Consider the following 137,847-nt stretch of genomic DNA (forward strand, 5'->3'; position numbering starts at 1 on the left):
CAGATAATAAATATGTTAAGGAATGTGCTAAATACTGCTCGATTTTAAGGTTAGGTTTGATGTTTCTGGTTACTCTAGTTGGAGAAGTAATTCAGCCCAACTGTGGGGAAGATCATGTGATCATAATGTGAACGTTCCAGAAGTTGCAAGGGCAGTTACTGGAACAGTGAGTAGTTTTTCATTTATTTCTTTACATATAAGCTTTCATTTACCCCCTGTTTTTATTTCCCATATGAACCTTAAAAGTTATGAAAGCAATGACTCAGCAATGAGTTCATATTAAAGAATACATTTATGTCTCCTCTATGACACTGTAGCTAAACTGGTTTACCATTTAAACACTATTTCTGACCCATGCTGTTATCTGCGATAATACATTTTCTATGATGCTACATTTACCATGGTGAAAAGCTTATCTTCAAATCCTCTAAAAAATCTCCTTGTAGTGTCTGAGCTGATCTTCGACTTCAACTGTGACTTCTGTGTAATCACTCCCACAGGGAAGTTCGGCAAGTTGTACAATGCTGTGTAACTTTCACCTCTTAAATCAGCAATACACAAAACTAGTCAGGTATACAACAGGTTGATGATTATATATTAAAAATTATTTCCTGCATTTATATTGTTCAATTTAAACAATGTAATCTAAATTTACCTATGTTTTCAGTCTAGCTTTCTTTGCTGATTATAATTACTTTTTTGTTAGTCTGCCAATTCTACAGGTTCTTACTCGATTCCAAGTTGTGTGCTACTCTCTCGATTTGTGAGCTTCCAAATGTGAGCTAAATGTGCTGTGCCACTTGTCATTCTTATGTGTTTTATGTTTTAAGTTTAAGGCTGACCCCAATATGGGACAGAGCACCACATCCAGGTCTTCCATTCTCTGAAGACTTCATGGTTATAATTCTTCAACAACAAAAATAATGACAAAGAAACTTTAGTATTTAGAATAATTTAGTATTGTGCCCTTGCAGCACATTCAGTCTTGTTGTTTCCACAGGTCTGCAACAAAGCTGTAGACATAACAAAACATAGCAAATAACTTAAAAATATTATGTTGTGCTCAGTGTCATACTGTTTAAACCAGTCTCTGAGAATCTATGCAGTAAGTCCAGTTCGTATCTGTTACTGTATGTGTGGAGTTTTTGTTCCTGGTCTCCCTGTCAGGATCCAGACTTGTTGTGTTGTATTTAATCCACTAGAGGCCTCTATTGTTCTCTATGTTGTTTCATTTCCATGTGTACTACGTCAGCGTTATATGGTTGAAATGAGATAAAAGCTTCTTTACTTGATTCGAGATGATGTAGTTTTTTCCCTTCTGTGAATCAGCAATTCCTGCCACCTGAGTTTACCCATGTATTTCGATGCCAATGTTCCCCAGTTCTCCTGCTTGGTGTTAATGTGTGATCAGGCCCCTGTGTGTTAGGTAAACTCCCGTTTCTCCAGTCTGTGTAAACTTTGTAAAACCTTTGCATTGCCCCATTTTTTTCCCACTAGACTTTTCTCCTGTATCCTCTCATCATTTAGAATTGTTGTTGCACAAGTATTTCATTTTTTGCTTGTTAAATGGATGAAGAAGTATTCCCCACTTCCTGGCAGAATTCCCACTCCTTTTGCCTAAATTTACACAAAATACAGTATCTTTGTTTATTTTTTATTTTTATTTATTTTACACCGATAATTTTGTGATTACATTAATATCCAATGCTTCTGACAGCAAAGTTGCATTTCACTGCTGTGTACATGTACTGTTCAAATTTTATTTGTATGTGACAAATAAAATTTTATTTAATCAATAAGGTTTTTTCAAATCTATGATACATAGAAGATTGATTTTGTTTCAGTCATTTCTGCTGGAGCTGAGGACACATGACATAAGTAACATTTCAGGGTTAGGATTTTGTCAGCACAATTTTCACTACTGCCAAAAAATCAATCCCCATATCTCTGTAGCAGAATATAATATTAATTAGAAATGTATCTGGTGACAGGTCTTAGGCTCTAGATTAAAGAAGGGAAAACACATGTCTATAGCTGCTTTACTGTCTTTGAGGATGAACTTTTTGCCTTAAAGGTGAATAAATGAGCAAAATACAGTCTATAAAATTGAAGAAGACTTGTAGGTTCTTATCGTTTGACAAGGACTTATTGCTTGTAGAAGTCTCTTCATTAACTTTATTTTTTATAACTTTTTGAAATTATTTTTTTTTTAAACTTAGTTTTCTGTAGCCTGATTTTATTGCATGACACTCCTATGATGTCAAACATCCATTTATTGGGATGCTTTATCATTTATAGGAATGATGTACGAAGTAAAACATTAAAATAAAGATCGATATTAAAACAAATAGAGTTTAAGTCTGTTTCTAATGATGTGATGATGTGAAATGTGCGGTACAAATTTGCCCAGGTATATTTCAAGCCTGCAGATAGTAATAGCTGCTCTACTCTGCTCTGATATTAACCAGCCTTTAGAGGATGCTAACCATCATGGATCTGAAACTTCCATCACGCTGTGCTTATTTCTCACACTGCCTGTCACAAATAGCCCCGGTGAGCAGCCATTCTCAAAACTGGCCTTGGTTTAGGAACAGGCTGTGATCTGTTCTGGGCCAGGAGCATCTTTTGTAATGTGTCTGGAACGACATTCTTCAGAAACTGGATTCTACTGAGCTAATAAAGGACACAGAGGAAAAGCTTCTGAAGGTTGGACGTTTGAATTTATTCGTACATGAGCACATGTGTGTACATGTGTTGACTAATGGCCAAAAAGGGAAAACTGGGGTGTGTTTGTGGTAGGGATCCTACAGTCTGTAGCTCATGGGCCTGTGGTGACCTGCGCACCATTTTTAGGCATAGACAATTTAGGCGGTTGCCAAGTGCTCAACCAGCTGGGGGGGCTGCCAGTGAGCGCCCCCTGCCTCACCGCCGCCCTTGTTCTCGCTCATTTCATTTATTTACTTGTTCACATACTTGAATTCAGGCAATTTGGCAATGATTATTTAATGTGTATAACATTTTTTTTTTTTATCGTTTCAGTTGATGTTTTATGCTCTGAAAGGTTAGTCCTGGGTCACCTAAAGGTGTCCATTTTATTAAAGCTGGTAACATAGTCATGTTTTACACCTACTAAATGATTCCACCTAGTGGTCAAAATGGGAATTACATCAAGAAATAGCAAATATCCGTGCGTTTTCTTCATTAGTGAACCATGAACCTGATAACAATCCACCTATAATGTATTATGTATTATTTATCATAATTACACCAGTTATTTAAATCTAAACATTGTTATTAATACCAGAAATTGTGCATATGATGCGCAATGTTGTGTGCATGTGTTTAATAGGATATTACAATTAATAATGCTGAAGATGTTGTTAGTTTTTAATTTTTCAACCAGTATTTTTAATATTGCTGTTTATGGCTTGCTTCTGAAGAACCCACTATTATTGACATTAAACAGTAACCGGAAGTTTCACGAATTCTAAACTCAGAAGAATTGTATCTTTAATTCAGAAGTGGTTTCTTTATAGTTGCACATTCTTTTTAATAGTCATGTAATGATAATGTTCGGTTTCTCTTGTACAACCATAACATTTATTTTAGACAAATAATTATTTGTATGTAATGAAGATGAACTTTTCTTTTGACATTGGCACGAACGCAAAAGCGGAAGTTTGTGTTCCTGGTCTTGCCTTCCGTCCGAAACGAACAAATGCCAAATGGCTTTCTACTGTCTATATACGCGCACTACATAGGGGCTATAATAATGTTTTTTTCCTCCATTTGTAGTGCACTATATGGCTGAGAAGCCTGTATTTAGGATACAGCCAATTACCTACAGTCAGCAGAGGCTAAGTTGAACGGAATTAAAAAAATAAATAATTATTTGTTGCTGTTGTGCAAACAGTAATTGAGCCAGTGATGGTAAACACGGCATGGCAGAAAAACAGGACAATGAGGTGACTATAATACATTTATTGGTTTAGTTATTATGTACATAACCCGCTTTTATAATCCATGGCCCCTTTATGGAACTTGTTTACTCACTTGTTTTCCTGGGATTTATTTTAAGGACAGTTCTGTACTACGTCTTAGGAAATGTAATTTTTTTTGCTGTAATTATGCTCGCTTCATTAGCCAATCAGTTATGTTTAGTATTTATTAGATCAGATCTGTCTTTAACAACTAGAAATTATGTGAATGTCTTATTGTGCAGGTGAAAATAAGACATTAATGCCATTCTTCCAGGCTCAGAAACTGACATGACATTAGGAAGTGTTTAGTAAGACAGGATGCCATCATGAGCTGTATTGAGGAGACAAAAACAGTGTTGTGATCTGCATGCTGGGTATCTGCCCCTCCCTGATATGGCTCAGTCTGCTCACTGCAACATGCATTGTATGATTTATAGATCAAGAACTCAGTAGTGAAAAAGCAGTGAGTTGTAATGGGAGAGGTTTAATGGTGTATGCACACTGAGTGGCATCGAAGAGGCAGAGAGTCTGACTTTTTGTGAGAAGTGGTAGCTCAGCGGTTAAGGTCTTTTTTTACTGAGCAGAAGGGGGGTCAAGCCTGAGTAATGCCAAGCTGAAACTTTTGGGCCCTTGAGCAATGCCCTTATCTCTCTCTGCTCTAGCAGTCTCATGGCTCAGCCTTTACTCTGACCCCTGACCCCTGATATGCAAAGAAAAAAAACTTCACCCTGCTGTAATGTCCACACTGATCAGGCATAACATTATGACTGGTGAAGTGTATAACACTGATTATCTCTTCATCATGGCACCTGTTAGTGGGTGGGAAATATTAGGCACCAAGTGAACAGTTTGTTCTCAAAGTTCATGTGTTGGAAACAGGAAGAAATGGGCGAGTGTAAGAATTTGAGTGATTTTGAAAAGGGCCAAATTGGGATGTCTAGACGACTGGGTCAGAGCATCTCCAAAACTGCAGCTCTTGTGGGATGTTCTCGGTCTGCAGTGGTCAATATCTATCAAAAATGGTCTAAGGAAGGTGCAGTGGTGAACCGGCGACAGAGTCATGGGCGGCTGAGACTCATTAAAGCAAGTGGGGAGCAAAGGCTGGCCGTCATGTGGTCCGATCCAACAGACGAGCTCCTGTAGCTCAAAGTGCTGAACAAGTGAATGCTGTTAAGGCTCAGTGGGTCAGGACTGTTTTGGCTACAAAAGGGGGACCAACAAAATATTTTTCTTTACTTTTACCTCCTTACTATTTGTATATTCAGCCACTGCTACAAATCCTACTGGCATCGTATATATCACTGTGCAGAAGCAGAGCAGTGCTTGCGGCCATAAACTGTCTGTGCTATGCTCAAGAGCAATGTAAATTATTACAGGTATGTAGTGAACACGTATTTCTGAGCATGTCTTTATCCCTACTGCAGGTGGAGGAGGCTGATCAGGTGTACTTGCTGACAAATGAAAACTACCACATATCGCGCAATGTGCGTTTGTCCTGGTTCCTTAGCCGACTCAACCAGGTCATCAGACCCTCGCCTAAGATCGAGCTGGTGCGTAAGACTGTTCTCTGCTGATTTATCCCAATACACAGGATTTATAGATGGCTAGTAACTCTGTTGTAATGTTTATTCAGTCAGGGAAACTACTATAATCTCTGGAGGAATCACTTTTTAACTTAATCAGTTTTATAGAACAATTATTAATTACTATCAGTGTTTCCGTCTTCAACAGTCAGTTTTCTTTTTATGACATCAACATGCGACAGACAGAAATGACATGATAAGAGGCAAAGTCACACAGAGTTTATTAAAAGAACTGCATTAACATTGGCATCTCTGTCTTTTATTAAATTAGTCCTGTCATTTGCATAATTGGTTTTTTTCTCCAATATATGACAGACATAATACAGCAAAACTCGACAATACGTAAAAATGACACTGCCTAGTCAGTTTATAAAATTCACCCAAGCCTGATGTAACCAGGCTTCATCCAATCAGCGTTTAAGTATGAGTTACTGGCCACATGATTCCCAGGCACATGTTGGGAAAGAAAACTTTGATATTTACCACTAACAATGACTCAGCAAGTCAGAACTACTGACCTGTGTGTTTTCACACACTTGCTACCGTTGTGAATTTCAACCGTACAGTTCTATTACGTTTCTGCTTTTCATTTCTTTATACATCCTTTATATGTTCTTTCTGATGGTTACTTCTGTTTTATTACATGCTTACTGGGACCACTGAGTGTCCATTTAATTGCACATCTTGGTGTTATTTGGTTTTTACAGCTTAAATCAGATAAAGAGCTGGATATCCTGAGTATCCTCCCTAAAGGATGGCAGCCCGATTCACCGCCTTCCTTGATGCCATGCCTGCTGGTCCCATCCACGCGAGTCATCTTCCTGGCCCGCAGGTACCGCTTTGTCATCGAACTGGACCTCAGCCCCTCCACCGGGATTGTGGTAAGAGTCGCTTATAAGCTCCAGAGCTATAACAAAATCACATCTTTTTCAATTTATGATGAATGGATATTCGGTGCTACCCAGATGAGTGTGGATTCCCTTTTGGGTTTGGTTCCTCTCAAGGTTTCTTCCTCATAGCTTCTCGGGGACTTTTGAATTGCCACTTTCACCACTGGCTTGCTCATTATGGATAAACTTATAAGGGTTAAACTTATAAACATACATGTATAAACTTATAGGCACTAGATTTATCAGCATTAACATATAATTTAACATTTAATACCCTATTTATGTCTGTAAAGCTGCTTTGGGACCATGTGCATTGCTCAAAGCACATTTAGTCAGATATAGAATACTCTAAATACTAGTGATGAAGAATATGACAAAAATATAACTTCACGAAACTTGGATGTGGGTCTCACAGACCCTGGTTAACTGTTTGATCTTGAGCCCTGTAAATGTATATATATATATATATATATATATATATATATATATATATATATATATATATATATATATATATATATATATATATATATAAAAAAAAACATTGCAAAAGCTACCACTAGCATTAAAATGAGTTGGCCCACTGGGCTATTTCTTCCTCTATTGCTGGAAGATTTTTTCCCCCATTTGCTTTTAATTCAGTTACACAATGTCTTGAAGAAAGGAAGCGTGCTGTGTCACTCGGGTGCCTTTGATTTAAAACGTTTCTAAGTGACAGACACATTTCTTCTGAACACTGCTGATGCAAATTAGAAGCAAACTGTCTGATAAATGGTTTTACCTGTGGGTAACATAACCACATCAGAACCATTTTGTCGGACTTTGCTTTCTACTTGTATAGTAAATTGAATATACCAGATTAATAAAACTATATCTGTTTCTATAAAAATACTTATTTAAATACATTAACATTTGGGCTGAAATCCAGATATTTGCATTGGATGCTTTTTAAACTGAAATGTGACTGAAAAAGAACAGCTGAACATTTACTCTACCTACTATTAAAATCTCTTACTGCTAAGATCCACAAAGCCACCAGCATTAATGAACAGTTCCTGTCATTTCTGTACAATTTGGAAACCTCTTCTTTTATGGTTTTTGAGACCCATGCATGTTTCTTTTGCTTATCAACAAACTAGGTCTTTTGACGATATACATTTTCATATACAGTAGATTTTAGATGACATAAATGTAGCTATGTCATGTTCCACTTCACAAGTTTCTGTTTATATATGTAGAACATTACTTTCATACCTTCAAGCTCTGTGAGCATTATTTCGGGGCTGGTGTGTTATCTATCATGGAATGTCCTGCCCAGTCACTACACCTAAATCATATTAAACTGCTCCGGGATGAACTGGATTGCAAGGTCAGAAAGGAAAATCCAACTAGTGATGAACACCTTTGGAAAGTTTTACAGGAGGCAAACTATTTCATCTGAATGTTTGGAGAAACTGTCCTGATACTAAAAGTGTTAAAGGCTGTTAGTCATGGTGTGGGAGGATATTAAAATAAAAATAAACTTTATCATCTGTACATTTATATATCTTCTGCCCAAAGTAAAACTTTATACCAATAAATAACCTAGTTTGTTGCATTTAAAACCGACACAACATGCACGTGTTTCTCAAAAACTTTTCGGTGTTTCCAAACTTTTCACAGGCACTGTAAGTCTTGCGCACTGTTATGTGGTTCACCATGTTCCTTGAGAAATAACATTTTGTTCCTATATATACAAGCAATATAGAAGAATGACAATAAAAATCCACTCTGTATGAAAACTCAATCTCCTGGTTGCTGCAGGACTGAGATCGTATTAGTATTATTGGTTTTGGTTTATATATATATACAGTGAGGAAAATAAGTTTTTGAACACCCTGTTATTTTGCAAGTTCTCCCACTTAGAAATCATGGAGGGGTCTGAAATTATCATCGTAGGTGCATGTCCACTGTGAGAAACCTAATCTAAAAAAAGAAATCCAGAAATCACAATGTATGATTTTTTTAACTATTTATTTGTATGATACAGCTGCAAATAAGTATTTGAACACCTGAGAAATTCAATGTTAATATTTGATACAGTAGCCTTTGTTTGCAATTACAGAGGTCAAATGTTTCCTGTAGTTTTTCACCAGGTTTGCACACACTGCAGGAGGGATTTTGGCCCACTCCTCCACACAGATCTTCTCTAGATCAGTCAGGTTTCTGGCCTGTCGCTGAGAAAAACAGAGTTTGAGCTCCCTCCAAAGATTCTCTATTGGGTTTAGGTCTGGAGACTGGCTAGGCCACGCCAGAACCTTGATATGCTTCTTACAGAGCCACTCCTTGGTTATCCTGGCTGTGTGCTTCGGGTCATTGTCATGTTGGAAGACCCAGCCTCGACCCATCTTCAATGCTCTAACTGAGGGAAGGAGGTTGTTCCCCAAAATCTCGCAATACATGGCCCCGGTCATCCTCTCCTTAATACAGTGCAGTCGCCCTGTCCCATGTCCCACCCCCAAAGCATGATGCTACCACCCCCATGCTTCACAGTAGGGATGGTGTTCTTGGGATGGTACTCATCATTCTTCTTCCTCCAAACACGTTTAGTGGAATTATGACCCAAAAGTTCTATTTTGGTCTCATCTGACCACATGACTTTCTCCCATGACTCCTCTGGATCATCTAAATGGTCATTAGCAAACTTAAGACGTGCCTGGACATGTGCTGGTTTAAGCAGGGGAACCTTCCGTGCCATGCATGATTTCAAACCATGACGTCTTAGTGTATTACCAACAGTAACCTTGGAAACGGTGGTCCCAGCTCTTTTCAGGTCATTGACCAGCTCCTCCCGTGTAGTTCTGGGCTGATTTCTCACCTTCCTTAGGATCATTGAGACCCCACGAGGTGAGATCTTGCATGGAGCCCCAGTCCGAGGGAGATTGACAGTCATATTTAGCTTCTTCCATTTTTTAATGATTGCTCCAACAGTGGACCTTTTTTCACCAAGCTGCTTGGCATTTTCCCCGTAGCCCTTTCCAGCCTTGTGGAGGTGTACAATTTTGTCTCTAGTGTCTTTGGACAGCACTTTGGTCTTGTCCATGTTAGTAGTTGGATTCTTACTGATTGTATGGGGTGGACAGGTGTCTTTATGCAGCTAACGACCTCAAACAGGTGCATCTAATTTAGGATAATAAATGTAGTGGAGGTGGACATTTTAAAGGCAGACTAACAGGTCTTTGAGGGTCAGAATTATAGCTGATAGACAGGTGTTCAAATACTTATTTGCAGCTGTATAATACAAATAAATAGTTTAAAAATCATACATTGTGATTTCTGGATGTTTTTTTTTTAGATTATGTCTCTCACAGTGGACATGCACCTACGATGACAATTTCAGACCTCTCCATGATTTCTAAATGGGAGAACTTGCAAAATAACAGGGTGTTCAAATACTTATTTTCCTCACTGTATATATATATATATATATATATATATATATATATATATATATATATATATATATATATATATATATATATATATATATATAATATAGCTCCTATGCAAAATCAGAGATATTTCATTGACTTCACAGGATGAAATGTTTATCTTTCTGAATCTTTGCAGGATGACAGTACAGGAGAAATGATATTTGACGAGGTCTTCCATGCCCTGAGTCGATGTCTGGCCGGATTGGCTGCACAGTTTAAAGTCCCAGGAACTGATTTCTTGTTTCAGCCAGAGATCTTCATCACCATTCTTGCTTATTCATCCATTGTTGGCCTCAGCTCACACCAGGTTATTATAATAATTTTCCATGTGAAATATTTTATATTGATTTATGGTGAAATGATATAGTGGATAAAAAAATAAAAAAATTCCCAATGTAAAGTATTTTGATTCTGTTGATTCAGCATGAAATATAGGAAAATATAGAATCTGGAGACTTATTTATCTATATATGAGAGTGATGAATGCCTAGATTACTTTTGCCAATATCAGTTTTAGTAGATCTCTGGCAAAAACCAACCTTATTTTTTGAGAATTAAAAAACCTACACTTTACAGCATTGATTTGCACACTAAAGTCCATTCTACTTGTGGGTTTGTAGCAATAGGGTCATAATAGTGAGGAATGAAGGCTAAAAAAAAAATAATGCAAGTAATTTATCAAGAGAGCTGTTATTTATTTATTTATTTTTTTCAGTGCTGCAACCCAGCCATTAGGGAGGCACAAGCCAGTGTACTCTTAGTGCCGGTCCCAAGCCCGGGTAAATGGGGAGGTTTGCGTTAGGAAGGGCATCCAGCGTAAAACATGTGCCAAATCAAATATGCGGATCACAAATGAGAATTTCATACCGGATCGGTCGAGGCCCGGGTTAACAACGACCGCCACAGGTATCGTTAGCCGACAGGGTACCGGTGGAAATTGGGCTACTGTTGGCCGAAGGAGGAGAAGGAGAGGAGGAAGGCGTCTACAGAGACGGCAGGAAAAGGAGCAGTGTAGGAGAGTAGAGGTTCGGGTTGGTACTTTAAATGTTGGTACTATGACGGGTAAAGGGAGAGAGATAGCTGATATGATGGAGAGGAGAAAGGTAGATGTGTTGTGTGTTCAGGAGACCAAGTGGAAAGGGAGTAAGGCCAGGAACATTGGAGGTGGGTTTAAACTGTTTTATCATGGTGTGGATGGGAAGAGAAATGGTGTAGGGGTGATTCTGAAGGAAGAGTACAGTAAGAGTGTAGTGGAGGTGAAGAGAGTTTCTGATAGGGTGATGATCGTGAAGGTGGAAGTTGAAGGGATGATGATAAATGTCATCAGTGCCTATGCTCCACAAGTTGGCTGTGAGATGGAGGAGAAGGAAAGATTCTGGAGTGAATTAGATGAAGTGGTAGATGGTGTACCTAGGAAAGAACGATTGGTGATTGGGGCAGACTTTAATGGGCATGTAGGTGAAGGGAAAAGAGGTGATGAGGAGGTGATGGGTAGGTATGGTTTTAAGGAGAGGAATGTGGAAGGGCAGATGGTGGTAGATTTTGCTAAAAGGATGGAAATGGCAGTGGTGAACACGTATTTTAAGAAGAAGGAGGATCATAGGGTGACGTATAAGAGTGGAGGAAGGTGCACACAGGTGGATTATCTTCTGTGTAGGAGATGCAACCTGAAGGAGATTGGAGACTGTAAGGTGTTGGCGGGGGACAGTGTAGCTAGACAGCATCGAATGGTGGTCTGTAGGATGGTTTTGGAGGCGAAGAAGAAGAGGAGGAAAGTAAGGTTTGAAAGAAGAATAAGATGGTGGAAACTGAAGGAGGAAGAGTGTAGTGTGAGGTTCAGGGAAGAGGTCAGACAGGGGCTTGGTGGTGGTGAAGAGGTGCCGGATGATTGGGCAACTACTGCAGGAGTGATGAGGGAAGCAGCTAGAAAAGTACTTGGTGTGACATCTGGAAATAGAAAGCAAGACAAGGAGACGTGGTGGTGGAATGAGGAAGTGCAGGAGAGCATTAGGGGAAAGAGATTGGCAAAACAGAAGTGGGATAGACAGAGTGATGAGAAAAGTAGGCAGGAGTACAAGGAGATGCGGCAGCAGGTTAAAAGGGATGTGGCGAAAGCCAAGGAAAAGGCATATGAGGAGCTGTATGAGAGGTTGGACACTAAGGAAGGAGAAAAGGATTTATACCGATTGGCCAAGCAGAGGGACCGAGCTGGGAAGGATGTACTGCAAGTTAGAGCAATAAAGGATGGAGAGGGAAATGTGTTGACTAGTGAGGAGAGTGTGTTGAGAAGATGGAGGGAGTATTTTGAGCAGCTGATGAATGAGGAAAATCAGAGAGAGAGAAGGTTGGAGGATGTGGAGTTGGTGAAGCAGGATGTAGATAGGATTAGTAAGGAGGAAGTGAGAGCAGCGATTAAGAGGATGAAGAATGGAAAGTCGGTTGGACCAGATGACATACCGGTAGAAGCGTGGAGATGTTTAGGAGAGATGGCAGTGGAGTTTTTAACCAGATTGTTTAACAGGATTCTGGAAGGGGAGAGGATGCCTGAGGAATGGAGAAGGAGTGTGCTGGTACCGATCTTTAAGCATAAGGGAGATGTGCAGACCTGCAGTAACTACAGGGGAATTAAGTTGATCAGTCACACCATGAAGTTATGGGAAAGAGTAGTGGAAGCCAGGCTGAGAGAAGAGGTGACCATCTGTGAGCAACAGTATGGTTTCATGCCGAGGAAGAGCACCACAGATGCCTTATTTGCTTTGAGGATGTTGATGGAGAAGTATAGAGAAGGACAGAAGGAGCTGCATTGTGTATTTGTGGATTTAGAGAAAGCGTACGACAGGGTGCCGAGAGAGGAGTTGTGGTATTGTATGAGGAAGTCAGGTGTGTCAGAGAAGTATTTGAGGGTGGTGCAGGACATGTATGAGGACAGTGTGACGGCAGTAAAGTGTGCAGTAGGTACGACAGACTGGTTCAGGGTGAAGGTTAGACTGCATCAAGGATCGGCCCTGAGCCCTTTCCTGTTTGCAGTGGTGATGGACAGGTTGACGGACGAGGTCAGACAGGAGTCTCCCTGGACTATGATGTTTGCAGATGATATTGTGATTTGTGGTGAGAGTAGAGAGCAGGTTGAGAAGAGCCTGGAGAGGTGGAGATATGCGCTGGAGAGAAGGGGAATGAAAGTCAGTAGGAGTAAGACAGAGTACATGTATGTGAATGAGAGGGAGGGCAGTGGAGTGATGCGGTTGCAGGGTGAAGAGGTGAAGAAGGTGGAGGAGTTCAGGTACCTGGGGTCAACAGTGCAAAGTAATGGAGAGTGTGTTAGGGAAGTAAAGAAAAGAGTGCAGGCAGGGTGGAGTGGGTGGAGAAGAGTGACAGGAGTGATTTGTGATAGAAGAGTATCTGCAAGAATGAAAGGGAAAGTTTATAGGACTGTGGTGAGACCTGCGATGTTGTATGGATTAGAGACAGTGGCATTGAGTAAAAGACAGGAGGTGGAGCTGGAGGTAGCAGAGCTGAAGATGTTGAGGTTTTCGTTGGGAGTGACGAGGATGGACAAGATTAGAAATGAGTTTATTAGAGGGACAGCACATGTAGGATGTTGTGGTGACAAGGTGAGGGAGGCGAGATTGAGATGGTTTGGACATGTGCAGAGAAGGGACATGAATTATATTGGTAGAAAAATGCTGAAGATGGAGCCACCAGGTAGGAGGAAAAGAGGAAGGCCAAGGAGGAGGTTCATGGATGTGGTGAGGGAAGACATAAAGGTAGTTGGTGTAAAAGAGGCAGATATAGAGGACAGGGTGGTATGGAGACGGATGATCCGCTGTGGCGACCCCTAATGGGAGCAGCCGAAAGAAAAAAGAAAGAAAGATTTTTTTCAGTGCTGCATAGTGAATCTCTTGGCTCTGCTTTGTAGGTATTGGTGCAGGGATGCCAGCTGGATTTCACAGATCTGGACCAGTTCCTGCATCAGATATACCAGCAGCTCCGTGCTGTGGAGAACAACATCGCTGAGGTTTTACAGCAGCAGCATAAGCAGGCAAGAGAAACCAGTTTAAGAAGTTTTATTGGTTTAGTCTTAGGCACTGCTTGATTGTGTCTTTCTTAGTATGCATGTGCTGTCTTGGCAATTACCAAGGTAACAGTTTCAGACACATCACATCCAAAACAGAAAAATTAAAAATACCAGGTTTTCATATTTTTCTGATTATGTATAATTAATGTAGATTGATGAAAAAAAAAGAGTATTTAAGGTATTTTAAACATTGAGTGCATATATTTTTCTGTTTTGCTCTCTTAAATAGTGAGTGTTTAATGTATGCATATATAATATGTAATGCTGTCTTTTCAAATGTCCATTTATCTATAACACTGAAATTAGACTCGCTGTACTTTTTCAGTGTAATGGCTTCATCCCTGCTGATCTAACAGAAGACCTGACACAGAGGAAGCAGAGCATTTCCATGGTGACTGCTGATGTGGGACTGGTCAGTATGGTGCGCCAGGGTATCCTGGCACTTCAGCTTCTCCCATCGAACTCTAGTGCAGGTCAGAAAGCCATACCACACTACCTTGGTTCCTTTCTCTTTTTTCCGATGACAAAAAGGGGGCTGACGCATTATGCAACAATGTACTACAGGGGGGTGACTGTAAAAGCACAAGTGTAGAATTATCAGCTGTTCCTGACATCATGTCCAATGAGTACATCTGTATATCTACTAATGTCTCCAAATGAATATTACCGAGACATTTTAGTTGATGTTATTAATTAAATCATATATAAATATATATATACGTATATGTTTGTATCGTATATATGGTTTAAAGATTTATTAAGTTACTTTTTTATTAATTACTCTTGAGTATGCATCCTTCCAACCTAAAAGGAAGCTTCTGTAAACTTTGTCTGCAGGTTTAATAATAATCACGGATGGAGTGATGAGTGTGCCAGACGTGGCCGTGTGTGAGACTCTGCTGAATCAACTGAGGAGTGGAACTATTGCCTGCTCTTTTGTTCAGGTTTTTCACAAAGTTAATTTTACTATGTCTACTTCCACCACTATTATTACTACTACTACTACTTTTAATGATATATTAACAGCACATTTAGATAACCTTATAATGAGTTAATTTATAAATCATTTGTCTGTGTTTGTTGCCTATCAGGTGGGCGGAGCTTACTCCTATGAGTGCAGCTTCGGTTATGTCCCAAATGTGGAGCTGATGAAATTCATTTCTATGGCAACGTTTGGCTCGTACCTGTCCTTGTGTCCTGAACCAGTGCAGATGGATCAACAGATGAACTCTTACCACCGTTCCTTCCTGAATTACTCTTTTTTCTGCACAAACGAGTCCATCAACCCCGACTACTACTGCTGTAAGTACCACACAGACTGTTGTACTTGACGGTTTACAGTTGAGAAATGAGGCATGTGAAACTACACAGCAGGAACTGAGATTGTGTTTATGTATCCTGCGGTTACTTCTACTTTCAAATATGTTAACAGGTTCGATGTGTGACAGTGACAATGATAATCAAACAATTTCTATCGCTCCTATTTTCAGCTATATTTGCATATACAGAACCGGGGTGATTTGATGTAATAAATTTTTTTTTTTCCATTATGGTCTGTAATGTCAGCTTTTTTCCTTCATACACCCTCGAAAATTTGTGTCGTTTTTCACCATACCCACTGGTGGTCTGATCACTTTAGACTTAGTTCATTGTCTTAGAAGCAGATGTAGCTTCGCATGTTAGTGTACTTTTGAGCACTTCTGCTCCTGAAGGAATTCAAATCAGTCCTAATTAGTCACACCCACTTCTACAGTTAATTGTACCTGTTTGCACATGGCTTCCATGTTTTCTGAACTTAGTTTAGGATGGACTTACTACTTCTAAAAACAAAATAAATAAACACTTAAATAATTATATAAATGTGACCGTTACTGATGATGGAGACAAGCAGTAAATGTAACATACAGCACAGCATAAGCACCATGTTCATGAACATGATAATCTTTTGTCTCCTGAGCTTTACATCTAACTCTCAGTATCCACTCAAACCTTTCCTTCCACTTTTTTCCTACCTCTTATTTAAAGTGGAGGTCGACCGGTTATTCGGTTTCGCCGATTAATCTGCACCCATAACTGATTGCTTGGACTATCGACAAAAATCCATACCGATCGTTTTTCTGGCTTGTTCCCATTGCTGGAGCTGCTTTTATTTACCAGAGCGGTCTCTAGAGGTGAATCACTTGACTCCATGTGCTGTTTGTTTTTACACTTGATTGAACGCTGCACGGAGAACGCTATATAATATTTATTATTTATCATTTATTAATTATATACCTATATTTATTAATTAATATATTGATATTTATTTCATTTAGCAGATTTTAAAGATTTAATACTGTTTTTTTTTTTTTTTGGTTTTATTTTTGTAATTAAGTTCTGTATTATTTTACATGGAGTGTTATTATTGTTATTTTTTATTTAGAATCCATTTAAAAAACATTCCGTTTTTGGCAAGTATGATCGATAAAAATCAAATCCACTACTGGTCGACCTCTAATTTGAAGTAACTAAGCTCCATTGGTAGAAATGTGTATTCAATGAGTGCATTGGTATGGGGAACATAAACTGGTTAATGTTCTGGTCACAAATGCAAGACCAGAAGTGGTTTTAAAAATGTGTGTGTCTGTGTGTAGTTTCCCAGCACAGGCTATTTAATGAGCACCTAGTATCAGCAAGTGGAAATCCAGCTCTGGGGCTGCGTAGGAAGAAGCACACTGAGAAGGAGGTGAATGCGGATTTGATCAGTGTGTTATCACTCAGGTTGAGGGAGGGCTACACCATCCGTGACATCAGCTTTACTAAAGGTAAATGCATGCTAGTTTGCTTTCTCTCTCTCTCTTTTTTTTTTCTTTCTTTCTCTCTCTCTCTCTCTCTCTCTCTCTCTCTCTCTCTCTCTCTCTCTCTCTCTCTCTCTCTCTCTCTCTCTCTCTCTCTCTCTCTCTCTCTTTCTGGAAACACAGTGTCATTATTAAGCATCAATTGGCGAAGTAGTTTTATTATGTTAAATGTTTTAACCAGTTGAAAATGAAATCCCAATTCACATAGGCATTTCTTATTTTTGCTGTACCTAGGCATCACCTTATTAAAATATTAAATTTATAATATTAATGTTAAGAAAAGAAATGAACATTGTATATATTGGGTAGGGTTGCTGAAATGACCTGCTCACTTTTTCTACCTCTCACACACGCTCTCTGTAGGAGGCACACAGTTGGAGGTGAAGTTGGTGTTGCTGTGGAAGCACAACATGCGTGTTGAGTATGTGGCCGTGGCATCCTGGCCGCTCCTCCCTGCTGAGCGCAGCACGTGGATGGAGGTGACTATGGAAGGCAGCTATGACATCCTGCATGACCTCAGCTGTACGCTACGCAAACCCATCACCAGCCCGTACCGCACGGCCGTCATCCGCCGCTTTTGGAACACGCTTCATGGGTAACGCCCACACCTTCCACAACACCTACATGCAAAAGCACACCATGCAATACTGCCTGAATGATTGTGTGGTTGTGTTTTAGTTTTTGTTCAATTAAAAAATGTATCCAGTCAAAGTCGAGTTTTAATCAGTTGTAAAGCAAAAAAGTTATATTCCTTGTGTGTATAGAAACTGAGACAGACAGCCATTACAGTAGCAGTAGGAGAAATCCTCAACCAAAACTGAAATCTGTTTGCATTATTCATTGACTGCATTATAAAAAGACCCAGATTAACACTTCAAAATAAGTGCTGCTTTTTCGTAAATGTGTCCTTGGGATTAAACTAAGTTTCTCTAGTAATACTGTGTATTTCTTTTATGATCTTTAAAGTGTACCCTGCAGCATTAACCATTTTACCTTGCAGCATTAACCAGACCGACCAAATGCTGGTTCACCTGCAGTCATTCAACTCCATCCCAGAACACTATACGATTCCAGAAAGCACTAAAAATGGTGTTCCTCTTTTCTACATCCCACCAGGATCCACCACGCCAGTAAGAGCAGTAATCTCATGTGCACACCACTGATCACCCACCACTTAGTAAACCTGATGTAGAACTTCACATTAGCAAAGGAACATCTTTAAGCCAAGCACAAGTCTGGCCACTTTGACTCACAACTTTTAGACAGTATTGGAGACTTCGTATTGGAGTTTCTGGGGTCACACATTTTTAACACTAAAAATAACCAGTTCTTGGACCCAAAATCTATTTGGAACGAAAGAAAGGCATGGATGGGACATGGAGGTTTTGAGAACGGATTAAAAGAAAAACAGAAATAATTGCATAACCCTAAAAAAACCTAGCTCTTTTTGCCAAGTAGATTCGGTATCTGTATATAATTTATTTTAATGAATATTAATGTTTATTGTTGTTGTCTATTAGAGCAATAAAATGTTTTGTGTTTCTGACTGAAATCACACAAACAGCAAAATCTCAGTTATTATCTTTACACTGTCCATTACAAACATTTGAAATGATGATTGTTTAACACATCATCTCTGTGGAAAAAAAGCCAGGGGAAAAGTAGGCTTTAAAAAAAAAAAAAAAAAAAAAAAAAAAAAAAGATCTTCTGCTTGCTTAAACCCCATGAGCTCTGAGTCAGTGGAAAGGGTTTAAGAGATTTACCTCTTATGGTAGGACAGAACTGCTAGTTCTCTGACTGTATCCACACTCTAACCCTTACATCTCCACGATTTGAGCTTATGAGATCAATCTGATCTGAGTTACTACATCTGCAGTATGTTAGCCAAGGGTGCTTGAACCCCCAGATATTTTCTCCTTTAATCTTTACCAAATTTTTGTGTCCCTGCACCAGGGTTGGCTTGTTCATAATGCATGTTGACTCTCTTCCAGGTCCTCTCCCTACAGCACAGTGGCTCAAAAGACTCCAGCCATTCACAGTTTGCTTGCTACTGGAAGCCCATCCTGTCCATGGATTCCATCATCTGGCAGCGCTGGTTACACATGCACAGAATAACCATTATCCTGGAGCATGATGTGTGAGTTATCTATGATTACATTTTTTGTATACTGTGTCCCATTGCTACAGACTATAATTTAAATTTGACAACAAGTAGAATAATTTAATTAGTTTATTTTATTATTTAATTTATTTGTCTTTTACAGTCCTGTGCCAAAACACGTCCACAGCGCAGGCAGTAACGGCAGGTTCAGCACCATCCAGTGCCGAATAGCCCACTCAGCCCTCACCTCACTGCTGAGGGATTGGAGTAGCTTTGTCCTGGTGGAAGGCTACTCCTATGTCAAACTAATCTACAGGTACCACTGATCACATGATTTTGTCTGAAATTTTTTTAGTTTTCATCTAGTTTTAGTCAAATAAAAACCATAAGATTTTAGTTGACAAATTTTACAGTAAATTTAGTCGACTAAAATCTAAGGTTTCGTTTAGTTGTAATGCAAGTATTTCTCTAAAATTTCCAAACTATATATTTCTGGAAAACATCTGTTAGTATGAATGATGTTAAGGTTTTAAATTGCAATACAAAACAGATTTAACTGTTGTGACATAATACATCTTTATTAAAAAAATAAAAAATAATTGAAAGCTGTAATGTTACATTTTTTTACGATGTTTTGTCAATTAGATTTGTTTATTTCGTTTTTAGCTACTGTCTCCATCATTAGAACAGTCCTCATCTTTAGTCATTGTGACTGGTGGTCCTGTGCATCCGATCCATTTTGCTATGGCTTCCTCTTTGCTCTGTTGTACTTTACTGGGATTCAGAAGGTTTATTTGAACTTGTTGGCTCATTTTTGCCATTAGAAGTCTTTTGTATCTGTGAGATGGAAAAATGGGGAAAAACAAGTTAATATGATTATTCCTGCTGTCACACACCCCTCTTACTCAAACATGTGCGCGCACACACACACACACACACACACACACACACACACACACACACACACACACACACACTATTCTTTATTTTAGTTAAATATAGAATTATCCTTCTACAAAAAAGGTCATCGAGCAGTCCTTATTGTCAAGCCCTGTATCATATTTCAGGTTTAGCGAAACACATTAACTAGGCTAATCTGGTAAATAATGTTTATAAACCAAACAGTAAAAAAAATGTATGCAAATGGCGCTTTAAGTTTCTGCGTTTTTTCTGAAGATTTTCACTTCAAACGGTTTACCGATGGTTTGCATCGAATGTAAAATGTATCCATATGTCTGTTGTTGTGTATATGTAGCAGGTGTATGTTTAGCAGGTGTATATGTAGCAGGTAGAGAAGTGCTAATGTGTGTATCCGACCTGTCTGCCACGGAGGAGCTTCTTTTTGATTGGATCGCTTCCCAAATCGTCAAACCCGAACATTTATTAGTTTTCATAGTTTCCGTGTAATTTTTATCAGTGTAAAAATATAGTTGACAAAAATTATGAAACAAATTTATTCATCAACAAAATTAACACTTGTTCTGAGCCTAAATACTTAAATGCTCAAGCTATCAATTTTCAAAAGGGAAAGAAAAATATATGTAGCAAAATACAGAAAAACTAACACCCAGGAGGAATTTCACTTTTAATGGAAGAATAGTTTAAAACAAAACGGATGAATGTTTTTTATTATTATTTTTTTAAACAGTTCTGCTGCCCAGCTGCCCATCTCTTTCTACCTGGTGCGTCTCATATCCAAAGCTCCATGCATGGTGATTCGTTTGGGATTTCCCATAGGAACCCCTGCCCACACAAGGAACAAGGTACATTTAAGCACTCAGACCTTTAAAATTTTGTTCTCAGATTTCGTTTCTAAAAGCTTTATAGTGGATTAAGCAAAAGAATGTTCTCTCTAAGGAACACAAAAGTGTTCTACAAAAAAAGGGGTTGCAAAAGTGTTTTACTGTTTTTTCTTTCTCAAAACATTCTAGAGTTTAAGTCTGTCCAAAACATTTTTAGTGACTTTAAAATGATAAAGGCAATACAATTAATGCGAAGTTACTGTATGTGCTTTGGGAGAGGCAGTCATGTTCTCTGTAAAGCAGCTATTATTCTGTTAGCAGATTGTGGATGAGCTGCGAGAGCAGATACTCAGACTCCGTTTTCCACACCGGGTGCAAAATAAAGAAGCCACACCAAAAAACAAACGGAAAAATCTGGGTAACGCATCTCCCTCCAAGTCCCCTCCTCTCCCGGCACCAAAGCCTGCTTTATCCGACCGGCCGTGTGTGGTCATCTTCAACAAACCTCTGGAAAAACTACTGATCAGGTCAGTTGTCCCAGCAGTCACACATCACTGTCTCTCAGAGGACACTGTTTTGTTTAGTAACACCATTTGTATAGTTCTGTCTAAAGAATTTAGCACCATGTTAAAAAAAAAAAAATCCTAAAAATTCTGTGATAAAGCTTTCAAAAGTGATGATAAACACTACTTTGTGTGACATTTTTTTTTATTACAAAAGCAGAAGACTGCACTGGCTTCTACTATTGTACTGGAGACACAAGCTTACCATTATATTACCTTTATTTCTTTAACAAGAAAAACCTTCTATTATTATCATTAAACTGTTTTTGTCTGTTAGATATGAGAAACTTCCTACAGACTTTCGCACATCCTTCATTTTAAACCTTGAGGCTTTGGGTCAGCCTCTCAGTGTGGCTGCAGGCCGCAACGCGTCCTCCACAATGGCGTTTCTCTCCCGGTATTTCCTGCAGCAACGCTGGGTGTGGACAGTGCAGAGTGGCCTAGGGGGTTTGGTTTCACTGCACGCTGTTGCACAGATCCTTTCCACACTTGCTGAGTAAGAACACTACATTTTCTTAATCCTTTTGTGTCTAATATAGATATTGTGAACTAATGAGTGCGTGTGTGTGTGTGTGTGTGTGTGTGTGTGTGTGTGTGTGTGTGTGTGCTGGTGTCTCTGAAGAATCCGTCTATCAGAGGGCTTCCATTTTGCTGCCAGTGGTGAGGGAATCGTCAACATGGTGATGGAGCTTCCCATGGCTGTGAAAACATCAAAGGTTCTACTTGAGTAACACACACACACACGCCCACTTAACGAAAATATTTTTTCTTTCATTTTTAAGATCTACTGTACTGATTGGTAATAGATTCTATCCATTTCAACCACAAGTGGCAGCTGCTCCAGGCAAAATATTTATTTATTGGCTTCTTCATGAAGCGAGCAACTTGTTCTCTTTGAACCCAGCTAGCACACGAATCCCTTACCCAAAACCTAAACATCATTTATTTCTTTATTTTTTTTAAACAAAAGATAATGGATTGCAAAACACACTCTATCACACAAACCTGACAGTCTGTACCTATACTGTTTTACCATCTTTAGCTGTGGTGTTTGGGTAATTCTCAGTTCAGATGCTAATATGTGGTGTGTTTATTAATCTGGTTTTGGTGTATAGGGGACTCCAGCACTGCAGGACACTCAGCATCACACTTGCATCGTTCAGTATATTCTGTTTCCTCCTCACGCTACCTCCACCAAGGACAGGTACAGATATTCACATCCAGTTCTTTTTATTCCATTCTTTTCTGTTTTGCATGTAACACGCTTATTTGTTTTAGTTTGCATGAAGTCTGATTGTACATCGCTTTGAAGTAAACTGCTGAGTTGAGCAAGACAATCACCAAACTTTTGAATTGCTGCTTCACGTTTAAAATTTGTCACTCTCGTCTTCTCAGTTTCTCCACGGATGATGACAATGACACTGAGGTGGAGGCCATAGATGTTGAGACTGAGCTGAACCTGGTGACAGAGTGCTGGGTGGAGCCTCAGAGCGGGAGTGTTTTGAGCCACTCGGAGCAGCAGCACCACTTCCACAACCTCAGCTACCAAGACATTCCTCAGGCTGTCAGTATCTTCTAACTAACACAGAATCTAAAACTAATCTGAGTGGTTTTTTTTACTCTGAATAAGAGAGTTTATGTAAATAAATTGCCACCTTTAAATCGATTTTGGTCGCTCTGTCTTTGAGGTGTTACTCTTTTCCCAGTTAATTCGACTGTGGCTGTCTATGAGCTCGTGTGTGCGGAAGAACATAGTTGCGCTTTTTTCAGAGTGTGTTAAGCTGTCCTGTGATATTGCATGAGTAGCAGTTTGCAAAACATGCGGTTGAAAATTAGGGATCTCAGAGCAAACATATGCCTGCACTTGTTGTTATTGTGATCGAGAACAGCTGGCGAGAGGTTGGGAATTGGCGAATCACAAAATTGTAAAGTGCTGACTATCATATTTTTTCTGTAGATTCTTCCTCGTGATCAGTCGTGCATGTCCACCTTGTTGACATTTGAGTACCTCATACAGCTGTGCAAAAACAAAGATCAACCACAGCCTCTCAGCAAAGACGCAGCAGGTCAGAAAAGGCTAAATTCTTACAATTTTGTGCATTTTTTTGGTACATGTTCTTTATTACTTAGGGGTGTGTGTGTATGTGTGCATGTGCGTGTCTGCATTTGTGACTGCAGGTGAAACCCCAGGTGCTGCTCCAGCTGACAGCATACATATGGTGCCTTTTCAGTTTGACCTGATGAAGTTGCTGCCTAGGTGTCAGCAAATAGAAGTTTTCTTCTATACTTTTAGCAGAGGTACTCCTGCTGTGTTAATTTTTACACACACTCTGTTAACACTTGCATATCATCATCTCCACAGTGATGGTTGTGAGAGAATTACACTAAGATTTTCACTTGGTCTCTGACAAATACCTTCTTACCGGTCCACTGATCTTTTGTGGATTTGGAGTCATAGTTGTGCTGAATTATTTCTTAACTTTATACTTTAAACTTTCAAATAAAGGATTTAATAAGAATGCTCAAAATAAACATGTTTTAAAAACACACCACTCCTCTCTATACTGTCCTCTACAGCGGAGAACGAAGACACAATCCAGAACGCCCCCTCTCTTCCTAACGATCTGCTTCTCAGCCTGTTCCACAGCTCCTTACAGACTGAGCTAAGTGATCGTGAGATAACATTGGCTGATGGCGATCACATGACCTTTATGAATCATATTCTGGAAAGGGAACGGGACGGCCATGTGGCTCCGTTCTCGCTTCCCGTAATTAAAGGTAATTAAACTGTAGCCGGCAAACAGGAATCCGACTTTGTAAACTTACAACACTCAGCACACAGAAACACACCTTATGTCATGTGTATGAATAATAATGCAATGGAATGCATTGTAAAAAAAAAAAAATAATACATATAACAATAATATGTTAAGAAAAATTTACAAGTGACTAAAAACATTCATTAATGTTTCTGGATTTGCATGATACACAGAAGTGATGGGCAAAAATAAAAAGGTAAATACTGTATATGCTCGCTTTTGATCAGTGAGATATAGGTGTTAGCCACAAATCGAAATACAAGATGTTTTTCAGGCCGAGACAATAAACATTTATAAACATTGTCTATAAATATTATTTTGGACCAGCGTTTTTTCCTATCTGGCCAGATTTGAGTAGTTTTGTTTGACAGGAGTGTTCCCAAATCTATTTTGGATGAGATTTTCAGTTTTCAGTGTCATGATGCAATACACCAAACTCAATAACTTGCAAAACTCAACAGTGCATATGGTACAACAATGTGGAACACCACCGCACACAGCACAGTGTAGTACTATAAAGTAAACACTGCTTGTTAAGCAGAGAAGTTGTATTGTTCAGAAGTGATTGTGTTGTTGTGTCTATCTTTCAACTTATAAGTGATATATGCATTGGCCATGCAGCAAAAACCTTTTCTGGTGGTTGAAATGTAATGACCTGAACCAGCAATAGTTATATGAAATAACAAAGATAAAGCCTGTGTGTGTCTTTGTGTGTGTTTGTGTTCATAGAAGAGTGTCTGAAACAAACTGAGAGGCAGGACATGGTGTTGTCCTTCCACACAGTAGGGAGCAGTAAAGAGGTGACGGGATCTACCAGCACACTGCAGGTATGACACACACTCTCAACCCAAGCAGTGTTTTGTTCAATACTTCCTTCAGCATGCCGACACGATGTTTGACCCTTTGTTGTGAACTGTTCTTTGAGGTGGTTCATTCTGACAGCATGCTGTTCATGTGAGTGGTTTTTGCCACCGGTTACCCGTGCTCCTTACATGAAGTTAATTCTGTGTCACGCAGCTGTAGTGTATTATAGGGATAGTTGACAGCCGGAACCGTGCGTGTGGCTCTAGTAATGGCACCCGAGCTACTGGAGGTATGTCTAATAAAGTTGTGTGAGGTTCTTTTATGTGTATGTGAGCAGAGTTTCAGTAACACAGATCTGGTGGATGAGGAGCCAGTGCTGATGGAAAGAGAGAATTTGTGTCCTCAGTGGAAATGCTATGCTAAATATATCAACGCTCAGCAAGTCCTGCTCATCTTTCTCCCGGCCACCTACACCGGTAAAGCAACCAAAACAAACACACACACACACACACACGCAAACATTCAATGCACATCACACATACACCACAACAGACTGAACTAACAAACCAGCCTGGAGAAAACACTCTAAGTCCATTTCAAATCAATTATCAACAATCATTAACACTCTACCATTATAAATAGGTACTTGGTTCACTGTAAATCAGAGGTGGCAAAAGTACACACATCGTTCACTCAAGTATCAAATCAATCAAATCAAATCAAATTTTATTTGTCACATACATACAGAGTACGACATGGACGTGAAATGCTTTGTACGACTGTCCGGCATGAGGGAATAGGATGGGGAGAAAAATAAACCTAGAAAAAAGTAAATAGATGTACATATACTATGTTTTAAAAGACTCTGGTAAAAGTTGAAGTACTGACTACATACTACTTAACGTAAAGTAAGACGTTTGGGCTCTGAAATGTAAAAAGTAGCCATTACTACTACCTGTTTTAGTGTCATGCTGGTAACTGGACCTCACATCATATTTTTATTTTAATACAAGAGAATTATACATTTTGTTGCCAAATGAATGTATCCAGGCTGAACAATCACCATATAGAACACAAGCAGAGAAAAGATGATGACGATCAGGAATGTCTCTGTTCTTATTCGTGTTTAAATCACTGACTCCCTCTGTCTCATCCACGTTAACCCCATACTTCTTTTTGCCTTCTGCCTTGCTCATTGTTAGCATCATAAACTAACCTACGTCTGTGGTGCGTGAAAAACAGGAAATGATACACCAGTGGTAGATAAAAAAAAAAAAGCTGCACAATGACAAGAAATAGGTTGTTGGGCTGAAAACAGCATGCATTGAGAAGAAAAAATCTTAATCGTGTCACCAAATAGATTAAAACTAAATGATGAGTCTGGTTTGGGAATTAAGAAGTAGAAAGTACAGATATTTGTTTAAAACATTTATTAAGTGAAAGTAAAAGTTGTCCAAAAAAATAAATATTGAAGTAAATACCAGAAAAATTGACTTAAGCACAGTAACAAAGTATTTGCACTTCATTACTTTTCACCTCTGCAGTAAATTGTAGTAGATGTGTGAATCTTTTTTGTTCCTTCAGATGTGCAGATACTGATGTCCTTGGGTCTGGCACTTGAACCCCAAGTCAATGGTGCTTGTGATGAGGATGAGGACGAGACACTCAGTCTGGAAAACAACCAGTCTCAGGGTGGATCCCTCAGCAGTTCAATCAATGTAACTCTAGTGGAGATGGAGTCTGTAGTGGAAGCAGGTGATGGACAGTTTCTTTTGCCAGCTGAAGCCCTAACAGGAGAGCGAGAGGATAAGGAGAACCACCGCTCCGAGCAAATTCTCACAGGTTGGCAGTCTTCAATGTCAGGCTTTCAAGGGGCATGTGTTTGTCTGTGCACAAGCCTGTCCAGTTCCATCTTTAGAAGCAACTTTAGTTTATTCACACGGAAACACAAATGTAGTTTCCCTAAAAAGCCTAACCCCTACAGATGTAGAATATTTTGACGTCTACCCCACTGTCTTTTTTTTTTTGTTTGCCTCTGAGTGTGCTCTCATACTGACACTGGTACTGGTGCGTTTTCATTTTCATCCATAGATGAGAAAGACAGTGTGCAGTTTTCAGAGCCACATGACTACCATCACCAGCTGTCCCAGCAGAGTGGTGGAGATGCTGCTCGTCCTTGCTGTCCTGTCTATATTTACAACTGCTGCATGGACTTACTCAAAGACCAACTGCTCCAACACCACTCCAATCGTCAGCCCAAAGACATCTTTCTCAGGTGCATACCCACAAGATTTTTGTGTGATAATAAATATATATATATATATAACTACATATAACTTATATGTATATATATTATATTTTAAAACATTTGTCCACAAAGATATTTTTGAGAATATATCTTGACTGAGCATGTGCCAATTTAGATGCTGTTTACCAGCACAGCATTTCATTTGGGAGCAGACTGTTTTATTGACCAGGCAGCCATTTAACTTCGAATCAAAGTGGTTCTCTAATTAACTGCATCAGTTTGCCCTGCTTGTTCTAACTAAAAAGACAATTAATGCATGTTTGAGAAGCTAGCAAGAAGCTAGTTTCAGTTTAGAATAAATTATAGATACATGATAATGTTAGAAGTAATGCTTGATGTATAATGAGGCACAGTCCTGAATGAGAAGTTCAGAAATAATCAATACTCCTGATATACAAATCATATATTATTCTCATTTTCTTGGTACTATGCACAGGAATTGACTACGTCTTACTCTTTCATAAACCAATAACATTGAACTTGTTATGAAATACAGCCAGCAGGGAAAACCCGCTTGATTTAATATAGAAGAGGGATAATATTATTTGTACATTTCTGTACATTCAGGCACTGGTAAATGTGTGGTAATATTCAATTCACTTAATTTTGATTTGTATTTCAATTTTAACAATTGAGATGATCCCAAAGCAGCTTTACAGAATAAAATAGATTACGATTATACATTTTAGTGTAATAAATTAGTCCCTATAAGTTTATCCCTAATGTGCAACCTGTGCCTGTGGCGACAGTGGCAAGGAAAAACCTCTCGGTACAAGGAAGAAAACTCTTACTAAAAGAGAAACCATCTTTATTTAGGTTCACTGAATGTTCATTCATTATAGTTCCATCATTGTTGAGGTTATCAAATGTCAAATATCAATGATTGACACTTGAATTAAAAACAGTTTGTCAAATACATCTCTAAGCCACTGTAGGTGACTTTATATTAATCACAGTCCAAATACATATTCATAGTTCTTGAATGTAACCTTGCACAGTGACCTTATTAATCTAATACAGTATTACAGATAATATAATAATAATAATAATAATAATAATACAGCTAATTTAGTATTCTGACACTGGTTAAAAGTTAAAATTAGAAGGCTATAATGTACTATGGATCTTATACTATGGATATAACCCTTTAAACAGGCTCTGTAAGTATAACACCTGACAATAAGCTCCAGTGACGTTCAAGTTTTGTTCTCTTTTCTTTAGTTAAAAAAAATCCCTCAAATGTAGTCAATAAGAAAAGCTTTGCCAGTGTCTTCAGATTACAATTATTGTGAAGATTTGCAGTTTGCCCAGTGTTAAAGCAGTGCTTTTAAACTTCTATACCTTGATAATGACAACCACATAGCTCCAATGGAAAGAAAAAGCTGCAAACCTTGAATGACAGCTATTTCCTGAGTGCTGAATGGTGTTTGAAGTGAGAGGAAAATATGGAACTTTTCTTTATAGTATAGATTAATAGCATTTAATCTCTGTTTTTTCCTTTCAATGAGAATAGATCTCAAGACGCACTGTCCGGGGAGCTCAATCAGCAGCTGAAGTCCAGGTAGCATTGCTTACATGCTTCCAGCTGCCGCTACAGAGCAAAAACTTACCCGCAATGTGAAGGGTTGAGGAATGTAAAGGCTTTTCATCTCTCTCTCTCTCTCTTTTTTTTTTTTCTTTCTCGTCATACATTGGCTACCGCAGCCTACGGAGAATAGGTTATAATCTTAAAAGCCACACTGTCTAAAATAGTAACCCAAAATTTGCATATACAGTTATGTCTAAACAAAAAATTAATAAATTAACATTTAGTAAATCTGAATTTAATTTAATATCAAAAATATTCAGCACTATAAAAAAAAAACACTAAAAACTAAAATTTCTGTTATGTTAAAAGCAAAAGTGAGCTCATATAGAGGCATAGAGGAACTTGGTGTCAGATGTTTGTTAAACTCTTTTATGAGATTATGTGTTACATGCATTTGCATATTAGATGAGATTAGAATAATAATTACAAAATAGAATTAAAAACAAATTCCTTTTGTAACATGCTTTTTAAATTTATATGAGAGATTCGGTTTCAAAAAGCTGAAAAATGTATTACGCTTATTTTTAAATGATGGATTGAAATGTCATTCAAATTGAATAAAATTCACCTCATGAGATAATGTGGTTATTGTTTAATTAATTGCTCTGTGCATTTTGCTGAACATGGAGCTCCGTTAGGCATGGCACCGTTTGCATTTACCTTGGGGCAAGACTCCGTTTAACAGCTCGGTTCTTCTCCAACAAGATATTCCTTAATAAAAAAAAGCCCTTTATACTTAGCAGCGGACCCGACTGTCTGTCAGGTTACAACTCTAGCGCCTCCTGCTGCAGACCTCCTGTTCTTTTGAAATCAATCTCTTCTGTTTGTCGGCTTGCTTGCTTGCATTTCTGTGCGTAGCAGGTAATTCGGTACATGCTGATGGAAACTACTACATTTCGCCTGTCCTGCTGAGGACATGAGGGATTAAATGAATTAAACTAATGAGTGATAATGTTGTGATTAACTTCTGGTTTCTGCTTTGGTGGAGTTTGTATTTATTTGCATGTCTTTTACATATAACTGCACTGTTTGGATGAAATACGTTTTAAATGGGGAACTGAGATAACACCAATTTCTTCATCCGTTTGAATTCCTTTTATATCTGTGATGTATGAAAACACACATTATCCAATAATTTTAGAATGTCAAATTCAGAAAGAAACAGTAAAAGGAGCCTGTTGGATCACTTGTTCTTGGAATACCTCTCATGAATGATGAAGTACAAAATGGTGTTGCTTTGTTTTTGTTTTTCTTCAGATTTGTAGCACATGTTTTGGATGTAGTCTGCTGTGTTCCCTGTACTCCTTTTGATTAGGTTGTCTGCAGCTGTAATATCAACAGTGAACAAAATAGGGCTTAGTTAATTTGAAACTGAAACATCCTGGTGAACAATAATATTTGCTGATTGAAAATGTTTAGCAGACCGTTCTCTAGGGCTTTATTGACAGATTGTTATATATAGTGGACAGTCTGTTTCTTTTGTTTGTTTTTAGCCAGAAAGTTACATTGGATGTTTACCACATTAGATTTAAATATGGACTAATGGGTAAGTATTATGGATTTTCCAGAAGCATGGCAAGACTGCCTTTATTTAAGAAAAGAAAATCCTGTTTGGAGACTTGGGAAATGTCTCTGGGGTGATAACACCAAGGTGATTATCATGATGATATTTAGAATTTTGACACAGGCCATTACGTTCAGTTGAAACCCAGTGCTATTCATCACACTGAGCACCGTGAAGCACGGTGGCGGTATCCATATATTGTGGAGATGCTTTTATTCATTAAGGACTGGGAAACTGTTTACGGCAAGCTGGATGGAGCCAAATATCCAAGAAGAATCCTGGAAGAAAACAGTCAATCTAGACAGTACCCCACAAATCACACTGTAGATTGTGGATTAACATCAAGAGCCTGGATGTATGAGATTGGCTAAGACAAATCCCAGACCTCAATCCGATGAGGAATTTGTTGCACGAAATGGGAACTGTTGACCAACAATCTTTATCTAACCTTATAGAGCTTAAGCACAGTTATGCAACCGGCTAATGTTTGCTTTTTTTTGTTTAATTACACTTACACAATTATGTAAATTAAATGCTAAAAACCAATTAAATCCATTTGAATTTCAAGTTGTAAGACGGCAAAAAGTGGAAATGTACAGTGGGCGTTAAATATTTATGCATGTCCATGGAATCATATTATGTAAATTGCATATGGGCTGTGCCCCAGAACAAATCTAAATATAATTAAATGGTAATAAATTGTTATCCAGTGCACATTCCCCCATTGTTTGCAGTCAGCCTGAGGGCACTAAATTAAAACCGCTTAATTTGCACTTTAATGTGTACCGTATTATGTACAAATGTAACTGCATTTTTATGTAGGTTTCTGGTCTTTTTCTTGCAGCATGACTGTTACTGGCTGCTAAGCATTGCGGCAGCATGCATGTGGGAGTTGTCCGTATGTGTGTGTATGTGTGTATGTCGTGTCATTAATGATAGTGTGTTTGTGTGTTTGGTTCAGGTCTCTTTCTCAGGAGCGCTGCAGCGCCTCGTCTTGGTCAGAGCTCATCACTCATCCCCACAAACAGAAAGAGCTGGCCAACTACTGTAGTCTGTTGCAAGAACATTACTACCAGAGCTATGTCCGGGGTATACACAAATGCATCTATACACTTCTTTACACTATACATTTATATGTATTATATTTATCGGTATAAATGATTTTTTTTTTTACATTCTGTTGTGGTAAAATGTAGTATACTGAACAACATGGTGTTCAGCATCATGTTACAGCAAGCAGACAAACGAAGTGTGGTTTGTTGTCTTTTGTATCCATATAGGTACATCTGTCTGGTCCTGTATTGTGTATCGTGTGTAATTCTTTGTGTCTGTTCACAAATGTGTGTAATCTCTTTTTTTAGTATCTGTGTGTGTTTATATGTGTGTATATCTATGTATATAGGGATGAAAATAATTCCATAATCGAAATAAATGGGATTTTTCGGAAGTGTTTTCAGAACCTTTAATCCAAGCTAAAAACACAAATTTGTTGTAAAATTGTGTATATACGTGCATTGGGTTTTAATTTAAATTCTGCAATGCAGTGCAAATACCTTACAACTGTCTGTGTGTGTGTTCTATTTCACAGGTGTGTTCCGCAGTCTGCAGCTGACATACAGCATCTCCTCTCAGGATGTCCTGACAGCGATAGACTACTGTGAAGAATCTCTGCAGGAGATCGATATCACATCCTTCTTGCAGACGCTGTGTGGTCACGTCCGCACTTTCCGCGAGCAACACGAACCCCACAGAGCCGAGGGCATGAGGAAAGGTCTGAAAACTGGGGCTACGTTCATCATTGGAGATGTTGAGAGAACATACAGACCAACAATAGTTTCCTCATCCAGGTAAAAGCTTCATACATAAAGTGTCTACATCACAGCATCACATGCAGGTATGAGGCACTTTAGAGACAGCTGTGGATGTAGGAAAATGAATCTGCCTTAATGACCGAGCATTTTTTTGTATAACAAAATTACAGCAAGTGGCGATCTTGAATATACTGTAGTCAGATTTTCTATTATAAGATTACAATAAAACAATATAGAATGAGGATATATAGGTTATTTATAGGATATATATATATATATTTTAAATCATATTCGAAGCAATTTTATAAGAATTTTAAGCTTTAAATTGTTTCTGATCTACTGGCAAATAATTTGCCCCATTTTAAGAAGTTATTTGTAGAAAAAGCAAAACTGTCTGCCAATAAAGTAAGATATCTACAAGCTTGAAATGTTTATGTTCAGGTTAGAATTAGCATTTTCTGAAAATGTAAGAGTTGCTTAACGCTCCAAAAGGCATCAACGAACACACTTATTTGCTAGGGCAAAGTGAATTAAGCGGAACTACTTCATGTGTAGAGTGGTTTGACGTCACATGTCTATGTTCTTCATTATTGTCTATAGAGGCAGGGCCTGTGAAGTTACGTCACATCACTACATTACATATACTACTCAAGTCATATGTCCATATTGCCAGAGTTTTGCAATTTCACATAGTATACAGAATATTTTGTTAAGTGTAATCTTAAAAAAAATACTTTTATTTATTTGCTGAGATTTTATTTTATTTTTTTGCAGTGTTTAGTGATTAGATAGAGAATAGTAATGGTTATAAATACTTGCACATGATAGCAATAACCAATAACTGGGTAAATGAACATTGACTGTATCAATCAAGTCATGCATTTGCTTGTTTGTTGGTTCATTGGTTAGTTAGTTTGTTAGTTAATTTATGTGATAATCACTTTAGACACTTCATTGTCATGGTCAATCCAGACCCTCTCCAAAGACCACTGATTGAGAGTCGGGAAAGTACCCTGTGTGGGACACCAGTGCATCATAGACTCCCACATGACTTCACACATGAATTCACACCTAGAAGAAATAAAGAATACATGATCCACCTATAGCTATGTTTTTGAGGTGGTAGGAAATAGGAGAACCAGCAAAACCCAGTTATTAGGAGGAAAATGTGAAAAGCCACAGTGACCTGATCGAAGGATTAAATTTGAAATCTTAAACTCAAAAAGCAAAATAAAGAGCTGTGTGGGCAATAACAAGACCCAAATGTGTTTTTTCCACAATGTGTTGAATGTATAACCATGTTTGTTGAATTTCTCTGTTTAGTGTTGAGCTGGAGGATATAAGTGAAGTCGAGTCTAAAGAAGAAGTGTCCACCCTCAAATCTCCTGATGCCCTGGATGAACCCCGCTCTGTCAGAATCCCAGAATTCCCCCTGTCTCTGCTGCATTCACAGCAGAAGTGTGAGGTGTACCCTGACCTGCACAAAATCATACAGGTTGTACATCAAATTAAAATAATAATCAATCAATTGGCTTATCTCTTCTGTGTAAAGATTGATATCTATCTTTCTTTTTTTCCACAGGACAAATTCATGGAGATAGGTGCTCAGTATTTTAAATCGGTTCCCTCCAATCCACATTATTTCTTTTACTGCCCCCAGTCCTCAAAGAAAGACGTGAGCTTACAAGGATGTTTCTTTTTTTTTGGAATTGTATCTTAAAAAAGACTTCTTCTACCAGTTCATGAGCTGTTTCATTCTGTTTTTTTATTATCACTCCAGGAGGATTCGGATGAAGAGAGAGATAGAAGGCCCAGTGAGGACTGTGATGTTTCTGAGGCTGAGCTAGCTACAGAGGATGGTGCGGAATCCACTAATACCACCCATTTATCTAATAGTTTTATATTTATATTTATGACATTTGATTGACTTGTAGATTCGAACAATAAATACTGCCAGACACAATTTCACCTGTTTACAGACTAATATTACTGTATGTCTAAAAATCAGGGTGGTAATATAGTATGAAAACTAAACAACATAAAAATAAGCGATTATCTGTAAATTGTAGCCTAAATAAATTAAAAAACAGAACAGTCCACACCCACAAGTGGCGAATTGTTTTTCGGTTGTATAAAATACGGTTAGTATATGGAATCAAATATTTATCAAAAAAAGAAAAATGTTCAACCTTTATGTTTTTAAATCATTCAATGTGCCATTTGAGGGCCATGTGTTTGCAAGGATTTTATACTTCCTATTTCATGTTTGTTTTTAATTGTCTTAAAGAGAATATTCTCACTATTTGTTTCGATAGTACTTTTTTTTATTAACAGTATTAAACCTAATCCTCAGAGAATGTGTCTGGCTGCTGCATGGTGTCAGAAAGTGACACAGATCTAGAGGTGGAGTATCAGGACCAAGGTAATGGGAAAGCCGAGGATGAAGACATGGAGGATGGAGCGGAAGATGACTCAGGGAGCGATTCAGGCACAGTAAACCAGGATGATGACTCTTTCAGCATTCTAGATGGAGACTCAGTGCTGGAAGCACCTGAGCCTGAGATGCCTCCTTTATTTATCCACCTTGTCTGCTCACTTAGCACAAAAAGCTGCCATGGCTCTATGCCAATTAGGACACTGCCCACCTGCCTGGGTAAGTAAACCGCTGTCTGACTTGAATTAACACTTAATGAAAAGATCACTTATGACCTATATGGGAATCTTTTTTGAACCTGAGGTGTCAGGATATTACAGTGTGACCCTCACTTTTTGCAATATTACAATTAACTAACTGTATGTATATATATATATATATATATATATGTATGTGTGTGTGTGTGTGTGTGTGTGTGTATGTGTGTGTGTGTGTATATATATATATATATATATTATATATATATATATATATATATATATATAGTTATAGTTATATATACACACACACACACACACACACACACACACACACACACACACACACACACACACACACACACACAGTGGAACCCGGTTATGTCGATATCCTAGGGGGTTGCCAAAAAGCATCGAGATAACCGATGATCTAGATAAACGAAAATCAAAATGGCAATATATTAACGTGCTTGAAATTTCTTTATGTACATGATGTGCATTAATAAATGAGAATGTGCATGCATGTTTTTAAAGGGTTATTTTTTTTTACACAACAGCGTTGCCGCGATCTGTTTGATGAAGACATGCTATAAAAATACATACAGTACATGTTTATCTGTCAGGAATCCACCTGCCACGCCCCCTTTAGCCCCCTTCAGCGTGGCAGGTGTTTTCTCGGCCGCTTTCTCTGAAGCTCCCGGCTTTAATCGCGCACATATGGTGCTCGTTTATCATCATCACCAGCTCCTATTTAAACTTCCACACTCTCACTGTCCGTTATTGTTGGTATATGTTGGTTCATGGCGGTCGTTGTTATCGCTCATGCGTTTCCTGGTACGTGTCTTCCCACCGGCACTCTCTCACCGGCTGCTCTTTTCTTCCCAAAGCGCATCGCGGATTTCAAAGACGTCGACTTAATAGGGCTGTCGAGTTAACCGAGGTCGAGATAAGTGGGTTCCACTGTGTGTGTGTGTGTGTGTGTGTGTGTGTGTGTGTGTGTGTGTGTATGTATGTATGTATGTATGTATGTATGTATGTGTATATATATATATATATATATATATATATATATATATATATATTTATATATATACACACAGTGGAATATATAAATAACCTAAATATAATTTTTCACAATGATTTTCAAATCTGGAAGAATCTAAAGAAAGGTTAAACGTTCCTCTTTTAGCAAAACATTCTTGTAAGTTTGCTTCTTTAGTGTCACCTAGATGCTATGATGTTGAGAAGGCAAGCAAGTAATGCAAATTACCCAAGTATTTTTAGTGATGTATTTATTGTGTTGCTGCAGGTGAACTGATCACTTGTTTGGATAATGCAGCGTCTTTACACTTGATTGATCTGAATGAGCTCTCTGTCACTCTGGATATCTTTGTGTTGACGTTACCATTAGAAATAGAGATGGCCACTGGCATCAATCATATAAGGTAGGAAATGCAATTGTATTTGCTGATATGATTTTTGTTTTGGTAATGGGAGTCTTGGGACATGTATATTAAGTCAAATGACCTCTGCTTGTTTCACAGGTACACTTCTGAAAGCAGTGTGTCTATGAACCGCTCTCCTGGCCAGCCCTCTTCCTACCGCTCTGATGAGGAGCTCATGGAGAATCTGGAAAGCCTGCGTGGGGTTGAAATGAATGGGTCAGTGTTCACTTTGTTTAAATTACAATTATGAGACCTGGTATTTGCAGTTAATTGGATACCCAAGACACTTTGGTATATACACTGTAAGAAATAATCAGGACAACAATAATCGTAATAAAGAAGAAGTTTATAACAGTGTAGCAGTGACAAAATACATAAAGCACTTTGAGTTCATCGGAGCCAGAAAGAACGCAGAAAAAACTCTGCCCAGATATTTTATATTGTTCTTCCCTTTGAAGTGTAGATAGGATTTAGCTTTTGAATGTAACGTGTAGGAAATGAGTAAAGGAACACATGGCTGGGTGATACCACTATTGAGCCGGAGGTCACTGGTGTTTATACCTTTGCTGGTGCTGGTCCCCCAGCGGGTCAGGTTAGGGTATTGTTTAAACCATAATCATGGTCTCAGACACCTTTTGGTTAGAGATATTCCTTGATGGATTGCTGCCTCTCCCAGACTGAAATTTTACATTAAACTACATAACTACTTAAGCAGATGAGCTTAATTTGATATAAAGTGGGGTGGAATCTGGGTTTACGCAGTCTGTAATTCTTACAGACACTTTACTATATTGTCTTTTACAATATAGCCATTTTACTGTACTGAACACTTTTTGTCGGTATTTTGGACTAGTTTAAAGTAACATTTGATGCTATTTTTTTCATACAATTCAAGTTTTTTTAAATTTCAGATGGGGTTTTTAAAAAAAAATTTAAGATGCTTTTGTGAGCCTAAAGACACTAGTGCTGCTAGTGTAAATCTGTTTTTAATATTTATTTTCCATACTTTTTTTGTGCTTGTTGTTTTGTTTTTATCACATGTTTATCTTTAAAAACTTTATCTCACCAACACATTGTCAAATAATGTTATATTGACTTTTATCTCCCTTCTCAGTATCACAGGCGATCCTCTGTCCAAACTCCCAGTGCCTCACAAACAGGCCGTCCTTGCTACCATGGACGAAGTGAGTTACTGTGCACCACTGGCTGTGCTAACTCAGCTTTCTGTTCTTTACAGCCAATCTGACATCAAGAAAAAAATTAAGTTTGGACCCTAACCTTAAATTTCAAGAATATACAATAGCATCAGTTTTAAAGGAATTTAATTTAGCCCAGTTGTTATTATACACATATTGAAGGTTGACCGATTCATCAATTTTGCCTCTGCACAAATACATACAGATAGTTTTTCCGGGTTGCGTTATACAGTACGGGAGAGGCCTCTAGAGGTGAATCACTGATGCCATGTGTTGTTTATTTGAGTTTTTTTTTATTATTATTTATTTGGTGTGTTACTTTTATTTCATTTTAAATGCATGTATTTTATTTACCTCAATATTTATTAATGTAATTAATATGTTCGTATTTATTTTATTTACCACATTTTCATAATTTAGTACTGTTTTTAAAATGTTTTGTTATAAAATTCAGTACTGTTTTTTAATTTGTTTTAATTGATTAATCGGTTAGCAGCAAGTACGTTCCAACCTAGCTATTGGCATCAGTAATATCGGTCGACCTCTAAACCATGTGCAGGTTAACATGCAGTATATGTAGACAAAGCAGTTATACAGTTGGAAAAGAATAACCATTTTAATTTTAAAACGTACATTTGAACAATTTCTAAGTGTAGTCGATAGCAAGGGGGACTGTAGTCTGAAATCTTTTGCTTTTCTAGTTTGCTGCTTTTGTTTTGTGCCATGAGCATACAGTGGAGCCAGAAACTGATGAGATACCAGAGTATGTAAAAAAAGAATTTTGTAAAACATTTAGCCAATTCCATTATCAAAAAATACACACAGAATGACTTTATTTTAGAGACTACTTTTTTCAAAATGCTGAGCTCGCACATTTACACAGTCTTGTTTTTTTAGTATTTCACTTGTATCATTTTCCCCCTCTTAACTGTTAGTCTCCTCCTTCTAATACTCTGTCCCTATTGCTTTATCCATTTTTTCTTTCTCTTCCGTGTCTTCATGCTTCTCTCTTTCTACGCTTAAGATCCGCTGGCTGCTGGAGGACGAGATTGTCTCAGCACTCCGTCACTCATCTGTCGTGGACTGCTCCACTCTTCAAAAGGTGGCTGATCATGTCTTTCGCTCCAGCGGAAGGCCTGGCTGTCATCACGAGCTTGTTCCCCTGCAGTTTGTCTTCGGCCCAGAGCAATCACTGGAGAAGTTTAAAGAGGTTTGAGCAGGTTTTTTTTCCTGTTTAAATGAATCATATAGGAGTGGTGTTGTTAAAAGTATAAGACTCCCTGCCTGTGTGCTTTTAAAATATTGAATCTTGTTCTGAATGGAAGCACAGGTGATGTATTTTATATTTTTTATCTACAGGAGTTCCGGCGATTTTCTTTTCCTGGTTACCTTCTTAACGCAGAGAATCAGAATTTCTACTACATCTCTCGGAGTCGCCAGCACTCACACAGACTACAGACGGCTCAGGAGTTAAATCAGAAATCCTTTTCTCAGGATGAAATATTTACCTCTCCACCAGCCAGTCACCTTCCAGAGGCTGATAGCAGCTTGAAAACAACAGCCCTGTTTCCAAAGGGGTTAGACATTGAGGTGGAGCCTCAAAAAACTGACATGAAATCAGAGGTATTACAGTATATATGATGTTAGATTAATTTTGGTGACTTCTGATATAAAATGTTTATATATATATATATATATATATATATATATATATATATATATATATATATATATATATATATATATATAAGAAATGATTCTATTTGTACTACTTTGGTGTTAATGTCTTCATTTTTATTTTGAATTAATTAATTACAAATTATATATATATATAAACATAATAGGTTCTTATAGTTGCAAAAAGACCCTGCTCATTAAAATTTGTTTTGTAATGACAATACTTTGATCTAGCAGGTTGAAGAAGGTGAGGAATCTCAGATACAACACGAAACAGAGGAGCAGAAGGAGCACGAAGAGATTACTGAGGAGGAGGATGAGAAGGAGGAAGTAAAGTTGGGAGCTGGTACAGATGACTGTCATTCACAGAGCACTGGTCAGCAGATGGGCAGTAACGCTGACCACAACCTCTCTCCAAAAACTCATTCAGGGATCAGTCTGGAGTCAGTGCAGTCCATTACACACAGTGAGTGTTTCCAAAAACATCTGAGTGATGCTTCTAAAAGTGCAAGATAGTGCACCTCAGGCAGGTATCAGGCAGGTTTGTTCATGAAACTTGTTTCTCACTGCTTGTGACTTTGTGTTGTCAGATTTATCTGATCAGCTTGTTTAGCAGTGTTTAAGCAGTATTTATGATTTGTTTAAAAATAGACATTATGCTGGATGTTTATAAAGAAATTACACTTTGATCATAAATGAAAAAGAATATAGTGTGGTAAAAATGACGGGTATAATGCATGAAAGATATAAAGGGTAGTTGCCCACCGTTTTTGTTCTCAGGCAGTGGAAAGATCAGGCCGAGCCGAGTTCAGAGTGTCGTCTCCAGCCAGGGGAGTCTGGACTCAGACATGCAAGGTACTAATGAGTCATAATTGCGGTTAGGTTTGATACTGATTGATAGTTGCTATTCCATTCGATTCTGTTTTATTTAAGCTGGTGAACAAAATTTCAAATATAGTTAATGTTATATTCTGTCTTTATATTGTATGTGTGTTAGGTTACGATGGGGGCAGCAGTGACTCAGAATGTGATGGGCCCACCATGGACGAGCAAGAGATCCAGAGTCCTCTCATGCCAGATTTCTGGCTCATTATCCAAATTCAAAAGGACAGACTGGAGGTTTTCTCGCACTCTAGGTTTGTCAAGCTGGCATTATTAACTAAAACTGCCCATCACCCACTATGCACTTTCAGAAACACAATAACATCCTGTACTTTCCCTTGTCCCAATAGTAGTACTATTCACATATTTTTGACCTTTATTGTGTATTTATTTTTATAAGGAAGGTGCATGTGGTTCCATAAAGTAGTCCTTAAAGTCCAGATGTAAAAAAATATATGATATATAATATTAATATATAGAGAAAATGCAAAACATTCTCTCCTTGATGTTGCTAGCCAGCAACTGGGAAAAGTACATTTGTAGATTTTATTATACTTTAGGTATATATTTAATATTTATTATTTATATATAATATTAATTATTTATATTTAATATTTTATATTTATATATAATATGAAATTTGATTATCATCAGATTATGATTATCATCAGATTATTAATTCACGTGGGTTTCTGTGTAAATTCCCTCTGTGGTTTCTTCTACTGTTTTTTATATAGTGCTCTGTTTTTGTGTCTTACAAGGAGTTTTAATTCTGGAAAAGAGAGGCAGTCTGAAGAGGAAGAGGAGGAAGTCCCAGAGTACCTGCGTCTTCATCAGCTTATAGTGGAAGAAATTGGAAAAATCTGCCGCAAAGTCAATCAGGTAAATATTTTTTTTTCCCACTTTTTTGCAGCATCCATTTAGGAGCTATGAATCATAGTAGGCAGTACGCCATTTGTTATAAGGCATTGTGTATTTTCCTTTATAATTTAGATTTAAAGGCTTTGTTTTGTTTTGTTTTTTTGCTTTGTGATTGTGTATGTTGGTAGAAGTTTGCAGGTTTTAGTACTTTTAACTTTGAATATGTATTGGTGATGTTGGTGATGGATTTAAGAAAATAGTACTTTTTTCTTTTCTTGTTTTTATTTCTCTTTATATTCTTTTTGTTTGTTTTGGCAGCTTTTTTAATGTTTTAATGTTAGTATTTTTTGTCGTCTGTCAAATTTTTTCTGTTGGTTATTGGTTGAGACGGAGCTCAAGAACCAATCTTGAGAGATTTTCCCTGTCTTTGGGTGGTGTTACAGTATCAGCTACGCCAGTGGTCCCCAATCCCTGGGTCAATTGGTACCGGGCCGCACAAAAAGAATACACAACTTACATTATTTCCGTTTTATTTATTATCTATTCTGAACAATGTTTTATTTTGGAAAAATCTCTCTGCCACATCTGTCTATGACTCACTCTTGATGCATGTCACATGTCGTACCTTCATCTGCTACCTTCTTAAAGGGGCTGCTCCGGCCCCTAACACATAATACATTACCGCTAAATTAAAACCCCCCAAGCGAGCAAAATAAACAAAAAAACAACACAGTGGATTCACATTTATTTATTATATTTAGAATATACTAGTTTTTATGCCGGTCATATCATTTTAATTTGTTGTATTTATCTGCCACACCTTAAAGGCCGGTCTGTGAAAATATTGTCTGACATTGACGTGGTCATTTTAAAGTACTCTGTTAACCAGTCTGTTTGTTTGTTTGTTTTTCATTATTAGTGTTGCAAAATTTAAATGACCTTGGATTTTGACAACGAACAATGTAAACAAACTATGATTCTGAGTAATATAATTTGTTTCAACAGCGCCTTCTGTTGCAAGACCTGCATGACAGTCATGTGTGCCATTTACTCCTAGTGGCTGAAAGTGAGGAGGACATCTGGAAAAATGAGCCTCTGTATAGGCAGAGAATGACCACCTCAGATGGTAAATACAATAATTGGTGCATAAATATATCAGCTGTCCTTGAGGCATGATTCTGAAGCAGAAGTGTGGATCTGCCTCCATATTTCCTCTTTGAATCGCAAGTATAAACCTTTTAGAAAAAATATACAAAATAAAAGTCCTGGAAAAGACTCGGTTACAAAAATTTAGTGCGGCAGTTAAAATGCTGTGGTTCTACTCTGGCAATAAAATAGTTTAATTATTTACAATCTGTTTAATTTCCCAGGAGCAAAATGGTAGAACTGCTAGTATTTAAATGTAGCCACTCTAATATGTTTGTTTATATAAGACTTACTGTTTCACAGTCCAAATGTCCAGTAGGTAGAGTTACAAATGCTATTTGCATATTTCATAGTATTTTGCAGAAGACCCCATTTTTTTGGTCCCTTGTTGTTGTTTTTTTTGCATGGCTGCTGTTGGGTCTGAATTAGCACTCTCATTTCCTAACAGAGCAGATCGTTCCGCTCCACTGTGTGCAAATGAATTGAATCCAGAGAGTAATTGTGCTGGGAAACTTCAGTGGCTCTCCAGGGCAGCGTCAGGCACGAGTACTGATAGTGACATGCTATTATAGCCTTATTATACTGAAGACACTTCCGCAGTGTCTCTCTCTCTCTCTCTCTCTCTCTCTCTCTCTCTTTCTCTCTCTCTCTCTCTCTCTCGTGTTTTCTTTCCCTCTTTTTTTGCTCTGTTTCATCATCCTTCTTTCACTACTTCTCATTGTCTCGATGTTATTGCATTTCTGTCTTTCTTCAATTTTCTTTCTCTTCTTTCCTTTCACTCATCATTTTTCCACCCTTTTACCCCTCCATCCATTGCTGTCTATTAATATCTGTATTATTTCTATTTTATTTCCCCTCCACCTCTCTCTTTCCATCTGTTACAGACTATAATGCGGACGAAAGCTACCAGCCGAGAGATTACTTGGCTGCGACTATGCACTTCATGCCAGGACACTTTGCGTGTGACGTAGTTTGGAACACCATCATCCAAATCCACCCGCGACTGAAGATGGGGCCCAACATGGGAGTGGCAAGAGGTGACCCACATGCTTTCGCTAATTCAGATCAGACCATATAAACCCTATGAGGACTAATTTTTTTTTCAACATCAAATTATTGCTTTTGTGGGGCCATTACACTTCCTTTTACTTAAATAAAGCTGAATCAAAACCAAAGTACCCATTGGTACTTATGTACCGTATGTGCATGTGTGTTTGTGTGTGTGCAAGGGATGTTTTTAAAATGTTTTCAATCAATCAATTCACATTTGTCATTTCTGGTTTTACTGAAACATTCTAAGGAGAAATGGCTACAGTATTTGTGTGTGTTGGTATGTGCTGGTAATCACATTTTATTATAAATATTGGTGAAAACTTTGGTGTGTTTAAATGTTCATTGTTGATGTTGGTATTTAATAATTTATAGTGAATATTGGTGTTTAAAGATGTGTGTTGGAAAATGTTAGTGTTTAATTTTGTGTGTTAGGAGCAGCGTCTGTTGCTGTTTGATGCTGCTGGTTTGTGAATGTTGGTGTTTGGTAAAGTCTGACTTGTTGATGCTGAAGAATGGTTGGTGTTCATTATTGGTGGTAAATTCTGCTGTTTGATGGTGTGTGGTGGTGAATGCGGGAATTCAATAATGTTTTATAATGAATGTTGATTGATAGTGAATGTCGGTGTAATATAATGTCAGAATATAAATGTTTGTGTTTGTATTTTTTGGTAAATATTGGGTTTCGTATGTGTGTTGCAGAATGTTGGTGTTTGATAGAGTTTATTGTGAAATGTTTATTTTTTATTGTGAATTTTCTTGTCTGCCAGTGACTTACTCTAAATGGTGATCTTCAAAGGCATGTGTGATGTTTGATATGAATAGAATAGAATAGTTTTATTTGTCATATGTACATTACAGCACAGTGAAATTTGTTCTTTGCATATCCCAGCTTGCTCAGAAGCTGGGGTCAGAGCGCAGGGTCAGCCATGATACGGCACCCCTGAAGCACAGAGGGTTAAGGGCCTTGCTCAAGGGCCCAAGAGTGGCAGCTTGGCGATACCGGGGCTTGAACCCCCGACCTTTCGATTAGTAACCCAGAGCCTTAACCACTGAGCTACAACTCCCCCAATATATTAGACAGTAGATATTAGACTCCCCCACACATGGTGCTTTGTGTTATTAAATGTTTCTATTTTGATAGTCTGTAGTGTATTCTAAGACTATAGATCCAAGCTTCTTAGTTAGAGTTTACCTTCCTCTGCTACGATCCTAATTTCTAGAGAAAATAGTAAATGTGGTACATCTTAAATTTTCATTGTACAAGTTGTGTTTTTTTTTTTGTGTGTATAATTTAGTAGAGCGATTGTAGTTGCCATTATAGTTAATAATTGAGAATTGCTATTTGAAGCACGTTTTGTTTTATTCTTTATCAGCAATCCAGGCTCTGCGGTCAGTTTTGAGTGCCTTCTGTGTGGTCAACCGCAAGAACATGTTTGTGTATCAGGAACGCACCACCAAATCAGTCTTCTACCTCAGGTCAGTGTGGTAGTCCGATAGACTCTATCAAATCTGGCTTATGCTCTTATTACTCTTTAGTTATTTACGCAGAATGCTTACCCTTCTTAAATGTAATTTTTTTTAAGGTGGTAAAAAATGGTTCTCTCTCTACTGGACTAATCCTCCGATTTCTCTCACCAGACTATCAGAAACCTCTCAAACAGGGGCCTACAGTGATCTGGATATGAATCTCCACTTTTCTCGCTCCCTGGGTTTGGCTCGCAGTCAGGAGCCTCTAGGATCTGAAGATCTTACGGTACAGTTCACACACACTGTTAAAGTTTTTTAATAATTAAATTAAAAGCTGCCACTGAAAACTTTCAACCTTTCAACATTGAAACTTTCAACTGCTCAATTGTAGGTTTGAATTATATAAATAAAATGTGGTGTTTCCTTTTTACACTTTTTCTCTGTATAAATGACACAAGCATGCAAATGCAGTACATCCAGAATCAGCTCTTTTAAAAAAAAAAAATAATAATTACAAGATGGAAAATTGCCACATTCTTAAGATTTTCTGTAACTTTTTTTTTTCCTTTTTTCCTTTCCTACTGGATGTAGCTAGACGACCAGTGTTTACTGTCTAATTGAATGAGTGACACCAGTGTATCATTTCATAGTTATTTGACTGTGCAGCATATTTAGTTTGCATAAACAGAGTCAGTGCATGTAGAATAAAACACAGCCATTAAATGTGCTTGAAATGAGTTTAAGGAGGCTGAGTGATTGTTACACTCATAAACAAATTAATCGTGAGAGCAAATTTAATCTATTTGAACAAAATAGCTTTGTATTATTAGTTATGAAAACAAGAATTGCCAGCATGCTTTACTATTTGAGTTTCAGGATAATAGAAAAGATTACTGTTCTTAGTAGCATTTCCATGTATGCCTGGCTTTACCATTGCACTGTACATGTTTTTGTATGCGGTGTGTTTTATAGGCTACCTTTAAACACATCAACTATCAGGATACTGAAGCCTGTAGAAGTCATTTCGACTTCGGTTAGCAAGCAGACTCATTGCTGTGTGATTTATTTACTCTGCTGGGTATAAAACAGGAAGATGTCCTTCAGTTTAGGAGCTTGATGAACCATAGAGTCCTCCTTAAGGAGGAATGATCCACAGAGCAAGCTAGGAGGATCTTACTTTGTAAACTAAAAAAAAGAAATAAATAGGCAACAAGGTTGTATGAGAGACAGAGTGAGAATTGAATTCATGTGTGTTGGATATATTTCTTGTTTCCAGGGCTCACGGTCATCTCTGGAGGGCTCAAGGCCAGTTGGACAGGTGGACAAACACATTCTGCTGTTAGTGCATGGAGTGGGATGTGCAGGTGAGAGAAAGAAAGTGGCTGTGTGTGTGTGTGTGTGTGTGTGTGTGTGTGTGTGTGTTTGTGAGAGAGTGAGTGTGTCTGTGACGTGTGCTCTAATCTAGACATGTATTCACAAAATTACAAATGGGTCAGTGTATATATATATAATATTAAGCTAAAACCTGGTTAGAAATGCTTTAATTTTGAAGATAATTAATCATTATCATTATTTTTTTAATTGATTCAGTATGGTTTTAGTACGCAATTTATTTGACTTGAATCTCATTTCTTTTCACGCCATTACACGCTTTTGAAAATAGCAGAAACGAGAAGGAATTGCTGCCATGTGTTGCATTATGCAGTGATGTGTGTGTGAATTTGAAATTCATGCAGTACCGCTTACATCCTACTAGGGAATGCTGTTGCTCTTTGGACAGCTTGTTACACGGTTAAAGCAGTGATGTCACCACTTTGTCTCTTTGTCTTCTCACTCTGCCTGTCTCTCTTATCTATCCCATCTCTATTCTCTCACTTTATAATAATCAGTTTATATTTAATTGTAGACTTAACCAAGGTCGAGAAAAGTGGGTTCCACTGTATATACAACCCTATTAAGCCGACGTTTTTGAAGTGGAACCGCTAAATTCTCGCTTTGTCTTAGCATTTTTTATCGGTTATGCCGATTCTTTTATGTCGACGGACCCTAATATCTCGAGCACAAGGGGGGGCAAATTTGCCATCCGCATGACCAATCACCGGCTTTTGCCACGTCACCATCTCACTACCGTATTTTCGCGTATATAAGACACGTCTTATAAAAGGTTTTACATACCCCTCAACCAGGGTGCGTCTTATATACGCGAAAATACGGTAGTGAGACGGCACTGTGCAGCCGCAGAAGAACTCGCGGAAGTGGCGGAAAAATCAAGCCTTATAGATGCTACAGGAGTAGGATACTTTTCAAAACTGTGTTTCAGAGTGAAATGACATGAGAATTTAATTTTGACACTGGTTAGCTTTTTGTAAAAACGAACTACATCCCGCACGTTTTGTGTGATTTTCTGAGCGATCTTTGTGTTTGCAATGTTGGAGAATATAATAAAAGTTTGTTTTGAGAATCGACGGTGGTTTTGTATTGTATACTGGTAAATCTCTGCTGTTAGTTGGTGTACATATGCCTTTTGGTGTAAACAAAACATACATGTATGTAAATTTTTATAACATGCCTTCATCAAAAAAAACGCGGCAATGCTGTTGTGTAAAAGAAATTCCTCCAAAAACACGTGCATGTACATTCTCATTTAATAACGCACATCATGTAAATATATATATATATATGTATATGTACCGTAAATTAATACTTTTCTAGTTTTTAATACTCTAATCAACATGACCATGGATAAATATGGATGCTTATGTAAGTAAATGTATGTTTATTATAAGTGAGACCAAACTGAACATAGAGCATAAAGACAAAATATTCTTATAAAATGCGCCGGCACGTTTGTCGACCCCAGAGGGTTAATTGGCGAATGTGTGCATAATGGCGAATTTTGTTGCTTGATTTTAGACTTGCTGCATCAGGAAAACAAATGTTTAGTGATTAAAAAAAAAAGTTTTTTGGTGGTTTTATTCTTTTTATATATGAGTAAAGAAAGAACGTCATGAATAAATGTTTGTTGCGATGAAGGTTTTAATTTCGCCTCTTTTATATTTATTTATTTTTATTTTTTAATAATGGTCAATCAGAAATGCACACTGCATTATTCTACATACACACATTATATATATATATATAATGTATATATATATGTATATATATGTATATATATATGTATATATATATTATATATTTATACAGGTGCTACACACCTAAAAACCTTTAAATACAATAAAATATACTAATATCAAGCAAACTAATCGAAATATTCTATCCAATATTTTGTATTAAGTAAAAAAAAAATTATAATTTATAAAAATAAAAAAAATAAAAATCACTTCGAGGACAGGTTTTTCGTACCCGTGAAAGTTTGTTAAGTGATTTTTCGTAAAGTGGGGAGAGCATATCTCCTCATGATGTAAGAGCTATAAATACTATCCAATAAAAATTTAAATAGTCAATTAATTACAAATCATGTAGAGGCTTGAAAGGAAGGTGATTATGTACATGCTCTTTGATTAGCCTTTTTTTTTCTTTTCGTCCACTTGGTAGTAAAGTTACAGAGCTTGAATATTTAATAGTGCCTGTCAGTGGAGAAGAGATTATATTGGTCCTTGTTTGTGTTCTTTTTGTCAGGGCCGGAGATCACAGATGAGTTGGTGAAAGTTCTAAGAAAGCGACTAGACGAGGCCACACTCGACATCATCACTGTAATGCTGGTTAGAAACTGCAAACTGACCCCTGCAGATGTAGAGGTACTCACAATGTCTTTCCATTCCCGTTTGTGCCATTTTTAACTGGCCTTTAAATAGAGTACTGCATATGGAGTTGTTTTCCTATTAAAAGTAATAATACATAAACACAACAATGAGAGTTCATTCATTTGTGAATAGATTTGTACTAAATTTACATATAAACTTGGGGGCTTTACTGTTGACTAAAATATCTTTGTATTTTAAGGAGGATTAATGAAGCAGGGGACTTTACAAAGCTAATGATGAGGGGCTAAATACAAAACATTACAATTTGTTTTGTGAAATTGTTAAAATTATGCTCATAAAATTGTAGGCTGCTTTGTAGACTATTAGAGTGTGACATGAAGTGTCAACTGACTGAACAAATTATAATTCACAAAAAGCTCAAAAGCAAAAGGGGATATAAAAATATTGAATATTTGTGTTACATAAATTTCTTTGCCACTGTTGTATTTCTCATTAATCTACACTCAGTACCCCATAATGACAAAGTGAAAAACAGAATTCTATAAATGTCTGTAAATGTTTTGTTCTGCGGAGGCCAAATTAGAGGTTTTTGGCTCTAAACGTTGTCTTTGCTAAAAGGTAGAGAAGGTGAAGGAATGATTGAGTGATTCATTATTGAATTAGTTTAATGAATAATTAGATTATGAAAAATTTGATTGAGATTAATGTAGGATTAGGCTGCAACATAACATAAAATTAAAAAAAGCAAAGGGGGTCTGAATAGTTTTTGAGTACATGATATACACCGATCAGGATTTACATTATGGCCACTGACAGTGAAATGAATAACACTGATTCCGCACTGGAAAAAAGAGATACAGGCAAAAGTTCACCAAGCAGAACTTACTTTCTTTACTTTCATTTTCACCCATGTTCTTTCCTATCCAGTACTCACGGCTGGGCTCACATACAGTCTCCCGATTCGGGCCGCCTTACCAGCTTGACGTCCGCCGGTGCCCACTCTTGGTTCGGCCCGCCTTACTTTGCGCCCGAGCTTAATCATTGTTCGGCGACCCTTCCGCCTTTACTTGGTGGCTCTTTCCCCGAGGCTGGTGTCTCACTCCTCTTTATTGTTGTCGCTGGATTAAAACAGAGTGCACTGATTAGTCTCATTGGATGCAGGTGTTTTTTACCGCTGGTTCCACCCAACTCTGCCCACCACTCGCCCACCACTAGCACATACTCCAATGCCCGACTTAGACCAGAGACCCGTTCAGCCTGAGCTGACTCAACCTGATAGAAAGGTGTCAGAATACACAGGGTTAAGACTGTTTGGACAGAAAAAGGGTGGCCAACACAGTATTAGGCAGGTGGTCATAATGTTATGCCTCATCAGTGTAAAATATCTGCTTTTATAAAGCTGTTTAGGACAATGTCTGTTGTTAAATGCGATATGTACAAATAAAATAAAATAGAATTGAATTGTATCTGTATGTGCATAAATATGCAGCGCAGAGTTAGGAATTAGCAGTGGTTGTAGTAGAGACTATTTATTTATTTATTTATTTTTCATTTGACCTCGACTATGCTTTCTAACAATCTTGGATGACTTAGTAAAAGAATGCTTGTTTTTAAATAGTAATAATAAAAGAAAAGAAACAAATGTGCAGGCTGGTACTTAAATTATGTATTTAAAAATAAATTTTTTGAAATTAGACATAAGCAAAAAAAAAAATAAAAATATATATATATATATATATATATATATATATATATATATATATATTCTTTACTTTTAATTGGGCCTGAGCTCATAGAATAATTTGTCATTCTTTTTGTCAGAGATACAAATGTATTTATCTCTTTATTTTTCTTAATAGTTTATTCAGCCTCCTGGCTCTGCTCCTACTGAGGTGATGGAGTTCAGTCTGCCTCAGTACAGCGTTCCATGGATCAGAGCTTTGGCCCATTATCTCCGCCAGAATCTGCTCATTTTCCTGCATATTCCCAAATACACAGACAGCAACATGGAGCACCACTTCAAGGTAACTCGTACCCCCCATGTGCCCCTTGCTGCTTTGCTCCTAAATCCATTCACATGCTGGTTTTAATGCACTCTGGATTTTCTGTTTGTTCAAATGCATCTCCCGTCCATAGTTACATAGTGAATTTCAACGAATAAACAGACGCTTAATGTTATGTGGTATAGTAGTTTTAGGTCAGGGTGCATTAATAAAGGACTGTTTTTTTTCTTCAGTCCCAGCTATTCAACCTCCAAAGATAGGAGTAGTGCTGGAAAAGTTCAACCTCAATATGATAGACAACTTTCTCTCTCTCTCTTTTTTTCCTCAGTGCTTTCTCGGTCTTTCAGTGTGTTCTGTAATCAATCCACCCACCTCTCTCTCTCTTCTCTCTCTCTCTCTCTCTCTCTCTCTCTCTCTCTCTCTCTCTCTCTCTCTCTCTCTCTCTCTCTCTCTCTCTCTCTCTTTTAGCACCACTTCCATTTGAGCAGTGATCTACCTGATTCCGATATCTTTCTCTACAACAAGCCTGGAGGCCAAGGAACAGGTGGCAAAGGTACATTCTCTCGGTTCCACCACACTGACTTTCTACTTTCCTTTGTTCTTTCTATGTGAGTCTTTCTTTCTGTCGTCCTCTCTTTCTTTTTTTTTTTTTACTACAGAATGCTTTACTGACATGAGAACTGACTGTGGTTTTTAATCATATATGCCTACATTGGTCGTCTACTTAAATTGGAACACCAGTGCACCGATTTATTTATAAAGTTCTCCAGTCAGCCAATCATTGGGCAGCAGCACAATGCATTTAATGTTAATGTCCACATCAAACATCAGGATAGGAGAAATGTGTGATCTCTGCTTCCTCAAATATTCCGATTTTAAAATCGCAATGTTTACTTATGATGTGGATTGACTGAGTGATGCAAAGCTGCAAGCTTAATCCTTCTAACTTTCATTGCTTCATTCTAAGCAGTATATGACGTAGCCACAATTCTTAAAGAAAATCTTAAACTGTGATTACTTGTGTATGAATAATTTGTTACTTGGGCTATATGTATCTTTCCAGATACTTCTCATTTAAAGTAAGCTGTGTTAATCTTGGTTAAATCTTATGTAAAGCTTTACTCTCATATCTAGGATTACCATTTCCTATTTTCCTTGAAGGCTGCCTTAAAACACAGCATGGGAAGCGGAGAGACCTGTTAAACCTCAGACTCCTTATTCAGTTATCTATCATAAAACATATTATTCAGTATCCGCTATGAATTATTCAATTCCAGTAAAACTCATCTAAACTAATCCTAAAACCCATCTAAACAGTATACAGTAATCAGAGTCAGGACAGGACGTTTAGATCTGCCGAGTGCGAGTTTGTAGGAGTTGAAATAGATGTCTGTTGGCACGAAATTATTTTCAGCTCAAATCAGCACCGCATGGCAGCCAGGCCAAAGCACAGCTAAACGCTGGAAATATTGAGAATCTGTGTAAAGACCTTAATCCTGCTTTGGTGTACTGAAAAGACTGTCCTTTTGATCGACTTTTAAGTGTGCAAATCATTTAAAGAGTTTTCAATCCATTTGCAACATCATTAAATATAGCAGTGCCAACACATCAGCATCAAGAAGTGAAATGAAGTCGTGCACCATGGAAACCAACAGCACATTGGTTTTGTGCACTGTTTGGTGATAATTGGTTACAGAGGACTTTTACAGTGAAAGCTGTGAATCTGTCAGAGAAAAGAAACAAACGAGTCCTTACACTGAATAAATAGCCTATTTAGAGAGAACAAGTTATGGTGAAGTGCGTACTAACGAGGAAATCAGGGTTGACACTCCTTTCGTTGACTACTGTAGTATCCCTAGCAGCAACAAAAACACCCCTAGGCTTTCCTTTAATTGGATGCAGAACTCACCAAGTAGCTTATAAGTAGCAAATCAACAGTCCTAGAAAGAATAGAGAACGAAGCAAGAAAATACATGCATATATTCTTTAGTCCTGAGGCAAAAGACCTGGTTAATCTCATGCGAAGAAAACAGTTACCACGCAGTTTCTTGTTCATTTGGAATGCTTTCACCTTTCTTTTAAGGAGACGGCTCCTTAAATCAGTAATTCATCAACTGAAGTGGAGTGTCATACTCAATGGACTTCAGTCAGCATAAATATTCAAAAGATTAAGAAAGTTTGGGTGCTGGATGTTCACCCTTAATTGTATGTCTATGGGGTTGATCTCATTATTTAAATGTCCTTACAAAAACAAGACAAAGGCAGTAGTGTTGCTGAAGCAGAGTCAAGTCAAGTTTATTTCTATAGCACTTTTCACAACAGAGCAGCTTTACAGAATTTTAAGAGTTAAGGTGAGCGATGTGCATTTATCCCTGATGGGCAGCCATAGTGACTGTGGCAAGGAAAAACTCCCTTAGATGACATAAGGGAGAAACCTTGAGAGAAAACAGACTCTAAAGGGGAACCCATCCTCATTTGAGTGACATCAAGAGTGCGATTATAAATCAGTAAACAATACAGAACACTGGAGAGTGAGAACTAACATGAGCACTGGAGTGTAAGATTATGAGTAATGTTCTTTCTACAGTCTTTTACAGTCATTTGTGGTTATAAAACTAGGAGCTACAGAGCAACTCATAAAATAGCTCCACATTTGCGATTATCACAGATCCAACACCAGCTTCTCCACGCCAGAGCTTTTAAACACTCAAAGAGGTCCAGTGTCAAAACTCCACATGAAGTGGAATCCAAATGGTGCTGGTACGTCTCTACCCCTTTGTAAAGGTCCACAATCTTCAAGTGGGACGTGACTGGGCTGGCGCAACCTCAGGATGCCCCGGGATGGTAAAGAGAGAAAAGCAGGGAGAGGAATTAGCGTAGATGCTTTTCATGATATTAACAAGCAGACTACTTGTACTACTAGTGCAATGTGGCTGAGCTCGGAAGCAGGTTAGAAGGAAGATGAGTGAGACAGGCTGTGTGTGAGACAGTCGTAGGGTATAAGAGACAGCACATGAGACAGGAAGTGGGTGAGACAGATGATGAATGAGGCTGGCGGTCGGTGGGACAGACGAGTGAGGTAGACAGGCAGATGATGTGTGAGGCTTGCAGAGGGTGAGAGAGTTACTGGGTGAAACTGTTATTGAGTGAGACACTGATGAATGAACACTGAGACTGATGATGAGTGAAACAATCTGTGAGGTTTAAAATGTTTAATGATAAGCAAGCTCTAAGCATTGCTATTAGATCTTGGTCACATTAGGGTTCCATTTTTGTACAGTATTAAATTTTTTATGATATACAACTTTAAATGAAACAAAATGAAAGAAACAAGGTAAGCTGGAGTGCTTATGGGTGAGCTGGATACACTGATCTAAGTACTATGTAGGAGTTACACGAGTTATATTCTAATGAGTACACTGACATCCCACTTTCAAAAATTCCTATCCTGCTCTGGCCCCCAAACTAATACACAAGTCAGGGAAAATTTGAATTGTTCTGACCTTGATGTACATACCTGCTGATGCTGACATTGAGAATCTGAAAGCAGTTAAACTGTAGCATAACGTCAGTGGTTTGTGACTGAACGGGTTTTGAGATAAACACTGTGTAGAAATAAACACAGTGTCGTGGGATTTCATGACTTCACTCGTGAATCCCACACTCATTTTACCAGCTGCTTTTGGAGAATTTTCTACAGAATGACATCCCAATAAAGATTTATTTCGATGAGTTGCACTGGTCTGACCCGGGCTATAGAAAAGCAGCAGCAGAGGAATCATTTCCAAACTTTGTTAATTTCATAAAGACTGACTTGAGATGGACTTACAGGGTGATGGATAATAAAGCTAGGCAAGTTTAATTTAAAGGGGTAAAAAAAGATGTCATGCATTAGAATTGGCTAGTAGAAAATTTTTATTTTACGTTTTTAAGTTGACTGGCATTAGCCAGATTGGCCTGTTTTGGCTTTTTTCGCAAGCCAATGTATTTCAATTCTTTTTAGAAAAGTGTAAGAAATCTTGACTCACGGGCCACAGAGGGCTGTATATATTACCAATTGCTTCTGTAAAATCATTGCTTTAGTTGCCATCTTTAAGTACAGGTCTAAAAGTTAAACCTCGTCCTTGTTAAAGGCACTTTGTGCTTCACTGATATGTTTATTTAGGTTAACTATAACGCTGATATTTAGATTTAATCTTTGGTCATGCCCAGCTCTTGCAGTTACCGGTGTTTTTATACCTAGTATTAAAGTCTAAGTGCTCTATGATGGTTGTGAAGAGAAGAACTCAGTCCAGCACATAACTGAGAAGTGACTCAGTAATTTAATATGATAATATGTCTGGCTAATAATAATATGTCTGGCTGTCGAGGGATAATTGGCAGGTGGAAGCAGGAAGGCTGCTGGTGTATCAAGCCTGGAGCGACTGTCGGCTAATTAAATGATGACTCTTCAAAATACTGGCCAAGCGTATCGTGAGTTGTTCAGGTACCGATTTTGCGCCTCGAGTCTTAAAATTAAGCAGGCTTAATTTTAGCAGAACTGTGGGTTTGGATAATAAGGACTGCGTGGGGTTTTTGGCCTCGGTTCAAGGATGTGTGGGTTTAATCTTGTTCAGCTGCAGTCACGGATTAAGAAGCGTGGGCAGCGTTTTGTGCCTCTATACGTGCAGCACAGGTGTGATATCCGACGCTGATGGGACTTTGAAGTCCAGCTGTTTCCTTCTTGTATCCTACTGCAGAGAGTGTTTGCATTTTAAAGACGACTTCTAGACAGACAGAAATCCTCTTTGATACCAGGCTAGGCACTCGTTTGATCAGTAAGCCAATCCCTCACTTTCTAACCTGCTGTCCTTTTACCTATTTTTCATTAACATCTCTATTCATTCGCTTGAAGCTCATTTTTATATACCAAAATTTCAATCCAATTTTAGATTCGTATCCCACTTGGTAGTTAAGTCTGCTCTGCCATGTGTCAGCTCGCAACCCGGGAGGAGGAGAGATAATACTGCCTTCATGTGCTGTCAAATTTATTAAAAGGCCTAAATGTCACTTCGTGTAGTAATTAGTGGGAGCTTCAATTCCAAGTTTGCCGGGTTTACTGACCTTTACACTTTCCACATGACGGGGGAAATTATGCTTTTATTAGTTAGTGGTAAGGTTTAGTTATTCTAAGTGCGGTTTACTTTTAATAGTTACAAGTTGACCTTAGATAATGAGGCTGCTTTCACATACCCAATGTTTAATCCATTTGCATCGAACCCTGCTACATTTTTCTCTTTGGTCGTTTGTAAAGGTGAGAACACAGCAGTCTCACTCGGTTGAAGACCAAAACAACCTGTCTGAGACCATCTCAGCATGGTGGTGAAGGTTCCAATCGAACTGTAGCGTGCTTTGATTGCAATGAGAAAGCGATCCAGTCCTGAATAGACTCAAATGCATAAAGTGAACCAAACATGCTGTGTTTTGGGATGGAGGCGACATTTTTATCATAGATTTGAGCGGATAAACTGAGCTAAAGGACACAGTTAAGTGCTGTGGGAGTACACTATATGGACGAGGGTTGGTGGACACATGACCCTAAGATTTATGTGCTTTTTTGAACATATAAATCCACATTTAGTCCCCATTTGCTGTTATGATAACCTTTACTCTTCTGGGATGATGTTCCACTAGCTTTTGGAGGGTGTTTGTTAAAATATGTGCTCATTCAGCCACTCGGGTGTTAATAAAGACAGGTACTGAGGAGGCCAGGGGTGATTGAGTAGCTCTATAGCAGGCCACTTAAGGTTTTCCACTCCAACCCATGTAAACCAAATCTTCATTGTGCTTCCTCATGCACAGAACAGGTCATGCTGGAACAAGTTTGGGCCTCCTAGTTGAAGTAAAGGAAAAATGTACTGCTACTGCATCCAAACACATTCTATTTAAGTGTGTGCCTCTGAATCAGTGGTAACAATTTGGGGAAAAAACAAATTTGACTGAAAAAGTCAGGTGTCACAATGCATATCCATACTTATTCTTCTTGTCCACAAATCAGTTAGGGTAACCAACACAACTACACTTTTATTTTCTCTCATTTTGAACTTGGTGCTATTTGATGTTATTGAATTTAAATGTGATATTTCAATAAATTAGATATTTTATATATATTTTTTTATTTAAGTATTTTAACAATTTTTTTGGGTGATTGAGGACAGGTGGAGCTTAAAAATCCACCACCCTCTAAATAAAAAAAAAAGGGAGAACCACTGAGTTATACAAACATTTAATCATAATTCTGAGTAAAGAAAAAAATGTTTTACTTGTTTAATTGTTCACTTTTAGATTTGTATGTTGCATCTGTAACCATTGGTTGTCTAATATGCAATATTATAGTAGAAGGAAATGCTAAAATCAGGCTAGATAACTAGCTAATGTTAGTGGGGCATGTGAACTTGAAGGATTTCTGATGAAGATGTAGTGAGTTGGATGGGCATGATAGTCTAGAATATGTGATTCAGCCAAAAAAAAAAAATGGAACCAGTCACTGCACCATGTTCAAGAAACTGAACTTCTCTTAGTGGGATACCAGGAGCCCCAGGCAAGTTTCTTCTTGTCTGTGCAGAGAAAGGTACTCTTTTTGTCTACTTGGGGTTCTTCTGGGTTCTCCAGCTTCTGTGGTAGTTTATTGGGTACATTGGATTGTAAATGCATATGTGTGTGCATGGTGTCCTATGTTGGATTGTATTTCTGCCTCAGTGTTCCTGTGATTAATTTCTGATGGTAATTAATTAAGATTTATTGTATATTTATTAGCCAACAAGTACCAGTTTAGTCAGTGTTACAGAGGATAGAAGAATGTCCTCCTCTCATTGAGAAAGTAGGGTTGCTTTTGTTCTCGCAGATGGCTGTCGATTTGTCTGGATTAATTTATAAGTTGTATTGCAACAGTACAAAAGTGGACCAAACGGAGCTTTTACTCTCCTCATAATAAACGGTCAACTAAAACACTTTTGATATTGCAGCAAGTATTGATCAGAGAGAGAAAGAAAATCCTAAATCCAAGCATTCACTTTTTTATGAAAGATTTAAATACTTTTGTAACTAGCAGTGTAAACAAACTCATGAGAACATGAACATGAGAAATCGGAAATATGTAAAGATCTGAGGTACAACATTTCTTTTCCGCACTCAATGCAACTTTGTGTCTTTCTCTTTTCTCCTTCACTTCTTGTCTCTGTCCCTGTCTGTGTGATTGAGTCTCTGCGTCATGGTGTGTTCTTTCCTGTGCTCACTGTTGTTGTGGGTGTTCTTTGTTGTGACTCAGGTACCATGTCGGAGCTCGTTCAGAACCTCTTCCCACCCTCACAGTTCCAAGGTACCACAGCTCCATTTCCCATCAGTGTTTTTCTTCCTGGCTGTATGTGTGTGTATGAGAGTGGTTCTGCTCTTACTTATTCAGCTTTGTTTAGTTTGTGGTGCCTTATTTGTTCTAAAATCCACAAAGCCACGCTTGGGCCTGCATGAGATGGGCTGCTAGCAGCTGTTATTTCATTTCATTTATTTTTGTCCTGTGGTCCATCGGAGAAAAAAAAAAGTGCTTTATGTCAGTGTTGTGAAAATTTGCTTCACGCTTTCAGAGAAAACTTTTTCAAAAACCCCAACAGTTTTTGTTTTCACGGCTGAATGCGGTTTTCCCTGAAATCTTTCTCGGGTTTGTAGCATGGAGTAATGTTGGGTGTTTGTGCTAACTCAGAGTGTGCGAGCTTTTTGAAATGTGCTCATATTTAGTATTTATGATAAATATCCTTTTGCAAATAATGCTGTTTTTTTCAGGCTCTTTGTGTAGATCCATTTACGTTAGCACACATGCTCTGATGTTGACAACTGATGGATATCAGATGTAGGATGAAGTATAAAGAAATGTATTTGTCCTTATAAGATTTTGTGATTGTAAATGCAGTTTGCATCGTGAAAACTATTATACTTAGTTTAACCCTATTTAGAATACTAATTGGTAACTCTCTGTAAATGTAGTTCCATAGTAAATTGTTTGTGTCATGTTGATGGATTGGGATACTCACAGATAGCCATAAAAAAAAAAAGGCAAATAGATTTTTTTTATGCTCTGTTCCACTGTCTCATGCCACATTTTTATTGAGCTGTGATAGAATTACAGCTGACGCAAATTCTGTTGTCTCTGTCTTAAGGTTTCAGTCATGTGAATGTACATACGGCTGAAACTTTTCCTGATAAAAACGAAGCGTTTTGTAATGCTCAATGAACAGGGCGAACTGAGTAATGTGAATTCAGGAGCAATGTTGAAGTAAGCTGTCTAGTAAGCAGGATGCAGTAGTATGGCAAGACTTTTTTTCAAGTTTGTTATTGATGATAAATCATTCTTTTGGTACTAGTGTGATCTTCGCACAGGAAATACACAATAAATTCGACTAAATATTTAAGATTTCTTTCCCACTTGTTAAGATAGTTGTTTTGCAGCGAGTAAAGTAATAATGGCAGAACTGAGCTAACTTAGATTGTTGACATGATCACTGATTTACAGCTCTTATGGGTCTTAGAGGAACACCCACGGCTGTCTGGAGGGCACAGAAAACAGAAGAGTCGGTCAGGCCTCATCAAGCCTCTTGTAATGTTGTGTGGTAAATAGAGCTTTCACTAAATAAAGGGTGAAGACACACAGCTTGGATGAACACTCCATCATTACAATGATTGTACAACACAGCCTCTCTCTCTCTCTCTCTCTCTCTCTCTCTCTCTCTCTCTCTCTCTCTCTCTCTCTCTCTCTCTCTATCTATCTATTTATCTATCTTCTTCTCTTTCACAAAATCAAAATCACCACAAAAATCACATTGCAGTGGTTGGAGAAGGAGAAGTGGCCAGTTATTGGTCGTGTGGGTTGTGAGCAACACATGTCCTACTGCAGGAGAGAGAGAAAAGGGGAGAGAGAGATGGAATGCTAGAAAGAGTAAGGAGAGAACGACATTGATTGAGCGAGGCTAAAACAGAGAAAGAGAGAGAAAAAGTGAGGAGGTGAGATGCGATGAAGTGGAGAGATAAAGCAAGGACTGCAGGTGGTGTGCGTGACCCTCGCACTCATCCATCATCTGTGGAGTATGATTCACAGTGCTAATGGTGTGCACTAATAACAGCAGCTATATAAACACACACGCGCACACACACTCTGAACGTGACTGCTGTTGCAATGCAGCTGTTTGTTGCAGAGTGAAAGAGCCATTAATCTCTCTCTCCACTAGAGGCATGCCACTCACATTCTCTAGGCTCGGTGTTTGAAAAGCTGAGCATGCATACATGACTTGTACAATCCCAACTGATTTTAAAGAATAGAACATGCACACGACAGAGTTTTTTGGCATTAGGGCACACACGCTTTTACATTTAGACAAACATGGGGTAATGCGGTTCGTTGTGTAGTAGAGGGAAGGAAAGGTTTGGAATGAATCAGACCTGATGTTATGCTTCACATAAATAGTCATTTATAAAGAGAACAACAACCACCAGAGTAGACAAAACTGTCATTTCACTTTACTAAACACTACAGTTTTGTTACTTTGAGCTTCATCTTTGTGCTCAACAAGGTTTAAATTAGCTTTCCAGACAAATTGGTCTTGGTCAGGTCACAATCACATCTAACTGTCTCCCATCACACAGTAGCTACTAACCAGTAAAGGAGAAAGCAGACATTTTTTATTCCTGCTTTATATCCTTAAAAGAAAGCATTTTTAACCCTTTTCTGCGTACATTTATGATTCAAGATTTGTATTTATTGTACATATACAGAATACAAATTACGGAGAAATGTAAACCCGATCGGCTGCTCAGAAATTTGTGTGCAAATTTCAGATACAAGTATACAAGGAACTATAAATATAAAATAATAGAAAATATGAGAAAATAAAATAAAATAGAAGCGGTAAGAAAATACACCGACCAGACATAACATTATGACCGGTAAAGTGAATAACACTGATTATCTCTTCATCATGGCACCTGTTAGTGGGTGGGATATATTAGGCACCAAGTAAACAGTTTGTCCTCAAAGTTGATGTGTTAGAAGCAGGAAAAATAGACAAGCGTAAAGATTTGAGCGATTTTGACGAGGGCCAAATTGTGATGTCTAGACGACATCAGAGCATGTCAGAGAATCTCCAAAACTGCAGCTCTCGTGGGATGTTTCCAGTCTGCAGTGGTCAGTATCTATCATAAGTGGTCTAAGGAAGGAACAGTGGTGAACCGGCGACAGGGTCATGGGCAGCCAAGGCTTATTGATGCACGTGAGGAGCGAAGGCTGTTGATGCTTGATGGGTCAGCTGTTTGGCAGCTAAGGGAGACCAACAACATATCAGGCAGGTGGTCATCATTTTATGCCTGATCGATGGTCATAATGTATTGCCTGATTGGTGTATATTGATTAATGATAAAGTGGAACTTTAAAATAGTGCGAATATATTTAGATGTGCAAAATAGAAGTATGAAATTTAGTGAGGTATGGCAATAACAAACCAAAAAAACAGTAATAGTGACAATTAGAATGTTAGGTGCTGTGCAAATGCAGACTGAACACAAGTATGACTGTAAAGTACATTTACTTAAAATCTCAGATTTGATTGGCTCGTGTCACTCCGATTGATAGGGGACAGAGAGCATTACAGAGTTTAAGGCTGATCTTGCTTTATTGTACTCTCGAGCATGAATGGCAGTGGTGTTGTCTATTGAAATTAATAGTTTGTTCATGATTGAGTGAATAGTGTTCTAACATGCGGTTTTTTTTTTTTTACCAATACATGATTATGATTCTGTGTACTTTATGATCATCTGTTGACATGCCTGTACTGGTGTTTTATCTTATGCTTTCTATCAACTGGATACATTTTCTGGTCATTTTCCAGACCAGTCCAAATGTCGGTCACACCGATATGACGTCCATCCTGGTGCATCAATGAGTCAAATTAGGGCAAACAATATATTAAATCCTTTTATTTTTGCTGGATGTGTCTAATTTTTGCCTCCCCCAGCAGAAGCATCCTGCACTACAAGCCAGTGCTTTGGCTATAAATTTCCTCAAATGGCTTGTCCTAGGTTGAGCATACAGCCCTGGACCCCCTGCAGTTTGCATATTAAGCACGAGTTTGTGTGGAGGATGCTGTGATCTACCTGTTGCCCCTGAGAAGACAGTGAGCATTGCGAGAGTCATGTTCTTTGACTGTTCGAGTGCTTTTAACACCCTCTGGCCAAGGCTGTGGGGTAATAAGCTAAGTGCAGCAAAAGTGGACGCACAGAGCAGCAGGCTACTTTTACCTCGCTGCAGAAAGGAGCACTTTTACAGATCCTTTTCTCCCTGCAGCCATTATAGCATACAACACCGTCATTTATTCCTCCATCTGACAATAATAGTTGGCTTAAAACACATTCTATTAGGTGCTTACTTATTCAGTGTTACACACATTCTCTCTTTGCATTTATCTGTGCTTTTTTAGTTCTGCAATCTGTGGCGTGTATTATATCCATGCCATTTGTTGCTCCTAGCTATGTAAATAGCTGTTCCTTCTATCAGCTGGGCAGTGGCATCCCTGACCGTCTTGCACTATTATTGGAAAAAATGTCTGAATCTCTGGTGGCTTCCAGTCATTCCCAATGTGAAAGCAAAAGGCTTGTAAAGGCTTTATATTTTCCCCATTTACACTACTCGATGGCTATCTCTGGTCTGATTGAACTCTAGATTCACTTGTGATTCTGAAATAGTAGAAATGAAAGATAAAATTGGGTGACATGTCCTGTTAATAACGTAAATTGCTTCGAAATTTATGCACAGCGAAGAAAATTCTCCCCTTGGATTTCAGACAATCCATAGTGGACTGTGCCTTTTCACTTAATTTTTGTGTCGCGTTTAAGCATTAGATGTGTTTACAAGCGTTTGCATTTGCATAATAAGCAGCAGCCTTTGCCTTCGTGCACAGAACGTCTTGGCTGGCTAATTGTATTTAACAAAATGCTTTTCACATTTCTTGCATTAGACTCCATCAGTCACTACAATCCAGTTCTAACAGGTGTGTGTGTTTGGTGTTTTTCTACAGGTATTGCATGCATTGCACTATCATTCGTGGATGCTCAGGATCGGCCACTGAATATCTGTGCTCAAGATTGTGGCACACCGAAAGGAGACGCCACCTCCATCTGTTTCCAGCCTGAGCACTTCGACAGCCTCACGTCTGTGGTGAAAATGGATTCAGATAAACACAGCACAGGTACCTGTTTTGATTCAGTTTTATTTGTATAGGGCTTTGAAAAAATGGGATATTGTCAAATAGCAGCTTTCAGGAAATCCAAATTTAAATCAAGAGCTTTGAAAAGGTCTGTTATAAACTTGCATTTCTAAACAAAAAATATGACAGCAAAGACTTTATTATTTGTTTATTAATTTAAAATGAATCCTATAATGCAAAATATTAAAAAGAAATGTGACCTTATAAATGCTTAGATGCTCACATTTTTTTTGTCTATTGAATTTGTAAAGAAAAATACGCCACCACTGGAATGTTACAGAAGCTGCTAGTGTGTAAAAACAGTAAAAAAGCAAAGATGCCCTTTGCTCATACTATTCACGATTGTTGTGTTTTTATTGAATGCCAAGTCTAGTTTGTGTGCGCTTTGTCAAACTGTACATACTTTTAAAATGAGATCTAATTTCCATGATATTAGATGTACCAGTCATATATATTTAGAGAGTATACACATTATATCCTGTGTGTGTGTGTGTGTGTGTGTGTGTGTGTGTGTGTGTGTGTGTGTGTGTGTGTGTGTGTGTGTTTTCAGAAGGCATAGTATGGGTGCGGTTCGATATCTGGGAGCAGGGGAACGTGAGCCCTCTGCAGCTGACAGAAAAACTTCGCTCAGCGCTGCGCCATGCACTGTGTGATCTCATCATGGAGATGAAGGTCCTACCAAACCCGCTGTGTCTGGAGACATTCTGCGTTCATGAAGCAGTACAGAAAGACAATAATACCAGTGAGACGAACACTGACATGATTAATTTTGAGTTCTTTCATCAGTTTTTTCCCCCCAACAGTCCATTAACAAAAATTGTATTGATCACATTTACTTGATCACTAATTCATGTTATTTATCTTCATATAAGAGGAAAACTGTGCATGTTCACATGTCTTATAGCTGTATGGTTGAAAACACACACATGAGGCATATATTCATGTAAAAACATTCTTTAGTTTTATATATAAGGGTATGATAATCATATTATCCTTGGCAGGTCTTAAAATTAGTTAAATACCATCTTAGATGAAGAATAATACATGACATATTACAGCATGTCATTGTTTATTTTGCAAAAATTAAGCCAAGATTTATAAGCAGTTGTGTGAAATTGACATACACTGCTGTTTGAGGCCAAGCAGCAGCCAGGTGTTGCTAATTAGACATCCTTAATCAATTCACCACCTCTATAAAAGCCCAAGTTTTAGAAGTTTGCTAGTCTGGAGCATTCAGGTATGTGTCAAGACAATGCCAAAGAGGAAAAAAATAAGCAGTGATTTTCGAGAAGCAGTTGTTCCCTCTGATCAATCTGGGAGGGGTTATAAGGCCATTTCCATACATTTTAAAGTCTGACTTTCTACAATGAGGAACATTTGTTATGAACTTATTATTCACAAGTGAAAGACATTTAAGAGAGTTGCAATTCTTCCCTGGAGTGTACGTCCCATCAAATTCACCCAAAGGTCACACCGTGCAATGCTTATAGAAATTGGAAAAATCCCAAGAGTTGCAAACTCTACAGGCTGCAGTTAGCAATGTGAAAGTTAACGATTAGAAAAAGACTGAACAACTATGGTTTGTTTGGAAGGGTTGCCAGGACAATTGGATTGAGCCTCCTCAAGCTAAAATAAATGTTACATATAACCATAAAATTAAAAGAGGATGTACTTTTATTTTTGCACAGATGTTGGTTACTAGGACACTGTTTGTGTTGCATTCATGTAGTGTTTCCTCTTTTGGGGTAACAACCCTTATTTGAAATAAATTAACTAATGTTAGAATTTCATATTTTCAGAGGATTTGAAATCTGCTAGTGTTTTACAGCAATACACTGGAGGTCATGTTTTTACATTACATAGACAGCTGTTCCTTGACAGAAGGAATAGAACACAGCAGGATTATGGCCAGGTTGTTGTGTACAAAACAACATCACCAGTGTCAGTGTGTACAGAAGCAAGTCTTTTCACATGAAATATGTCATGGCTAACTGAGATAAGAACATCAGCAGCTATGACTTTTCACTTAATAAATACTGTCTGTTAAGTGCATATGAATGTATACTTATATATATATATATATATATATATATATATATATATATATATATATATATATATATATATATATATATATATATATATATATATACTGTATATACATACTATATGTAAAAAAAAATTCGTTACAGATGAATCTTGAATGTCAGTTTTTATTAGGAAACCCTGTTTTTTAGGCATCAGTCTTCAGTCTGAGAGTAAAGACGCAAAGGAAAGCCCTCGACGAGCCTCCACAATTAAGAGTGGCCCTGTTCCAATTGTGCTTAGCTCCACTCCAAGCTCTATGCCAGCAACTGGATCTAACACTCCTGAGTCGACTACACCCACTGGAAAAAACATGCGCCGGAGCTTCTGGGAAATTTTGGTGGGTGTCCTACTGGCTTTCTTGAGACATGTGCCTTATAGTGCACATAGCATATAGTGCACATACACACACACACACACACACACACACACACACACACACAAACACACACACAGCTTTACTTTTTTATGCAATATAAAAGACAGAAATGGGAAAAAGACAGACAGGCAGATACGCATATTTATAAATAGGTAGGTAGTAATGAATAAAGGGCTTTACAGACCAATGGCCAAACAGATCCTGATAGACAGATCCGTGCTATATTAATGATTCAAGGAAAGAAAATGCTCCAACAGTTCCAACATATAACACACAGAAATATGATGAACAGCCACACCTGAATATTTGAATGCAAATAGTAAATTAGATGCAGAAAACAATAGATGTATTTTGAAAATTTGTGTTTGTTAGAGTAAACCGGACTCGTCAGAACTGGGCAGCCCAAAGACGACAGACGACATCGTGCAAGAGAAGGCGGAGGACAGCCGTGTGTCACGGCGGAGACACAAAACAGAAAGTGTCAAGCAGCAGTGGAGTCATGAGAGAGCCGTGGCAGTGGAGAGAGAGCAGGCTCAAAGGTACACGTTTCACCTGATTGTTAGTCACAGCCACCTTGTGTCTACACTTGTCTCTCTCTGATACATTATATCGGTTAGACAGCTTTATAAAGACAGCATGGCACAAGAAAGGGACAAGCATAGAATTGGTCTTTGGATGGTGGGCAATTCTCATTACGGAGATAGACTACAGGCAGTAATAGTAGTGTCACTATAAAATATTTTTTTATTTATTTCTTTTTATATTTATTTATTTATACACAGTAATGCTGCTGATATTTAGCTAGATGTGGCTAAATCTACGTAAAAAGTGTAACATGTCCTTAACTCATTATAGCACATTTAAGACAATGAGTGAAAATAAATGTAAAATAGTGTGTGTGTGTGTGTGTGTGTGTGTGTGTGTGTGTGTGTGTGTGTGTGTATATATACTTGTATGTATGTATATGTATATATATATTCCATTAGATCGGTTTTAAGTAAAAGTTGAAAAGAAATGAGATTCAAGTGAGTCAAAAACTGAAAGTGATAAAAAAAAAAATACATAGTCTCAGTGAAGATTGTGAAAGCGTTTCCGTAATCATAATGAAAGGGGATTCCCACCTTCCCAGCAGTAACCCTTCTCCTCCACTCCGCCTCGTCTCCCTCACGGCAGCACAGATCGTCCTCTAACGTAAACATTGTGGGTTTTTTTCTTTTCATTTTAGTTTATTATCATTACAAAATACCGTAATACAACAAATATCACTTATAAATGTATTACATTTACTGTAATGTATTTTTAATTTTATATGGATATTTTCTGGGTCCTGGAACCCGTTATTCGTATTTACATTATTTCTAATGGGGAAATTCACTTCGTTATACGTATGAATTGGTTTGAGTATACTTATCTGGAACAAATTACATTCGCAAACCGAGGTTTCACTGTATATATAAGAACCTCTGTCTCTTTCTATCTATGCCATACTCTCTGTTTCAGGCGTCATGTGTCTAAGTTAGAGGAGGGAGACATTGGCACTCTTCACCCGCTCTATCAATCCTCCTTCCAGCCATGGGTCATCTATATGGCCAAACTAGGTAAGGTTCAGTCTTATATTACATTATATTCTCGATTGTCTACTGTTGTTATAGCTATATTAACATCATAAATAATTATTATAACAAATCATTCTCTCTCTCTCTCTCTCTCTCTCTCTCTCTCTCTCTCTCTCTCTCTCTCTCTCGCTTTATATCTCTCTATCTCTTGCAGGCTGTCCCTCTATCCAGCACTGCACGACTGAGATCGCATCTCTTTTTCTCCTTCCTTCTGTCATAATGGAAGTGGTGAATCTGGTGTCGTCTCTGGCTCCAGACACTGCTGTGAAGGTTTTTGAAAGGACCAGGTACTGAGGGGAAAACTTTTTCCTCTCTTCTGCTGAAACTTAAATTCAACAAAACACACATTTTGGGCTTGTAATAGTGTCTCTTAATGGAACTTACTACAAAAAGTCAGATTCATTTCGTGAAAGTTTCAATCAGTACATGAATAAATACCCAGATTGTTTTAAATAGAAAGAAATTCAGATTAGAATAAGAGATGGTCATGATTCAGAAATGTTTACAGGGCATTTATTTGAGACTAGAGGTGTGTGTTTGGTCTAAGATCCCACAGGACGAAAAACAAAAAAGACTTGGATGAGCAGGAGATTTCTAAATTAACACAGATATAAGATATGTTACCAAGATCATGTGATGCTGTAGTTACATCATCCTTAGTAACAAGCTTCTCCTTGTGTCAGTTGATTAAATAAATCTCTTTGTTTTATATTTTGGCAATTGAAATAGAGTAATTTGTAAAAAATTATAATAACTATTATAACTTTCATTTTCCTTCACAATCTAAGAAGTCATATTTCTTCCTATCTCCTGCAGCTCTCCTCAGGGAGACCTCTTTGTCCCAGTGTCACACTTCCAACCTGTCAGTCATCCTCCATCCACCACCAGGAACTTCATCATTATTGGTCGCAATTTCCACCAGTGGCACTACAGCATGGAACAAGGTACAAAAGAATGATGTCACAGTTGTGAAAGTAGAGAAATCTCCCCCAGCTCCTGCTTCTTCAAATATTTAATTACACATTTCTCAAATGTCCAGTTGATCAATGAATATGATTCATTTCCACCTATAATTCGAATGTGACCATATACAGCATGCAAGTTGTATGAGGGATCTTGTAATTTTTCAGCTGACTGTGTGATGATCAGATTTGCTGTAATGAAGCTCTCTATTGCACTGGGTCATTAGTAAATATCCAAAGGGTTAACTAACTACGCAGCATGACACGGAATTCTCAAACAGCTGCTGTTGAGCTTTAAGCTTGCCTGCCTTTGCTTTACTGCACTTTATTTGCTTTGCTGCTCTGATTTAAACTTGCCATTCATTTATTTTTATTTAAAACTGCTTTCCTTATTTACTATATGCTTGTGTGGTTTGTGCAACTTTTTTCATACTTAATACCTGTAGTGTGTCCTATGTGTTTGTCTTTGTCTTTGTCTTTGTCTATGTCTATGTGTGTGTGTGTGTGTGTGTGTGTGTGTGTGTGTGTGTGTGTGTGTGTGTGTGTGTGTGTGTGTGTGTGTGTGTGTGTGTGTGTGTGATTGTGGGTATGAAGTACTATCTACAGAATATTTTACTTTCCAGAAGTACAGAGCCAGAACTGGGAATATTTCGCTATTAAACTGGCAGTTCTCAAGCCAGCAAACTTGTATGCACACGATGGTGTGGAGCTTCAGCAGCTCACAGTTTCGTGTAATTGTTATTTGCACATGAATAGCAATCTTTTATCCAGATATAATCTGGGGTAAATATTAGGGCATCATCTTTAAAGGTGTGATTATAGTCAATTGTCTAGTGTCAGTGTTTTCGTACTGAGAAAGAAAAAGGCTCTTTGTGCCCTCTGAACATGATTAGAAAACCAGTGTCCATACTTCCCCAATTGTTGTATTTTAACAGTAAGGAATGGTAATTAAAATAATGCATTAAAAAGAACTATCGGTACATAATCGTATATTTCAAATTATTTACCAATATGGACCCTGTCAGTTGCCAGTTTACTGTATTTTCATTGACCCCATGATTTTAACACAATCTCTTACAATTTTCACAAAAGGACTCCTAATTTAAGTAGAAAATATGGCCTTGTGAATATGTTCCTCCATGATATGTGATGAATAGATAAACTTATTAGAGTGACCACGCATGTAGGACGTTTTTGGGGACAAATTGAGAAAGGCGAGATTGAGATGGTTTGGACATGTGCAGAGGAGGGACATGGGGTATATCAGTAGGAGAATGCTGAGGATGGAGCCACCAGGAAGGAGGAAAAGAGGAAGACCAAAGAGGCGGTTTATGGATGTGGTGAGGGAAGACATGCAGGTAGTTGGGTTGAAAGAGGCAGATGTAGAGGACAGGGTGGTATGGAGACGGATGATCCGCTGTGGTGACCCCGAAAGAAGAAGAAGAAGATAAACTTTATTATAAACTAATTGTTGAGTGTAAAAAAGGTTGCCTTCTGTTCTACAATATAATCATTTTATACAACAAGGTCAATGACATTTTGCCAGATGTCACTGGAAAATATCCAAGTGTGTGTTCTGGTGTGTGTTTGTCCACATGCCTGATTCTGTGCTCTACCCATGTTTAAATCATACAGTATGTGAGGATTGGCTGTGAAAGAACTACAAAAGTGAGAATGTTGGCACTTGAGTGAATACATGTCTGTGTGTATTTATGTTGACATGTGTGTTTTTGTGTATATATAACGTTAGCAGTGTGTGTAGAGTTGCCATGCAGTGTGTGTGCTTATCTCTGTTTGCCCACAGAAGAGAGTTCAGATGAGGAAAACCCTGCAGTGCTTAGTAAGTTCACACGTAAGTCTGGCACTTGTGTAGAGCCAGTGCAGTGCATCAACACTGACGCCCTGCCTGGCAACACACACACACACACACACACACACACACACACACACACACACACACACACACACACACACACACACACACTCAGGGACTGCAATAACGAATATAAGGATGTCGCTTTTTCAAGATATATCCATTTGTACATATAGTCTGTAGTCTGCATATATATATATATAAAAAAAATATAGTCTGCATTCAGTATTATGATAATTTTTGTAACATTTGTTCAATTATATTTCTCCAACAACATTCTTCATTAACATTAGTGTTCTGGCATGACATATTTGTCATAGTCTCATTTCCAAGTGCCTCGGTAGATTTTGCTAAAAGTTAGCTGATTAGTAGGAGTTTGAGATTTACATAAAAAAACTGTAATAGTCTTGTAATTGTATAATTCTTGTAATATTATGTATATATTCCTCTAATAAACACTGTATACAGTATCTCTCTTTATCTCCTATTGCACTATACATGATCATTTTACTTATTGTAAACAATCCCCTTTCCCTGTACTGTTAATTTATATATATCTATATATTCGCATTATTTATAACATATTATTCTTTCATTTATCATTATTATTTATTGATATCTATCATATATCATAGCAACCTGTGCATATGTAATTATTTTACACTGCTACCAATGCACTGGTTAGATGCAACAGTAACTGTATTTCTTTGTCTTGTAGCGTAACATGTGCAATGACAGTTGAATCTAATATAATCTAATCGCCCAGCAAAATGCAGTTGTATGCAATAATTTTGATGTCATAAAAGCAATAATACATTTTAAGAACTAATATTGTTTAGTGAAAGACTTGTTTTAAGCAGTACACGTGAATGCAACAACAAATTAGAACACTATTATTTGAATAAATTGTCAAGTCCTTTGAAGAAAAAAAAATATATATAGAATATTTAAATAAAAGGGGGTTAACTGAGTTTGATAACTAATGAAATTGAAGTTGTGTGTAGTGTCTCAGATGCAGAACAATAAAACAGTAATAATTACAGTGTGAAAATGTGAGCATTTTGTGCAGCTCTGGCCTTTAGGGTTTAGATATAAAGCATAATAGTTAAAAGTTAGTCTGAGCTAAAACTCTTGAGCTGAAGTGTGCCAGTGAGATCAGATGTTTTTTTTCCCACCTCAAACACACTCTTTAAACAGTGGTGTGTGGGCTTAGGCAGAACTGCTGAGCTCCATCTTTATGTAGACATTATGAATATTATTTCTGAATTAATCTCAGCAGTAATAAGCTCTATATATCTTCCTTCTCACAGCACACTGGTCTTTTAATCACATACACTCGGGGCATATGATTGGGGGGCTGGGGTACAATGGAGTATGATCATTGATGATCATATGATGATTCTCGTTAAAAAAAAAATTTCTCTTTTTTTTCTGTGTACCTTTCTTTGTCTCTCTCTCTCTCTCTCTCTCTAACTCTCTCTCTCTCTCTCTCTCTCTCTCTCTCTCTCTCTCTCTTTCTTTGTCACTTTATTCGTCTTTTCTTCATCTCTCTTTCTCTGTGTCTCTGACTGTCACTCTAGCTCATAAAGGGCTGCAGAGGTTTGAGGCTTTAGAACACAGTGATTGGCTGAGCCCTGGACAGACTTGGAAGGGTGTAGCTCCACGCCAGAGGTTCCTGCACATGATCATCGTGGATAAAAAGGTGAAAGAGAAGGGAATGTTGTACAGTATGTTGTTACCAATAAGCCCTTTGGAATAAACAGCACAAGGCTGTAAAGATGCATAAATTCATGTACACCTACACACTGAATGTATAAGTTTGCAGTAGAGGTTTAGTAGGTGTCTCATGAAATTTACCGTTTTAAAGGGTTACAATTGGGATAATATGTTGATGTGTAACTTTGTATAATTGATACATTGTTGTTGTTGTTGTTGTTTTTTTTTCCCCTTCTATCTGGCTGTAGCTGAGTGTGTACATGTATAACTGGTCGGTGGATGTCGGTGCGTCTTTGAGCCGTGACTTGGTGAGACTGGTGCAGTGGCAGAACGCTCGAGCTCACACCATCAGCTGCCTTCTTAGTCAGAAAATGGGTCTCTTTCACCATTACTGCTTTGCTGACACACCTACACATGAGGACCTGAAACAGGTTGGTGTTCCACAGACTGATAAGTAGAGTTGCAAAATTGCGGGAATTTTCAAGACTGAAAACCTTCCATGTAATTGTATAGCAAAATAGGGGAATTAGCAGGAATTAATAGGAATAAATTGTGAAATTCCCCTGTTCATTCCTCCATAATATAACATAATTTATTGTATCCTGCACGCAAAATAAACGTCCTTCCGGCTTCTCCCATTAGGGGTCGCCACAGCGGATCATCCGTATTCATGATCCGCATGTTCGATTTGGCACACCTTTTTACGCTGGATGCCCTTCACGCAAAATAATGTGAAAAAAATTTCGATCTAGACGAGTATTCATGTAAACTACGTAAATATTATATAAATCTATGTTTAAAACTTAAAAAATGTTTATATATGAAGCAGTTTATATACATTTCCCCACATATCTACATAATTCCCAAAATTTCCTGGTAAGTTTCCAACTTGGAATATTTACAAAGGTTCCCATGGACATTTTTTTTGACAGTTACTTTTTTGCAATCTTTGCAACAATGTTCATGTACTATTAATCAAAAAACTGATCTGATTACTGATTGAAAAAGTCAATTGTGTTTGGAATTACACATAGTAAACGTTTCCCCAACATGTTCAGTTCATTTGCACTCTGATGACTTGTCAGAGTCGACTAAATCTCTGCTCTCTTGTCCAGTGTAGTTCTTATTCTGTTATAGGGCCAAACACATAATATTGGTTCAGGTGTTTGTGTGTAACATTGCATATGGAGCCACATTGGTGTGTCCTGACACTGAACCCTGGCAGTGCCTGAGGCTGGCTGACATGAGTGTATGGGACAGCTGTCACCTCTGCAGGGGTTTTGAGTCTAAAAAGCATCACACGCCAAGAGCTTGCCTTTAAAATCGCATCTTTACCCAGTGTACTGTTGTACCAAGGCGTCTTTTTGATTTATATATTTATTTATTTTTCATATAAATATGGCTTGAACGTTGAACTCGGGTAAAGCTGTGCAGGAATAGACCTGGTGCTACCTGTCACTGTGTCCTTCTTAATTCAATTTTTATTTTCTTATCAATCGGGATGTCCGGTGTTTCTAAAGATTGAGTTTCAAATGTCATGGGGCATTTTAATGCTTGGAACCGGATCATTGTTATGTTTTTATGTCTTTGCTGTTAGTTTTTATGCACTACGTGCATTCACACGCTGTCGGCTTCTATGCACAATACATCACCTTGATTTTACTCTTTCAAAAGCACAAGGACCAGATATAAGCACCTTTAAATGTGATAAGGTTTAGGCACATTTACAGTGACCAGAAAATATTGTTTATTTTCATTTTGACTGTACATTAAGATAGAATTTGATTTTAACTAAATAATAAAACCTTTCTATAGAAATGAATTGGGAAGACTTATTATAGAAATACATTAATTTAAATAATGTCATCTCTTGTTACTTTCTTTTTTAGAGAAGAAGTGAGAATACCATATTAAATTTGGATTTAAAGAGTGACACGGTCTTGATTCTTTTTAACATGGTGGTAGGGACGCCTGGGGGGTGGGTGGGTGGGTGTGTGTGTGTGTGTGTGTGTGTGTGTGTGTGTGTGTGTGTGTGTGTGTGTGTGTGTGTGTGTGTGTGTGTGTGTGTGTGTGTGTGTGTGTGTGTATATATATACACACTATATGGACAAAAGTATTGTGTTTACAGTCATTTCCCAAACTGTTACCATAAAGTTAAAAGCACACAGTTGTATAGGATGTCTTTGAATGGGGTGCATTAAATCTTCCCTTAACATGTTCAAGCAGATCAATGGCCTTGTGCACAAAGCGAGCTCCATGAAGATATTGTTTACATGGGTTGGAATGAAAGATCTGGCCCGAACCGTATTGAGCACTCTTAAGATGAATTGAAACACTGACTGAACCCCAGACTTGTTCATCCTACATCAGTACTTGACTTTATTTAAGCCCTTATGGCTGAATGAGCACAAATTCCAACCACCCTCCAAAATCTAGTGGATCTTCCTAGAGGAGTGGAGGCTATTATAGAAGCAAATAGGAACTAAATGTGAAATGGGAAGTTCAGAAAGCACATATGAATCCTATGGTTAGGAGTGAGCAAGCTTTTACCTATATTGTGCATGTGATACAGACTGTAGCATCAACATGCCTCATTATAAGGTTACATGTTCGGCATCTGAATGTTGTTTGCTTTTAGCAGATGTATTAAAGTAGATTTTTATAGAAATGTTTTGTTGTAACCCAAACTAGTTCAAACGCCAACCTTCCGACCCCCTGAAAGCCACCACAGCGACTAATGCCATCCACGTAAGCCCCTATCATGCTCATATTCAGGTCTTACTTGGGAAGTTGTTAAGCTCAGTCTTGTCAGACATAAGATACACATTTAACCGGGATGCCTGGAGACTATTTTTACTAGACTCTGGATCTCTTCCATCAGAAAGTAAGGCTTTTTCACCTCGAATGTGTTTGATGTGTGGTGTTTCTTGGAGCGTGTGAATTGGATGTAGCGTAGAGTCTGATACTCCATTCTGTGGCCTTTGATAGGGAATGCTGACCTAGTTTAGCTTCCTTATCTCTGTTTGTCATTCATCACTGCACTTTCTGTAGTGCATCTTCTGTTTTTTCCATTCCTCTTTTTATCCCTTACTTTTTGTAACCTGTGCCAGTCAGCTTCCTGTTGATTCGGCTTTGTTCACTAGGCCTTTGTGCGTCTGCGTGTCACAGATAGGATCAATCTTTCTCATTGCATTCTACGTGTTATTTCTGCCTTTTTATCTTTGTTTCTCAGTTTGCTTTCTCCTTTGTTTATCCATTAACAAAGACACACTTGATATAATGAGAGCAGTTAAATATTTGAAAGCAGTGATCCCATGGCCCAGCCATTTTTCATTAATTATTACTGGATAATAGTTGCACAGAGTTGACTTTTTTTTTTTTTTTTTTTTTTTTTTACTTTTTTATAATTGCCCAAATTGAATTTGAAGTGGGATTTGAATTTGAAGTACATCCTGAACAAGCTTTATTGTTCACCATAGTTTGTAATAGTTGGTTAAACATATTTCTGAATTCCATTCCTTTATTAAATGAAATCTAATTTTTTTTTTTCTTTCAGTGTTATTTATACCTTAGTAGGGAAGGTTTTACCCTACAGTAATAGTATCTACATCTGTCCAGGTCTATTTGTCTTAATGTGACAATGAAGATTGCTGTATCTCAATGCGTTGTATATTTGTTGCTACCAAACAAAAATCTCTGTCAGCGCTCCTGACACACATGAATTGTGAAACATACCAGCCTAATATGAGGGATGAATCTTTGGTCTGGTAACTCCATCTGCTGAGGAACCACAAAATTATTATTAATTTTTTTTTTTTATTAATTTTTTTTTTTTTTATGTAGACCAAACAATGCACAGAAGTGTTCCTGATCTGATATTCTCATTGCAGATGCAACAATTGCTGACTCATTAATAATCCTGTGCTCACACCAGCAGTGATGCAATTAGAGCTGGCAATTTCTGGCGATGGTAGGCAAAGCAAGTGTCAGTGATATGAAGGATTAGGCAATGTGACAAAGTTCAGTGAAGTTTGTATGATTCTTGTTTTTCCCCTTTGAAACTAAGAAATATTAGCTGTAGTATTTGGTACTACATACAGCAGGTAAAATAAGTATTGAACTCGTCAACGTTTTTTCCAGTAAATATAATTCTTAAGGTGCTACTGACAAAATGTTTACCAGATGTTGGTAACATCCCATGCAATCCAAACATGCAAAGAAAACAAACCATAGATGTCCATAAATAAAAAAGTTATGTTTAATAATGTGAAATGATGCAGGGAAAAGTATTGATCACGCTTACTACAATTGATTTAATACTTCGTACAAAAGCATTTGTTGGTAATGGCAGCTTCAAGAAGCCTCCTGTATGGAGAAACTAGTAGCACGCATTGCTCAGGTATGATTTTGGCCACTTGTTCCACACAGACATTCTTTAAATCTTGAAGCTGTTGGGGCCTTTTTTATGAACTCTGATCTTTAGTTCTTTTCACAGATTTTCATCTGGATTCAAGTCAGGTGATTGGCTGGACCATTCTAGCAGCTTTATTTTCTTTCTTTGAAACCAATTCAGAGTGTTCTTGAGGGTGTGTTTGAAATCATTGTCTTGTTGAAATGTCCACCCTCGTTTCATCTTCGTCATCCTGGTAGATAACAGCAGATTTTTATCAAGAATGTCTTGCCCATTTTTCCATTAATCCTTTCCTTATAACTTCATTATATGATGTTTGCCAGTACCGTATGCTGAAAAACAACCCACACCATGATGTTCTCACCTTCAAACTTCACTGTTGGTATTGTGTTTTTGGGGTGACGTGCAGCGCCATTTGTCCTCCAAATATGGGTGTATTATGGCATCCAAAGAGTTAAATTTTGGTCTCATCTGACCAGACTATATTCTCCCAGTATGTCACAGACTTGTCCAAATGTTGTGCAGCAAACTTTAAACGAGCTTCAACATGCTTTTTCTTCAGAAATGGAGTCTTGCATGGTGAAACGTAACAGGAAACAGGCCATGGCGATTGAGACAATTGTACCTGCTGAATCCAGGTCTTTCTGAAGCTCTCCACAATTGGTTCTTGGCTCTTGTGACAACTCTTCTAATAATTCTTTTCACTCCTCAGTCAGAAATCTTGCGAGGAGCACCTGATCATGGCCGGTTTAAAGTGAAATGATGGTTTTTTTTTTTCACTTTCAGATTATGGCCCCAACAGTGCTCACTGGAACATTTCAGAAGTTTTGAAATCCTTCTGTAACCAATGCCATCAGTTTGTTTTGCAACAATAAGATTGCCAAGGACTTGAAAGAGCATTTTGCTTTTACCCATCATAAAATGTTTTTTGACACCTTGGTGTAATGGGACACCTTTATACAGGCCACCAGTTGGGACTGAATCAGCTGATATTAATTTGCACTGACGAGGGGCAGGATTGCTTTCTAATGACTGATTGATTTCAGACGGTAAAAATTTTGTCAATAGCACTTTAAGAATATATATTTACTGAGAAAAATGGTGACGTGTTCAATACTTATTTTACCCGCTGTATTTATTACTCCTCGTTGGTCCTGAACTAGTCAGTGGTGTTTGCTTTGCTGCTTAATGAGTTCGGTTTACCCAAAATAGGGATAATGTAGGCTGAAACATTCAATTCCCTCAGGAACTCAAATTTCACTAGGTCTGGCTGTAATGCCTTGATTTGTGCTTTTAAAGACAATAATGACACAATGGTTTCTTTTTAGTTAAAAGCTTATCAGCATGCTGTTGGTCTTTATTCAGCCTTTACTATTTTCTTAAAATAAAAATGAAATATATAAAGTGTTCTTTTATGTCACTTTCTCTGATCAGTTCTAGAGAACCAACTATTAAAGCAAAACAAGTGTTGGACTTTACATCAAAGTAAGAAAATCACAAACCTTTGTGAATTATGCTTTTTCCTCGCCAGTGGTTCCACTTGGTTAATCGTTCTTCCGCTAACGATTGGCGACAGAAGGCAGAGCCAGAGCTGCGGAAAATTTACCCTCATCGCCAATCATCTGTCAGACTCCCAGGAGGAGGTGTTTAGGCACCAGTGCCCCTAATTAGCCCATTGCATCAACACATGGGCACTCTGGGGCATCTGTGGTGCCCCTATCCAACTTTCCTACAAACGCTCGACCCCTGCAGAAGCCTTAAAGTCACCCTGCAATGCTTTAGCAACTGTCCCGAACAGTAAATTGCCTAAAATTTTCCTAAAATGTGGCAAGGACTTCCCATTAGCAGTAAGAACCTGGAGCTCTCTGTGTTCATGTTTCATTTCAGCCTAAGGTGTATAATCTCCTTTAAAATCCTTCTATCTTAATTTGTACATGTTGGCGTATGATTCTCGCTGAGACCAGTGATATATGATTTCTCTCACAGATTTAAAAAATTTAAGTGTTAAAAATTAAAGTGCTTATAATAGAGCTTCACTTAGATTGCATCATATCCAACACTGGACTGTAGTTTATAAACTTAATGTGTGCGCAGTCTTCTCTGGCTGATCAGTACATGAAAGATATCAACATATTAACACAGTGGCAGCAAAAACTAATACTATAGGGATCATCAACTAGAACTAACATAGTATTTTAGAAGACTGAACTGAGTAGGTGCTATGTACAGTATATACATTTTAGTTGAATGCCCCTATTTTAGTATTTCAAGCATATACCTTTAGTAGTTTTGGATTGTGTGTGTGTGTATGTGGTTCCCAGTGACATACTGGTGACCTGCCCTGGATGTGTCAAAGTATCATCAACTATTTTTTTTACTAATGCATGACTTGCAGTCCTTTATTATTATATACACTTGAATTGTTTCATTTTGAAACATGTGCAGTGACAGATGACAGTAGTTGTATGTAAATGTACAACAACCAATAAGATTTTCGCTCGTTGCCTCGTTCTGTAAATGCAAACCATTCAAAGGAGATCAAAACGTTCCTCAGTCTTAGGAATCTTAAGGGTTAACAGAAAAAGCATGGGTTTCACTGATGCTCTTTGAAAGAGAGACTTCAATCATAGACTTGAAAGGGAGAAGCAGTATAGGGAAGACTAAAGCAAATATTTCTCAGGGTTTCTCCAGGCTCTCCAGTAAGAGGACAGCTGCATTTTTAAAAGACCCAACTGAATTTGCTTTTCTTTAATAATTAATTCTATCAGGTGGCCCATGTTATTGTTAGAGAAGTGAAGAAAAGAGTGCAGGCAGGATGGAGTGGGTGGAGAAGAGTGGCAGGGGTGATTTGTGATAGAAGAGTATCTGCAGGAGTGAAAGAGAAAGTTTATAGGACTGTGGTGAGACCTGCGATGTTGTATGGTTTAGAGACAGTGGCATTGAGTAAAAGACAAGAGGTGGACCTGGAGGTAGCAGAGCTAAAGATGCTAAGGTTTTTGTTGGGAGTGACGAGGATGGACTGGATTAGAAACGAGTTTATTAGATGGACAGCGCATATAGGACGTTTTGGGGACAAAGTGAGGAGGCGAGATTTAGATGGTTTGGACATGTGCAGAGGAGGGACATGGGGTATATCGATAGGAGAATGCTGAGGATGGAGCTACCAGGAAGGAGGCAAAGAGGAAGGCCAAGGAGGAGGTTTATGGATGTGGTAAAGGGAAGACATGCAGGTAGTTGGGTTGAAAGAGGCAGATGTAGAGAACAGGGGGGGTATGGAGACGGATGATCCGCTGTGGCGACCCCTAATGGGAGAAGCCAAAAGAAGAAGAAGAAGAAGAAGGTGGCCCATGTGATCAGATTTCTTTATTTAAATGTATATGTTCTTAGATCATTATAGTAAGCTGGCTAGTTTGACTTATTTAATTTGATTTAATGTGGTTTAATTGTATTTTATTTTAATAGAGTAACAACTAATTCACATGGACCTGTATTATTAATAAATAAATGGATAATTAGCTATAGAAAATAAACGCTGTTTCTTGAAATAACCTTTAATAAACCTTTTTTGAAATAATCTTCAAATTATAATAAAAACTGATAACTTTAACTGATGCTAATTTGTTAGTAATGGTTTTATAAATGACTTAATGCAAGCACAATTATTTATAATATAAACATTGTTGAAAATAGGGGCTAATTTAACTCTGTTAACATTTCTTAATGCTGTTCATGGTTTGTTAATGGTCAGTAAAATCGATTCTGTACAATTTTGTCTTTGGGGAGGCAACAAAAATGGAAAAGTCTGCTTTATAATGCAAGTGCTGCCATTTTATTTATTCAAACAAGAGTAAAAGGCGAGATTTCACACTTTATATACACCTTTCTGCTCCCTTTCTTTCGTTGCATGTAGCAGGAGCCGAACCCGTTCCTCAGTGCCACGATGGAGGCAGATGCCCTGCTGCGCAGTCCTGTCCCGCCAGCAACCAATAAGGACGCAGGTCGTTTGGGTAATTCAGGACGTGGCTTGCCTCACCTCTCTTTTCCTGCTGAGCTTGTGCCCTTTGACGAAGCTCTCAGAGATGCGAGTGCCGGCCGTTTGCCGAATCAGGACGGAGCCGACATCGTGGCTCGCCATGGGGCACAGTTGCTTGAGGTTAAAGCAGTAGAGCGCAGAGGTGAGACTCTAATGCAGGTTCTGCTTCACTATTCTGCTCACTTTTTGTTTCCTAGGCAAGTTGCTTTCGATAATGAAATTAATGAGCAGGTTATGATCACTATATATAGCACAGATTAATCAGACAGGAATCTTATAGCACTTACTGAAAAGTTGTGATCAGAGATATCAAACATTTTGATAAGGCATTGTAATAAAATAAGATCTCCCATCTCTCTCTCTTTTCTTGTTATTCTTTTCCTTTATTATTATTATTATTATTATTATTATTATTATTATTATTCGCATTATTGATGGAGTATTTTCAATAATATATACTACATACATTGTTGTTTTCAGAGCTGGAAAAGCAGATGAAGATTGAGAATCTGTTTGTGACATGGCAGCAGAGATCAGCTCAGTCCAACATGCCCATTTCTGTAAGTGCACTTCTGAGATCACTCACTCTTTCTGTTTGTTTGAGTGGCTCCTGTGGGCTTCAGGTCTCTGAAACCTCACCTGTCAATCCCTCATGTAGCAAAATGCACTTTAGACACTTCATGTTGTCAAGAGACTCAACCTACTGGAGGACTAAATTCTGGAAAAGCTCTGTGTGTGCGTGCGTGTGCGTGTGCGTGTGTGTGTGAACTATTTCTTCGTCACACCTTTACCATATGAAGTTTGCTTTTGTCTTTGCCATTGTGCTTACACACAAACATAGCTGTGTTTCTCCGTCTGTCACACATAAACAGGCATACATGCAAAGTCATCTATGTGACAGTTTAATGGGACAGCAGTGGCAGCAGTCTGTCAGAGCATGCTGCAGCATTATTGGCACAGTTTCTCATGCCGTGTGTGTGTGTGTGTGTGTGTGTGCAGTACTTTTCTGTAGGATCTGTATAGCACTGACAGCTGGGCTTCAAAACACTACACTCTAGGCATGTTGGCCCCAGGGTTCCTGTCATTCAGCCATTATCCATCCCTATTTTCTGCGACTTTGGGTCATGAGCGGTGGCGTTTCTGAGACAGGTCTTGCATTATTACATGCTTCTGTTAGAGCTGTGACATTGACATACGAAATCAGGCTCTGGAACACTATCTATCACCACCTGACTCTTACACGCACTCACTTCTGCCATGTCTCATTAACACGACTGACAAGGCTGCACCCTGATCCAGGGTTGGCACTGGGATTGTGAATGAGATTGAAGCCCAACTTTGCATTAAGAGGTAAAAAATCTAAACAAAACAAAAAAAAACATCACAATGAACTCTGAAACATATGTAATGCTGTCCATGTCTCTCAGGCAACAATGCAATAGATAAAAGCAGAGTGATGTCACTAAACATGTCCTAGACAAGGAACACGGAAATAGTTTCAGTCTGTCCGTTTGGAAATAGGAATTATGTGCTGACATAATGCCTGGTCTTTTTCATCTATCGAATCAGAATTCTAAGCAGTAATTGAATCCATTAACATTCACACCACATACTGCCAGGCTGGAAAAAGTTTTAGTGGAGCTGCCAAAGATACAGCCTTCTAGCCTGCTCAAACTTTTACTCACTGTTTATGTAACATGGCAATTTTCTTTTTTGCTAGTCAGTAGATTAACATTTCTCCAAATGATAGGATTTCAACTGAATACTGGAACAGCTCAAATGATGGACAAAAAATGTCCCTGATCTCTGAGGATAGTATCTGATCGACACAAGAAGGTGATGTTCCATCCGGCCAGGACATGCTCTCCACTTTCTAGGATTACGCGAGTCAGCAAATCAACTTTCAATTTGTGATTCAAGTCAAGGGTGTTCAAGCAGATAAACTACAAAAGTGTGTCTGGGGTCTTCTGAACCCGGACTGAGAACCACTGCTACAACTCATCTTACAGCTCTGGGAAATGATAAGAAGATTTACTTTGATTTCTTTTAGGGCTCAATGTCTTTAGATGTGATTGTAATGCTACAGCCAGGCTATTTCTTAAACTCATAGATTTGAAGTCATAGATTTTACTCAGATTTCTCCCAGAGCGGTTTTTGTTTCTGTTTCGAGACGATTTGCCAAACTGTACTGCATTAGTAACACATAATGCTGAAGCTGGTGTGGCTTTAGGGAATCAGTGAGCTTTCTTAATAACCATACCTCATTTGCTTTTGTTTAAGAACTGACCCATTATGCAATCCGATATGGGAGTTCCATAATGCATGGTGCAAAAAAAACAAAACAAAGCTGGTTGGCTGCAAACACTGTCTCTGTACTGGTGGAATGGTTCCAAAGCTCTAAGGCAAGTCTATTATGTGAGTTTTTTGGATATTTTTCCACCTCGTGATTTATGAAAGTAATAGGCAAAAAAAAAAAAAAAAAAAAAAGCCAAATTATATGTAGATATTCAGAGTTGGTTACATTATAGTATGTATTTACAGCTTTTTTTTGAATGATTCTATAACCATTATGTCTCTTAGAAGCCTAAGAGAATTACACCTTTCAACCACCTTTCACACTGTGGAGATCACAATCATAGAATGTGTTTAAGAACACTTTTTAATAAACTGACACCTTGATGTATTAATTAAAACCCAGGACCAATTTGGTCTATAGAAGCCTACATTTACACTAAGCCAATTGGCAGAGCTCAAAATACTCACTCAATTCCCTGTAGTGTGTAATTAAGTAATACTGGACCTGTTCACTTTAGCTGGCAGCCTGACATTGAAAAGCTGTCTCCACAGGAAAGGTACAATAGCCTTCAGGGACTTTTAATAGAGAGGAAACCACTTGTGTCTCAGGTTTGATCATTAGTTTCATTCATAATTGGCTGTATTTCTTTAAAAACATGTTCCTAAACTAGACTGTGGTTTATCTCAGGGTGTAATGAGTAAGAGGAACACTTCACCAGGCCATATAAAATTTTATCTCACAGACAAAACTATACTCAGAGGCTCCTGCATTTAAAGAACATGGTTGTCTTTTAGCTTGGTGTGTTGGTGACGTACACAGTTCCCATCTGACCAGCAGAGTGACTGGAATTGAAAATCTAAAATTTACAGCAAATTGTCATAAATTCTCTGCATTTCCACTTCACTCCTGCTCAGTAGGGATACAGGACTTTATCTCTTAATTTGTCTTCTCCCATATGACTAGGTAACATCTGTCTTTCAGTGTGCTAGATGGACACTAGGCACAAAGATACTTTCATGATGTCTTATTTTAAAAGCATAAGTAGTGAAGTCTGTTTTTAATGTGACTTCAAAATCTTGTCAGAAATCCTGCCAGGTTATCTTTTGGTAGGCAACTAGCTAGCATTAGCAATAACTATTACTATTTTATGTTAGTTTTTAAAAAATTTTTCATTAGCATTAGCATAGACAATTTAGAATATTTTGAAATATTTAACATGGCATCAGTAAACATTTATCCTTTCAGATAAGCGCTCATTAGCCAGGGAGTTATTTTTTTTCCTTTTTGGAGAAATTAACATTTTTATCGCTGAAATTGCATAAAAGAATATCCGTGAAATCTAAACCATTTAGTGGGTTTAATTGCCATATTGCAAAAATCTAAATGCAAATACAAATATATAAATAAAAAAAAGAAATACTAATATAAGAATCAATTTCAAATTACTTTAAAAAAAAAACAAAAAAACAAAAAAAACAAAAAGGTAAACACACTGTACGGTGTTTTCTTTATAATTTATTTTGAAATAATCACAAAATTTTGAAGTTTTCTTTGGCCTGAATCTTGTATTTACCTCTACAGAGCGCTTGAAAGTTTAACTGGCGGTGCATCAGTAATAATGGTCCGTAGGGAAACACAATGCTCCTTGTGTGGATAAATGGACTAATTAGCTTCGATACTTTTTTGTGTTCAAATAAAGAGGTTTTAAAAGGTTTTATGTTGCTTTGTGACGTTATGGCACTTTTAAATAATCTAGTACATAGTATGCTCAGGCAAGAGTGTATGATTAGTGATTTTGGACAAGGCATTTATTCTCTCTTCAATACTTTTTCTAGAACTGTATATATTTGTGTGTGTGTAGGCTACAGATCTGGATACTCTGAAGCAGTCGTCTCGGTTGGTTCATTACTGCGCTACTCCTCTGCTCTTTGACCCGCTCTTCAGAAAAAAGATTCAGGATGAGCTCAGAGTACAGCCACAACTGAAGGTTTCTCTCTCATTTTCTACCTTTCATGCTGGTTTTCTTTTTTTCCCCTCCTTGTTCTTTAGCAAAGCCATATAATTAGTTTTGATTTCTCCTGAATGTCATCATGTTGTACCTCAACCCCCTGACCGCTCTTGTCTTTCGTACTGTATCATTTTATCCTTTTTTTTTTGCTTCACACATATACACACTCTTTCCCTGGTTCCTCAAAATCTTTCTTTCTTTCCCCTTTATTCCCTTTTACTTTAATCCTGCCATACCATTGTTTGCCTATTTTCCTTTTGTTTGCTCTCTTAGAATTTTGCAACTTTAACACTCTCTCAAGATTACTTATTTTTTCTCTCCAAGTCTCTCTCTTCTTGTACATATTATTCTTCATACAATTGTCCATTTGTCCATCTCTTCTGTTTTATTAGCATGTGTGTTTCTCTAAAATTGATGGTAACACTAAAATTATTCTCTTTCTCTCTCTCTCTCTCTCTCTCTCTCTGTCACTCCCTGCCTCGTTGTGTCCCTCAGAAGCGGCATCGCTCCAATGACTCAGCAGCTTCAGGTCGAGACCGCAGTCACAGCACAGACTCGGCTGAGCTGCTTCCTGTTCGTTGTAAAGAGGAACAGGAGATCTGCAGCGCATTCATGCAGCAGTACGTGCAGTACCTGCAGAGCCTGGGCTTCATTTTGGTGCAGGTCCGACCCCCGTCACCTGCGCGCAGGTATACACACAAATACCATGATGAAATACGCACACTCTGTTCTCAATATCACACCTGTTCCAATCAGTATTACAAACACCACCTGAGCACTTCGGTTTTGATCCCTGCAAAGCACAATCCGCTGTTCTACACCTCACATACCTCAGTCAGTCTAGTGGTGGAACACGATCTGCTTCATTTCTGTACTCTTTAATAAAAGCTCATTGACTTGACTTTGACTTTTTTGTAGCTTTTTACTTGTTTTTTAACAATTTGTTTTAAATAGATAGAGAATTTTAGGGGAATGAACGCGAGTGACTGGATAAGTTAAAATGTCAAAACCTTTCTCATCGTAGCCGCAGTTAGTTTTTCATTTTCATATGGTGCTGAAAGTCAGTCAGTTTGCTGACCTTTAGCCATTTGTAACATCATCATGGACTCGGGTTATAATTTATTTCTCAAGCGTTATGTAATTTTAAAACTAAAATCACATTATTCTCAAGACTGTTACCATATAGGCCCTGCCTCCTTCCCTGAGATTGTTAGCACTGAGGTCATGCCTCATTCCTGAACACTCCCAGCAGAGAGACAGGTGATGACGTTTTCTGAATATGTTGTTGATGAATTCGTTAGAGTGGAGCGCTATTACAGTACAGTGTAAAGCTTGTCTGCCTTGTATTCTCCCTCAGAGCTCAGTGACTTTCCCACAGGCATAATGACTGTGTGTCTGTGTCTGTGTGTGTGTGTGTGTATCTGAAGTGTAGTGAAGGTGGTCACAGTGCTGATGGTAGCTGTGTTTGATTTACTCCGACCACCAGCATGAAGCTTTATTACTCAGTCATTTCTCCTCCAGACTTTGTCTTTCTCTCTGTTTCACCCTCTTCGCAGTATTGCTCGTGCACGGGCAGCCTTGCTGAGCTCTCTCTCCACAGAGGGCAGGTCCTCGTTTTCATCTTTTTCCTACAACAAACAGAAGAGTGAAGAAAGCCCGAAGGTACACACACCTTCAGAGCACACAGGGCCTCTATATACACCTGTCTCGTCAGCTTTACAAACATATGATCATGTAGCAGTTGATAGTGGGGTTTCCATTAAAATAAACTTTTTTTTTTAAATAACCACTAGTCAATTCCCACTGTCAGTTACTATATATGTCTATCTTTACCATCTACATCTCTGTTACAGCTACATTACTTACACCTATATCTAAATATCTAATGCTATATACACTCTTTCACTGCCATATATATACACACACACACACACACACACACACACAATACATATATAATGTATATTACGTACATGTACATTTTACAATATACTATATATATTGCTATATATTTAATGTATGTATAATACTATATACACAGTGGAACCCGGTTATGTCGATGTCCTAGGGGGTCGCCAAAAAGCATCGAGATAAACGAAAATCAAAATGGCGGCAATATATTAACGTGCTTGAAATTTCTTTATGTACATGATGTGCGTTAATAAATGAGAATGTGCATGCACGTGTTTTTGGAGGTTTTTTACACAACAGCGTTGCCGCGATTTGTTTGATGAAGGCATGCTATAATAATACATACAGTACATGTTTGTTAACTATCAGGAATCCCCTTCAGCGTGGCAGGTGTTTTCTCGGCCGCTTTCTCTGAAGCTCCCGGCTTTAATCGCGCACATATGGTGCTCGTTTATCATCATCACCAGCTCCTATTTAAACTTCCACACTCTCACTGTCCGTTATTGTTGGTATATGTTGGTTCATGGCGGTCGTTGTTATCGCTCATGCGTTTCCCGGTACGTGTCTTCCCACCGGCACTCTCTCACCGGCTGCTCTTTTCTTCCCAAAGCGCATGGCGGATTCCCCCCCGATCCTGCCGTTGTTCCTCCTACCAAGCGCGGCTTTCGCCTCCCGTTCATCGCATAACATTTAACAACAAAAGGCATATGTGCACTAACTAACAGCAGAGATTCACCAGTATACAATACAACACCTGTAGCAGCTGTAAGGTTTGATTTTTCTGCCACTTTCGCGAGTTCTTCTGCGGCTGCACAGCACCGATCGAGATAACTGACGTTAAATGGCAAATTTTTCCCCCTTGTGCTCGAGATATTAGGGTTCGGCAACATAAAAAAGTCGACATAACCGATAAAAAATGCTTAGAAAAAGCGAGAATTTGGCGGTTCCACTTTAAAAACGTCGACTTAATAGGGTTGTCGAGTTAACCGAGGTCGAGATAAGTGGGTTCCACTGTGTGTGTGTGTGTGTATATATATATATATATATATATATATATATATATATATATATATATATATATATATATATACACATACATATATAAATAATTTATTTTTATTTTTCATTTACTATGTCGAATAATTACCTAATATGCTACAAGCGTTTTGAAGTACACATGTCTTTATAATATTTATTAACTATGCAGGTGGTGAACGAAAACGATGAGTTTAATTATTGCTGTGGTAATAAAATGCGTGTGTGTTTCAGCAAAACAGTGGATCAAGCATTACAGCATACCACCTGCAGAGAGCACTACCTGGTGGCATCATGTTGATGGAACTGGCCTTTCAAGTATGTTCTTCACACGTGTTTGTTTGATGATTGGTAGCTTTAAAACTTTCATTAAAGACACTAATTATTATGTTTGTAAAAATGTGAGGATCGGTTTTGTCTCATTCTAAGTCTAAATCTCTCTCTCTCTTACAGGGATTTTACTTCTGTGTAAAACAGTATGCGTTGGAGTGCTCAAGGATTCCAATGGGCCAGACAGTTAACTCCCAGGTAATTTTACATTGTTGTGGAGGTGAACGTGTGTGTATGTATTGTCTGTGTTTGTGTCCCTGCTTTTGGCACCTTTATCTTTTTTTCTTCACTGATCTTCACATGATCTCTCTCTCTCTCTCTCTCTCTCTCTCTTACACACACACACACACACACACACACACACACACACACACACACACACACACACCACTCTCTCTTGCCCTTCTACGATGTGTTAGCTTTGGAGCGGGTCCAGCTCAGCTCTAGATGAGGAGTAATTAAGTGTAAGTGTTTGTAATTGGCTGCCATGTTTACCAAGCGTCCCCAGATGTCACGCGGTGGGAGGTGCCATACAATCGCAGCTGCTCAAAGCAAACAATTAAGTCGTTACAGTGTGCAATTGTTCTTATTTCTCTAAGATCTGGAGCGACCCATAGAAAAGCATCTGGGTGTCTGGGGTCAGCATATTCAGGTCTAATGAGCACAATGGGTCATTGGAGCGATGAAGCAGATGTGGAAACGGGGCAGTAATGATCAGTATTAGTAATAATTACGAGGATCTTATGTGATTGCGATAATTTGTGTTATTTCTGTGTAATTTATATCAATGGACTCGTTCAGCAAATGACTGACATTGCAGGAGTGTGCGCTAATGCATTACTTATCAATGACAGCAGAAATGACCATTATCAGCAAAATGCCAGTTATATCAGAAAAATCTTTCTTAGTGTGTGTTAGTTTTTCAGTATCGAGGCTAAAATTTAATTTAAGATGTTTGCATTATACTGTAGCATTATGGTGCATAATACTGAAACATGAACATTAGTTTAATTGTAAAATATTAAGCACACCAAACATGAAATGTTGAAAATTATAAGTGATTAATACAGAGGTCCAAATTTTTTTTTGTTTTTTTTTGTTTTTTTATCCCGACATAACAAGAGATGTTTTCTCGTGATCTCGATATAACCATTGTTTCCTCATGATCAGTACTTTTTTTTTTGGTGTTCTCGGCATAAGAGCATGTTCTACTGGCAGCATCATTGCAGCATCAGGGATGGTCACATTCACTTTTACTTTGATCAGGGACTCACTCGAACTGAAATTGCTCTGTGTCTCTCAGTGATTGACAGCTTACACCACCTTAAGTGTCCAAAACTTGAAAAGGAAGCTCTTATGCAGAATACACAGAAAAATTCTACTGATGCTAATAACTACTGATCACAAGAAAACAACTTTGTTAAGTAGAGATCACAAGAAAATTAAGTAGTGATCATGAGAAAACAAAACAAAAAATTATAATGCTTGCAGATTAATGCATATAGTTAAAAATATATAATGCTTACAGTAAACAAAAAAAAAACAACAGAACTATAGTGTAGCAAACAGAACAGCCAGTGCTCTCGTCCAAGCATATTGAGCTGCTTTACAGGTAGTCTTCAGCCCTCTGGTTACATAGATTTTGACTAAATGGGAAACCTGACAAGAAGGTGGAAATTGGCTCCCGTTTAAATAACCCTAGAATCACTCTTTCCCTTCGATATCGACCTGAATATACATATATTTTTTCATAGATAAAAAAAAAAAAAAAAAAAAAAAAGTTTTTTCAAATAGCACATTTAAAGTGCAAATGTCATTTTTACTGTTATAGTAAAATATTATAGCTGTCAAACCAGTAAATTACCAAAACCCTGGCTAACCTAGAAGTTAAATAAATGAAGTTCACTGGTGTTTTCTCAACATGGTTTCTATTAGATGTTCTAAACCCTTGTACCCTCAGAATACTTGATATCATCCTCATGTTGTGCGCGTGTGTGTGTGTGTGTGTGTGTGTGTGTGTGTGTGTGTGTGTGTGTGTGTGTGTGTGTGTGTGTGTGTGTGTGTGTGTGTGTGTGTTCGTGTTCTGCAGCTGCAAATGTGAAATGTACTGTAACATCTCTTGCGTGTGTTTCATTGATTCTCGTTGATCTTTGTGTTCTGTGTGTCCTTTCTCTTGAATGTTCCTGTACACTGAATGTGTCTGTGTGAGAGTGTGTACTGTGTCTGTATATGTCCCATCTCATCCTCTTTCTCCATCAGGAGCCATCCCCTCGTAGCAAGCCGTTCCCAGAGGCCTCCTCAGACTCTGTGGTATGTCCCAGAATCCTCAGGCTTGTGCCCTCACACCAATCAGGCTTTAGTTCTTTACCCCCTCATTCTCCTTGCGCCTGCAGCCCCGCCCCTTTCCCCTTATTTGCGATTTTTCAAAGAGACTGGGATGACTTCTATTCATTTCCTGTGACTGTCTGTTGCACGACTCTGCCATTTCAGGTTTCACTTCGCTTATGTTTTCCTTATTGATGTCGTCTGGGAAGAGATTCTCCTAGGGCACCATGTGGCTTTTTTTTTCTGCAGACAAACATTTGAAACTTTCTAACCAACACTTCTGTTTCCTGCTAAAATGATTATATATGACAGCTTACATATATATAATGCTGCTTGGTCTTGATTTAGATGTTGCTATTGTTGCTTGATTAAAAAGAGAACCATCATCATATGTTTATAGCCTTGTAAAGGAGGATCGGTGCGCTCAGAGTGGAGCTTTGTGGCCAAAAGTCTGTGGACACCTGGCCATAACACCAATAAGTGCTTCTTCTCAAAACCATTGCCACAAATTTTAATGCATGCAACATATTTCTATGTAGGAGCCAAACCTGTTCCAGTTTGACATTGACAAAACAAGGTCCAGGGTCGTTGTGAAAACCCCAGTCGCCTGTACAGAGCTTTGACCTCAACACCACTGAACACCTTGGAAATGAACTAGAACGCTGGCTTTGTGCAGTATCAGTACATGGAATCTTTACAACACTTTACACGAAAGCACAGAAACACTTCAAAATCTATCAGAAAGCCTTCCCAGAAGTGTGGAGGTTTTTATAACAGCAATCTGGAATGAGAAGTTCAAAATGCACATATGAGTGTTTTGGCCAGATGTTCACAAACCTATCTGCCATATAATGTATGATGGGAATGCTTTTTATGAAGGCCACTCACCTTTTGTTTGGCCTTTATGGATCGCTACAAATCTTAGCAAATAATTTACTATTTACAATTAGGCATCTGACACAACATGACAAACTTCATTGTGTTTTTAAGCAGAAAGGAAAGAAACACCTTTCTCTTAATGTTTTCTTAGTTGTTGGTTTATCATCAGTGTTGTAGACTCTGTACTGCGGTGCTTTGCACAGCCGGAATAAATCTGTTATCCCTTGTGCATACAAGAGTTCACAGATGCCCATCACTGCCTAGTTTCGGTGTGATTGAAAGAAGATAAAGAGAACGCACAGTATTGCTCTTTTGACTCTTACCTATTGATGGACACCCATTGGCAGCAATACCGTGAGGTTCTATATTAATACAGATATTGTGGATTTGGCAAATACTTCCAGCCCGTGTTTTACTCCATTTTGGTCATGCTGTGGATGATGAATGTTGTACACTGTTCCAAAGTGGTACCACTTTTATTCTTTTACCTTTATTGTGTCGCCTAATGCCAGGCTGTGAGCAGTTTTCTATTTGGCCACAAAAGAATCAGGTTCAGGAAGTAAGAACACCAAAATTGCTTTAAGCTGTTGCTGTTTTTATGAATGTGACACCCATGAAGCATGTGTCTGGGTGATCAGGGGTTTTCAGTTTAACCGCCTTCCAAATGTTTTAGCGGCATTGGGGAGGTAAATGAAAGTTGAACTGTCTCTGAGCCATTCCAGCATTCACATTCACTTTAAATGATTAAACAGGCGGATGAGAAACATTGTTATCCTTCATTAGTATTCGATTTGAAGTGAGTTTGAAGTGGACCACCAGTTGGATTATGAAAACCACTCTCAAGCACACGCACATGCATGCACACTCACTTACACACACACACACACACACACACACACACACACACACACACACACACACACACACACACACGTACACATACACGCAGGTGTAGACAAACACACACACACAAACAAGAGTTAAAAGGTTCAGCTGTGTTAACATAATAGCTGCCTCTCTGGCTTTTTGATTTGATAAGACCTATTTGCATTTTTCCTTGCTTTCCAACGGTCAAGATAAAAGTGGAGTCGGAAACCATGCTTAGCAACCACACACCCCTTTGCATTGTGCTTTAACTACTCCCAGTTGTTGCCTCTCTGCAGTCATTTGCATTTGCCATTAATGCTTTTGTAAGCCAGTCTTTGATGGTGGATTTAATTAAATAAGGTGTGATTACTGAGCTGATATTACAGAGGCTTACAATAAAGTTTCACACAGGCTGGGTGCACACGGTACATTTTGCATGCCTACAGCCCTTCCATCGCTGCCAAGATGGAAGGGCTGTAAGCATGCAAAATGTACCATGCTGGTTATTGGATGTTGAAGGGAAATTGTGGGGTTAAGTTTGTGGTCAGAGCAATTCAGAGTCAGTGAGAAGCTGTTTTGAGTTTTGACTGCTAAACACCAGGCTTCTAAGGTAAGTGCTGGTAATAGAGAGGTACAATCTTTTTATTTTGTTTTAGTTCAGGCAGCTGTTTACTTGTTTGTTTGTTTGGCCCAAGGCCCTTTTTAAGATAATAGTTATTTCATTTCAGTTGTTGAACGATTGAAGAAAAATTCTCTCATAAGCATTTTATCAGCAGCAGTCTGATCTTATCCCATACACACATCCTGCTTATGCAGTCAGTCATTCGTCTCTGAATCACTCAGTCCTAATTATCAATGTGAATCTATTTCCAGTACAATGTTACATTTAAAAAATGTAAAAAAATAAATTAGCATACAAGGGAATGTCTTGCAGAATAAAAACAGCCCAAGACAATGTTTAAGCTGTTCAAGGCTCCATAAAATCTAGCCTGAATAATCAATGTCTGTACCATGAAATTCGAAGATGATAACTTTTGAGTTCGGTTTATACATGAATATGTATTTTAAAGGCCATGTTATGAGCTTTTTCAATCATAATGCATGTGCATGTGTGCGAATGTTCGTGCCGAGTCCAAAGTACAATTTATTTCCTGCTGCTGTTTGGTCTCTGGGGCATAAAAAAATCCTGCAATCTGGAGCTTGCAGAACAAGTGGTACAACTTTGCACATACACCCTTTGCCATGATGTAATTGGTGGAAAGCTAAACAGGGAATCTTTATATAAATATGTTTTTCTTAATGTGCTTCGCTTAAATTGGTATCAGTGCTGAAGAGAATTTCACCTTCTTTCATTAATTAGAAATCTGATTAATCAAATAATCAGAGCACCATTCAGCAGATTCACTGACTGTCAACATACATTCCATACAGGGGTATATAAGTGTGTTTGTGTGTGTGTTTGTGTGTGTGTGTGTGTGTGTGTGTGTGTCTTCCCTATAGCTGTCAATGCTGTTCACAGAGGAGTGTGATAAAGTTCGGGACCTGATGCATGTTCACTCATTCAGCTACGATTTCCACCTGCGTGTGGTGCATCAGTACCTGCTAGGCTGTCACATGACCCTGAGACAAGGCTATCAGCTGACCAGTTTTTTAGAGGGTTTCATTTCCCATCATCCCGACATCCCTAAGTTTGGCCGAAACCACGTTTTCCAGGGTGAGTGCATAACGCTCTTGCTCTATGCATAACGTTAAACAATCTTTGTTTTTTGTTTCATTTTGTCATATTTAAAGACCCCCAAATAACAGCAAGGTACGTTCAAGTTCTTTGTGAATAGCAAGGCAAAGTAATATTACATATTCAATTCAATTTATTTTTATTTGTATAGCGCTTTTAACAATGGACATTGTCTCAAAGCAGCTTTACACAGATAATGTGGTAAGAAAGAATCAATAAGATTGTTCTTTATAAGTATTGTATATTTGACCTATTTCTACCTATTTATATATTAGAGTTTTTCTATTCTAGTGCAATTTAATTTAATTTGCACAACGCTATTATTTGCAATGACAACTAAGGCTGGTGTTTCAACAAGTGCCTTTGTATTTGCACTTCCTGAGACAAATCTACACTCCTTAAAATGTGAGAAAAGCTAAACCAAACATTATTATGCATCCGTGGCATGGTTCATCAACAATGTTAAAGGAAAAAAAGAGAAGCCTCTTTGCCTAAGCATCGCTTTGATATCCTTTGTATAATGTGCCGTGTGTTTTCTGTTATTGGGTCATCATTTTCTGCTTACTTTGTTACTTGTGTGTGTGCAGGGAATTTCTCCATGTCCACAGGAATGATTACAGCTCACCAGCTGTATAATTACATCACCGATCACGCCGGGACTTACGGCATGAAGCCCCTTCGCATGTCCAAGGCTGCAGTGAACATTGAGAACAAGAAGGGCGGGCCGAGTGCAGACTTGCATGAGTATGCACTAGTGGCTCTGTGGAACAGGTAAACTCCAGCTATATTTACAGGTAGTCCTCTTCTTACATTAGTGATATGTAACGACGACCCCACTGTAAGTCAAAAATTGTTAGTCGAAGATGGTGCTATGACTGTGACAGTCTTTCCTGCTTCATGCTGATTTATGATTTTTATTTTCTGCTCCAAACTGATGGCTTTCCTCTTTTTTTATTCACTACAAGCAGGAGACATACTTGGGTGCTTTTAAGACATGCTTTTATAACAAAAATTTCAGTTTGAAACAGAAAAAAATACACACTAACACTGAGACAACTTTACTCTGTCGACCGCTAGCGAGAGTGGGGCATCTCACAGGGCGAGAGATACGCTCATCCCAGCAGCCGCCAACGTTTCGTACATCGTACGCTGCTGCCTGTGCCTGTTGCATTTTTTTCAATTGTAAAAATTATTTTATATTTTTACAATTTTGTCGTATCACCACCGTAGCCATCTGTATATGAAGGTGAATACAGCCTCAGATGAACACCACCATGTGGCATATTACACATATAATTTATTCTTTTTTTTTAAAACAGGACAAAATGGTGAAACCATGTGTGGAAAAACTATACACCTTATGATCCATTAGCTTATAGAACCACCTTGAGCAGCAATAACCTGATGTAATTGTGAGCTGTAAGATTTTTATCAGTATCTCACATTATTTTCAATTTTGGCTCATTCTTCTTCACAATGTTGAGGTCTGTGGACATTTGTTTTTGCTTTCATAAGGTCCTGCTTCATTTAAGTCAGGTTGAGGTCTGGACTTTGACTGGGCCATTGCAACACCTTGATTTTGATCTTTTTTTTAGCCATTCTGTTATAGATTTGCTGGTGTGCTTGGGATCATTATCCTGTTGCATGCTTTAGCTGTCAGACAGATGTTTGACTTTAGAATTCTTTGGTATACAGAGGAGTTCATGGCCAAGTCAGTGACTGCAAGTTGCCCAGGTCTCAGGTCCAGGCCGAGGTGGCTGCAAAACAAACCCAAATCATCCGTTTTACAGTTGGTATGAGGTGTTTGTGCTGATATGCTGTGTTTGGTTTTTGCCAAATGTGGCACTCTGCATTATGGCCAAAACATCTTCATTTTGGTCTCATTTGTCCGATGGACATTGACGTCTTTGTTTGTTTAGAATCCGTGCTTTCATCTTTTTCTAATTGTTATGAACTTTCACATTTAACATGCAAACTTGCCTGTAGAGTCTGAGATTTAACTCTTAAGTTTGCAATCTCTGATCAGTGCAAGGTCTGACATTAGGGGTAAATTTGTGGGGAAGTCCACTCCTGGATGATTGGCAACTCTCTTGAATGTTTTCCACTTGTGATTAATGTTCTCTTACTGTAGAATGACAGGCTGTAAATTGTTTACAGCCCATCAATTGGTAAAATGGCCCTTTCCAGATTGTATCTAGATCTAAGATGCTGATATATTTACTACTTGGCATTGTATTACCCAAACACCTGAATGCTTCAGACCACCAAACTGCTAAATCTTTTATAGAGGTGGTCCTACTTGCTACTTGAGTATTAATTAATCGAGCATTTGATAAGCAACACCTGACTGCTACTTAGCATCTTTTTTATCATAATATTTGTTTACACATTTCCTAAGATGAGTTCAATTAGCTATTAATGTTTTTGCTTTCAGTCGGCATCTCTGCAACGGTCAGAACCAGGCGAAAGTGGACTGAATTTCTGTCTGGAACGTGAGGATGACTGACAGAGAGTTTAAGTTGGTCCAGAGACAGCTGTGCATGTCTGATAAAGCTGCCTGGCTTGGATTTGACCGGCTGCTATTGCAGATGCCAGTGTATTTTATCTCTTTAACAGCCAAGTATTGAATCGCATGAAAACAACGTGTTTCATTAGCAATTCCAACACTAGTATTGGAAATCATCACCCTTTATACAGGGTCTTTGAATGGGGAAAAAAAAGATGATGAAGTCACATTTCACATGCAACGATGTAACAATAAGGGACAAGAAATATCTTTAAATACTGGCTTCTCTCTGCTAGCTAAAGATGTAAACATTCTCCTGTGGAGAGAAAAAAGCCTCCTATGGTATCAAAAGAACAAATATTCAAGAAGTTTGTTTAATTTCCTACCTTATACTTCAGAATCATATTTTAACTTTGGTTATATGAAATAAACCAACAGAAAACTTTTTTTTTTTTTTTTTTGCTGAGTCACCAGCCAGGATCACAAACACTTTTAAAGGCCCAGGATCACAAACACTATTAAACTGCTCTTGTTACTTGAGTTCTCTGCTGTTGGAACTGAACTTGTGGAGTAGAAAATTTATTTTTTTTCTGTAGTGTTTTGTGGTTTTCTCATTGTCCTCTATAATTGAATACAAGCTGTAAGTCTGTTCTTTCTTGTTTCAGCTCTGGTACATATAAGGACCTGGAGGGGCTGCGTCACCACGATGACTTTGATGTTTCTCTGCTCGTGTGTCACGACGCGCCTCCGTTTGAGGAGCAGTCCGAGGGGGAGAGACACCTGCTGAGGTACACGGTGAAGAAAATGATCTGGGAAATCTAAATAGAGGCGCTCTACATGGGCTCACAATTTTCCTTTATAACAATGTAAAGTTTATATGCATGTATAAATGACAGCAGTTTTATCTTTTACTACACACAAGCACACACATGCATAAAAAAAAAGGAGAGACACATTGACATATATTGGACATTTTTTCAGAAATGTCACTTTCATCTTTTTTAACTGATAGATAGGTTAGAAAATGGCTTTCTTTACATGTGTGTGTGCGTGTTACAGGCTACGCTACTATGTGATCATGACCAGTCAGAGAGAACTGTTCCCTCGGCTCACAGCTGACATGCGCCGCTTCAAGAAACTCCCTCAAATCTATCGCGATCCCAGTGATCCCAGCGGACGTGGCCATATCGAAAGAACAGAGCCGGGCACCATGGGAGGGCGGGAATCCGAACATGACCTCTGGGAGGAGACAACCTCAGTCTTAAACCCTGAGCCAGAGCTTGACTTTGACCCGGATCCTGTAGACCACCCTTCAGGAGGTGAGAGCGAAGAGGATTGTGCAGACTTCCCCGACTCGTCTTCGCCTCTGTTCCCACTACTGAACAGCGAGGTGATGTCGGCGCGGAAGCAGATCCAGAGCAGCGTGACGGAGGCCATGGCTCACTGCCGGAGGGATAACTTGTGGCGGAGGCTCTTCCATGGGGAACACGCCGCCCTCGACAAGCTGAAACTCAGCAAGCTGGCTTTCGCTGAACTTGAGGAGCTGCTAAATGCAGTTCAGAGCCGATCTATCGCAGAGATCGACCCTCAGCTGGTAATGGCACAAACACACACACACAAACGCACACGCACACACACACACGACAGTAAACACCTTTCCCCAGTGGGTAGACGAGTCAGATTCTACAGTATTACTTAATACACAAGGACACACAGCATTATTGATGTTAAGCAGAACCCTGGGGCTGCTGATTCTCTTCACAAACCAGCTGAAGTCTGCAAGTCTGGCCTGAATGTCGAGGAGGTTGACCTGAATATTTTAGACAAGATTATTAAATCGTACTACTCCATACATTCTATATGGACAAAAGAATTGGGACACCTGACTTTCCCAGCCATTTGTGATTCTTTCCCAAACTTATCACAAAGCTGAAGGCACCCAGTTGTACAGGGTGTCTTTGGGTGCAGTAGCATTAAATTTTCTCTTCACGTCAACTAGGAAACCCAAACCTGTTCCAGCCTGGCAATTTCCCTGTGCACAAAGCAAACTCTTTAAAGATGTTTTGCATGAGTTGGAGCGGAAGATCTCCTGCTATAGAGCTCTGATCGTAACCCTATTAAACATATTTCAGTATGTTTCATATATTTGCGATTAGAAACCTGACTGCACCCCAGGCCTCCTCACCTCACCTACATCAGTACCTGACTTTTACTAACACCCTTGTGTCTGATTTAGAAACACAACTCTCCACAAGCACACTCCAAAATCTAGTGGAACATCTTTCCAGAAGAATGGAGGGAATTAAAAGAGCTAATTAAATCTAAACATGGAATGCGATGCTGAAAAAGCACATACCATACTTATGATCAGGTGTCCACAAACTTTTGGCAATAAAGTGTATGTGAAAGTTATTTAGCAGTGTTACAGTGAAAGTGAGGACAGGAAACTAATCTAATGATAATTGGTTTAGAGAAATGTATAAGGTAATTAGACCTCAAGATACCATATGTGTATCATGGGGAATGTGTTCAGTCTGACTGAATATTGTAATTTTTTTTATAGTTATATCTATCTTATATTTATTTTAGGCATATAATATAAAACAGCTGTTGTTTTGTTAAACATATTCATGAGATTGACAGTTTGTTGTAAGGACGGCAAAATGACACCTAAATGGTGAAATGATGCCCTTCTCCCTAAGCATGGCATGTCCTAAATCATTCATAAATTGTAGTTTAGTCACTGCATCATATGACATACAACATACTGACACCCTTAAATCCCTATAGGGTCTGTCCTAATTCAATAGCTAATATTATCTGTCTGATCTTAGGGATTTGGTTTGGACTGGTTCTTCTGATTTTCACAAAATTTCTTATAAAATTATCTGGTAATTAAAATCAATTAGCTATTTAACATTTTAATCTATAACTGCATTTATATTCAGTCCATCAATCGAGGGTTGACCTCAGTGAGTCTTTTGATAAATACATTTACTGTAAGTTCCTGTTAGTGTGTTTATGCATTTTATTCCCTTTTGATAGTGATGTCCATTTTTTTTTGGTTGTGTATAGCGCTTTTAACAATGGACATTGTCTCAAAGCAGCTTTACAGGGATGAAGAGGTTCTAAAACAGTGTATAAGTTTGTTCCTTTTAAATGTAAGTTTATCCATAATGAGCGAGCAATGTGTAGTGACTGTGGCAAGGAAAAACTCTGAGATGGTATGAGGAAGAAACCTTGAGAGGGACCAGACTCTAAAGGGAACCCGTCCTCATCCGGGTGGCACAGAATGTCCTTTCATTTTAGTTTGATCTTTGTTAAGGCGTGCGTTGATTGGCGATTAAACGCAACCTGTGGTCCTGAGCCATTGTAGTAGACTGTTAATATTAATTACAGTCCAAATAAATCCCCAAAAATCTTAAATTGCTCAGTAACACCATGCACCTTACACATAACAAATAATAATGTCTTAATAATCTGTTGTGAAACCGGTAAGAACAAATGAAATAGATGTCATTGCGATCGCATTTACCCTTGGATTAATCAGTTATATTATAAACAGCATATGTTTTACCAAAGTGCAACAAGTGCTTAATGGAGCTCAAATAAAAGCCTAAAATGATGTGAAGGACAGGACATGACACAAGTGCATATATTTAGAGTGACATTGAGGAATAAAAAGCTTCAGACACACACACTGTTTTCAACTCCCTTCCTTCTTCTCACTAAGCTCTCTCACTGTCTCTCTGTCTCTTTCTCACACACACACACACACACACACACACACAGAATGCATTCGAAGTGTTGAGGGAAGCCAGCCTTTAGGAAACCGCTGCAACATTACATAGCTCTCGCACCTGTGTCGATGTGTTCTAGGCGGCTTAGCTGGTTTTGATGGGTAGCTGACAGCTGCAGTAGCTCGCAGCTCTGCAGGGGAAATACTACACTCATCATCACACAGCAGCACACAAATGGCTAACGAGAGTCTGCAGCTCGAACCTTTAATGTTCCAATAATCTCACAGTAGGCCCCTTGTTTATGTCGCACAGCTCATGCTTACACGTCAAACACTTCCACTGTACATAACCTGTTTGGACAGTCACAGGCTCTAGATGGAGACAGCGTAGGTAGGCAGCATGTCTGGACATCGTTAGCATTCCTGAGATCACACGGTCATGGCAGATCCCTTACGTTGCAGATTATATACCGATATGTTGATGACAGAATTTTGGTACTGAATTGTTATTCAGATGGTTATTACGCAGCTCCGATTCCCTTTGCTGCTGTCTCTCTTCACTTGAGTAAAAAAAAAAATCCTGTTTGATTATTCCCCCCTACAGCCAACACCAGCAAACACACACTCCGTCTTGAATGCTGTTTTCCCCTCGCAAATTTAAGCCAGAAGTCGATGTTGCTCAGATACGCCGTCTCTAATACGTTCGTTTGGATGATGTACGCGCCTGTCAGGCGTGGGCAGGCTCACAATGGCAGGATGGATGGAGCCTGAGGAGGTGTTTCTGCACACGCCGATAAGGCATTGAAAGGAAAGACGCCAAGAATTAGATTTCCTTTAAAAAAAAGAAGAAAAAAAAAAGAAAAGAAAATCAAATTCGGGTCGCGAGCAAAGTGCACAAAAGTTCCTTACGGTCGTGTTTGCTATACGGAATGTACAGAAGTCCTCATTAGGAGCACAACTGACTCATTTTCTGTCGAGATAACGCACGAAACACCAAGGCTCGTGGATGCATTAATGATCAGCGTGTTCGATTTTTGCATCATTCACATTTTTTCTTTGAAAAAAATAAATAAAAAAAATAACACGCGACAACTTTTAACTGCTGGATAATTGGGAAGATAATTGGGAACATTGGAGATAACAGCAGTGGAAGATGGGTTGTTCCAGTAATTTAGCTTCAGTTGCCTAGTAACCATCCCAACATTATGCTATTCAGTTAATATGCAGCTTGGAACCTTGAAAAGTATAGTATTTATTGTATATACATATAAATATTTTTGTATTAATACAAACTTATCAAAAAAACATTTTTGAAATGTATTTCATTTTGTATTTAATTTAAAACTTTGTTTTGACCTTGCCGGGGGACGATTTGCCTTAATAAACATATTTCAGAACAACAGAATACGGTTTTGAGATATTCACAAATTAGAACTCTAAATACAAACCTCAAATATTTTTTTATAAAAACCCAATTTTTGTAAAGCAGTTTAAAGATGTTATAATTAGGGATTCTTTTGAAAGAAATAGTGATCAAACACAACAAAAAGAACTGTATTAATTGGGCAATTTATAATTCACACGTCACCTACACATTAGGATTTTTTTTTTTTTATAGCTGCCACTTTATTCTAACGTATGTATTCTGCACTATAAAAATATAAAAGTATATTAAATCTGTTCATCCATTTCCATGCATCTAAAATTGCTAAGCTTTCTGATGTGAGTGCTTGTATGTTGACAGGAATGCTTTCTGACGATGAATCCTGCCTGGTACCAAAGTCTGATCAAGGTGCTGCTCTCACGTTTCCCACAGAGCTGCAGGCACTTTGTGGATGACTGTGGCATTCAGTACCTGGTAAGAGTTGAATATTTGAAGGCTGTGTTTGAATGGAACTTGTAATGATGTGCTTTTAGTGTGTGAGGTGTAACGAACAGATGTTTAACATTTAACTGGTTGAAAAAAAAGATGTTGCTAAGTAGCAGGTCATTAGAAATGCTAAAATTCTTCACCCTGTCGTTTAACTGGAAATTAAGCTAATGATGTAGCTTGCTAGCATTCAGATGTGTAGCCAAGTCCTTCGACTGGATGATGTAAAGATATCGTAAGAGTGAAAAACTACTGGAAGTAACATTTGACCCTTTTTTTAAGCACCCTGCTGAACTGCACAAGCTTGTTTTCTTTCTCATTTTAAGAACTAATTAATATAGAATGGTTTTGTAATTATTTTCTTATTTTTATTTTAATAATTAAAGGTATTTTAAGGAAATTATAATAATATATTATCAATAATATTATTATATAATTAAATATAATATAAAAATAATTATTTCTTCTCGATCATAAATATAATTAACACATAACACATGAAAAGCACATCAGAAGAAATAAACCTTCCCCTAAACCTCCAATGATAAACTCTGACTCTTAACTGTCCGTGTCACTTGTGCTTTTCAGAAAACAACCATTTACTATCAAATAGTTTGGGCTTTAAGCATTTAGGGATCAGAAACTCTTTTGTTATATCCACTTCTCTCCAATTACATTTCCAAATTATGTACCCTGATTACCTTTTGTGTTTTAATTATATCCTGGGATTTTCTTTTTGTCTGAGTTTTTTTTTTTTTGATTATTTAAAATGTATTCAACAAATTAGCATGAAATCATTCATCAGCATGAAGCCTTGAGTCACCTTGAAGTTTGCTAAATTAAACGGAGCTTGTTCCACTTACTTTCAGAGAGAAGGAGGCTCATCTATTTTACATTTCCAGACCAAGTTTGCAGTGACAATTGCGTGCCTTTAAAACGTTAAATGAAAGTCTCAAAAGGGATTAAGTGAATTTAACACGGAATAATTGTCGCCGTCTTTGGACTGTCAGGTTTATTTCTGCATAATTCCCCAAATGCGAGACTTCAGATTAAAAAAATGGCTTTTGATATTGCTGGAATTTTTTTCTCTCTCATATTTTCCGAACAAACACAGCCGCTGTTGGTGTCTGTGCAAAGAAAAATCAGGGCATGTTTAATGCTTTAATAATTGCTGAATGAAAAAAACAAAAGAATAATCAAACCGGCAAAAGACATGCGGAATTGACACATTCCTGGTTTGAATGTTGCTGTTCATTTTCAGGCCGTCCTTAACCAGAAGTTCACCGATTGCTTCGTGCTCGTTTTCCTGGATTCCCAGGCAGGAAAAACGGTGAGTAGCTCATATAATGTAGGGTCCTTAGAATATTTGAAGATATTTTTCACATGGGTTGGAGTGGAAAATCGTGAGTGGCCTGCTATAGAGCTCTGACGTCAACTCTATTGAAAATGATGAATTGGAACATTGACTGCTGTAGCCGACTTTACCTACACCCTTGTGTCTGAATGAGCACAAATTTCCACAAGCACACTCCAAATCTAGTGGAACATCTTCTCAGAAGAGTGGAAATTTGTATAAATGGGCACTAAGTTTGGAGTTGGTTGTTCAAAAATCATATGAATTTAATGGCCAGGTTTCCACATATTTTTACCAATATAGTGTGTATGTATATATATTTATTTAACAGGAAAAGTTAATAAGGCAAAATGTATTCACATTTTTGTTCTGCACCCTCCTGCCCACCAAAGAGCTTGAAGGTGGTTTTTAGGGAGCCGTTGCCGTCCCAGGCACAGCCGAGCAGCAGTCCTCCTCCACAGCTTGTCTCCATGTACCACCATCTTGAGTCTGTGATCAACACAGCCTGCTACAATCTGTGGACTGGCCTGCTGTAGGACACTGACGGAGGTGGGAACACTTAAGCAAAGGAAAAGGCACTGTGAACATTTATCGTGGATGTATGCGCAAATCTGCTGTGTATGTGTGTGTGTGTGTGTGTGTGTGTGTCTATATATATATCAGGACACACATGGTATAATCTGATGATGAGCATTTAGCTGTGCATCGGAGATAAAAGCACCTGCCGGGACATGCATATCCATTTTAATATTAGCAGAAGGCTTTCAGAAAACTACTGAAAAACCACCAGATGAACTGATGTGTATGGGTCTGTAGAAGCGATCTAACCACTGGATACATCAATCCAATGTGTTTAAGAAGGATGCGCTTTGTTAGGATGCTGAGTGCTGCTGACACGGAGAGGAGAACTACCTCACAGTGAACGACTCAGACTCAGTAACTTCTAAATTGTGAAGTGTTTATTGCATATTTATAGCCTTCAGGACCTTTTTGTCAAATGCCATTGGTGAGTAGAACAGAAAAGGGGCATCATGATGATTTGCCAAAGTCATAATCGTCTTATTCATCGGAGATTTCTTCATTGCCCCCCCCCCCCCTTTTTTCCCTTCAGTTGGCTTCTGACAGTTGATGATATTCGAAGTTAAACGAGTCTTCCCCCCCCCCCCTAAAAAACCCAAACTCGACTAAGCACCTTTGACTTAACATTGGCATTTATTGGGTCATGAGGACCGGTGTATACGACACATGTGCTCTCAAAGTAAATATGAAAGCGTATTACATGTGACCACGTAATGACTCCTGCATGTCAGTGTGTACGCGATAACCACAGCTACTGTTAGCAGTGCTAAGTAATCACAATTTCTTCCATCAGAATGCACAAAATTCCCTTACTGCCATTACTGTCAACCCAGAAGTGCCTAGTTTTTCTTTCCTGAGGAAACTGCTACATCGTCTCAGCGTCGTGAGGAGGATCTTTGAAAATCAATTTTCGGTTGTGGCTTAATTCTGTTATTGTTGTGTGATGAAGAGTCTGTGTCTGAGTTTACAGATAAAGCAGCAGGGAGATGTCTACTAACGCACACACATCGCATGTACCCTAGGGCTCAGTGAGAGCCGTGTGGTTTGTGTGCCTGTGTGTGTGTGTGTGTGTGTGTGTGTGCTAGCCAAATATTAAGGATCTTTTACGAGTGCTTCTGATTAACATTGACTGTCCTCTGGTGGATAAGACAATGTTCACACCTTCTTTTGATTTGCTCTTTTTTTTAGATGAAGGACACTGGACACTGACTCATTGGGTGCATTTAGGCAATATTATAATCAGAGTGTTATTAATTGTACATAATGTACATACTGAATAATTTGTAAGTATGGAATGTAACAATAAAAGAGAAGTTGATACCCAAACTGCTGTGTCCTGGATTAAGACTAGACTAAGCCGCCATAGAGGTCTCTTTGTTCCTCTAATTTACCACCCAGTTTGACAGAAAAAGAAGGCTGGAGGAGGATTCTCGGGAATGTGGTGACAATGGTAGGTTAGTGCATGAGACCTGGTCACAGGTGACATTATCATTAAATAACAAGTATTTAATAAGTTGTTTACAAATGTGGAACAAACAGGACATGTCGAATATGATACCATTACATTTTTTGTCAGATTTCTCAACGGTTCATTGTAAATGTAAGGTCCGGTCTGACAAGATGATGAATTTTAGGCTCTCAGTTGAAAGATCTATTAGAGGTCGACCTGTTGTTTGACCGGTCGATTAATCGATTAATCGACCGGCTTTTTTAATTAATCGGCGTCAGATGATTGTAGGCTCGGGTACCAAAACCCGGTGACATATGCACTGATTTGAGAGGTTTGAGTTCCGTAAATGTTTAATGTAAGCAAGTTTTTGTATCACTTCTTATTACATAACTGTTAGATATTATGAGATGATTGAGGGGATGGGTGGGAAGAAATCGGTCAAAGATATCGGCCCAAAAAAACAACATCAACAAGGCATCATATATCGTCTATCGGCTGCCAGGATTTCTACATATCCGCATCAGCCAGAGAAAAGCCTGTATCGTTTGCCGTCTAGACCTAATAATTACAAAACCACATATTGATGAATATGATGAACTTCCAGAGGTGGGCCGTGCATTTGGTACCTGGGCCTTCAGTGGGGACTTACCCGACTTAATCCACCTCTTAATACCACCACTGTCATCTCGCAATTATAGAAACCATCAATACTGTACAAAAACGCAATATAACAATGCGCAGCCTTACAGAGAGAGAGGCATTTTACATTTGGAGGGTGAATAACATTTTACTAAAGCAAGAAACCCAGTTAAGACAAAATGTTATTAAGACAACTGTGCACCTACATCATCTGGAGCAGTTCAGAATCAATATAAAGTATTGTTCAAAATAATAGCAGTACAATGTGACTAACCAGAATAATCCAGGTTTTTAGTATATTTTTTATTGCTACGTGGCAAACAAGTTACCAGTAGGTGCAGTAGATTCTCAGAAAACAAACAAGAACCCAGCATTCATGATATGCACGCTCTTAAGGCTGTGCAATTTGGCAATTAGTTGAAAGGGGTGTGTTAAAAAAAATAGCAGTGTGGCATTCAATCACTGAAGTCATCAATTAAAAAAAAAAAAACAGGTGTGAATCTGGTGGCCCCTATTTAAGGATGAAGCCAGCACTTGTTCAACATGCATTTGAAAGCCTGAAGAACCAGCGTACTTTGATAAAAAAGTTGATTGGAGAGGGGAAAACCTATAAAGAGGTGCAAAATATTATAGGCTGTTCAGCTAAAATGATCTCCAATGCCTTAAAATGGAGAGCAAAACCAGAGCGACGTGGAAGAAAACGGAAGACAACCATCAAAATGGATCGAAGAATGACCTGAATGGCAAAGGCTCAGCCAATGATCAGCTCCAGGATGATCAGTCTGGAGTTACCTGTAAATACTGTGACAGTTAGAAGACGTCTGTGTGAAGCAAATCTATTTTCAAGAATCCCCCGCAAAGTCCCTCTGTTAAAAAAAAAGGCATGTGCAGAAGAGGTTACAATTTGCCAAAGAACACATCAACTGGCCTAAAGAGAAATGGAGGAACATTTTGTGGACTGATGAGAGTAAAATTGTTCCTTTTGGGTCCAAGGGCCACAGACAGTTTGTGAGACGACCCCCAAACTCTGAATTCAAGCCACAGAAGACAGTGAAGCATGGTGGTGCAAGCATTATGATATGGGCATGTTTCTCCTACTACGGTGTTGGGCCTATTTATCGCATACCAGGGATCATGGATCAGTTTGCAAATGTCAAAATACTTGAAGAGGTCATGTTGCCTTATGCTGAAGAGGACATGCCCTTGAAATGGTTGTTTCAACAAGACAATGACCCCAAACACACTAGTAAACGAGCAAAGTCTTGGTTCCAAACCAACAAAATAAATGATATGGAGTGGCCAGCCCAATCCCCGGACCTTAATCCAATCGAGAACTTGTGGGGTGATATCAAAAATGCTGTTTCTGAAGCAAAACCATGAAATGTAAATGAATTGTGGAATGTTGTTAAAGAATCATGGAGTGGAATAACAGCTGAGAGTTGCCACAAGTTGGTTGACTCCATGCTACACAGATGTGAAGCAGTTTTAAAAAACTGTGGTCATACAACTAAATATTAGTTTAGTGATTCACAGGATTGCTAAATCCTAGAAACAAAAATGTTTGTACAAAATAGTTTTGAGTTTGTACAGTCAACGGCAACACTGCTATTTTTTTTAACACACCCCTTTTAACTAATTGCCCAATTGCACAGCCTTAAGAGCGTGCATATCATGAATGCTGGGTCTTGTTTGTTTTTTGAGAATCTACTGCACCAACTGGTAACTTGTTTGCCACGTAGCAATTAAAAATATACTAAAAACCTGGATTATTCTGGTTAGTCACATTATACTGCTATTATTTTGAACAATACTGTATGTCTCACCAGAGATGCGGACTCATAGTTTGCACCACTCCTCAGAGGCTGTAAGCCAGTGGTACGGCTCGTATTCACTGGTCTGAAAGTGGTGAACAAACCCTTTCCCGGGCTGAAACACGCTAGCTAGCTTCGGGGTTGGCCGACCTCCTCACGATGTCTAGCTTTTCTTCAAAATGGATTTTTAAGTATTAAAATATATATAGTTTAAAATATTACATTGTGAAATTTACGTGTACATCATAGCAATTTCCTTCAATTACTGTTTGAGTTCGTATCGACGTACAGGCAGTTCTAGACAACGCATTCAGTTCTAGACTTATATGGTTCCAGACAAAAGGCTTCATCCAAACAGTCCTATCTGTAAATCTTTGCGTAATTGCTGCCCCAATTTCAGAAAATGCACCTACATTTTCTGTCCTCAGTTTCTGCAAAGCATGCGAGACGTGCTAAATCTCCCTAAATACGCAAGTGAGAGATTTCCTCTTAGATTAAATGTTGCTGACAGCAGGTAGCTGACACAAACAGCTCTATTATATTCTAATAACACTGAAACCTGGGACTGGTCCCAAACCACTCTCTCTATTCTCTATATAGTCCACATGGTGGACTACATCATACTCAGTAACTCGAGTTCTAATTTAGTAAAGTGGTTGCTGTAGCGTCAGTATGTCCGTGATTTAATGTGTTTTGGTGAAACAACTCCACATTACACAGTGACAATGACTTTATTTAAACACATCAAATCACAAACATCGATAAGTTTTGCCTACAGCTCGGGTTTCACCATCATTACAGCATCGTGGCTGAATCCTAAAGCACAAATCATTTTATTACATAGACTCATCTAAATAAATGCAGTCAATGCGCCACATTTTGCATATTCAACATGATGTATTGTTTGGAAATGAGCTGCTTAGTTAGATTTCATTAATGGGTATTAGATATCTGTCCAGAATGAGTGTTTTAAACATGTGACTTGTCAATGTTTACTATCCCAGTATTTCTTCACCCAGTCCAGTCCTTCTTCTGTGGAACCTGTGAAGAGTCGAGAACCATTTCAGTGTTTAAACGCCTCTTTGAACTTGAAGAAGGAAAACATTTATTACAAAATGCGTTTTGTGACTAAAGATGAATAATTACCTTTTTTCATCTTAAAAACATCACATTTGCACAAACATTCTCTTTTATTCTTGGTAGTTGCTCTACTTTAAAAAGCATCCAGTCACTGACAACTTCTCCAGCTGTCTCTTGTGGGCATGCCTCTGTTCTTTCCAGGTTTCTCTTTCAATAATAAATGGTGAAAGCCAACATATATACATATATTATATTATATTATATTATATATATATATATATATATATATATATATATATATATATATATATATATATATATATATATATATATATATATATATTTATTATATACACATATACATACATATATATACACATATATATATATATATATATATATATATATATATATATATATATATATATACAGTGAGGAAAATAAGTATTTGAACACCCTGCTATTTTGCAAGTTCTCCCACTTAGAACTCATGGAGGGGTCTGAAATTGTCATCGTAGGTGCATGTCCACTGTGAGAGACATAATCTAAAAAAAAAATCCAGAAATCACAATGTATGATTTTTTTAACTATTTATTTGTATGATACAGCTGCAAATAAGTATTTGAACACCTGAGAAAGTCAATGTTAATATTTGGTACAGTAGCCTTTGTTTGCAATTACAGAGGTCAAACGTTTCCTGTAGTTTTTCACCAGGTTTGCACACACTGCAGGAGGGATTTTGGCCCACTCCTCCACACAGATCTTCTCTAGATCAGTCAGGTTTCTGGCCTGTCGCTGAGAAACACGGAGTTTGAGCTCCCTCCAAAGATTCTCTATTGGGTTTAGGTCTGGAGACTGGCTAGACCATGCCAGAACCTTGATATGCTTCTTACAGAGCCACGCCTTGGTTATCCTGGCTGTGTGCTTCGGGTCATTGTCATGTTGGAAGACCCAGCCTCGACCCATCTTCAATGCTCTAACTGAGGGAAGGAGGTTGTTCCCAAAAATCTCGCAATACATGGCCCCGGTCATCCTCTCCTTAATACAGTGCAGTCGCCCTGTCCCATGTGCAGAAAAACACCCCAAAGCATGATGCTACTACCCCCATGCTTCACAGTAGGGATGGTGTTCTTGGGATGGTACTCATCATTCTTCTTCCTCCAAACACGTTTAGTGGAATTATGACCCAAAAGTTCTATTTTGGTCTCATCTGACCACATGACTTTCTCCCATGACTCCTCTGGATCATCCAAATGGTCATTGGCAAACTTAAGACGTGCCTGGACATGTGCTGGTTTTAGCAGGGGAACCTTCCGTGCCATGCATGATTTCAAACCATGACGTCTTAGTGTATTACCAACAGTAACCTTGGAAACGGTGGTCCCAGCTCTTTTCAGGTCATTGACCAGCTCCTCCCGTGTAGTTCTGGGCTGATTTCTCACCTTCCTTAGCATCACTGAGACCCCACGAAGTGAGATCTTGCATGGAGCCCCAGTCTGAGGGAGATTGGCAGTCATGTTTAGCTTCTTCCATTTTCTAATGTTTGCTCCAACAGTGGACCTTTTTTCACCAAGCTGCTTGGCAATTTCCCCGTAGCCCTTTCCAGCCTTGTGGAGGTGTACAATTTTGTCTCTAGTGTCTTTCGACAGCTCTTTGGTCTTGGCCATGTTAGTAGTTGGATTCTTACTGATTGTATGGGGTGGACAGGGGTCTTTATGCAGCTAACAACCTCAAACAGGTGCATCTAATTTAGGATAATAAATGTAGTGGAGGTGGACATTTTAAAGGCAGACTAACAGGTCTTTGAGGGTCAGAATTCTAGCTGATAGACAGGTGTTCAAATACTTATTTGCAGCTGTATCATACAAATAAATAGTTTAAAAATCATATATTGTGATTTCTGGATTTTTTTTTTTTAGATTATGTCTCTCACAGTGGACATGCACCTACGATGACAATTTCAGACCCTCCATGATTTCTAAGTGGGAGAACTTGCAAAATAGAAGGGTGTTCAAATACTTATTTTCCTCACTGTATATAATATAATGTTGGCTTTCACCATTTATTATTGAAAGAGAAACTTATATATATACATACATATATATATATATATATATATATATATATATATATATATATATATATATATATATATATATATATATATATATATATTAGTCTATACGTTCTACACATCTCTGTGTACTTTAATTTTAAAAGATATTAGTTCTGTATTTCCTATGAAACGTACTTTTAATGTGAATTAATATTTATCATTCTAAGCACTTTCAGCATTGTCAGCTGGACAGTCATTAAATCAGTCATGTGCTCTCACTTTAAAAAAAAAAAAAAAAAGATATATGCAGTATTTGATCAGAGAAGTGAAACTGGCTTGGCTATAACAACCTGTCAAGAAGAATTACACAAATACTTATGAACTTAAATTTATGAACTGCTTAATCAGATTCATGAATCTACATTTGACCGAGTTGCATCTATACACCCTTGATATTCGATTACAATGCACATCGCTGGTCCCCTTTTATGCCACACTTTTACAACAAACCTCCAAAAATGGAAGTGTTACTAAAGCTAACTCTAGAGGAAAATTATAATTCAGTGCTGTAATCATTTCAATTACTTCCATTTATTTTCGTTAATCTTTGCTGAAATTTGTATAGGTATTAACCATTAGATAACCGGGGCTGCTGGACAATTCACGCAGTATGACTGGCTCAAGAAGTCTACTTGAGCCGATGATTTGTTTTAGCTATCACTACATCATAACTTGTTGCTAATATATGCATACAATTAGGAGGAAAACTTTTTTTTTGTGTTTTTGTTTCTTCCTTGTATGAATTGGCATCCTTAAGATACAAGTGTACTGCAGAGTCTGGTGTAAAACTTGCTCTAGTAGGCTGACCTGAGACATTGAATTACTTATTCGGTAAAAGACTGTAGAAAGAACATTACTCATAATCTTACATCCCAGTGCTCATGTTAGTTCTCACTTTCCAGTATTCTGTATTGTTTAATGATTTATATGCGCACTCCTGATGTCATCCAAATGAGGATGGGTTCCCCTTTAGAGTCTGGTTTCTTCCTCATAACATCTAAGGGAGTTTTTCCTTGCCACATCGCCATGGCTGCTCATCAGGGATAAATACACATTGTTTACCTTAACTCTTAAAATTCTGTAAAGCTGCTTTGAGACGATGTCTGTTGTAAAAATGCTATAGAAATAAACTTGACTTGACTTATTATTATTTTACATTTTTATTATTATTTTTTATTTTTATTTTGTGTTGAGATCCACTGCATTCTTTCTTTTACTTTCAGCTTTAAAACAATAGAAAACAATATGCTGAACAGACACACTCAAATATCTTGTGTCAAAACCAGTCCCACTCACCTAGAGGTTTATATTCACAACCCACGTATCCCTGATAGCCCAGTTCCTCCAGTAGCCTAAGGATGTAAGGGAAGTTGATCTCCCCAGGACTATCAGGTTCATGGCGATTAGGGACTTGCGCAATCTGGATGTGACCTGCATGACACAAACACAGAAGCTATTAGAGTAATAAAGTTGATTTTGTTATTTAATTAGACTGATTCCTTAAAATGATTTATGGCACAGAACCATAGCATATTCAATTTCCTGTCAGGTTTCTACGTAAAACAAAACATGAAATGCAGTAATAAAAATGAATGAAATGATCAATTACAAAATAAAAATAAAAACAACACATTGAAATATCAAATAATCCTGAAATAATTTTCAACATACACCTCGATCGAACTTAACGAACTTAACGCAGAAGAAGGACGTTTTAATGCGCAGTGAAGGACAGCATTTCTGGGACATCTTCAATGGTAATAAGATGTAAAAGGACATGACTCCAGTTAAAGTACATTTAGTGCAGTTTGACCTTTAAAGCCAGATAATAAAGCAAAAGCAAGTTCCATCCTTTCATAAACTCTTCTCGCATGCTGTCATTATAGTTGCTTCGATGTAAACACTTTTTTTGTGTGTTTCTCAGAACTGTGCTATTTTTCTGTACCGTTGCATAGCAGGCCATCAGATCCGTACCCAATTCATGCAAATGTATATCTTAGGGGAAAGAGAACATTTCTGTTGTTTAGTTCTATATGTAGAAATAAACATCGTTATAGTCACTGCATAGTGAATCTTCACCAGGACCTAATTTTCTGTTTTGTCTGTAATTGTAACTCTTTATATTTTTAAATTGTCGAAAATGCAGGGGGGAGGGGAAATGAATTTGATTAACACAAACGCTTTAAAAAGTAATCAATTGAATATGTTTTCTTATCTAGGCAGTGGCAATGTACAATTTCTAGTTTTAATCGGAATTATACTAATCCCGTGTTAATCATGTCTGTCAAATCATGGATGATATGAAAATGGGTCTGACCATCAGTCATATTCAGTAAAATATTCAGAGGTGTCAGTAGTACAATTTATCCATAGCATTTTATTTATTTATTTTTGTAATTTTTTATGCCCTTCAGATAAACCTGAAACTCTGATTCAGCTGAGAAACATAAAGCAGGGTTTCAGGTTTATCCCTGTATATAAGGTGCAATTATAAGGTGCCAATTGAAGAACATAGCATTACAACAAATGTACATTTCTTAATTTTGCTTAGTGTACGTCTTATAAAATTAATAGCTGGCTAGTTACATCTACATTCAATGCAAAATGACATGCAATCAAGGCCGCAATTGTCATTAATGCTGTTAGCATTGAGCTATCATGTCCCCTAACAAATGCTAGGATTCTAATATTCGTTTGTTCCCCTCTCTCTACAAGGGTTTATTAGCAAAACGATTGTACGTTTGGAATTACTAAAGCACCACCAACTTTGGAAAGAATCTGTAGGAGGGTCTCATGTATTTTTAACTTTCTTTTAAACTGTGGTAGGGCAGAAAACAGGAAGTTGTAATGGGTAAAATGGGTTAAAAAAAAAAAAGGTCTTTAAGCAACATCTTTCAATGGAGAAAAGTAAGCTACTGCCAATGTTTCTGCATTTATGTGGTGATTATATATAACCTGATGAATGCTCACTATCTCTGCACTTTTCAATAAAGCTCCTACCACTTCCCCGTCTGCTTACATCATTACTACAGACCAATCACTGCACGGGTCTGCGACGCATTCAGGTGTTTGTTTTTTATATTTATCCTCAAAGGAATAGTCAGGAGTGATCATAAATACAACTGAATGGATTTTGCTTTGCTTACAAAAAAAAACATCTAGTTCGGAAAGTTCAAACCTAGATGACGAGCATATGTATTTCTTGCCTATTAAGGGGAAGTATCTCCGGATGTTCTGCGTCAGGTTCCCGTCCATTATCTGCCAGTGGAAAATGTCCTGCAGGAAGGAAGAAATGATGGCTAATCTCAAGTGCACACTAAAACCTCAAGAGAGTTCAGTGTGTTAGAGGAAATCTCATGCTTCTCAAACGATGTTTTATCTCCACTTTTCTTAATCACACTGAAATGAATCCACCTCGCTCTAATGTTTCTTCAGAGTAAAAGCTGACAACAAACTGAGAAGCATTATAGCCATTTTCTCTTCTGCCTAGATTTCTGCTTCAGGCTGCACAACAAAGTCACCAGATCTGATTTATTGAGCAACGAAATCAAGAAATATAGGAATGTGGCTTTTTTTTTTACCTTTAGAAAACAGTTAGGAGCACGTCACTACTATCCATATTAGGCTTACTGCACATGACATAGCCTTTCCTGTCTGGGCAATCTCTACAACCTTTTATATATGCTACCATAAATTAGTCCTTTACGCCAAGGCTGAAACTGTTATTATTTAGCACGTTGTCAAACTCAACCAATTCTGCCTGTGCCACATATGCATTTTTGTTGTACCTTGAAGAGCCATAAGGCAAGTCTATTAATTTATTTATTTTTTTATTATCTATCATAAAGATTAACACCAGTGACCTAAATGGTTGCTACCCTAGAGCTCTGCCGTGAATTGTAGATAGTGTTTGAAAAAAAAGAAGAGAAAGCAGTTACTACAGGCCATTTCAATATTATTTTTTGGAAGGTCACGCTGGCTGTATAAATCGAGACACAGGGCCTTGAGGATGACACTTGCTTTTATAAAAGACCAAAACGTGTGCTTTTCTATCAGAAAAAATGCAACACATTCAAGGTGCTATTCTGTTCAGTATCATGATGAATAAGGCAGCTCTGTACACTCTAATCACTTCATCACTAGCAGTAGTGCAGTCATGTGCAGCACTTTGTAGTTGGAATAGTATCGGTAATTGTAGAATGACCTGAAATTCTATACAACACTGCGGACTCTGCAAAAGCCTCTACTTTTCCATTGTGGTTTTGGAACATAGTAGAATGGGTTTTTTTTTTTTAAACCTATTTGTACTCTTCCTTTAATTATTAAGCAGGGAAAACCACTTTCTCTCTTCTAGAATATAAGGAATGTGCTTCATCTGGAAATAATGATTTTGTTTTTCTTTTTGTGATGACTGTCATCTGTAGCAGAATAGCATTATGTTAAGAATATAGTTAATATAGTGCTATTCTGGTAGACCTTCATACTGATTTGTTGCAGGCATTATTTTGAAAACCTGACTAGAATAAAAAATAAAGTGTATACAAAACAGTGTAAAAGCTGTGCATTGAAATACTGCTAGTCTGTCATTATAGATTAGCTTTTACGCACGGTCCCTGTTTTTATATGCGTGCATTGTAAATAAAATGTTTTGAGGCACTCACCATCTGCAGTTTGATATTTGGATGGTCAACTTTCTGAAGGATAGCAGCCGCTATAAGCAGTAACAAACATCAGTCGGGCAAACTTTTTAAAAAAATAGCAATTACAGTTAAAGTACAGTGGGTACGGAAAGTATTCAGACCCCCTTAAATTTTTCAATCTTTGTTATATTGCAGCCATTTGCTAAAATCATTTAGGTTCATTCTTCTTCCTCATGAATGTACACACAGCACCCCATACTGACAGAAAAACACAGAATTGTTGACATTGTTGCAGATTTATTAAAAAAGAAAAACTGAAATATCACATGGTCCTAAGTATTCAGACCCTTTGCTCAGTATTTAGTAGAAGCCCCCTTTTGATCTAATACAGCCAGGAGTCTTTTTGGGAAAGATGCAACAAGTCTTTCACACCTGGATTTGGGGATCCTCTGCCATTCCTCCTTGCAGATCCTCTCCAGTTCTGTCAGGTTGGATGGTAAACGTTGGTGGACAGCCATTTTTAGGTCTCTCCAGAGATGCTCAATTGGGTTTAAGTCAGGGCTCTGGCTGGGCCATTCAAGAACAGTCCCGGAGTTATTGTGAAGCCACTCCTTCGTTATTTTAGCTGTGTGCTTAGGGTCATTGTCTTGTTGGTAGGTAAACCTTTGGCCCAGTCTGAGGTCCAGAGCACTCTGGAGAAGGTTTTTGTCCAGGATATCCCTGTACTTGGCCGCATTCATCTTTCCCTCGATTGCAACCATTCGTCCTGTCCCTGCAGCTGAAAAACACCCCCACAGCATGATGCTGCCACCACCATGCTTCACTGTTGGGACTGTATTGGACAGGTGATGAGCAGTGCCTGGTTTTCTCCACACATACCGCTTAGAATTAAGGCCAAAAAGTTCTATTTTGGTCTCATCAGACCAGAGAATCTTATTTCTCACCATCTTGGAGTCCTTCAGGTGTTTTTTTAGCAAACTCAATGCTTTCATGTGTCTTACACTGAGGAGAGGCTTCCGTCGGGCCACTCTGCCATAAAGCCCCGACTGGTGGAGGGCTGCAGTGATGGTTTACTTTCTACAACTTTCTCCCATCTCCTGACTGCATCTCTGGAGCTCAGCCACAGTGATCTTTGGGTTCTTCTTTACCTCTCTCACCAAGGCTCTTCTCCCCCGATAGCTCAGTTTGGCCGGACGGTAAGCTCTAGGAAGAGTTCTGGTAGTCCCAAACGTCTTCCATTTGAGGATTATGGAGGCCACTGTGCTCTTAGGAACCTTAAGTGCAGCAGAAATCTTTTTGTAACCTTGGCCAGATCTGTGCCTTGCCACAATTCTGTCTCTGAGCTCTTCAGGCAGTTCCTTTGACCTCATGATTCTCATTTGCTCTGACATGCATTGTGATCTGGAAGGTCTTATATAGACAGGTGTGTGGCTTTCCTAATCAAGTCCAATCAGTATAATCAAACACAGCTGGACTCAAATGAAGGTGTAGAACCATCTCAAGGATGATCAGAAGAAATGGAAAGCACCTGAGTTAAATATATGAGTGTCACAGCAAAGGGTCTGAATACTTAGGACCATGTGATATTTCAGTTTTTCTTTTTTAATAAATCTGCAACAATGACAACAATTCTGTGTTTTTTCTGTCAATATGGGGAGCTGTGTGTACATTCATGAGGAAGAAGAATGAACTTAAATGATTTTAGCAAATGGCTGCAATATAACAAAGAGTGAACAATTTAAGGGGGTCTGAATACTTTCCGTACCCACTGTATATGCATTCTAGGTTTGTTTACCATGTAAGCGCCTTGTTTTGCACACAAACCACATTTTGAATACGATATACATTTAGGTGAAATTTCAAGAAGAAATTACCCTGATGCGGAGAGTCCAGAAAGTACTGAGGGTCCGTTATCCTTGTGTTGATGGGCTCAATCAATCCCATAATGCCCTCCTGTAAATTAAACAAGCTTAGCTGTTCTTGTGCTCCAAATATATCCTAATAAATAATACAAACACTGTAAAATATGCAACAAAAAAGTACATTTTACGTTCTATTCAAATGAATTAAAAGTAAAAATAATTAAATAAAAAAATTGGGAAATATAAAATGGCTGTCTACAGCTGTTAAAGTGTATGTTTAATTGTAATATTTAATTTACAAACACATGTAAAAAAAAAAAGTAAAATGCTGAACTATAATTTTTAACATTTTTCTCAATTTATCAACAGAAATAAATGAGTTCTTTAAGTAACTGCCACCGATGGTACTTGGGTTCTTCCTGGTTCTTACTTCATCAGTGCCCTTTACAGTGTTGACTCCCTTGTTAAGGTTAAGGTGAAGCTCTATAGTTCCAGCACTGCCACAGGGAGTTATTTAATGCTGAAATACTACAGGGAAGATTGTGCTGACACTGTGCTCTGAACCCAACTTTACTCCAGTCTGGGATGTGCAAAGAAACATTTTTCTGTACTTTAAATACAAGTATATGTAAATGACAATAAAATGTATATCATTTCAGTCATTATAAAGCATGGTGCACTCTTGTTTCTATGTTCATATTCTTCACAATTTTCTATTGTACCGTTTTCTATTTTCATGTATAAAAAAACAAAAAAAACAAAACCCTATCCAAATCAAATCTTTTTGGTTTTGGTGTCTAACCACGGAAAAAGAGTCTCCAGCACAAACAAGACCAGTGCTTTTCTTACCTATACAACATTCACTATTAATACATAAATCCTTTAGGAGGAAAAAAAAAGAACAATTAACAGGTTACACTGTTTTACCTTTGATAGGATATCAGCAGCATATTTTAGGTTCTGCACAAAGGTGGCTTCCATTTCCACACCAACCTCAGACAGCTTTGCCCCTGTGGGTACCCGGCCTGCCATCACATGGATCCTGCAGAGAAACATGTTCACAAGTCCATGCCACAAAGAGCAGTTTCTGTTTATTCCTCTCCTATGATGTCTTAGGTGTCTCCTCCTATGGAATTATTTTAATTTTCAATTTCCTATGCTGTTTATGATTTTTATAGAAAGCTCTCCAGAGAGATTCAGATTATGTAGTTGGATGAGTCCAATTAACATCTTTAAGGTTAATGTCTCACTTACACAAGTGATAAAACAAGGGTGGTGTGATATGGAGTTGGGTTTTATCTCTAAGACAAGTGTGAATTAAAATACTTGCTAAAAAGGAAGTGTAGTTGCTGCTTTTCGGGAACATGTACAGTGTCTGTGGAGGGTAGCATACATTAACACTATGAAAACACTCATGCTATTATGCAGTGAACAGGAAAAGTGTCAAAACTATTTTATATGCTAATTCTTAACAGTTTTTCTTTTAAACACTATGTATCTTCTCATATAGCTTCATTAAAGAACGTAACTCAATAGGCTTTTTTTTTTATTCCTCAAATGAATTTTCATTCCGAAGCTCTAGATGAAATCTACTTGTTTGGGGAAACAATTTTTTTTAATTGTTTAAGCAAAATCTTGAACTTATAATAACTTCTCTATTTACATTTGACTCAAATTACATAAGCATATGTATGACTAATTTAGATACGTAAAGACAATGAACAATATATTTTTATTCTTGTGTCTGAACTTTTCATTAATGTGTGTCTGTGTGGTTGCAATGAATTTATCATTTGCCTTTATTAAGCAAACAGATCAGGTGGCAACATAAGGTTCTGACAAATTATTGTGTATAAATTAATTCAGCACCTGCTGAAGAAGAGCAGAGGCAAACATCTTGTGACCCAGAACAAAACATGTGACTAAAAAGCTAACAATACCTGTTGCAGTCCAGTGCTTTAGCATATTGTACAGCCTGAGCCAAACCCTGTCGAAAATCCTGCTCTCTCCCCGGCACAGCACCCAGGCCCAGCTCACCATTCTTCACATCACCTGAAAAATCACACACACAATTACTGTTGAGTCTGATTTTGGATGCAACTATGAGTTTAAATGAAATAATGCATGTAATTAATCTGCCTCCGTGATACAGAAAGCATTTTTTCTGCCGCTTCAATCATTTAATAGAGTTTCTCATCTTATTGAACCGAATGTGCTTTGTGTGCTTTAGTGCTTTTTGCAGTTCAGACAATTGTGAGGCGTTGAACACTCAGGGTTAGTGTACAATAATCATTTTTTATATAGGAATATTCATATCTTCATCCTATATATGGATACAATATACTAGTTATTATTGAAATATCATCTTAAGTAAAAGAAAGAATAGAATGCAGGGATAGAGAAGTTTTGTGTGTCTTAGGATGACAGGAATAGGAAGCTTATCTATGAAGAGGCATTGTGGCTGCAGGTGTCATTCCATAAAAGCAGACAGAATGGTACAGCTGTGTACCACTGTATTTTACACTACAGTAAGAGTATAATAGCAGCACAGTCCCATTCATGAAGATCATCAACAAAGGTTTACTTTAAAACAATCCAACATAACTAATCTAATCAAGAGCCTGTAGCAGGTGCTCAGAGAACCTCAGGATGGTTTCAGGATGGAGCATTTCGAACAGGACAATGGTTCCAGATTTCCCTGCTCTAACAGACCTTCTTCATGGTGATTTGAAACCCTGTAACAGCACAAAAGGTTTATAAATTGAGCAGAGAAGTAGGTCTCGGGGCCTGGAGCTGGACACACTTGCACAAAAAGAGTTAGGATGAAAGTCCCAGCTCTCAGTGCCTGTCGGCCAAGACAAACACACCAAAGCTACTGGCCTATTTATAAACAATAAAACACCAGAAGCACTATATCTGTTCATATTTCGCCTATGAATTCTGAAGATGTCAGTAATAATACGCTAATTATTTTGTGGACAATGTTTGTGCATGTTTGTGTTACATCATGTTTGATCCATAAAAAAAACCAGACTGCAGGGACCAGCTGCACCAGTTAAGCTTAAGGCTGATCATTAGTCAGGGTGTATATTTAAATCTAAATGAACTATGCATTTAAAACTAGTTCATTGTAGAATTTCAGTCCGTATTATACAGGATATTTTACATCCACGATTAAGACCACTCTGGACACATTTATTTTTACATACTTTTGCATTTTGCTGTCCAGAAAAAGAAATGACACTTTTTATTTAGCCACTGCCTTCCACAAGATCTATCGTACGTTTCAAACATTTCACCATGTAGTATAAACACAGACTCAGCCAAGTTGCTTTGGACAGAGAGGTCTAGCCAATGAAAATATTTTAATAGATGTACATATTCGCAGCACGGTGGCACACGTTTCCTTGTCCCTGGTTTTATCCTGAGTTGGGGTTACAAATTCTTCCAGTGTCCATGTGGGTTTGCTCCAAACTCCTAAAAACAATTGAACTATTATTAGTTAAAAGATTACTCAACATAAACTACCCCTAGGTGAAAAGGAATGAGTAAATGGTGCCTGGTCATGCATGGTGTAGACCGGTCTAGTGAATATTGATTAATTGATTGATTGTTAGGCTGGTGATCAGGAGGTTGTGAGTTCAAAACCCAGCATCACCAATCTGCCACTGATGTGCAATTAACCCTCAAGTACTCAGTTGTGTAGCTTAAATCGAGTTACCATGGATACCTCATATAGGGGTGTCTGCCAAATGCCACAAAGAAAATAAATGAATCGGTCACGATTTAACTCTCAAGCTTTGGATCAAGTCGAAGAGAAACAACTAGAACTGGAACCACGTTCTTCATCAGAAGATAATCAGGTCAATATTAGTGGCAAAAGCAAAAAAACAATAAACTAGTGTGCATGTTGGATGAGCAGCATTTTCTTTGGCAAGGCTCTGACAGGTTAATAGGCACTGTGTATGGTCGGGAGAGTGCTCTGCAGCTGTGTTCAGTTCACTGAGTGTGATAGTTGAGCTTGACTCGGACATGTCTGTGTGCTCTTACCCGGGGGAGTGTTTATAAGAGCCACCTGCAGTCCTGTTTCCTGTCGGACTTTCTGCAGCTCTCTGGGGTCAGAGCTGTACAGCCAAGCCGCCTCCACAGCCTGGAACCCTGCACACGCAGCTGCACGCAGTCTCTCGCTCAGCTCGGGCAGCTCGGTGAACAACCAGGAGATATTCGCGCAAAATCTCAGAGAGGTCATGTTTCCTTATGTGCTCGGCGGCTTGCACTGTTGAGTATTTATCTAACCTACTGGAAACACACACACGGACGATCAGGCAATCTAATCAATTATTAACCTAACGTTTCCCCTGTTAGCATGCTAGTCTGTAGTATCAGCTGTATCACAACGCCAGCTAGCATGTTCGGATTCATTTGTGTGGTCTCAGTGAGAAAGCATATTTTTCTTATTTTGTTTGTATACAAATAAATAAAAATGCGCGAGGGACAGGAAAACTTGTCTTTCAGTTTTGGTTTTTCCCAGTCCGCTTTTGCGACAAGATCCGCCTCTGGACTGATTCTGCTGTCCAACCGTCGAACTTCAGAATGCGAACTGGCCAATCACAGAGCAGGAGCCGGGACACAATGAGCCATTCAGTGCAGAGTTTTAATAAGTTCTTGAAAGTATAACTATGAGATATGAATGAGGAGAAATGACTAAACTGTGAAATATATATAATATATTGATAACGGATAAGGATGAATATAACGTTGTGTATGTCATTACCGAAATTCCCTAATACTTCCCACTGTTATTATATTACCCCTAATATCCTAATATTTCTCATTGTGTTTGTCTGTGTTACCCAAATACCCTAATATTTACCATTCTGTTGTTCGGGAATGACGCCATTTTCCCAATATTTCCCATTGTGTTTCAAGTCAAGAAGCTTTTATTGTCAATTCAACCATATATAGCTGACACAGTACACAGTGAAATGAGACAACGTTTCTCCAGAACCCTGGTGCTACATCACACAACAAAGAGCTAAACACAGGACACAGAGATAAGGACTAAAGTAGGTTGTCTTAGTCAAATAAAGTGCATCATGTGCAACCTAGTGCAAACAGACAACACAAGACAGGGTAGGACATTTACACAAAACACAAAATAGCGCCGCCAGTACACCTGCTGTATGTCATACAGTACAATGTGCAAAAGAGAACTGTATACAGCAGTGTACTTGTAATAAACACAAAATGTAAACACAAAAGGTTGTGCAGAAGGTTGTTTGTCAGGATTACCCCAATTCCCCACACTTTCCAATTGTGTTTGTCAGGATTACCTCAATTCCCCAAACTTTCCAATTGTGTTTGTCAAGTTTACACAAATTCCCTAATATTTCCCTATGTTTATAGTTACTATTATCATTTTTGTTATTAGAGCTATAAACGGTTGTTCCCTAACCAGCCTTTCAAAAAAAAAGAAAGAAAAAGAAAACAGCAAAGCTCATCATGAACAGTACAAAGCACTTACACCGGAGGCCTTCCATAAATGATAAATAAATGTCTCCTAGTAGAATGCCTCATCATTTTGCTGTTTTTTTTTTATTTGTTAAATAACAGCATTTAAAAGTGCTGTAGCATAAATATGAATAACAAAGTCTTCAATAAACTATCTGCTGTGTCTGCAGGAATGTGGAAAACATTTGATACATTTGAGACTGGGGTGATTTCAGGTGCAGCTGGGAATGGAAGCGCTATGGATGAGCTGTCGAGAGCACAAACCTTGCGTGGCTTTGGCACGCTCTGTGTCTGACAGTCTTAAATGGATTGGAAACTGAAACACTGCTGGATAATCTCACTTTCTGAGTGTGGTTCAGTCCTGCAGTAAGTCAATACAGTAGAGGCATTGCAGCATTATGAATGTGACAACTGGATACTTATTGACATGAAAAGTCATTCTCCACATTTGCCAGCACAAGTGTAGCATCAACTCTAAAACAGAGCATTATAGATATATGAAACTTGCTGATTTGTGTGGGAGTGTCCATTATATCCAACTGATAAATTATAAAGTTTCCTAAAAATCTCAAAGCCATTAAATATACTGTAATTAAGCACTAAAAGCCATTGTAATTCTTTTTTTTTTGTTTGTTTTTGGCATTTTTTGAATATGCACATCACCTTTTCTTTAGCAAACACTCTATAAATGGGTTGGCAAACATTCTTGAATTTATCAGGACTGCATATTTCAAAAGATCTAGATGAATATGTTTTCTTGCCTGTAAGCTGCTCATAATGCATATAAACATTGTACTTGTGTGCATGCCATGGTAAGTATGCATTAACAAAGCTTTTATAAAGTTTTGCTTTACTTTATGCTTTGCCCTCGTGGAAACTTACACACACTGTTCACTGTTTAACGAGAGAGAGAGAGAGAGAGAGAGAGAGAGAGAGAGAGAGAGAGAGAGAGAGAGAGAGAGAGAGAGAGAGAGGAGTGATCATGATATTAAATAAATATAGGTTAGCCAACAAGGGTCAGGTGCGTCACATTAGTTATTGCCCCACTAGTCCATCCCCAAACTCCTTTTCAGTAGTTCAACTTGAGTTAGGCTTTGGTGGACCAGGGTCTGTCCCAAACTGATATATAATTCCTTAAATATTGACAAGTATGTCACTTCTGGGGTGGGGAGATCTGTGGGATTGTGTATACCTGAAGCACTGACCCACTTGCATTTGGGGGTAAGGTGTTTTCGCTCTCCACAACCTCCACAGACCTGCTTCAACCTCATTCAAACTGTCTGAGAAGCAACTTTGACATCCTAGGGAAAAGAGAAAAGAGACGAGGAAAAGTAAGTGTGGGAGGATGTGGCCTGGGCAACAAGCTGAGCGGATGCTTACAGCATGGTAAGATTCATCTTTGTCTCCCAGCCTGTCAGTGTCTGCTGGGTCGAACTCCCTCCTGAGCGGCAGGATTGCAGGTCCTTGGAGAGTCGGGTGGCAGACTGTAGGCTGCCAGCTGGGCTTCCCTGATCAGCAAAGTCTGGATGCGGAAGCCCCACTTGCACTTAGACCATCCACACAGTGAGGCCGTACCCTCAGACATATAGGGTATATATCATCCTGACATGATATCTTGAGATTATTCAGTAAGGGAACCCCAGCCAACCATTTCTGTTTCCTTCAAACAGACAATACATTTATAAAGTAAGCGCAAGCCCTCTCTATTTAAGGCGGGCATTGTTATTTTCAGTTCCCATCTGCCATCTCTCTCAAGGCCTCAGACCATTCACGGGTAAACAAAGTAATAACAAACCTTTTATAGAGAAAGTAAATTGCGTAGGGGTGAGCTGACAGATAATGTTCCTGACTGTTCATTTTTCTTTTCCATTTGACGTGTATGGATGAGTTAGTTAACTAGCATGAGTTTTTTTTTTATGGATTTCAAAGAAGCACCTGTTTGAGGTTGTAACTTGGGAGGACCAGATTAAAGCAATATATCATAGTAATATAGTAATATAGTAACATAGTAATATGTCTGGGTGAGGGTCTACATGTGACATCATCTGTCTTTTACAATAGAGGGTTTTATTTTTCACTAATATTTTATGACAATATGTATAGGTAAATAAGCTGATTGGACTGCCAGGTCTCAGGTGGTTTGACTATAATGTGCAAAAAAGACCATAAAACTGCTGCCTGAGTAAACCACATACTTAACTTGGTACTGTGTTACAGGGAGGCTAATTTATGTCATGAGGAAATGGCATGAACTTGCTTATGCTACTACTACAGCAGAGTTACTGAGTGCATAATCAGCATTAAGGGAACTACAGTAAATTATATAAACATGGCATAATATATTGAGTTTGAAGTCGACTCCCAAACCCACATTGGTGCGCTGACTGAGATTTAAACTGAATGCTTTTTTTATATCTGTTTGTTAATCTAAAGAAATAAAGTCTAAAATGTATGTAATATAAACAATTGTGTCAAAATACAATTAGTTCTTCTTCATTATAACTAGCTAAGTTCTGCTCTATGCTGTTTTAAATCTGTTTTTCATTTTCACCTCATTAACTTCAGCAGTTTTAATTCACGACAGAAATGGCATAAAAGATGACTCGCAGACATTAAAACTCGTGCTGATTCCCTCCATTATATGCTCTGAGCCTTTTTCTTTCTAGTTTGTGGTGCATAAAGGGACACCCTGAAGTCCATCATTCCAATCTGTTTAGCAAATATATTATTTTTTCCCTATTTGTAAATTCTGTTTACGTTTCTCACTGTGAACGCACTAGACCTTTAGGAATACATAAGCACAAATCAAAAAACACCACAGGTAATCAGAAAAAACAGCATTAAATTTGCAAACGCATCTACATGAACTCAAAACGGTGAGGGTGGGTCTATACTAAACATCACATGTTTAAACACTGTGCATGATAATGACAAGGAAAGAATAGAATAGCAGTTGTGTTAGCTTGTGAAGTCATTTGTTATTATATTAAGGAAGAATTCTTTGTTCTGAATAACCAGGCTTTGTAAGGCAGGTTTTCAGAATTAGCCTAGACACATTAATGCTATACAAAGTTGACAGCATGGCAGGAAAAACACCATATGAATGACCTTGATAAAATATTTGATAAAATATAATCATGAATAAAACCATCAGTAGATACATTTGGATACTTATTTCCTGACATACTAAATGGCAAGATCAAAATATTATTTCTTTCTACTTTTTAAACTCAGTTGTTTGTGAAGTAAAACAAGCAGTTAGTGATGTAAACTGCTGTAACAGTTCTGTAAGGTAATATCAAATTCAGCTATAAGAATAATAGCTTTTGTCTGAGGGCTCTGATGCAATACACAGGTACAAAAGCTTCATACAGTTACAGACACCAAACCAAATATTAGATTTCCAACCTAGTTACATCCTAGCCCCAGATTCTTACATGTAATATAGGAACATTCCTTCAAATATTTTTGATAAAGGATGGTGAAACATTCATTAACTCAGTGAGACTATAATCATTCATGCTAGTGCTACCTCTCATATTCATTGAAATAAATAAATAAATAAATAAATAAATATATATATATATATATATATATATATATATATATATATATATATATATATATATATATATATATATATATATATATATATATATATATATATATTTATTTATTTTGTTTAGCCAGGCATGCATGGTAGAGCACTTGTTTAGAGCAAAATCCCTTAGAGGCAAGAGCTGGGGCTACTGGGGAAGGCAGGAGGGTTACTGGAGCAGGAAATTGAAAACAGGATCTCCACAAACTTCTTCGATCAGAGCACTAACAAGCCTGCTTCAGGGATGACCGAAAGAAACCTCTGTATTTATTTATTTAAACTTCAGGACTGGAGGTTTTGGTTACCGTTGGCGCACTGTGGCAAATATTAGAACTTTATAAAGAGGACTAAATGAAATTTTACCTGACACTTTTTGCAGGAGAATGTGAATGTGATTAAATATGTCTCACTCACTGTCTACCTTTCATACACTGTCTCTTTCCTTCACTTTGTCTATCTTTTATTTAGTGTTTCCCACACACTCTTGCTCATTCATTGTCTTTTACACAAACTGACTTGATCATGCTCTCCCTTCTCACTCTCACTTACTCTCTTACTTGTCTCACTTATTTATCTCCCTTTCTTCTCACTCAGTGTCTCTCTGTCTCACAGTTTTCTTTAACTTGGTTTTTTTTTCTTATTCCCATGGTCACTCACTCACGCTGTCTTTCAATCTCTGTCTCACTTTTCTTCCTTTCTCTTGCTTATTGTTGCTCTTATATGAGTCAAAGTGAGCCAGTGAATGGAAGGATTCTCTCACTGTCTCATTTTGACTCTTTTTTCCTTTGTTAATGCAATCATGCTCAATGTCTCACTCTCTAATATGATTGTCTCTCAATAACTCTCTCACTGTTCTCTCAGTAAGTATAAATGTTATTGGTCGTACTGATTTGGCGGTGTGACGTAAAGTTGATCTAGATTTCATTATTGTTCAAAGACGAGTGGAGAAAATGAATTTAAAACTGTTTTTTTGTAAGGTGTTAAGTATGCCCAGGTGTAATAATTAGTTTAAATTATTGTTACACCTGAGCACTGGGCAATAAAGTCCCTGATTCTGATATATTTCATAGTAATTATTTTGAAATGATTCACTGTCGTGTATTGTACAGCAGGACCGAACAAGCCAACTTTAGAAATGTGCTTGGGTTGCTGTAAAGGGAAGCAAATTCCCTAAATCTTATTATAGCGCTGGCCTGCTGAACGCTTCCTAACAGCTCAACCTCACCAGAATTACAAACAGGACCGGAGCAGCGCGCTGAGCAGAATAGGCGAATAATAATATCCACAGCAACAATGAAATTAATCATGGAAGGAAATGGATTTGCTCTGCAGGGGAGGCGGTGGATCTGAGGCCGTATTTGATACACAGTACATGTCACCAGAAGCAACACAGTAATAAAACAATTTCCTTATTGGATATAGAGAATGGGTAAAGGCTGTGAGACTTGTAGCCTCTCAGTTTCTTTATTAGACAATGCATGGCCTCAAACATCAGATATTACACCACTTTGTTATTCCTCTAATATTGCTGCAAAAAATATAGTGCTTCACTTAACACTTGAGTCATAACACTTTAAAAGATTTGTTTGAGGGCATTTAGAATATGAAAAATAGAACAGTGTATATACAGCTGCAACAAGTGCAACTATAGTTCCCATACACATCAGGGCAGATAATATATATATATTAAAGAGTGAAAGCAGTGAAAGTGAATTCAATTTATCTGTGTATTAATTGCATGACCCTGATGGTATAATTGATATATATATATATATATATATATATATATATATATATATATATATATATATATATATATATACAGATCAGGCATACCATTATGACCACCTGCCTGTGCTGTGTGTGTGCCTGACAAATGAACAAACAAGTGTGAGCATTATATATATTGTGCATTACATTCAGCAAAAACACAACACTCAATAACTTTGTAATGTATCTCATATAACAGCTCTCCTCTCACACACATGCACGCACACACGCGCACACGCGCACACACACGCGCGCACACACACACACACACACACACACACACACACACACACACACACACACACAAAGAGAAAAATGACAACCTGGCTGAAAATCTCTAGATCAATTGCCACCTCTAGATCTATTTTTATGTATGCAAATCTATGTATATCCCAAGAGGAGAGAGCGCTCAATCTTATTCTGACTGTGAGAACTGTGACAAGTGGTGTATGCTTTTATTCTTTTAAATAAAGCCCAGATAAAATGCTCTCAGCTTTATTACAGTTTATATAATTTTAAATTGCTATGGTAATTTCATCTTTAACTTATGTAGTCTTGTTTTTTTTTCTTCTTCTCAATCCCTGCTTCAAGTTTGTTTGATCATATGAAAGTAGGAAGCACTTCAGAGCATTACAGCTCAAATGGAAACCCATTTTAGCAGTCACATTCTACATCCTGTTTAGCCCGCTCTCTCAGCCCTTTCCATCCATTTCTCACCACCGCACATTGACGCTTCGCCCCGGCACTGTCAATTATTCATGCCTCCAACAATTACTCCTCAGCAAAAGTAATGCAAAGAATGTGCTATGGGCAGAGCTATTAAAAATTCAGATATGCTGTGTGCACTGCCTTTCTGTTTCTCCTAATGTGCTGTGGTCAGAAAATAAAGGAACACAATATATTTTCTCTAGTAAAATTCCCTTTATATGCTTCACAGATCTCCATTTAAAGAACTCATCTAAGATCCAGTCTAATATCTATTTTGAAAAGATTGCTAATTTGATAATTAAACCTTTGAGAGCACAAATAGCTTTGAAAAAAAAGGACTGTTTTTTTATGCAGTGCCATGATTCAAAACAATATATGGCAGGCAATCTAGTAGGAGATAGGTTGATAAGTGGCTGTCCAAGTAAAGGAAGCATGACCACTCTTTCTGAGACTCTTTCTGTGGTAGAGGTGTGGCATCTGTTGAAATTCCACTGAAGCAGGTGTGGATATTCTATTTATCTCTGCACCAGTAAATAATGTGTAGTCCCTGTGTATATCCCAGTGAAGTGGGTTTGTGTCAGTGAGGAAGGTGTGGTCTCTCTTTCTCTCCCAATAGAGGAGATATGGTCTCTGTCTCTATTTTAATAAAACAGATGGGCCTCTGAGTCTGTCTCAGTGAAGGAGGTGCGGCCTCGTTGCCTCGGTCTCGATTAAGGAGGCGTGCTCTCGCTGTCTCTTCCCCAACGAAATTTCTCAAAAAAATCTGCAGTGCTTGCACAATTCTGATTCACACTACAATGTATAAGATGCATTGAACATTGAAATAAAAAAACACTATTGCTTTACTTGTTTTTTGTATACCCTGTTTTGTTGATTACATATTAAGATATTCACTGTTGCATGTCAGAAGAAGAGCTACTCTTCAATGAAAAAATGTTGCTGTGTGTAAGCCTGGTAAACACTATATGTGGGTCAATAAGATATAGACTAATTTTCTTGCTCTAAAAACACAAAACTCTGGATCCATTGCAACCCTGTACCGTAGGAGGAAAATTGTGTACATTTGGACTTTGCTGTTATGAGTTTTCACTACACTACACGGAATTTGTTCTTTTGTGCCTCTTACACAGGGGATAGCTCACTTAACATAAAAACAAGTACAGTGAAGGCTGCCCCACTGCGTGAGAAATGTTACAGGTTCTTTGGGCCACCTTTACAAGTGCCCTATTTCTAGACCGTGACTTCATTAGCTGCCAGGAGGCATCCAGGCTGCGGCTGACAGTGGCCAGTAATGAGTGTGTCACTGGTTTCTGTCACAAGCACATGCGCTAGCAAACTGCAAAAGCCCTTTACTGCCAAATTGGAAACTAATTAAAGTCATCTATTTATAATGGCTCTTTAAGCTTAAAGAGCACATTTGATTATACTTTTTTCAGACATACCAACTAGAACAGACTCATGAGTGGGAAAACAATTGCCACCATACAGGGAGGGAGGGATGGCGGGATGGAGGGAAGGGGTGTCTAGCGCTAAATTGAACAGACAACTTGCTGAACCTTTCGTCTCGGCTTGACCAAGGCTGTTCCCGTGACCAGAAAATCACATGGGGAGAGAGAGATAGACAGCGATATCGAGCTTTATCACATGCAGACAGAGGTGAGGTTTAGAATTCTATCAGTGCTGTGTAACCCAACCAACAGACCTTACATCTCTGTCACCTCCTATATCTTTCACACAATAGTAATCACATCTGATTTCACAGCCTGTTGTCCACAGTCACTATTGCCTTTAAGGATTTAATGATTATTGATGAAAGTGGCCTTCTTCTCTGTTTTGATGAGCTATAGTGTTTATGTTTTGTCTTTTCTTATCACACCTCTAATCAAATAGATGTCTTATATTGTTTATTAGTTTAAAGCACAGACTGATCAGTAATTTTGGCCAAATCATCATGATATGTTTATTTCCATAGTAAAAAAAAAACGTACTGAATGATACTGCCAGAGTAGTCTGGCTCTGAGCTACGATAAAGCAACAAAGTTTATTCTATATAAAGCTGATATTATCATGAAATTCAACATTTGAAAAACACAGAAAATCTATGTAAAAAGCTTATAACACTGCAAGTTTAATATGCATATACAGTATAATGTGATAAATGTATAAATATATATATATATACAGTGAGGAAAATAAGTATTTGAACACCCTGCTATTTTGCAAGTTCTCCCACTTAGAAATCATGGAGGGGTCTGAAATTGTCATCGTAGGTGCATGTTCACTGTGAGAGACATAATCTAAAAAAAAATATCCAGAAATCACAATGTATGATTTTGTAACTATTTATTTGTATGATACAGCTGCAAATAAGTATTTGAACACCTGAGAAAGTCAATGTTAATATTTGGTACAGGAGCCTTTGTTTGCAATTACAGAGGTCAAACCTTTCCTGTAGTTTTTCACCAGGTTTGCACACACTGCAGGAGGGATTTTGGCCCACTCCTCCACACAGATCTTCTCTAGATCAGTCAGGTTTCTGGCCTGTCGCTGAGAAACACAGAGTTTGAGCTCCCTCCAAAGATTCTCTATTGGGAGACTGGCTAGACCATGCCAGAACCTTGATATGCTTCTTACAGAGCCACTCCTTGGTTATCCTGGCTGTGTGCTTTGGGTCATTGTCATGTTGGAAGACCCAGCCTCGACCCATCTTCAATGCTCTAACTGAGGGAAGGAGGTTGTTCCCCAAAATCTCACAATACATGGCCCCGGTCATCCTCTCCTTAATACAGTGCAGTCGCCCTGTCCCATGTGCAGAGAAACACCCCCAAAACATGATGCTACCACCCCCATGCTTCACAGTAGGGATGGTGTTCTTGGGATGGTACTCATCATTCTTCTTCCTGCAAACACGTTTAGTGGAATTATGACCCAAAAGTTCTATTTTGGTCTCATCTGACCACATGACTTTCTCCCATGACTCCTCTGGATCATCCAAATGGTCATTGGCAAACTTAAGACGTGCCTGGACATGTGCTGGTTTAAGCAGGGGAACCTTCCGTGCCATGCATGATTTCAAACCATGACGTCTTAGTGTATTACCAACAGTAACCTTGAAAACGGTTGTCCCAGCTCTTTTTAGGTCATTGACCAGCTACTCCCGTGTAGTTCTGGGCTGATTTCTTACCTTCTTAGGATCATTGAGACCCCACGAGGTGAGATCTTGCATAGAGTCCCAGTCCAAGGGAGATTGACAGTCATGTTTAGCGTCTTCTATTTTCTAATGATTGCTCCAACAGTGGACCTTTTTTCACCAAGCTGCTTGGCAATTTCCCTGTAGCCCTTTCCAGCCTTGTGGAGGTGTACAATTTTGTCTCTAGTGTCTTTGGACAGCTCTTTGGTCTTGGCCATGTTAGTAGTTGGATTCTTACTGATTGTATGGGGTGGACAGGTGTCTTTATACAGCTAACGACCTCAAACAGGTGCATCTAATTTAGGATAATAAATGTAGTGGAGGTGGACATTTTAAAGGCAGACTAACAGGTCTTTGAGGGTCAGAATTCTAGCTGATAGACAGGTGTTCAAATACTTATTTTCAGCTGTATCATACAAATAAATAGTTTAAAAATCATATATTGTGATTTCTGGATTTTTTTTTTTAGATTATGTCTCTCAAAGTGGACATGCACCTACGATGACAATTTCAGACCCCTCCATGATTTCTTAGTGGGAGAACTTGCAAAATAGCAAGGTGTTCAAATACTTATTTTTTTTGGACAGCTATTTTTAGGTCTCTCCAGAGATGCTCAATTGGGTTTAAGTCATTGCTCTGGCTGGGCCATTCAAGAACAGTCACGGAGTTGTTGTGAAGCCACTCCATCGTTATTTTAGCTGTGTGCTTAGGTTCATTGTCTTGTTGGAAGGTAAACCTTCAGCCCAGTCTGAGGTCCAGAGCACTCTGGAGAAGGTTTTCGTCCAGGATATCCCTGTGCTTGGCCGCATTCATCTTTCCCTTGATTGCAACCAGTCGTCCTGTCCCTGCAGCTGAAAAACACCCCCACAGCATGATGCTGCCACCACCATGCTTCATTGTTGAGACTATACTGGACAGGTGATGAGCAGTGCCTGGTTTTCTCAACACATACCGCTTAGAATTAAGGCCAAAAAGTTCTATCTTGGTCTCATCAGACCAGAGAATCTTATTTCTCACCATCTTGGAGAACTCCATGCGGGTTTTCATGTGTCCTGCACTGAGGAGAGGCTTCCGTCGGGCCACTCTGCTATGAAGCCCCACTGGTGAAGGGCTGCAGTGATGGTTGACTTTCTACAACTTTCTCCCATCTCCCGACTGCATCTCTGGAGCTCAGCCACAGTGATCTTTGGGTTCTTCTTTACCTCTCTCACCAAGGCTCTTCTCCCCCGATAGCTCAATTTGGCCGGACGGCCAGCTCTAGGAATGGTTCTGGTCGTCCCAAACATCTTCCATTTGAGGATTATGGAGGCCACTGTGCTCTTAGGAACCTTAAGTGCAGCAAAAAAATTTTTGGAACCTTGGCCAGATCTGTGCCTTGCCACAATTCTGTCACTGAGCTCCTCAGGCAGTTCCTTTGACCTTAATGATTCTCATTTGCTCTGACATGCATTGTGATCTGTAAGGTCTTATATAAACAGGTGTGTGGCTTTCCCAATCAAGTCCAATCAGTATAATAAAAAATTTCTGGACTCAAATGAAGGTGTAGAACCATCTCAAGGATGATCAGAAGAAATGGAAAGCACCTGAGGTAAATATTTGAGTGTCACAGCAAAGGGTCTGAATACTTAGGACCATGTGATATTTCAGTTTTTCTTTTTTAATAAATCTGCAAAAAGGTCAACAATTCTGTGTTTTTCTGTCAGTATGGGGTGCTATGTGTACATTCATGAGGAAAATAAATGAACTTAAATGATTTTAGCAAATGGCTGCAATATAACAAAGAGTGAAAAATTTAAGGGGGTCTGAATACTTTCCGTACCCACTGTATATGTATATATATATATATATATATTAACACACACAGACACGCGCACACACACACGCACACGCACACACACACACACACACACACACACACACACACACACACACGCACGCTGTCCTATTATCCTCATTGCATCTCATTATCACAAAGCCCCATGGCACACAGTGTACTGTAGATATAGATGCCTATAAGGTTAGCTATCGACCAAAACTCTTAAGTTCTCCTAAGTTCTAAACTACATGCCTTACATGCCTTCTTTTGTTTTTTCAAGGAATATGCGAGAGATTTTAAATCAAACAAACAAAATGTATTGAACTTTATCCTTATCATTTTTTGAACAATCCTTAGAGAAATTGCCTAAAAGTGAGATAAGTGCATAATAGAAAATATGTTGTGGTCATTAGATAGTGGAGTAATGATAATGCAAAACCCTTGCAAGGTAAACTTAATATAATGGATATATTAAAATAAATATAATAGAAAAAATAGAAAAAAATAGAAAGTTCAGAGCAGTGTGTGAGCTCCAGGCTGGCTTAATGCATCTGTTTTGCTGCTCTTGCCAGAGGGAGGTGATGGAGGAATGGCTGAAAAATGTGACGCATTCTGCTACTGAGGCACAGGGGAGAGTGGTGCAGTCAGCAGAGCCAATCCGCCTTCCTTTGAACACTAAATACACACACGTACACACACACACACACACACACACACACACACACACACACACACACACACACACACACATGAATGCCAAACCAATGTAGTCAGAGATGTCTCCATTTCAGCACTGTGGCTCCAGCAGCATGAGAAATATCTTTAGAAAGAATACGTTCTTTATATATATATATATATATATATATATATATATATATATATATATATATATATATATATATATATATATATATATATATTTATATGATAAGAGAAGGACACTCGTAGGAAAAATGAAAATAGTTGAAATTGTATAATATAGAAATAGTTAAAAATAAGAGGAACATACACAGCAGGTGCTTTCTGTTTATAGATGAGCTGGAGAGCCGGCCTCAGCTGGTCTTCAAGTGTTTCATCTTCCTTTTTTTATACTTGCTTGCCACACATAGCAAAGGCTTTTTTCAGTTTTCGTAGAAATGTTTTTTAATACGCATTACCAGACAAGTACTCAGGGTTTCAATTGTAATTGATGCTATAATTTATGCAAACCCTTAGTATTTGACCATGTGTGGCACAGAATTAAAATGTGTTGCAGGGTCACAGTGAAGCAGAGATGGTTTAATGCAATTGCAAGCATTTTGATCAATTAAGTTAAATGAGTAAATAAAAAACACAGCATATATGTGTACAGTATCAATATGTACAAACACATACTTAAAGAGGTACAAGAGGTTTGTGTGTGTGTGTGTGTGTGTGTGTGTGTGTGTGTGTGTGTGTGTGTGTGTGTGTGTGTGTGTGTGTGTGCGTGCATTTGTGCCGTTTCTTTTAACATTGAAGCTGAATGAGATGACAAGTGAAATGAATAGCCAGGTGACTGGGAAAGGTTCAACGTGTAAACCTTTAAAATCTTTATAAAATCTTGTATAAAAGGTTCTCCTTGGCTTACGTTCACTTAATCTTTAAGGATACCTCAAGCACATTCAGACATTTTAAAGTTAGCAGTGCTGACAGAAAAGAACAAAAAGTTGTCAGCTATAGAGGTTTTAATATTCAGTTAGCTATTTAGAGTTTTTATATTCAGCAGCAGTTTGTGACCATAGATTTTGTGGGGCAGGACAACATTAATAATGGCATAGTCTGGTTCAAAATTAAGTTGAGATGTATGCTATAAGTTATTACCTAGTTAATTGTTAGTAACTGTGCAATAGACCCTTAAGATTCAACAACATAGTCATCCTGCATAGAGTCAAGCAGCTTGTTTTGAACACTTTTAGATGTACTTTCATCTTTTCAAATTATGCCAAAGATTTAGAACAGAAGGTATACTGTTTCTTTTTTCTGAAGTCTGGCATTTCACTTGAACTTCTGTATCTAATTTGTCCATTGAAAGTGGTTCTGTACATCATAGACACAATGTTTTGCAAATACAATTTGTTTTGTTTTTTTGTGTAGAAATAAATTATATTGAATTATATTTTTTCAACAGACCCTTTTTATCTGACCCTTTAATAACTGCCTCATCTCCTGCTTCTCCCCTGAGCATGCCGAAATGTCATTTCTACCACAATGGACCTGTTAGTGATTGTTGCAATTCTCATTTTTTTTCTTAAAAAATAGTTGTTGAAAATACTACTTACAACATTTAGAAAGGTGAGAAACTTTAGTGAAACATTAGCTTATATCTGTCAAATAGCAGCATTTCTTTAAATCACTGGTCACTAGTTATATTAGAATGTTATTAGAAGCTAAAATGTATTTAGATATAAGGATGATCAATTGTTGATGTACAGTATATAGCTGACCCAACCTGCCCCTATGGACAAGCAATCACTGATTAGCATTCAAGCAGATAAATAATTTATGAAAGCCATGTCATTGGTATAATTGTTCATTGACATTGTAAAGCCTAAAATCAACCCATGTGCTAAGTCTATATAAACAGTGGGCAATTACCAGTTTCTTTGTATTATATGGGTGGTAATTAACTTAGCCATCAAATCATAGAGATATACTAGAGCCAAAATGTGATTTTAGATACACAAACCTGGATTATTTGATCAGGTTCAAAGAGAGCAACACTAAAACACGGCAGACATAAGACATGTAAATAAGGCACTATTGGGACATCATTTCTGCTTTCCTGTAATTCCTGTATTCTCATTATGACCCAATTAACAGAAAAACATAAATAAACAGACCATGAACTTGCATTCAGCTGCCTCTAGTGCCATGTGTTACAGAATCAAGATGCATTTATGTTGCCCTTGCAGTCTGCCTTCACAGAAAGGTGGATCTGTTTTTTTTTTTTTTCAGTCTGCTTCCTAACAAGTCTTCTAATAATTCTACTTGCTTTTTGGTAGGTAAACATTTTTGTGGATTTCAGGGTAAAAATAATCAGCTATGCAAATGTATCACAATAAAAAATGCATCGATAGTACGTTTTTGGGCATCAATTGCTTGTCATCTATTGCAGGTTTTGTCTTTGCTAATGCTGCAATTTACATAATCCAGGCAGATGTTTGCTGTTCCGATCAGTCTGCTAGTGGCAGTATTCTGAAGCAGGAAGAGCTCACACACATCATTTGTCTCTTTTTTTATCTGCCATAACTCTGCAGTTTCCACCAGGATCAAAAAGGTATCTGTCTATCTCTTATTGAAATTCAGCCTGTGTGTGTGTGTGTGTGTAAGCGCATTTGCATGAGTGTGTGCAAACAGAGATCTGGCTCATCTCTGTTATCTGCAGATCAATGAGACCCTCTCTAACGAAGCAGCTGCTTGTTGCACACATAGCCGGGTAAAGAAGATCTGCACATCTGGACAGCTTGGAAACACAACGCTTGGTGGGATTACAGTGAGTAAAATCAGAAAACGGCTTATCTCCTTCAAACCTCCTTCCAAAATCCTCTGCCTTGTCCACACTGCGCCACAAAGTGAAGGGTAATTTGTGCAGCACTTTTCTCTCAACAAAAAGCTGGGCCTGTCAAAGGACATTTCTGCCTGATGCTGATTTTTCTGTAGAGACAACATCACTTCCCGTATCCATTATCCAGTTAAGTGTGAAACAAGATGTTACCTTACAACAGATCCCATATTGGAGGGAAATAAACCAGATTTATCAATGTTACGCAAGGTAAAACCGTGTCAACACCACTTACCACATCAGAGTTATCTGTCTTCACACAAAAGGCTGCCCAAAGCCTGCATTTTTTTATATTGTGTTTCTGCACTAAGCCAGATTTCTGGATAGAATTAAGCGTATATTTGTATCCCTGAAACGTTTAATTATTTTCTGATTGTAAAAGGTTTAACAATATGGCTGAACTGAAAATAACAAGAGTTAATGGTTACTGAAAGAAGAACAATTTCACACAATTCCAATTTGCTAATATTAAAAATAAATGTTATCCTGCTCCTCTTTCCACTCATCAATATGACACATGAATTATCACATAGCACACAGCCCTAAATCACTAGCTGACTTGAATGTATAGCTCATAAATCAAGCTGTGCAATATATAATCTTAGAAGAAAACATGCATGCTCCCAGTAACCACACATTACTGCATTATAAAATTAGAAGCATTCAGACCGCAGCTAATGATTGTTAATAGATGTGCCTGTCTTGAAAACATGAACATATGTTTACCTATGCTGTGATCATCCTTAGGGGTTATGCACTTCACTTCTCCACTGTTCATGGATTGATGTCAAAGATCTCTTACCCTATTGATTGCTAAGTTGCGAACTAGGGAGCTAATTATAGTCCTTTTCCATAGTGATTTGTTTAAAACAATTAGAAACAGTACTAGCTAATGGCTAGTGCCGGAAACCATAAGAATGTGAGTGCTGAATCTATAACCACTATTGGCTGTGTTTTTCTGAGACGTGTTCAGTCATTATGAGCCTAATTAGGCCATAACAGGACTGAGTCTCTTCCGACACAGCACATTCCCACTCGTATGTCCAACCTCGCTATGGAGAC

At 38.1% G+C, this 137,847-nt stretch overlaps 2 protein-coding genes and 1 long non-coding RNA gene across 37 annotated transcripts in view; 2 read left to right on the top strand and 1 right to left on the bottom strand.

Moving 5' to 3' along the window:
* Positions 1 to 3,712: 3,712 nt before the first annotated feature.
* Positions 3,713 to 104,340, top strand: szt2 (SZT2 subunit of KICSTOR complex). 34 transcript variants are annotated; one of them, XM_083568031.1, is made up of 77 exons: positions 3,713 to 3,965; positions 5,405 to 5,530; positions 6,271 to 6,444; positions 10,063 to 10,233; positions 13,843 to 13,965; positions 14,327 to 14,474; positions 14,839 to 14,945; positions 15,093 to 15,303; positions 16,635 to 16,805; positions 17,202 to 17,433; positions 17,839 to 17,968; positions 18,830 to 18,975; positions 19,103 to 19,255; positions 20,588 to 20,702; positions 21,000 to 21,208; positions 21,522 to 21,740; positions 21,867 to 21,960; positions 22,360 to 22,448; positions 22,640 to 22,808; positions 23,202 to 23,310; positions 23,423 to 23,542; positions 23,822 to 24,022; positions 24,793 to 24,890; positions 25,205 to 25,343; positions 26,452 to 26,709; positions 26,959 to 27,142; positions 28,689 to 28,736; positions 31,289 to 31,416; positions 31,916 to 32,174; positions 33,462 to 33,633; positions 33,721 to 33,813; positions 33,919 to 33,997; positions 34,492 to 34,791; positions 36,079 to 36,214; positions 36,314 to 36,430; positions 37,329 to 37,398; positions 38,435 to 38,620; positions 38,770 to 39,033; positions 39,322 to 39,553; positions 39,868 to 39,942; positions 40,085 to 40,223; positions 40,731 to 40,851; positions 41,836 to 41,956; positions 42,861 to 43,013; positions 44,403 to 44,505; positions 44,668 to 44,782; positions 45,773 to 45,860; positions 48,136 to 48,254; positions 50,081 to 50,245; positions 50,693 to 50,777; positions 57,531 to 57,581; positions 62,317 to 62,487; positions 63,056 to 63,247; positions 64,743 to 64,930; positions 65,342 to 65,508; positions 66,470 to 66,567; positions 66,740 to 66,872; positions 67,402 to 67,529; positions 69,352 to 69,399; positions 71,001 to 71,122; positions 71,385 to 71,567; positions 79,458 to 79,722; positions 80,061 to 80,140; positions 83,738 to 83,863; positions 84,380 to 84,573; positions 85,441 to 85,546; positions 87,065 to 87,148; positions 87,284 to 87,358; positions 89,420 to 89,470; positions 92,732 to 92,945; positions 93,554 to 93,737; positions 96,138 to 96,260; positions 96,532 to 97,066; positions 100,956 to 101,069; positions 102,343 to 102,411; positions 102,828 to 102,984; positions 104,203 to 104,340. In XM_083568031.1, the coding sequence occupies exons 1-76, from the start codon at positions 3,942 to 3,944 to the stop codon at positions 102,969 to 102,971; spliced, it is 11,133 nt and encodes a 3,710-aa protein (XP_083424157.1). In that variant the 5' UTR covers positions 3,713 to 3,941; the 3' UTR covers positions 102,972 to 102,984; positions 104,203 to 104,340. The 34 variants fall into 34 exon arrangements, with proteins under 34 accessions (XP_083424157.1, XP_083424179.1, XP_083424178.1 ...); XM_083568053.1 differs by having other exon boundaries at positions 79,461 to 79,722; XM_083568052.1 differs by having other exon boundaries at positions 39,325 to 39,553.
* Positions 104,341 to 107,626: 3,286 nt separating this feature from the next.
* On the bottom strand, positions 107,627 to 121,195 carry hyi (hydroxypyruvate isomerase). Its single transcript, XM_083569986.1, has 8 exons — positions 120,663 to 121,195; positions 118,553 to 118,664; positions 117,540 to 117,654; positions 116,625 to 116,703; positions 114,772 to 114,821; positions 113,317 to 113,386; positions 111,407 to 111,541; positions 107,627 to 107,955 (listed from the first exon to the last, which is right to left on the bottom strand). Exons 1-8 carry the CDS (start codon positions 120,859 to 120,861, stop codon positions 107,900 to 107,902), a joined length of 816 nt encoding a protein of 271 aa, XP_083426112.1. The 5' UTR covers positions 120,862 to 121,195; the 3' UTR covers positions 107,627 to 107,899.
* An 8,538-nt stretch (positions 121,196 to 129,733) lies between these two features.
* LOC310741869 overlaps positions 129,734 to 137,847 on the top strand; it is an 8,337-nt gene continuing 223 nt past the window's right edge. The window contains exons 1-3 of one of the 2 annotated variants that reach the window (XR_014538075.1): positions 129,734 to 129,855; positions 136,339 to 136,500; positions 136,609 to 137,847. The exon at positions 136,609 to 137,847 is cut by the window's right edge and continues 223 nt beyond it. This is a non-coding gene — a long non-coding RNA (uncharacterized lncRNA). The remainder of the gene's footprint in view (positions 129,856 to 136,338; positions 136,501 to 136,608) is intronic. The other variant, XR_014538076.1, reaches the window with a different exon arrangement.

The sequence above is a fragment of the Silurus aristotelis genome (assembly GCF_946808225.1).
Source record: "Silurus aristotelis genome assembly, chromosome: 2".
Lineage (NCBI taxonomy): Eukaryota > Metazoa > Chordata > Actinopteri > Siluriformes > Siluridae > Silurus > Silurus aristotelis.

Coding starts and splice junctions, on each gene's coding strand:
- szt2 (XM_083568020.1), top strand. CDS start 3,942: ATGGCAGAAAAACAGGACAATGAG. Junction 57,582..62,316: donor CCCACCCTCACAGTTCCAAG/GTACCACAGCTC, acceptor GTTTTTCTACAG/GTATTGCATGCATTGCACTA. Junction 93,738..96,137: donor CTAGTGGCTCTGTGGAACAG/GTAAACTCCAGC, acceptor TTCTTGTTTCAG/CTCTGGTACATATAAGGACC.
- hyi (XM_083569986.1), bottom strand. CDS start 120,861: ATGACCTCTCTGAGATTTTGCGCGAATATCTCCTGGTTGTTCACCGAG. Junction 113,387..114,771: donor CAAATATCAAACTGCAGATG/GTGAGTGCCTCA, acceptor TCCTTCCTGCAG/GACATTTTCCACTGGCAGAT. Junction 111,542..113,316: donor GAGATACTTCCCCTTAATAG/GCAAGAAATACA, acceptor TGTGTCATGCAG/GTCACATCCAGATTGCGCAA.